Source organism: Polyodon spathula, chromosome 7 (genome assembly GCF_017654505.1).
Source record: "Polyodon spathula isolate WHYD16114869_AA chromosome 7, ASM1765450v1, whole genome shotgun sequence".
NCBI classification, from domain to species: domain Eukaryota; kingdom Metazoa; phylum Chordata; class Actinopteri; order Acipenseriformes; family Polyodontidae; genus Polyodon; species Polyodon spathula.
In genome coordinates this window covers 57268090-57375866 of record NC_054540.1, presented here as the reverse complement: position 1 = coordinate 57375866, position 107777 = coordinate 57268090, and the positions used below count along the sequence as shown (strand labels likewise).

At 38.7% G+C, this 107777-nt stretch overlaps 1 protein-coding gene across 6 annotated transcripts; it reads left to right on the top strand.

The window, feature by feature from the left end:
- The first annotated feature begins 18199 nt into the window (after positions 1 to 18199).
- LOC121318912 (rho guanine nucleotide exchange factor 9) lies at positions 18200 to 101435 on the top strand. 6 transcript variants are annotated; one of them, XM_041256111.1, is made up of 15 exons: positions 18200 to 18581; positions 26800 to 28426; positions 30421 to 30780; positions 32440 to 32587; positions 33006 to 33112; positions 71260 to 71439; positions 71677 to 71766; positions 75918 to 76115; positions 77619 to 77798; positions 79891 to 80123; positions 82741 to 82870; positions 90968 to 91099; positions 96102 to 96345; positions 96505 to 96573; positions 97901 to 101435. In XM_041256111.1, exons 2-15 carry the CDS (start codon positions 26867 to 26869, stop codon positions 98089 to 98091), a joined length of 3822 nt encoding a protein of 1273 aa, XP_041112045.1. In that variant the 5' UTR covers positions 18200 to 18581; positions 26800 to 26866; the 3' UTR covers positions 98092 to 101435. The 6 variants fall into 6 exon arrangements, with proteins under 6 accessions (XP_041112045.1, XP_041112046.1, XP_041112047.1 ...); XM_041256112.1 differs by lacking the exon at positions 71677 to 71766 and having other exon boundaries at positions 18205 to 18581; XM_041256113.1 differs by lacking the exons at positions 18200 to 18581; positions 26800 to 28426; positions 30421 to 30780; positions 32440 to 32587; positions 33006 to 33112 and adding an exon at positions 57638 to 57934.
- Positions 101436 to 107777: the final 6342 nt, after the last annotated feature.

Here is a 107777-nt window from a genome sequence, read left to right as displayed (position 1 = left end):
CCTCTCGCTGACTGAAAGCAACACTGAACTCAAGCTTGGTAACTGACCCACATATACAGAGTGTGCAGTATAAATACTTGTTCTCTGTCGTTCAGTGGTGAATGTCTTTTTTTCCACAATAGGAGAACAATGTGGCCAACTGACTTCCAAACTGTGTGCTGGAGTTTTTAGAGCAGACATGTCATGGAATGCACATTTCATTGACAAGACTTTAAAATTGCTAGAAGGTATTAATTTGAATCTGCTAAATATGCATGCCTGTTATTTCCTAGCAACATGGGTCTTGCCAGAGCACAACTCAAATTCTTTAACTTCAAACATTGCATCCGTTTAGTCAAGGTTGGTGGGAAGCATGTAGTCTGTTATTAATACCCAGGTTTCTTTTCACTGTCTTTCTCAGTCTGTTCTGATAGGTAAAGGGTTGAATGTGCTAGGCATGAATTGCTATATAACATATGAGGTGGGGGTGTTGATTTTGTCATTTGACAGTAATGGCAAAGCCATAACCTGATGTTCATAACCTAGAACACATTTCCATGAAATGACCAATGAATTTAAGGTAAGTAACATGTCATAAGCTGGTTACCTGGAGCACCCAGATTATTATTTTAAAGCATGTTTTAAGGCAAACTTGAATGCAGAGTCATACACATTTCATAGAAAAAAAAACAACAGTTTATTCCAAGTTTTTAATAAGGACAGGCTAATCATTTCTCTGTTTCGGTATTTCTGCCTGTTGGACATTGGCATTGATTCCTTGTTGCATGTTCACCAAAGGCCTTTCAGTAGCATAGATAAAGTCCAAAGTCGTGCTGTGCTACAGAATGTAAAGTCTAATTAAGCTGGAAACTGTGCTGCAGAATAGATTGTACAGTATCTAGCCTGCCTTGAAAACAGTGTTCCTCAGGTGCAGCTATTCAGCTAAACAGTGCAAACTTTTTAAGCATCCCGTTCACAAGCCACAAAGGTCACAATATATTTTTGCACTGAAGTGCCTTTTTCAAAAAATGCTTTTACTGTAGACACATTAATGCATACTATGCTGCTTGCCAAACTGCCCCCTGTGTGTTACACAGCTAGCAGTTACTTAGCAGCAAGATGTCACAGTTCTGCTTGTTCACTGCAGTGAATTTCTTGTGTTGCAAGTTGTATATATTGCTGTAAATACTGTGTTTCTTCTTTGGATGGATATTCCTAATTGCAGTGGCTGCAGTATCCCTTTTAATTTAAGCAGGTCTCGCTCAAGCAACTGAAAATATAAGTACATGCATAACAAAAAGATGCAGGGAAATGTGATTTTTGTATTTTCCATTCTTTGGAATTTCTATCAATCTTTATTTCTACGTAGGTACATATCTTGTGATCCTGAGTTAAATAGCTGCAAAAGCCGTGCTAGCGTGCTTAATTAGGGCACTGTAGAATTCCAAACTGTTTGTAGCAACCTAAAGCAGGTTAGGGAGACTGCACCTGCTGTTGAACACACTGCAGCCTGAACACATTTCTTTCCACTTGTATTTCTTTAGTGTGTGTCCTATGCTCACGTATTTGTATTGGGAATGTTGTCAGAAGAGCATTTATATAAGCAATTGAAATAAAACTTGAACACTACAAACCTGGAATCTAGCCGTGATCATTTCGGAGTACAATGCATAGTAGAATAAGAATGCTGGGTCACAGATTTTAATGTTGATTGTGTTTTTATGGGAGCGTTTTTGCTAATAGTTTCTATGTGTTATTATAAAATGCAGGTTTATTCACACATTTTACTCCTGAGCACCTGGATTTGCTGCCTTCCTTACGCCTGGAATTTCAATATGGACAGTTTTTATATATCGCTGATTTTAAAAACGTAGGCTTTCTGATCCTCGTGATTCCACTTATGCATTCAGTGAAGTGTGACTGGCTAGTAATAAGTGTCGGTGTGGCAGGTGGGGCAGGTCAGCTCGCTGGAGGACAATTGAAACGTGAACGCTGTTTAATTACCATTCATGTGTAATAGCCTGCCAGGGATGTGTCTGAGGACCAGTTGTAAAAGGGGATTATGCTTGAAGCATTTCTCCCTGGGGAGCCAGTATTTCTCCTAATCATCTTCTCATTGAAGATTTGTAGTTATTGATTGAGTCCCATATGTTCTTTCTCTTATCTGTTTCTAGCAGCTGAACAGTTTTGTTCTTTTTCTTCTTGACTTTTTAAGGGTAATTTTAGGTATGTATTTTAGTTTTAATAGCACAAGCAGTGCTATAATTAGAACAAAAAAGACTCAAACTGTATCATTGGTCTGCTTTTTGCTCATCTATTTGCTGGACACCTGGCAACACTGACCTTGCATGTTCCACTCACCTTTAATCTTTTTTTGACACGCCCCTTGATCTTATAGTTAAATGTCCCAGTGTAAAACAAACCGGTTCCATATGAGAAAAAGGGTATGGGTGTAATTACAGTAAGTTATTCTGGCATTGATTTTTACATTATTAAATTTAAAAGGTCATGCTTTATTACAGCACAGTGCTGTTAAGCCATTCATTTTACAAGCCTATTGGTTTTATTAAGAGGTTAAAAACAGCTAGCTGCCTGTGGTTTAACGGTAAACTTGAGTCCACTGGCTGTTCAAGTACCAGACTTTTGTATTCCTGTATTATAGTAACATCAACTGCTGCATAATCCTTGCAGGTTTTTGAATATTTCACAGTTGTGTTCAAATACGGTATTCTATATTCAGATCCTATTTGTAGAAGGTTCCTCTGAAAGGGAGGTTGCAAGATATTTGAAGGTTTCTAGAGAGTCTGTGCAAAGTGAAACCAGTTACTGCAAGGATACTTGCTTAGGAAGCAATAGGATAACAAAGACCAGTAGTAACCAGTAGTGTAATTCCAGCGTGTTGCAAGTTCAGTGGACCAGCCTTGATTCTCATCGGTAACCTGCAGGTTTCTCCCACTCTCCATGTGAGTAATCCTCACTCAGTCACAATGCCCTTTCTAGCTAATATGAAAAGCACCACAGGCTCTTCTGCCTTAGTACAGCAGACGCCCGACAATTGAAATGTAATAACATCAGTGGAACTGAGGAGCCCTCCTTTGTTGCATATTTCAATCAAAGCCACCCTTTCTTACAATGTGTCAAACTAAAAGCTTTTGCCAAGTTGCTTCAACATTCTGTACCCTTCTTTGCCTGAATATATTTGATTTAGCCAGTTTTTGGGCCTAGTGAAACATGTCATACATTTCGTACCTGTTACCACTGATACCTGACAAAAAGGAAGCCACAGCACTTATCAGTGATCAGTTGCTGTTGCTGCCATGGCAACCGGGATCTCGACATAATCGCTGCAGTACATCTTTCTCTTAAGAGCTGAATTTAACACACGTAGCTGTAATCCAAACGATCAACACACCAATTTATCTGTACGCTTGAAATGCAGAGGGAGACTGCTGGGTGGAATGAGCTGCACAATCCATCTGCAATGTGTTCACCATATGGATACAATACCCCAGAAATCACTGTAGAACTACGGATGGCTGGAGAAGCCTTTTTAATGACTGCGATAATGACCTGAATCTCATCCAAAATAAGATTTGTGGTAATCCTGTGAATTTAGTGTCAGCCTAGTGAATGTCAAATAATGTTTTAGAGGAGAATTTGTTGTACCAACTGTTCTATCCTAATGTTCCGTATACAGAAAGCCGCAAGGTACAAATTCTGTTCACTTGCAATTGTCTTTCTTGCAGACGTTGCAGTTTATTAAAAATGTCTATCTAGCTGTGCGTATATTGTATTGTGTAGTGGATACTGTAACAATCATTTGATCTACAAATGCAGTCTTCTGTCTAATCCCCAGGGAGGTGTATGGATCTGTAGCACTTTAAAACCACAGCACTTTGTTGGCCATCAAATGCATTGCTTGTTTCCTTACAACAACCTCCCTAGAGTCATATCCCTCTTTACCAATTTTTTAAAGCCGCACACAGCTAGGAGGTGCACAGACTTCATAGTTTCAGGGCTGATATGGGCATATTGGGTTAAATATAATGATAACCGTTAAATTATTTGGCTTTTTGGTTTATGGATGATAAAGAATAGCCACTTTGAGTTAGTGGTTCCACATTCCACGACTTTCATAGACTGGTGTTCATGAAACCTTGTTATGATTTTTACAATTTAAATGTAATTTACTCTCAAGCCGCTGCTGTAGTCTTAGTTTAACATTTGATAGTTTGTAAAGTATTACCTTGCACATTATTACATCCTTCCTGCAAGCTCCAAACTGTACGACACTGTAAGGGTGCTTTCATTTTAAAGACAGCTGTAAACAAAGGAGAGTGTCTGCCAATGTACCATCCTGGCCGCAAAGGATGACTAACCAAGTGCTACAACCAAACAGCCTGGGTTTAATGTTCTTCACGCTTGCTCGATGAGGGGATATTCCTGCTCGCCAAATCCACTGTGTTAAGGCCAGACACAGTCTGTTGCATGTATCTACTGACTGATGAGAAGCAGAGCAAAAAGCTGATTAAAATAAGCTGGCTGTAATCACACAAGCATGTTGAGTCTGCATATGAAACTTAAGAGTTTGCAAAATGTAGAGTGTGGAATTTATGATGCATTAAGGAACAAACCCCGATCCTCTCCACTGCCCCAAATGATTCAGACATGGTTGTCGAAGACAAACAAAAGTTCTCCACACAGGTTTGAAGATTGAATTAAATGTGAATTTTGAATTGCAGGATATATGCATGTAGCACCTGAGACTGATCACGTGAACAATATTCAATCACTCTGAAGATGGGAACATGTCAAATTAGCTGTCACCAGGGACTGCCGTCACAAACACAAGGGAACAAGGCCATTGTTGCCATGATATCATTTGATTAAAAGTAATTCAATTAGAGACAGTTAAATACAAAGGGATTAATGAGACACGACTGGTGCCTGGGCTGCAGCAGACTGTGATTGATGGGGAAACCTCCAAAGGTCAGTAGGTGGTTGAGATTAATACATGCTGATTGTTAGGAGGCTTGGGAGCGAGGCTACTACGTGTGAGAAAGTGTGCTAAGAGGACGAGGAAGTGTCCGAGCCAGAAAAGGGCAAACCCCCTTTATTTTCTGTTTCTAATACTGAACCCCTTTAAAAGCGCTGTCACTAATGCATGCTGGTATTAAAGGGATATGTCTTTCTTAATATTTCATTTTTTGCCTCTTTAATGTCCTGTGTTTTGTGTGACTCTAATTGTGCTCAGGTCATCATTTACCATTAAGAGTTGCCTGCCTTTTCTATCTCTCATCTATAAACTCGAAGGAAGCTTTCCTTCAAAATGCAAGACCTTCATTTAAAACACATACACGATGAACTTCAGATCAGATTTACATTTCTTCTGTGTGTTCTGGAGAGCTGCTGTTTTGCTAGTGCACCCTCTTGATATTTATACCTGCTGCAGGTACTCTAGCAGAGCTGAGATCTTCACACACAGCATCCCTAGAGCCAAACAGCTCCATACTATTTGTACAGGATCGCTACATGTACAGTGTCTGCCTGGTTCTTGTCTGGGATGTAACAGATGACTTTTGCAATGTGTTTTTTTAATATACAAATGCTTGAGTGATATTTTATGTTCCACCTTGTCTGCTCAAGCTACAGCTTCAGCTTCTATCCTCATCACAGCAGCCTGGCTCACACCGAGCAGTCCAGCATCACAGCACAATGCGTTCTGTTATTTTCTTTTCCCCCATGGTACACATCAAGGGCTTGTATTGCTTGTCTGCTTTCAGCCATTGCGCACGCCTCATAAGCCTTACTCCAGCAAGCCCCCACAGATATTCAAATTGTCTTCCCATGGGATTAGATTATCAGCAGCATGCAGAGCAGAGATAAATGCAGGAATACATCCTGCTAATCCACGAAAAAACAAAGAGGTACTGCGCATTCTAGTGCTTCACAATGCATTCCCGTATTGCCATGTGGAATTCATTGAAAAGGAATGGAGCTGTTAGCACAATAAAAGAGTTAAGCCAATCAGGTGTATAGCTCTATTCGCATGATATCCTAAAGGAACACGGAATATGCTTTGTTTGTGTGTAACGCTGACCTTAATGATTTCCACAGATTTCACGCACATACTTGCAGGTGCATGCATACATACAAAAACATGCTATTTTTAATTCTTTTATACACTACAAATAATCCCAGGCTATGAATAATAGTGAACACCCCTGGTATTATAGCTTTTCCTGAAACTGCAAGCCTGCACATTTTATCATTGTTGCTCCACTTGTTCTGCAGTGCTCTCCTCCTTCATTAGTCCCAGTTACATCTTTATAAAGTGGACAAAAATGAGAAAGCATTATGATCATTAAAGAAGGAAATGGTTTCAAATGCCATTGCTTCCATGTCCTAATTTGTAATGAGTTGCTTCTGCTGCTCCAAGTTTGGGTTTAAATAATTTCTCCCTTCCCCTTCAGCTAAGTTCACGTTGCACTGCAAGCTGCTATCCTACGGCCAGCCTTTGGGTCAGTGTTACCATTCCAGAAGACTGTAATGCTGTGACCTGTCTCATTTCTTAGTAAGGTAATAGCAAAACGCTGTTTATGCTTTGTTGCAGGTGCTGTGCTGTGTCCATTTGAAATCAGCACTGCTGCACTGCTCCAGGAAGGCAGCACTGGAAGCAAAGGCTCTCTTCAGTGGAAATCTGGGTGAATCAGGCACTGCCTTAAGCCCCTAGTTGCTAAATTCCACTCTCCACTCTCTGTTGTGTTTGATCTTCATTTCTCAAAAGCTGAGGTTTAAAGTAATTCCCCTTAAGTATATGAGATAAAAAGCCAAAAAACACTTTCATGAACTTAAAAAGAATCCTATACAATTTTAACTTTATTTAAGATTAAGATGCTTTCAAAGGCTTGGCTCAATAAGCAATATTTCAAAGATTAAATAGAACCACTATTGCTCCAGGGGACTATACCAACAACATAGTACTTGGAATTTAATATATAATGTACATTTCCTTTAAGGGTTAACCCCTCACAGGCATTATTCTATACTCAAATACAAAATACTTAAAAAGTATTACTGTAGTTTTTCACCTTCCTCAGTGATTATTGAAACATTAAATTACAGGTATATTGTGTATGCTTATAAATAAACAAAATATACTTGTTCTAAGCTGTGACTACAACTGTATCAACAGAAAGCAGAGTGGCAATCTAGTGATTTAAGAAAGGCTAGGCTGTCCTGTTCTATAGCCTGTGTTGGTTCTCAATGGTCCTGGGAGAATGTGCAACAGATGTAGATTGCCACTATAACAGCTGCAAGGTTGTGGCTGCCATGGAAACAAACAGCTTTTTACTTCCAACCTGCTACAAGGCAGCTGAGGCACTCAACACAACATGAGCTAGACCAAAGAAACCAGAGGGGGCGATTCTCAGGAACAAGGGCACTGAAGCTACGCCGTGAACTTGTGAAGCTTGGCAAACACTGCTATGAATAAATGGGCAAATCTGGGCGTCTCGAGATCGAAAGAAAAAAAAAGAAAGATCTTGCAAAATCTCTATAGAACTGCGCTGACCACTCGGGGGTCAGCAGCATGTGTAAGCAGTCTGAAGCTGTAGCTCCCTCCAGCTGTGAAGCAGTAAAACCACAAACCAGTATTTATAGGATTCATAATTCACGCAGACATTATTGTTTTTGCATTATTTTCAATTCTACTTGAACTTTGACATTGTTGACCAACCCTCTGATGGTCAAACTGACATTTTTCTGTCGCCTGTCATCCTGCACTTTCCCTCTAGTGTGTGCGATGCTTCGACAGTGCAGTGAGAATTCCGACCTTTATATTGTACATCCACAGACAGATGGATAGTGCTGCTGGAGTGTTATTGTTTAGCCTGGCCAGACTGTGTCCCTAGCCTGGTCAGCTTGTTACTGTACCAGGGGAAATGGCATTACTGCCACTAGATTTCCTCTGCGTTGCGGAGGGCAAACAACAGACTTCTTCCCTTCTTATTGGTAAATATGGTGTGATTGACTTTTATTTGAGTGTCTGTGTAGTAAAGCATGGCAAAACGCAAGTAAGCATGATCAATCACAGATAAGTGTGACAGAATAGTAAAACAAAAACAATCTCTGAAGGCCTTTATAATTGATAGTTATATACCGACAGATAATAGAAAAGTCACACAAAAGATTGGTTTGAATGATTTGTACAGATGTGCACTCACACATTGATTTTGACCATCTCCTTCAAGATAGTCCATCATGATACCTGAATCACAGTTTTCTTTACAAGTCCGTACACAGTATATATTGTATGGCCCTGGTGATAAACTGTACACATACTGGTATTTGTCTGTGTGTGTTTTATCCCCCTCTAGTGGTTAAATACTTCTGTAACTACTGACATGAAAAGGCAGCATCAACATTGTTAAAACAAACCCCTTCTTGCCATTTGATGGTGCTATTTCACTTTATTTTTGCAATCCATGCTGTATATATAATTTATTTATTCAATTTAGGTTATAAAACAGTAACATTAAAGTGACATTAAGCATTTTATTTTGCAGAGCGCAAGGGATAAAGACTGGATTTTTAAATTGCACTTGGACGAACAAATAACCAAACCCAAGTCTGTCTATATGGGTGTGTCTGTGAACAGTCACAGCCACTCAATCCCCTAATCACTGCACATGGATATTTACAGTTGGGGTTACGAATTATACAGACACAAAGTAATGACGCCTATCGCTGTTATGCTGTCCTGTTTTAATACACGTTCTTCGATGCTTATCTTGGTTCGCTAGGGGCTTATGCCTGTCAGAAAGTGACATGTAAGACAAGGCCTATACTGATGTGTTGAGAGAAGCCTATTTCCCCCAAAACAATAGAATCTTTCAAGGCTTCTCAGCGCTGTGTTCTGTGTGTGTCAGCGCTATTGTCAAAAGCATTGTTCCCATAGCAACAAAGTCATTTAGAACACCTCAGGCTGTGCTGTGAATCTCAGAAACCAGGGCAGGTATGAAGTGAAGGGCGGCAAGGCAAGGCTCTGCTGTACTGAGGTGTGACTGGTCTTAAACTGCACCATAAATACTGCAGCTACTTAACAGTGCCCTTAAAGTTTACATGCTGTATGCACAGATCACTTTTCCTTTGTAAATGCGTCACACTGCAGTGGGATGCTGCACATGCGTTTTTTTGGGGGGCTTTTTGTACCAAATCATTTGTTTGAATAATTCAAATCTTCACTTTTATTTTGGAGAAGAAAAAAAACAGAAACCCTTGGGTCTTTCAAAGTTAATATTCTTTTAAAATGGAATATGCAGCTGCCAAAAGAAACAGCACCATTCCAGCTTCTGGGGGTTTGATGGCTGCAGGAGGAGAAACGATGTATAATGCATGAAGTGACTCTTACTTTCTAGAAGACAGAGACGGTGCTCAGTCAACTAAAAGAAATGTCTTCTGCAATACACCTGCGTTCAGAAAAAAGTTCAAACCCCCAATTAAAGTGAACACCAAAAAAAAAAAAAAAAAAAAAAAAACTTGACAATCCTCAAATAAAAAAGTACTTTTCATGCTAATTTTGTTGTCGTTACTGAGTGGGTGTGAGCTTCACATGAACATGAACGACTGCTGGTATTTTTAAAATCCGTGGGCTTTGCAGTTTGACGTGTGCTACTGTGCTTGATGAATTTAAAAGCAAGTGGATTGCCAAAACAATGTGCATTATATGTTTCTCACACCCATCTCTGTACATGGTCGACCCCTATTGGTAAAGCTTGATTATAACACACTGTTCTTGATGGATTAAGTAAAGTCTGATAATCAGGAAACTGAAATAATGAATCGTGTGTTATTTTTTTTTGGTATGTTGTCCTACCAATGGTATTGCACCCAAGGTATCCCCTGAAGTCAGAACTAACAGCCAGGGAGAAGGCCTCTGCCTGTGGCTGAGACAGCTCGGACAAGCCTGGGCGTGGGGTCTGTACAGAACAGTACAGGATCCTCTAGCAATCCTCTTCCAGTCAGTGTTGGCCAGGGACTGGGGTGATTGCCTGGAGGCATCCCTGAAGTTCATTCCAAAAGGTTTGTTTGAATAGGGAAACTCAAGTTTATATGGCAGCAGTCATGAAGTACCTGGAAAGCATGGCAAAGGCAGCCTTGCCAGTTATAATGTACTTTTCCTCACAGAGATGGGTGCTGCCAAGTCAGCACTGCCTGAGGAAGCAGGAGCTCATTAGAAGAGGCACCTACCTCTCTGCCAGTGGTCTTGGTTTGTTTATCTTGTTCTGAATAAATGAAAACATAATGCAGCTTTATAATGAGTTTCAAGATTCTAAAATCCCCTTCTCGTTTAGTGGGCACTTACTAGAGGCACAATTAAACTCCACTCTGAAATTTATTGGCTGAGACAATACATTCTGTTTGTCTTAACACGTTAGTTTATAGTTCTGTTACAAGAGCTCACATGGATCTTGTAGTAATATATATTATAACAATCATATAAAATGTTATGGCAAAAAATTAGAAATAAAGAGTGTTATATCTATCACTGTTAATAGCAAAAATAATAAGATTGAATCTAACCACCTAGATTGGATCTATAAACTAAAATGTGACTATGATTATGATATGCATTAACTGTACTTTGCATTAATGTTACCATGCTTTACCTTCCTATTGAGCGAGAGAGAGAGAGAGAGAGAGAGAGAGAGAGAGAGAGAGAGAGAGAGAGAGAGAGAGAGAGAGAGAGATTTTGTTTAAACATGCACCAGAGTATAAGCCAATGTATTTTTGTACAGTAAGGTTTTCTTGGTTGGCCAAGGCAATCTCAAAGAGCACACCTACAATAATGACTCCAGTGAGAATGGGCTTAATTTGGTGACGCATGAGAATTTTAAGGTAAAACAACTATCTATGTCTATTACTACTGTAAGTGCTATTGTACCTCCTCAAAAATTCCAGTCCTTGGATAGCTTCCAAGTTTGGTTTATTGATCAGTTTTTACTGAATAATAAATACAGTATTTAACAACTATAAGAATGCAATTCTAGCATGCAAATGCTCTTAAGAACACCCAAGACACATGCAAGGTAAAACAAGATGCCCTTCAAATCTAGACATAATTCTGTTCTCAACTCTTTATCATTCTGTGTAGCCTACATGAAAAACACACGTGTCAACATTAATAATAAAATGATCTAGCCCTATTCTGAAGCAAAGTACATTTTCTGAGAGTAACTATTGTAACGGTGTAAAATTAGGAAGAAACGACATATAGTATGCTTTAATTCTCTGAAAATGTTTCTTTGCCTTTGTAGTAACTCCCAAACAGGGCCTTCGGCACCCTCAGTGGAGTCTGAATGTGTTTTAATGCGCACTCCTTAATCAACATTTAAAGCACATAAGACTTAAAAAGCTGAGGGAAAGAAATTGTTCCCCCGAGTGGATGAGAAAGCCAGGAAAGATAAAGCAGAATAATCAAGACTTCGTGTCACATGGTTAATTCAGTATGCAGTATTAATCATCCACCGTTCCAGTGAAGCAGTAGGACTGGCACTTAAACTGAGGGAAGACCACAGCAAAACTAGAATTAGAATGACTGAAATAAACAATGTTTGAATGTTGTTATTATTTGAGCTATGCCGGATGTCCATGTGTAGCTATCGAAAATCACATAAAGAAGTCAGATAAAGTGGTATGAAGAATCAAAATATTGCATCATGTATTAATATTAAAAGCAGGTTAATAGACGAGCCCTGTGGCATTGAGATCGTTAATTGCACACATAAAGATGTCCAGCAATGCATTCTAACTGCAGTGTTCTTACAGTCTAAAAACCTGAAGATGCATCTGTGTCAGCATCTTTTCAACCCAGATTCTTTTAAATTCTCCCTTAAATAAATGATAGATTTACAGCAGAGCATCTGGGCTTTAAATATTTCTTCTCTTAAGTGATGCTTGTGATCCCGAACAACAGATTGTTCTTTGAACGACACAAAAACATGGCATGAGCGATCACAACAGGGAGTGGATTCCCACAGACAGCGACTCGAAATGTAACTAGGAGACTTCCCAGGCACTGTCCCACAGCGCTCTGTGGAGTCACACAGGCTCTCTTTGCTGTTTCTATGGAAATTAATTGCAAAGCCTCACAGCAGCTTACAAATCCCAATGTGGAGTCAAGATGCGACCCCCCCCCCCCCCCCCCCGAGTTGCAATAATTAAATATACATTTAAAAGAAAGCGTAATCCTTTCAAAGTCCGTTCACTACTGCAGTTAAACAAGAAAGGGTGTAGAAAATGCAGTCAGTCTGATTTTTGTGACAACAGCACCCAATGTACTGTACCAATGGCTATGTGGAAAGTGTTAGTGCCCATGGCTGTATACAGAAGAGGCCAGCATCTTGCCTTTGACTATTTGATGCAACATTAAAGGAAATACCTCTAAAGGAATAGATTGCTACATGTGTTTAAATGGGAAATATGTATTATTTAAACACTGGAATTAGATTAATATACACCTTTCTACCCTTTGTGATGCTTAGTGTAATTAATCAAATTTCTTTATTTAAGTCAATCAAATTCCAGGCAAAGTCCGCTTTATATCTCCCAGCTTGGATCTGAAGCACAAAACTGTAGCGGCATTGGGGGTGATTCACAGTCTTACAGAATTATTAGAAAAAACTAGCAGCAGGGAGCTCTCCGAGTCTCCTCACGGACCCATTCACAAACATTCCATCCCTGGTGAGAAGTTGATTGGCTGAAGGCTTTTCCCAGGAGCCCCCTCGGTGAACAACCTTGACCTTAACTGGACAGCAAAGCCTTTCCCCAGGCAAAGCCTCAGACTCTGAACCCTTTAGCAGTGGGCTGGATGTTTAATGTGAAGCTATATCCACACAACCCTCTCCCCCCCAGGTCCATCCTCTGTGCTTCTATCAAGGCAGGATCCACGACTTTTTTCTTAACATTCATTAGCCGCTATTGAAGTGGGGCCATTATGGTTAAAAGATCCCACAACATTAACGCATACCGTATGTTCCAGTCTAGGTTTTTGTTTCCTGGGTCCTAGCTGTGCATTTAAAATGCATATCGCTTTGGTAAAACAAACTACATTCAATAGCAAAAGCTAATCTGTATAGATCCTGGATATATTTAACAAACAGGGTGCGGGTTAAGCCGATGGTCACTGTGGAAACCATGAGGCTTTAGAACAAGGAAAGGAAGGGGCGTGGGCACACCTTGCATCTGCTGCAAATCTGTAACAAATACATCCAAGAGGAGAGAAGGAAAATATTTAAAAAAACAAATGCAGAACTGAAAAACCGTTTAAAAGTCATTCAGATATAATTTTGAGCTATGAGGCATTGCTGTTGAAATACAATAACACACCAAGGAAAAGGAACTGGGGATGAGTTTCAAAGCGTGTAATCTATGAGAAAATGAAGTGTTTATGAGCCTTTAAATAGCATCACTTACTGTAGTAACATGCTTCTAATTTGATCAAATTAACCCTGTGCTTTTGTCCTTTCAAAAACAGTATAAAATACAGCCTTTGAAAAATATACCTGTACCCAACCAAACCCCGCTCACCTCCAAAGCATAAACAAATGAGACATCTTCTAAGTGTAAAACATAATCTTTCTGATGTTGTCGTGCAGACAATGTATAATATAGACAACAGTCCTGATCATTAATAGTAAAGCTGACCTAAAAACTCCCCCAGATGCACTTTGGCAGCTGCTATAAACCAAGATAAAGGTAAACCCAATAGGCCAAAACGCAGGATAAACATCAATAGATTTCAGTAAGCAGTAAGATAAGCCTTCAGGCTGTTGGATTGCCTTTGAAGCAATGGCCCTGGGATCTCTAGTCTGCTGTTAAGCATACTGTACTGTACTCTACTGAACTTTTCTCACAAAATAAACTTGTAATAAAACACATCTTGTTCAGGTGCGGTGGGACATGTTCATAAAGAGAGTGCAGACTGGCAGAGGCGTTGACTAGTGCACTGCTGCTTTAACAATGCCTTTAACCTTTTAGGATTTAAAAAATTAAAGAGAATTCACTCATCACCAGCTGTCACATCTGTTTCATTTCAACGAATCCTCACACACAGCATCTACATTATTACATTCTTTGCTGATTGTTAACAAGGAATAACAGTGTATTACAGTAACATTTTTAATGAAACATTCCTGGTGTAAAGTCATCATTAGAAAGTTTCTTAATTATATTTTCTCTTAGCAGCATATTGCTATAGTTACTGTACAATATATTGTTCTCAAGAACTTACAACAGTTTAATACAAAGCACACCGTCTAATAAAAAAAGGAACTGGTTAAAACAAAAACCTAGGCTGTTAGAGATGTGTCAGGACTGCAGTTGACAAAACAAACTGCCAATAGAGTTACAGAAACCACAATATTTGGAGGATTTAGTTGTTTAGTTTAATTGTGTCTCACACACACACACACACACACACACACGCACGCACGCACGCACGCACGCACACACACACACACACACACACACACACACACACACACACACACACACACACACACACACACACACACACACACACACACACACACACACACACACACACCACGTTTGCTGATCCTACAGAGACTTGCATTGAGAACACTTCTCTTAATTAGAATTCCTAAAAAATGTGCTGTTTCCTCCCTGGCCGGAAGCTGCCTGTGGACTGAACTGAGGCCGCCTTGCTTGGATTCTGTTTACAGCAGTTTCTTTTCCTGTTTGTTGATCATCGCTGATACTGTGCATACTGTATACATGGCATGTTCTCAACCATCCAACCACCTTGCTGCAGATTGAGGCATCATCGCTCTAGAAACATACCCATCTCCCTGCACTGCGCTTCCTGCCCTAAAACTGATAAGCCAGGCATGACTGCCCTGCACTTACCTTGGCCCTTTCCCAGAGATTAGGATAAAATGCTGGCTAAAACATTGACCGTTCTATTACTAAGGCGTTTCCACACAGATCATAAAGGGTGGTCGGATGGAGTTGAGGTATGTGGCAAGTTAGCTGTAGTGGGTGACGCCAGACCAGGAAGTAAAAGCAACACACACGAACACAAAACAAATGAAAACAAGTACCCTTCAGGAAGGTGAGTAAGCAAGTAGGATTTGTAAGCAATTGTATTTCCAGTCTTGACAGTTTAGCTCCCATTCTCTCTCTCTCTCTCTCTCTCTCTCTCTCTCTCTCTCTCTCTCTCTCTCTCTCTGTCTTATTTGATAGCAAATAATAACATTACAGGCTTCTTGCCATCATATATAATACAACAAACCATAATAATGCAATAAATCATAATAAACAGCACACAGAAATAGGGGCTGGGGCTCCTTGTCGCAAGGTAACACAGCTTGAAACGTCTCTTCATCTGTTTCTCGTCTGCTAGCACAAGGGCTTGCTGTTCAATCCGTTATGTTAACTATGTTGAGTATTTCATTTCACAGTGGTTGCTAACCTCTCCACCCTGCCCTTGTAAATGCTCCCCATTGAATATCATTGGGGGGAAAAAAAACAGGTATTTACCAACGCTCAGGAGCTCCGTCAGGGTCAAAGTGTCAGTGGGTCGGAGACAAGCTGGATTGGTCATGGGGCTTCAGGACCTGATATGACCTATAGCATTGGTCTGCACTCTCACAGCTGTAGAAAGCCAATACATGTCCAGCCACATTTATTTTGTGTGGATATATTCTTTGTATACTCGTTTCCAAGGAAACACCTTACTCCAGCCGGTAAGCTAACGCTTACCGAAAGAAATGTGACCAAGACAGTGGCTTCCGTATCCCTACTGTTCTTTAAAAGGTGTACTTGCATCGCTAACACCTAGAAAACGTCCATGATCTTTGTAAAAATCTTATTTGAAAGTGGAGGAATACAATATGTCATGTTTCTAAGAGGATAAACCAATAATAACCCACTCAAAATAAGACGCTTTGTATAGAGTAACCAATGCCCTTATTATCCCCTGCTATGTGCATAGACCACCTCCAGAGCTCACTCAATTGTCATGAAATTTATTTAACATGAGGTATTGAGAATAGCAGATGCTGAAGATAGGGGGTGTCTCTCCCAATAATTGTTGGAGGGGAATAGCGTTTATAACCAAGTCCAAGAAGTACTTTACATTTGATTATGCTACTACATCAGCTGGCCCCAGCGGATATAATTAATAGAGGAGGCACCAGCATTGGAGACATTGCACATTAAAGCAGATGAGCTTGGAGTAACTGTGAGTCCAAAGAAAGCAAAGGCCCACTGTAAAGGTCAGCATCTTTTGAACTTCTTATTATTTCACGGCAATGTCTCCATCTGCTAAAAAGCATGCTCACGGAAGTATGGGATGCAATAAACTGCTCTAAAGTCTAAATCTTTAAAATCTAAATTGACAACCTGCAGACACCAGGGAGGTGCAGGAGAAAGGTATGTGCAAGCATCTGCGACGTGTGAAGAATGAGCTGCTGTGATAATAAAGCGCTGACAATGACTATTCAGTGAACTGAACGGAGGAACAATTAAAAAAGCCAGTCCTGTTCTTTCTTTTACACACTCGTAAAAAAACAACTGAATTGATGAGCAGAAAGTGTATTTGATGAATGTGCCAACATGGGTTGGCAATGGAATAAAGTGTCACCCAGTCTCGTCTATCTGGTTGCAGCAGGGCAGGCGGACAGGGATGTCTCTGTGAAACGAGTTCTGGTGGTCTCAGCCCATGGGATTCGGAAGGGAGGATTCGGTCTGTCTGAGAGGCTGCTAATTGTAAAGGCATAGAGCGATAGAACCCTTGAGGGCCATTACAGTCTAGGTCTTTATTCCAATGAGGTTCTAGATGATTTAACTGAAGCTTCTAAGAAGAAATAATAGGTGTAACAAAGACTCCCTTGAAAAGGAAGAAGTGGGCTGAGAATACCTGTGGGCTTGTTAAATATCATAGCGGTTTGAACCATGGCAAAAACATAAACACTGAGGTGATAACCTAGTCTGTTTTGGTCTTCACATTTTTTGTTTTGTTTAGTAGCACAACACATGGTATATTTCTTTACATTTTGAATTCCTTTGCAGGGGAGTTCTCACTGTTTTCTAAACAAAACCTGTAAACCCTTCAGGAATGAACACATTTTGAAGTGTTGGAGAATTCCTCATGATAAGGAATGCATGCAGTACTTTCTGTTCTATCCATAAACAAGCAGTCCATTTGCCTTCCTTTTCTCAGCCATAGTTTCTACATAATCAATGCAATGTCTTCACATAGTCTCACAGACAGGAAGGAAAGGAAACGTTTAAAATTAAAACCCCCCCCCCAACCCCCCCCCCCACAAAAAAAAAAAATTAAATATCTCTCTTCTTTCTTTTTGAGCTGGGTCTGTTTAGGTTACTGAATTCCTCCAATTGCCCAGTTCTTTTCCTATTTTGACTGCTGGGCTGAACAACATTAAACATCAAACAGCAGGGTTTAGATAATGCACAAATAGTCACTTCCCATGATACAATTGAAAGGGGAGAGGAAACACAAGTACACGATCAGAGCTCTGTGAAACGAGGAAAGCCTCAATCTGAAAACATTAAAACCTTTAGTATTCTGATAAAGTTCTGACTTTATCCAAACATTCCAGACCACTCGATTTTAGATTCGGAGGTAAAAGGCTTATCTGAGCATTTTACAGCACCTTGGATTGCTTCAGAGACATGTCTTCATCTCTTTGGCATTCAGGATGTGCTCCTTCAAAGCACTCGAAAGCAGCAGGGAGGTAATGATACAAAGGCAGGAATAGGTGGAAGAGTCAGAGATGGACCCAGACAATGGAGGCTAATGGTGTTTATACCAAAAAGAAAGAAAAAGAGAAAAAAAATCACCATAAGGTTAAAATGAGTTGCTTCTTTTGAATAATTGGATTACTTGAACAAACATTAAAAAGCAATCAAACAGCAATACCATTGGTGGGCTGCTGCCACTGCCTTTGGGAAAATAGCAATTAAATCGATGACTGCTTTCAGCAGCATGTGCGAGCTAGTCCTGTGTGAGTGAGGTCAGACACAGAGATTAGCAGTCTGAGTGAACTGGAGCTTGAACTATACCGACTGTGAGTGAGAGAGAGAGAGAGAGAGAGTGTGTGTGTGTGTGTGTGTGTGTGTGTGTGTGTGTGTGTCAAGCACTGCATGCTGGGCTGGAGTTTGCATTTACCACTGTCTGCTCTCAAACTTTGCAGGGATCATTTCTGGCTTCTCTTGGGGGCGTTTCAAAAGGCTGGGAAAGGCAGTTTTGCCGGCTGGATTGGGATTCAGCATAAACTGTCTTGAAACTTTTAAGGTGGAGATTTCTTCATACTGATTGAGGAGGTAAACCTCACCTCAGCTGCAGTTTGTGGTTAACAGAGAATCTGTAGGAGGGGAGATACCATTCATAATAAAGGAGGATTATATTTACAAACATTAACTGGTGGCATGGTTGTCTTGCTGGCGTGGGACAGAGACAGACAGCAATGGAATGAATGTTATTTCAGCTCCCCTTGCAGGAATATACTACTGTGTTTAAATATACTGTAAAAGAGCATTGAAGAAACATTCAGGTAAGGATTGACATGCTTTTTGGGGTTTTCCTGGCTCTTTTTTATTCCCTTTAAAGTTTTAACGACACATGTAATATAATATAAATATATAATATATATTATATATATATATATATAATAATATAATAGTGGTATACATATATATTATTTATTACTACGTGGTGTAGGCTCAATATTTATTTCTCCTGTTTTAGATTGTATGCTTGGGTTCATATTCAATAAATGCTAAGCCATACTTCAAAGGTAAAGTGCTTTTAAGTATGAGATCATATAATAAGAATAAAAAAGGTTGTAAAGAGCCGGCACACATTGTTTTACATTGTAGTACACAGTGCATAGCTATTCTGCTATTACTGGGCTTTTACACACATTCCACAAAGAACATCATTCAGTTTAGATACATTTCAGAACATCCACACTGGTATAAACATGCTCACCACTGTTTAAAAAGAACTAGAATCCCTTACTGGAAAAAGTTTACTGGATAATGGTAAAACTTTAGAAAAACATGGTAGAAAAGACTGGAAAAACAAGGTAAAGCCCAGATAAGTATTCATGATAGTTACAGATAATAACACACACACACACACACACACACATACACACACACACACACACACACAGATGTTTGTATTTCTATATTTGTGGAGACTTCTCATTGACTCTCATTGTATTTGTAATTACTATTTCTAACTCCAGTCAGATAAAACTCCACACAGAGTGAAAGTCGACAACAAACTAAATATGTTGGAACTTTTAGTTTTTTTTTTAAAGGCATATTTATTTCTTAAAAAGTTGTTTTACAAAGTGGGCTTGTCCCCACAATGTCGTTTTTTCAGGAGTTACTGTCTTTGTGGGGACATTTTCTCAAATTTTGTCCCCACATTGATAGTAATACCTGCCCATACACACATACACACACACACAGCATAGTTTTATAATGAACAGCAAACATGCAATAATGGAGTGGTGTGTTAGTGATAATAGCACATGTAATGTGCAGCTATGTTTTTATACTTAGCATACTAGGATTGTGATTATTACTCATCTAATAAAGAAGAAAAAAACCAGAGAGTGAACTTGTGATACAAACCTGATTCACGGTGTGATTTACGCTCATCAGTTATTAGATGCACAGTGATGTACAGAGAGTTTGATAATCAGGTGTTAAGAACTCTTTCATGTGCTGGCAGAGTGAATCATGGATCCACAAAACACTGGCTTCCCCTCATAAGCTCTGTATACTATTCCACACACACTAGCTACCAGTTTATGTTAGGTAGCGCCAGCTCTGTTCTGAAAAGGGTTACTTACAGTTATTCTCTCCTACAGTACCTGTGATGTTTCTGTGTCATCCCAATGACAAACTTGAAAATGTGACATTGTTGGTGTATTAAATAAAGCACACACTCTAAAAAACATTTTTTAACAAAAACATTTTGGGTCCTTTTATAATAATAATAATAATAATAATAAATAATAATAATAATAATAATAATAATAATAATAATATATTTTTTTATTCAAATATACTTCTCCCATAGAAATAAACAGTTATGAGTTATGCATGTTTCTTGTGGGCATCAATTTGTTTTTCAGTTCTTCTATTTTCATTACTGAATTCAATTTGAACTTTAGAGGTATGTGTGGAATTGAACTTTCAGGCTGATTGCTTTCACTCTGTTGAACAATCCATCCAGGGCTGGCTCCTCATTCCCGTCCTGTTTCCACAGTGTAAACATCCTCACAGCTCTGTCTGCTTGGAAGGGCTGAGACATGAGAGAGAGAGGTCACACATGGAGCCAACTGGATTACAGCAACATTCTCAAACTCAGGGTCTGCAGGCAGAGAGAGCTCTGTGCAGGGAGACACTCTGACGCACTGCCCTATTCCACCACCCTCACACAACATTTCATTGGTTAGCACTTTCACACATATGGAACTCACACTCCCCACACTGAGATCAAATAAGCAATACTGTCATTTTTGTAATAAGTAATTTCCTAAGGGGATACTTGTATACTGTATATCATCTTAATTCTCCTACTGTTTTATTTATTTCCTGTTTGATAGTCTGTTTTGCGTGTTCTGTATGGTTCTCTATTGCTGTTATTCCTTGCTGGAATTTTTCCAAAATGATATATCTGTGGGGGAAGTGATATGGGGAAGCATTTCAGTGTTGCACAGGCTTCAGTACACTATACTTCACCTCCGGGCCTCCCCACATTGAGGATACAAAATTCCCATGTCCCTCTACTTCTTTGTCTCATAATATCTTCAATAGAGGGACAGTTTCCACAGCCAGGGTTTAAATGTGTCCTGATACTGCATTTTGCTTGGTTGTAGATGCGCTTTTGTATGCTTGTGAAACTGTGTGGGATGTTAGCTCATAAAAGAGGCTGTGCAATGGCTTTAAAACAAAAGTAATGAAAGCAGGTCACTTTGTAGTGGATAATACAACATGCAAGTAAATACTTCTGGTGACACTTTACATTATATGTCTCTGAATACTGTGTATTTACACAGTAGTTACTTAGTAAATAAACAGTATACTGGCTTTAATATATAGGCCCTGCTCTTAAACTGAGTGAGCTGGAGAGGAGTCAGGTTCATTGTGAGTAAATTCACAGGTTGGAACAGCCTCAATGGATGAAAATCCCAAGTGAGATACATTACCTTCTGAATCAAGGCTGGAAAATGGGAGTTCCCTCTCTTTATGGCAACGCTACTGCTGTGTATAAAAACATTCCTCCATTATATGATTATATAATTAACTCCTCAAGGAATATTCTGAGTCGTTGCCAAAGAATTTAAAATATATTGTTGAAAAGAACACAAGCATTTTTTTGGAACCATGTAATGATAATGTAGGTAAACGGTCTTTGCAGGTAATTAGTTCTGACATGTTCAAGTCTGCACACCCTACTGAAAATTCCAACCGCCCTGTCACACAGGACTGCAATTAATCAGAATTCATCACGTCAGTTCAAACTGAATTTAGCTGCACGCTTTCCTGCAAGACCGACACACCAGCTCAAGCATTTCTTAAATAGTTTTAAAGACTGAACATGATTTCGCTAGAAAGGCTATGAATGCAGTATGACGTCGTCAGCTCAACGGAAGACGCTGCAAACTGCATAGGCTGAAAAAGAGAAAATATGTTTTGGAGAAGGTTTCACCCTTGAGGCTTATAGCAGCCTCACTCATGATTGCTGCCGTGTAGAGATATCGTTCATTATTCCTTTCTCCTGTTCTATGTGGATTTGCATAAACATGCATGGTTGATCACGGTTATTAATTATAGTAAAAAAAGTAGCCCGCGGCTGTAAGAATGAGTGTGACCTCACACTGGACACGTTTCACATACATTCTACTAAATATAAGCCAGGCCTCAATGTAACCTGAGATAAACAGGAGTTTTAGTTGGGTTGACCTTTCTTCAGCTTTGTTATTGTGCACATACAACAAAAGAATAAAACCCTGGAAGTGAATGCTGGCATGCATCAAAAAGCACAGTGCACTAAGACACTGCTTGTAAGATGTCATGTGTGAGGGACCAGTGTTTTTAGCTTTACATCATGCAGTTCAAAGTTAAAACAGAACGACACCATGATAGAGAATTGTTTCTACTGTACAATCAGCTCTTCTTACTGTAAAGATGGCCAGTGCTTGGCAAACCGTAATTAAAACAGGACTAGACCCAACTGTTGGCTCTGTCTTTACTGTTTGGAGCAAGCTGCAACTAGAGTAATGCATTTATAACCTTAAAACTACTTATATGGCAGAAAAAATGGTTTTACTTGTAATTCAAGCTTGTGACAGTATACAGGAGGAGTGACGCAAGCTGAGTTTTTGGATATTTGCCTAGCTTCATGGTTTACAGTCACATTCCCTATACCAGTCTGTGTTTTTTATTGTTATTTATGTGACATTGTGTAGCTGGTAAAACGCCATTGCTGTCTATCTTTAGTGTGCATTAGTCCACATGGCAGATGATCATTGATGCAATTGAGTTTGACGCTGTGCCTCTGTCCTAAACAGCAGTGAATATGCCTCACTGTTTCAACACAGTTCACATTTGCGCCAACAGATCTGTGGCAGATGAAGGATTCGAACTGACAGGCCATTCACAGTGGAGATCAGGGCACTGTCATTCCATTCAGTCCTATTGGGGCAGCCAGACAGCTTTTAGTGGTTCCAGTCTGTTTTACAACCATGTAGAGTCCTTGGCTTTTATAGATGATAACCTGGACAGGGAATCTAAAAGCAGTGAGAGGGGATCTAGCAGCTTCACACCCAGTACTATGTTGAGCAGTTACGCATTCAGTGGTTAGGTGGAGTGCTCAAGAGGCCCTAGTTTGTGAACCCAAGATTATCCATTGACTTCCTATATGATCTTGTAGCAAGTCACTTTCACTGTACATTACTACTAAAGGTCATGCCTTGCTAGAGGAACAGACATACAGTGTTAGTCTGCCTATCTCTATGTTAAACAATAAACAAGTCCTCTTAATACATTGGAAGCAGTAATGATCAGTAATGTGTGCTCCCATTAATGAAGCGAGTGTCTGCACCACGGCAGAAGGCTACCACCTTTCTTTTTCTTGGAAGTAATCTGACCAGCAGCACTGCCTCTTTTCCGTGGTTGGTTGACTGGAGCTGAGATTGAGCTGCACTGTTTCCCCGTTCACAGGAACTAGAACAGAGGCCGCCCGAGAAGATGCAGCATGTGACCCCTTTATAAGCTGTCACCACTCTCTCATTCCAGCTCCAGCGACTGTGCACTACATCAGCAGCCTGTGTGTTATTAGGATAGAAAGGAGCTCTTTCAGCTTCAGTGTTGAGATTGGAGATCTCAATTATTACAAAGCGATAAACACAGTTGCAGGAGGTGAGTTAAAAAAAAATGCACACCTTTGAATAGAAGTTTTCAAACCATGCAATCTGTGTTTCAGATAGGGGCCATCTTATAAAGAGGGAGGACTGTATTTCATGTTCACCCTGTTCATTGCATATAGATTAATATAAGATTCACCTAAAGGTTTCTTACCCCTAGAGTAATGGGCTGCTATTAACGTGATTCAAAAGATGGACCCAGTTTGCACACGGATACTGCATTTAAATCTCCAATGAAACATTGGGAAGTGTGTGTCACATGATTCTTCTGAGGTTAGAATTATCAGATTATCCAGGAGCAATGCTTTTCCTGACGATTACAAATATCGAACTGAGCAAAATTTGACAATAAATCATGGAACAAAATACAATGAAGTACTGTCCAGCTGAGACAGATTTATACTCTTTCTCAAGTAACATCATCACATATTTATTTGACCCCACAGTCCAATATTAGCTTGATTAATATGTGGGCCAGCTGCAAAAGTTTCTCATCTGACAATGCTGAAACATTACAGTGCCTTGACGTCAAAAAGACAATGCACAGGTTGACATGGCTCATTAAAAATAAAGAAATAAAAATGCAATATGAGTCAATAGCTACTTACTGTGCCAGTCACCATCCAAACCCAGTGCAGTGTAACCTGGGGTCAAGTCTGTGTGAACTCTGAATACACATGTTTTATTCAGGTTCTGGACTGATGCATTTTCTCAGTGTGTGGCTGAATCTCGTTCATGCTAACCCAAGCCTTTGGGAATGTCACTTTTACAATTTGGATGTAAACCAGTTTGATAGACCTAACTGTAAACTTGCAAAACCACGCCTTTGAGATATTACTGGTTGAGTAACTACATCACCACCGCCATTCCCCATGGAAACAGTCTATTTATATTGTAATAACAATATAGCCTTAATAGATAATGTAGAACATATCAACAAAGCAGCAGAGAATATACATTGTAATAACAGCATTGTATACATTCCCAAACTGATACTTACTCTTTCATCCCTGGTGACCTCATACTGGGAGGGATACAAAGCTCTTTATATCGGGGCATATGGAAGAAGAAAATGCATGAGGACTTCAATGAGGATTCAACGTTTCCCTCCATATACAGCATGAAAAAAAAGGACAACTTTTTCAATTAATAATATATTTATTATGTGTCCAAAACGACTTCTTTCACTGCTATTTTCAATATTTCAAAGGGTTATAAGGAGAACAATTTGTGGGATCTTATTTTACGAAATGTACAGTGTGGTTAATACTCTTACTGCGGTGTCTCACAAACAAACCCTAACATTCCCTGGTTGCAAACTTTGCAGTGCAGCTTCTTTTGGAAGAACAATAATCATCAATGCCTAAAGGGTGCATAATAAAAGCATGGGGTAAGAGAATCTGTAATGCAGTTATAACATGCACAGTGACTTCTAAATCAATGTGGACATGAATGGGCAAGCTCGGTGTATATATCACTGTGGCAGAGTGGGTTGTACTAGCAGCTGTAACTGTGTAAATGTGAAGCAATTCAATTGCAAGTTACCAATGTTATATTAGTTAACTGCCTGTAACTCAAAAGCAGTACATGTGAAAAACAGATATAAGCATTGCTGGTAATTATAGTGGTTCACAGTCTGCTGATTATAGGATTTCATGCAAACAGTTGTACGTGCGCAAGGGTGCTGCCTGTTCCCCTGTTTCACAGCTAGAGCATAGCTCTCTAGGTTATTACAGGTAGCGTACTGATTGTATGATACCACACTATAAGCCAGAGGCACATAACTCCTGCAACTTCCAGATAACCAATTATTTCTGTCAATAGGAGTGTCCTTAATCAGGCTTGAAACAGCCAAACACATTACATTTGTTAATAAGGGATCCGTTTGCTACTTGAAACTTATTATTATTATAATTATTATTATTGTTACTACAAGGTCAAACTGTGAAGTTGATGGTTTTGCTGAAAGACACATCTAGTTTAAAAAAACCCACTAGGCTCTAGATGTATAGAATGGAAATGACCTATTTGAAGAGGTCTGGTAATACCTGCATGGCCGCTCTACAGAACTGTACGCCGTGCTTCCAAAGTTGAAAAAAAACAAACAACTATTTGATTTCCTTGTTCATATAAACCCATTCTGTGACTATTCAGCACTCCTCCTGTCTAGCAGGCTGTTGACAAAAGCTCTAATTACAGCACTCACTGATGTTGCTGTTTGCTATTTACTACACCAGCCCGGTGTCCTGCTACATCACAAACCTGCTGTTTTTTTTTTTTCTGTGTGGAACTTTGTGTTGAGAACAAATTGATGTGAAGACTAAATCTTTGATTGGAAAAGCATACAGTTTGAGTGCTTGATTACACACATTAAAGCAGTTAAAATGCCCCTCTGGTGCTCAAACAAGTCAGCTCAAAATAAACAAACAAAAAAGCAATAACGCAGCGGCTGCTCAGATAGCAGGCAACGAGGGTAAGAGGAAATACTGGATATTCCTCCACTCTGAAAGGGGGTGTGACCGACACTTGACTTGTGGTTTCTATTAATAACGTGCGTTCAAAGTGAATCATTATTAGTATCTCTGCTGCCCACAGCCTCTGCATATTCCCTTTTATAGGAAAATCTTAATTTCACAATGTTTTGTGAGTTTCCTAGTAACAAAATAACAGTCACAGGCAGGCTTCTGGCTAGGGGAGTTTTCTTATGATTCCAGATTTTAAAAAAAAATGACAGTGTTTATCTAATTCCATTTGGGTTTAGTGTCTGTGTTTGGTGAAAAATTCACAGACAAGTTTCAAGTTACACAGTTTTTTTTTTTTTTTTTTTTTTTAAATTATGTAGTTTGACAGAAGACAAATGTATCATTTGAATCATGGCTGTCTAACCGCTCACTGGTCTCTCCAGTATAGCTCTTGTCTCCCCAGTATAGCTCTAATCTCCCCAGTATAGCTCTTGATTTAGAAGGGGAATCTCCCACTCCAGTAATAGGGTTAAGCACACTGCAAGGGCATTGCTGGTGTGTTTAAACATGGCGCACGTGCAATGAGCACACACGTACTGAAGCCGTGTCTTCTGCAGTCTGGGTTAAAAATGTCTTCTAATAAGTGAGCTATTTAGTTTTATTAAAATAAACTTATTTTAAATCTTTCTTTTTTTCCCCATAAGTAAATAATTGTTGAAAAATAACTGCACTGTGTTTATTTGTATCTCCTGGATATCTTCTACTTTATGTTTTGTCAAATCCAAGTGCTTCAGTATATCCTAAGAGTTTTATTATTATCAGTTCTTGGTATTTGTTAACATTTTTACTTCTAATTGTAGGTACTGTTAATCTTACAATAAAAGAAATGAAGCTGGAAGACTAAACTGACAGACTTTTCAAGATGGCATGATGGATAATATAAACAGTTCTATTCACGCTGATCAAAATGGATTCGTTAACAGAGTGTTTAATGCTTCCTTAGACTTAGAGAACTCAAAAGGCACAATGAAAATCAGTGATGTGGACCTCTGTGACCCAAAGGATGTGGGTCAGGGCCTTGGCAAGGAGAAAAGTCAATTTCAAAAGAAACCTAATAACTCTGGGATTTGGAGGATCCTCAGCAGGAGGAAGACAACATCTGGTTATGAAAAAAGGCCCCATTCCATGATTCTTCCAGGGGAGTCCTCAGTCCCCAAATTATCATTTGTGGACAAAGTGAGATTCTTCAAAAAGCTGAGGTCTACCTCAAGGAGCAGAGGAAACAGACACTCGGAAGCCTCAACAATCAACAATGTTCTGAAAGTGGAGGGAGACCCAGAACAGCTGCATAGCTGGGACTTCTCATGTGAGATTTATTCCAATAGACATTTGACCAGACACAAAGCTTTTCGGCACTCTTATGGAGGCCACATCAGGGACATGGACTGTTCATTTGAAGATGTAGATTTAACCAGCCCTTCTGAAAATGCTATCAATGAGAACAACTGGCTCAGGGAAATTTGCAGACAGCAAAATGGCAGTGGGAACATGGACAGAATATCCAATGGGAAGAGAACTCCCCCCGTTTTCTTGAACAGTAACAGTTCAGTAGTTTGTCAAGAGCATGTCCTTAGGGATTGCCCAAAGACCCCGCAGGGAGGAAGACGGGCCAATGGTGCAGACGTCTGGAGCTACTTGAAGAACATTTCTTTCATGGGGAAAGTGAACTCCGGCATGGCGGAACAAAGTATTGATTCTGAATTCCACACCTTGGACAAAACCATTGATTCAGACTGCGCCTCCAGCGACGATGGAGATCCCAACCCCCCACCCAAAAAGAACAGCAAGAGCAAAGGAAGTCATTTCGGTGGGCTGTTCAGGTTTTTTAGCAGTATAACACAAACAGCAAGGAGATGGAGGAGCTCTGCCAGGTCCTCCACACAACCTGCGCAGTCCCCTCTGGGAACCCCCTGCGTACCGAGATCGGGACTCTCAGCTCATGGCTTGTCTTTACACTTAGGGAACGAACATCAGCCCTTGCCACCAATGGTCAAGCCTGTTCTGCCTTCAGACTCTGGGCTATGTGACCCCCTAACTCCGGCAACGTTATCAGGAGCCAAGTCCCCTCAAGTAGCTGTAAAATCAAGGTCCAGTGAAGATTCGCTGAGCCCCAATGGTTACTCTCCTAAAATGACATGCAAACCTGAAGCTCTTCCAAGTGTACCTCAGGGATCTATCAGTACCCCAACTTACAGCAGAGACCATTTCTCAAGTGAAGGGGGGAGTCACCTTGTGAACAGGACAAGGCTGGATAACACCCTTCTCCAGGATTTGCACAATGAAGGAAAAAACACTGAAGACCAGCCTGTTTTAAAAGGGTTCTCACATCATAAGCAGGAGCAGCAGGGCTACAATACTGACACAACCAGGGAACATGGATTACAGAAAGCAGCTGCACTCAACCACTCAGGAAGGCAGGAAGAAAAGGTAAGAGAACTTTGAATAATGATGACAAGTAGCTATCCTTGTATTCAGGTTTGTAATAGAGGGACTCCACATTAAATTTGATCAAATGCGACTTCATATTACTTATTATAAGTGTTTCTAAAACATTTGAAGGAGTCCTTATTACGGGTTATATAAGTAATAACAATTGTTAAACTATAATACAAATGATTTTATGTTTGTGCCTTTAACCTTGTCCCTTGCCAAAATCCTAACCTGACCTTAGTCACTATAAAGCTTTGTTTATAAGACAAGCTTCCCACTAAACCGTTTACTCCTGCTCTTAGAATAGTCTACACACAACATGGCCCCAAAACAACTACCACGCCCATCTACCTTGATTGACACGCTACCTGGGGCTCTTATGATATTAACCCTTCAAGTGGTCATCACAAACTGCTACAGTACAATTACAATTACCTTATTAAGAACTCTTGAATTCCTCTTTATGCTTGTCTAGTGTGACATTTATAGCTTACTGCATTAACGCCTTGGAAGTTTTTCCCCAAAAAACTGTTAATAATGTATTTGCAAATTACACTAAAAGACAAGCATAAAATAGAAGAATATGACAGATTATTTTTTCTAGTTGGCAGACTGACAGTCCATGCTAATTAAATTAGGGTTGTGCTTTAATTACACTAAACACAGACAACTTCATTTAATTAACATGGAACGGTGGAAAAGGCAATGCATGTATATTATGGCTTGCCTGGACAAACTGCTTGCTAATGCAAGCATGAATTTATTTCAAACTATGTGTTTGGTTCCAGGTATTATGAAATGCTTCCTGGTGGCTGGTTTAACTATTTGGTCTGTTATACCAGAGACTTTTTTGCAAAGTCATTCAGAAAAGGGAGGGCTGGTGTAGAGTGGATCAAACAGATTTTTAGAATCAGCTCTCAGCATAATTACTTTTTTTTTTAAACCTGGAATTACACCGAGTCATCTGTCCTAAAAAATCTTCTGTCCTAAAAGAACAAAGTTGCAGCAGTTTCATTTCCACAGGTCCAGTGCACAAAAGGTTAAATCAGACATTTTTGTGATAAGTCTTGTCTAGACCAATGATCTATCCACGGTCAATTAGGCGTTAAAACCCTGTCTACTTCATTCATAATCACATCTTCAGAACGTGATGACAGCGCAACATATAAGTATGTAGGGTATTAGTATATTAAATCTATATAGGTAATGCAATATTAACTGTAAAGAAGCAGCCAGCAACACACACACAATCCTCCAGTACAGGAAAGTACCCATTTACTGTACTTATACTGTAGATTTACCTAATTAACATTTGTTCAGAGTTTAGAGGTACAGGTATTTAATTTAGATATAAATCAACCCTCTCTTATAAAGATGAACCCACAATCGAATGAATGTCAAGGAAGTTCAGCATATTGAGTAACTGCAACTGCAAGGCAGATTTTGCTGCTCTGTGGGTGATAAGCTGCAGTTACAAATGCAATGAATGCGATTCTGAGTTGTCATTACTACACTACATATAGATAACATATAGCAAAGACTTTGGTCTCTGTCATGATCACACATGTCTGTGGGTAAGCCTTTTGCGCCATCTACTGGACAGCAACAACATAAACCCACATTAGCTAAAAACCGCTGCAGAATGAAGTTCTGTTATATTAACTGTTTCCCACTTTGCTGGAAGAAAATAACCTCAGATGGTGTAATTCTGTAATATAATTCTTCTGTATAATATTCAAATAAAAATCTTATGGCATTTGTACAGTATGCTATTTTATTCCCATTAAACTGAAGCCATAGGGCCCAACCAATTTCAAACACACTATAGACAGAGCAGATACTCAACAATTGGTTAACCCTTCGTTGGTCAAAAAAACCTCATGGGGCTTTGTTATGTAAATTAAAAAATAAATGACTGATGCTGAAGCAGTGGTGTACAATACTAGAGAGATAATACAGTTTATTTCTCTTAATTATTGACATGAAAAAAGGATCAGGTGGAAGACACATCTTTGGAGAATGAAACTGAGCACTTTCAAACACCAATGGATAACAATAACAGCCTATCGGATTGGAAGACCACTTCCCCAAAACGGAGGAAGCGGCGCCCAGCATCAGCCTACAGCATGATGCTAAATTTGCAATGTCCAATACCTGAAGAGGGGTCCATTGTGACATCACAACCCAAGCCTGCTGAGCAAGACAACTGCGTGGGCCTGCGCCTCGCAGAGCAGAACTCTCCAAACATTCCGTCTAAGTTCCAGACAAAGAGGCCCCTTGTGAGACAGAGACCCCACTCTGTGATAGAGGGTGCTGCCGTGGACCATGCAGAGGTTCTACATCCACCCAGAGTAAGACCCAGTGAGCTGTGTTCACCTATCTGCTTACAGTTCAGTTTCTAACTCTGTACCCTCTTGGAGGAGTACAGTAGCTGCCTGTGCTATTGCTTTGTCTTCTGTGCTTTGGTGTGACTTAAATCCCACTAGATTTCACTAACCATAACTAACCTGTCTTTGAAAGTATTGACCTGTTTTTTCATACATATTGATGTACTAAAGATGATACGAGAAATGCAATATTTTATTGATCTGATTACAGAGTTCGTTTTCACCTAAAAGAACCGATAGTTGGTTCTTTGCACATAGTCTTCAAATTCGGTTGATAAAAAAAGAAGCAATCATCGAAACTTGGCTATTGATGATGATCCCTTCCCTTGCAAAGAATCCAGTGTAATCACTCAAAGCTTGTTACTCCTTCCCACCTTTTCTCGTCCCAGAGATCTGCATTTAATGGGCTCTATCATTTGACAATCTCAGATATGCTGTATTCTGTGTAGATTTTTGAAGCAGCGTTAAGTAGATCTGAAGAGCCATTTACAGCAATCTCGTGAGCGACCAAACCCAGCAGTACAAAATGCAGCTTTTTCGATGGAGTTTTTATTCTAGGAAATGAAACTCATCTTCTCAGTGTGTCATTCAAAGCAGCCCAATGCAACACAGTGAACGTATCCTCACCAGGTTGTATTGAAGATTGTGGTTTTTGATGCAAATGTAACAGGCAATGCTAGGTGATGTACTACAAAAACCGACCCACATCAGTTTGAGACAAGATAATGGGGAATACGCAATCAAGAAGTTCACTAACTTTAACGAACGGGTCAGAGCGACTGGGGCGATTAAGATGTGCACTGTGATAAGCGAAGCACTCTCCGAAGCATGTGTGACATACACCATGCCCACGTGGCAGTTTAAATGAACATCCAACTTACCCAAGCTATTGTGATCCTGAACCAGCATACAAAGTTTAGTCACAAAGCCTCACCACACAAACACTGGTACAGCGTGCGTAGGGTGAGAAGCAGTTGGACACTTCCCTCTGACTCCTGGCAATGTGGGAGCTAGATCTGAAAGTGTAGCTATTGCACACTCCTAGTTTCATGCTTCTTTACCCTCCTTATTCTACTCCTAAAATCATGCTTGATTCACAGTGTAAAGAAAAGGTTCCTCATTTGAATTTGTTAATTATATGTGCTACTTTTCTGAACTATGTTGTTCCTACTTTCTCTCCGCAGTATACTAAGTGGCATGACATTAGATTGCATATAGCTCTGTTACTCACCCTCCAAAGGGAAAATGTATCACATCTGTCTTATTGCTGCTTCCATTTTCTGACAATGTGTGGTAAATCTATTTCTATACAGTGTCCATTGCCTGGCTGAGTTTCTATGATCTTCTTTTTTGTTTTTTCTTTGTTGTAGCTTGAGCCAAATACCTAAAAGCAAGCCATGTGGTATTGATGTTGAAATTCTTGTAGATTTTGATACAGTGTAACCCCCTTTTTTCCACTAATTTCATCTACCACACTATAAAACCAAAACGCTACCTTCAGAAAGTCTTGCGAATATATGGCATACTCAAAACATTACTAAGAAACGGGAAACCGGCTGCCATATGCTTTGATTTAAAAGGCGCTTAAAGATGTTTCTTTATATTCTTGTTGCTGTTTTCCAGCCTGCGTCTCGTCCTCCTGGACTCTGCCCTCAGGAGCCCCATTCCCGTGCCGCTGCACTGCAGAGATGTTGTTCCCTTCCCCTGTCCCAGAGCACTCCCACTGGGCTGGATGAGATGGGGTGGAGGGGACACACGCTACACAAACCAGGTGAGACAAGATGCAGCAGTATTGACATTACTTAACCTTGCCATTCCCAATAGACCTGCCAACAGGGGGCAGTGCTGACACTAACAGCACAGATTCTCAAAACTGTATTTGCAATACAGTAATCATTTTTTTTTTTTTTTTTTTTCTGGAACACAATTCTAAAAAAAAAAAAAAAAAAAAAAGATAACGACCACTTACAAGCCTCTAATAGCTGAGCTGTTTATTTCTGAATCGAGGACCCCCTTCTTATAACATTCATTAGATGTCTCGCCTCTTCCACACTGTGGAAGTGGTGTGTGTCACTTACTATAACAGGCTCTTTAGTGCTGCTCTCAGGGTAGTGTGAGGTAGCAGGCTGGGCTGCAGGTGGTCTGGGCTGTGAACCCTGGTTTCACATTAACGTTGCTCTGTCTGGCAGCTGAGGTTCCTCTGGGTATGGAGACCGCGAGGGTGCGTGACAGAGGCGGCGGCACAATCAGGAGAAGACTGCTGAAGCTGGGAGCTGAGCAACTTCAAGTTAATAAAGTAAGTGGAAAATAAAACGATACCTTCTTTTGAAGATGTAGGGTCCCACGCCATCTTAAAAACTACACACTGAATTTAAGATACCATCAGTGTATTACCCTGACAGGACCCCAATAGACACTATTGCACAGTTGGTTCATTCTATATAAGTATAAAAATATGTTTTGATGGCTGTTTAATTGATATTGAAAATGCATTTAGAACTTCAAAGGGGAGAAAGCTTGTGTCCCAACTGCTCATACCACCTTTGGGGAATATAAACAAAATGTCAATGAGGTATTCAACTCCAAAGAATTATACTGTAGTGTCAAACTGAGGGACACTGCAGCTTTAAGTTGCACACAAAGAAACACATCATAAGGTTGGATAAAACTAGGATTTAATGCAAGGTCATCTAAACTTAATTTATCTCACCCAAGCCCAGCTTTTCTGAATTTAATATTGAAAGCTGGTTCAATCCCATTAAAATTTTGACTAAAGAGGGAAAAAAGTGAAATTTTTACAGCACTTAATTTGAAGTGGGAAAAGAACCAACCTTGACATAAATGCTAGTTCTGTGGTGTTGCTGCTGAGAATGCAGGCTTCTTTTGCTTTTAAACTTTATTTGCAACATTATTTACACATGTAACAGTATCCTTGCCAAATCAACTCCAATTCCACATGTGATCTGAACTGGATTTGAATCCAGTCTAAGAGGTTATGAAAGGCATACATTAACCCACTGCACCACCTACAGCAGCCCCTTGTTTTGAGCTGAAGAAGGTGACATTGTCACCCATATGCCCATATTGAGTTGGAGGAAAAAGGAGACAAAGGACTCAAATCAAAGCTTTGCAGAACTTACATTCTGGGTGACAGAGGCAATGCAGCATGTCCTTATAGTGCAGGTGGCATTATGAGAATAATATTCCACACTCATCTTTTGCAGCATCAAAGCTGAAATCCCTGTAACTCAGAACGCGTTTAAACCTCTTGTCCTCATCTCAACCTTTGAGCTACCTTATTTGCTAAAACTTATAATAACTACTATAACAAATCAATTAAGGGATATAAACTACCATAAAATTCTTCAAAATTAACTTCAAACGGTATCTTATACCTTCACTGGATTGGCAGCTATCTCTTATTGCAGCTGTCTTCCACTTGTCTTTGATCCCATTTGGTTTGTGTGATATATTGTATAAACAATGGGAATGCAGTGGTCCTGTACTAAGGGGCTAGAGCAAGGGCGGTTGCAATGATATAAGCTATTGGTAGAATATCTCCACAGCCAATATGGAAATAACCAGCACACGGCCTGATAATCCATTCAAGCGTGCTACTGTATCAGGACCACTGGGAAATATTGCAGGTAGTTATGCAGGAGAACTCATTTTGTAATTAAATACGCCTTCATATTGTTACTATACGCCTATGTGTGTAATTACTGTGTTATTGCATTGTAATTACAGTGCTGTTAGAGGCACTTAATATAAAGTTTTTTTTAAGTGTATCTAATGTATATTCAGTCCATGCAGAAGCAGGATGAGGAGACATCTAATTTGACATTAAAGCTTGATAATCAAACTGATTTCAATACCAACTGTTCCTTTGTCAGTGTGTAAATCACAACGAATGGTCCAAGCAAGGTGTGCAGTGTTGAAAAGGAGGAAAGCTTCATGCTTGGCTTTCTGTGGAAAGACGAGCATCAGTGACTTGTCTTAAGGACAGATTGCACTTGTTTCAGCATTAATCTCATTAAATAAACCAACTTAATTAAAGATATGTCAGCAGAAAATAAAGCTTAAAAAGCAAAAGAGAAATGAGGGCGAAAGGTCTACGCCGCGCATGTGGATTGGATTGCATTAACGGCTGCCTTTGCACATGAATGGAGTTCTAAAATATACAGTGTCAGCAAAGAAGATCCCATTAATGTTGCAACAAATTGTGTTTGTCTGGGCTGAAGTTTCTTTCAGTCTTTTACCTCTTCATTTCTCCTCATTATCTCCTTGCCTTTCACTTTATGTGCCAGAACAAGGTGTTATGTCTTTGGGCAGTTGCATTGTGACCTAAAAGTACAAGAACATTTCACTGGCTTCCTTGATATTTTTTCCTTGTGTGTTTTTTTTTTTTTATTATAATGTACTGTTCTTATTTTCTTGAGTTAAAACTGTGCTGGAAGGCATCATTTATAACCTCCAACTGCTGTAAGTGCCATTAAGAGCATGCTTATTTGGTTCACAGTGACATGTTTTCGTGTTCAGTAAAACGAAACAGGATTCTGGCACACTGCAGCATTCACAAAATGATTTGACACTGCATCTCAAAAATATGATGAAATATCTCTTAAGTATTTATCTTCATTATTTAATCATTTACAGAGTAGAGCTCCCCCTTATTGTTTTCAATTGAATTTGTGATATCCTTCATTCTGATCCGCCCACCTTTAACCAGTGGAGCATAGCTGTGCTATACTGTAAGCATGCCTATAATCACACTCTTCATAATTAAAACAAAAAAAGGGCTCCGATCTTGCCCTCACCCCCTGCTATTTATATATACTGTAGCTGCAGCAATTTCTTCAGCTAGAATCCCCTGTTATATGAGAGCTGTCTTTACCTAAAGATGCCTTGGTTCCTTGTGAAATATAATGTAATCATTCACTGAGCTTCAGGAAGCAGCTATTCAAACATTCCCTGTTATAACCCCACACTGGCTATGGCTAAAATAGAGTTTTATAGCAGAATTCCATTGGAATTAAGAATGCGCAGTGAAGGTGCTGCAGGGCTGTGGTCTTCCAGATCTTTCAATACGCTGGTTCTAAAAACTCAACAGGGATCTTCCTGCTTTGTCCTGTACTGTCATCTCGAACTCTTTGATATGCAGATATGTGAACCACATCATACGCCCCCTTATCAGAGCCCTCAACCTTCCAGAAATGGAAGAGGCATCCAATCGCACTGGTAATTACTGGCATTCTAGTGCAAACTGTTTAACCATTCATTATTGTTAGTATTATTATTATTATTAGCAGTAGTTGTATTACTATTATTAGCAGTATTATTATTCAATGAATACTTTATATAGATGTTCTTAATATTGAATGTAGTACTTGTTTAATTTCCTTTAATGTCGGTTATATATACTTCTCTATTGTTGTTTTGACTTTGAAGGTTGATAATTATTCCAGCTAAATTTGCTTCTGAAAAGGCTCGGCCAATTAAAAAAAAAAAAAAAAAAAAAAAATGTGACACAGTAAGAAGAATCAGACAATACATGCCATAGGGTTTTAAACATTAAGTGCTAGGGAAATGTTGATGATGTAAAATATCCCTATTAAAAATAGCTTAAATTTTGTGCCTCTTGGTTTCCTTGCCTAAAAGTGTTCTGCTGTGACCTCACACAAAGCTCCATTCCAGTGTTCTTAGGGGCCTTTGATATTTCTCGGAACCTGCAGTGCTGAGTAGAATTCTCAAGACATATTGATTGTTCTGCCAAAATGTATCAGCAAAGAGCACAGGCTATTGGTTTAAAAGAACCACTTTTATAGTCGCTGTTAGATTTAATAAAAGCTACGCTGGTCTTGATAATATACGACAGTGATGATTATTATCAGTGAGTGTCTGTTTTATAAGAAAATCTACATAAACAGGTAGAAGTGTTGCAGCACAGAGAGCTCTAATGATTAAACAGCTAGCAGCTAGCGGATGCAATTTACACAGGGGCTTGGTTTTTCTTCACATTATCTCTTGACAAAACAAAAGGAGGCCCCTGACACCAAACGCTTACAATCTTAATTTCACCTGCAAGAATAATGACATTAATCAGCAGAAGATGAGGTGATTATGACCAGCTGTTTACCGGGAACTAATGTGCATGCTGTGTCATAAGGCTATTCAGACATGCACATTGCTACACAGCTACTATAGAGCAACAGAGAGCTGATGAAAGTTCGACAATTCATCAGGGGGGCTTAGGGGACATCATCACCTGCTTGAACTCCCACACTACCTAAAGAAGCAGTGAGGTGTATTATTTCCATTATGTAAATACCACTGCCCTTTAACTATATAAACCGTGCTGGTGACCCCTACAGCTTTGGTGATTATTGGGATCCTTCACCACTACATGCAGTTCAAATACAGTGGAAACGGGTCATATTGGTGGAGGCTTGCAAGTTTACTATAAGGTCTGCCATTGAGTAGATCATTGCAACGGATCTTGAATACCCTGACATGAAAATTGCCTCCATGCTCTGCCCACAATGGAGACCTGCCCCCTGAAGGCATGCTAACCGGACCTCCTTGACAAATCACTACAGGGAGTGTGCTGATCCTTGTTGGTGCTGTGTGCCTGTGTGCACTGACAAGCATCGTGATACGGGACAGATAGCGCCAAGGTGATAATAATTCAGACCATTTCATTTGGTCAGGGTTTTCAGCTTGACCCACAGTGAGTAGATTGGTTGAAGTCATGCTACTGGCTGCTTATTCTTGTGTTTCTAATCTGTAACAATGCAGATCTGTGCTTTCAGTGATGGCAGCTAAATAAATATCTGTTTGATTAGTGTTTTTTTTTTTTTAAGCTAGTATGAGTCATTTTTTGCTGTCAATTAAATTTATTTGGAGTTTTTTCTCCACATGCAAAGATTTCTTTAAGAAGTGAGAACATCATTTTGATAACTCTGTGTGTATTTTACATTTTCCCCATAATGCCATTCAAATTCCTTGCATTTAGGCAGTAAATGTTTTTGAAATGATCTTCAGCTCTGATTAAGGTTTTGCTAGTGCACGCGAGACTGGAATTCAATGATGCATTCGAAATACTGGAACATCTTCAAATTGACATTAAATCAGATAAGCTTCAGGAATAGTGAAATATGATCATTTACACGTGACTAGTGAAAGGAATGTTATATTGTTACAGCTGAGGATCAAAAAATCATTTTAATGATATATAGAGACGCAATATTTAATATTTTTTTGAGTTAGTAGAGGGGGATATTTGAATTAGGATATCATAACCTGAAATATATATATATATATATATATATATATATATATATATATATATATATATATATATATATATATATATATATATATATAGTTTAGTCTAGTCTCCTCTTAAACTCGCCTATCTCTGCCCTAGGAGAGCAGTCTAAGGACCTGGATGTTGTTGCAGGAATTATTGTGTTTGAAACTTTTAAAAGTGCAACGAGTTTATAACACTATCACATTAGCTCATGTTTGTCATTCTAACAGTGTGCAGTGTACTAACCCAGTCTTGCAGTGTAGCATCTAATTGTCATGTAACCTGATGTTATTGCTAAAAATTCTTTCATAGCTCAATGGAATTTCACTTTTTTAAAATTTTATATATATCTTGGAATGTTTAAAACACATTAGTACCATTGAGGATGACATCATACTTACACTGTTTGCTCTTGATTGACAGATCGTGATAGGATGTAGCAGAATTGAAAGATTGCACTAAACCAATTGACACCACTGTATTGTAACCACTGCTTCAATGGTTTAGTTAAAAGGTCCAGTTAAACTGTAGCCTCATTTTTTTCCCCAATGCAATACAGCACTTATAGATTTAAACTCTAGCTTTTTGTCTGATGTATGTATGCTGCCTAATGCACTATGTACACCTGCATAGTGGGGTACATGATACCCCTAGTTTCTATGAAACCACACTTGATATGCCTGAGAAACGAATATCTTCAAACAAATTACCTACTAGTTTATAATAACTGAGGCTATATTCTGTACAGTGCTGCTGAAGCAAGCAGCTGGCTTCTTTCATCTTTAGAAGCAGAGGAAATCTAAAAATACTCTCTTATGTGGATTCTGAATCTGCAGTCACCGACTGCAGCATGATGAAGGGAATTCTTTTTTTTTGCATAACTGCACAGAGATTGACCACATTTGCATAACTAAGCACTCTCCTGCCTTCTTCTGTTCATCACAACAATAACAACAAAAAACAAACAAAAAACGCATTAAATACCACAAATGCTTTAAACTTCTTTTATGTTGATTTGAATACCTGTTTCAAACGTGCATTTATTTTTAAGCAGGAAAAAAAGAGATGAATTTGTTAATTGGGTTACACCACCACTGGACTTCTCATTTGTTATTCATGGAAGGAAAATCCGCTTTGCTTATGAAGCATCCCGAATGTTCACCTTGAATCTTAATAAGCATTGCTTGTTTTGGTGCCGAAGCATGCTTAGAATGCCCTGTATCGACAAAGGCATTCCTATAATTAAGAAAGGCACTAAGGCTGATTAATTGGTTTATGGATCGATTGACAGAGGGATTGCGTGAATTACTTATAAGTGCTAATACCTTAAACTTTTAATCTTCTGTAAATGTTGAAAGGGAGCATTAACAGCATACTGCCCCTACCGAAGCAAGAGGACTTTTTTCAAACTGGACCTTAACTGTCTCTTTCTTTCACTCCTGTCCCTTTTTCATGCCTGGCTGCATGCACATTTGTGTGTTGGTTTTTGGATGTATGACTGAAGTTCACTAGGGTTATCTATATTGAGATGACCAGACTTCCCTTGTGACCTGAGCTGGATTGTAACCCAAGCCTCCACCCAGAGTTCAAAGGCATGAAACCCTAATACATTAGCAAGCAAACATTTTAAGAGGGCTCTGGGTTGCATTTTCTTTGTGCACATGGAAGATGTGCAGGGATGCAAGTATACGTTTTAGGCAGAGCAAATCTCCTCTCGAATTAACACCTGGAGTGAGCCTTGCCAACGCAGCGTGACTTAAATTTAGACCAGCCGGCACCACAGAGTTTTTATCAGTGGCTTGGCTTCCCTCCGACTCTATCTACCAGCCTCTCTTTCTGCTTTGACATATTCAGGTAGGAAACCAAATAATTATATAAAAATATTAAGTACATTTTTTTCAAGCTAAGAGAAAATAAATGAGATATTTATTAAAGGTTGTAATACAATATTCATTTTTTAATTAATTGCAGGATCTTCTTGCTCTATTCTACCGGAAGCAGAAGTCCCTCACCGCAACGTAGACTTATAACTTTCAATTTTAAAAGTCTTGGTAAAGCACAATATACCATGCTGGACATATAACACATGCACATTACATGCAGCATTCAACCAGATATAGGGATCCCCACTAAAATAAATAATAAATAATTGCACCAATATTTTAGGGCCTTAAAAAAAAGAAAAAAGAAAAACTCATATTTGGATAAAACTACAGCACTTCAGCATTAATGAGAAAACACAGCTGAGATATTCAGGTTCTATATGGAATATGCTGTAATCCTGCAGGCTGTTTTCTCCTGCAAGACCGTTTCTATTTTTAACTTGCTGTCTGTATAAAACCATGCTCTTTTCATGACTCCATTACCCTTTGAAACACTGTCATGTTTTATTTATTTCCTTCTAAGTGTATGGATATTATCTTTTTTTTAAAACGTGTTGAATATACTCCTGTAATGGTTAAATGGATCACTAAATGCTACCACCTGGTTCTGGGAATTTTCTATGAGAGCAGATTGAGCACAATGGTGGTGTTATCGAAGCATGCTTATTTCCCGTGTAGAATGTGCAAGAGAGGAAGTCACCATTTGGATTATGGGTCTGCTGGGTATTAATTGAGGATACAACTGTCCTGTATTATTATAGGGATTACATGCATACCATAATCAATAGCATAGCCCACTAAAGAAAATGATTAAAGCCATCCGAATGGAAACAATGGAACTACTGCACTACTGTAAAAACCTATGGAATAATATAATAATAATATCTTTATTTTTATATAGCGTCTTTCATAGTGGACCACCATCACAAAGTTCTTTACAGAGATAGGCTGTGAACTATGCATTATATGCAGAGTCACTTACAATAGGACATTGATTTAACACCTCATCCACAGGATGGAGCACAAGGAGGTTAAGTGACTTCAGCTGATAAGGGCAGTTAGTCCAAAAGGGTAATTTAAACTATTTTTCATATATAGCAGTAAACCAAATGACCTTGATATTTAAAACATCTGGGTGTGATTCCTGAGCTGGATTATTAAATCCCAGACATCTAACTAAGTATTTCTTAACTACGGAGAAAGGGATATTCCTTTAAATTGCAATCTGACGGGTGGTATTTTCATAGTTTATTTGGGAAAGGATTCATTTAAATTCTTATACAGAATGTTACCGTACGTTTCTATCATCGTTTCCCCACTTCTTTTACTTCATCAGCTTGCTCTTCACTGGTTTCTGCATGGTGGGAACTGGAATTTAAGTGCCACAGTCAATCTGGCGTTCATACTTCACACCTCTTTTCCTTCTGGTTACAGTCGTGCTGCTCAAACAGAAGAGACAAGGATGGATCTCACTATGGCTGCTCTAATAAAACATCTATTATCCATCGTCTTGCCGGTAGGGTTAGACAGTCAGGCATGGCAGCCACAGCAGCCTGCAGTCTGAACCATGACCAGCGGTAGATCCGATAAATCATCTGAATGGAGAGCTCACTGATTTGTGAAACGTTCTACCGATCCATCAATACATCAGCTATCAGAGACTGATAGGATTCCAGCGGAAGACATTTACAGACTGTGGCTTGTTAACCAGGAACTACTAAATATAGACTAGCAGGCAGTCAGGGGTAACCTCTAATTTAATCCTCCAATTAATTTACTGTAAGATTTACCAAGATGCCAGCAGGTGATTAAAACAGACCCAGCTATTGTCCGATATCTCAGTCTTGGCTGATAACGACTATGGTAGTGCACTTCAGTATTCTGTGGCTAGATACTTCTGTAGAGCTGAATATTGTACTCAAGCCAATTCGATTCAGGGAAGTAAATCAGGGGTTAAATATATCCCTATTTATACACACCCTGGTTAGCAACAAACAAAATGTCAGATAAATTAAAGCAATCAGTGAAAAGAACTCACAGAAGCATCAACAGTTACATCTGTGGCATCTGCTTTAGGCTTTGCTAATTTGTTTCATTACAGTCAAGCCTTCAACCTTCTCTTCTCACCAGCGGCAGTAAGTAAAGATGAATCTGTCAGAACTGGTATCTGTGAACAAGTCCATGTCTTTCTGTTAAAAATAAAATCCTAATATAGTTGAGTCTTTATGTAAATTCACCTCTTTCTGGAAATGTGTTCAAGTGCTTTTTTGCTATAAACAAAGGGAATGAAAGACAGAGCTTGTGCAGGGTTGCGTTCCTGGCCTGTTCAACAGTTGGTGGGTATTACATCTCCGTAACTTAGCAACATTTCCAGAGAAAACACAATAACACAGAAAACGACAATGGCCGTGACTGTTGTCCGCATGAATAAGAATGCAAAGATAAAAAGCACTTAATGCATCTCTCATCTTATTACTATGACTTGAAAAAGGCAGTTTGTGAATAAAGCGATGGTGATATTCTAAAAACTAGCACCTTGTTGCTTTTTCTGTTGTTCATTTATATGGCAAGGTATATGGCATATATTACATTCACAATACCATTAGTCTGGTCTTCACGTTGTACAATTGCTGTTAAGTTGCATATTTGTTTTCCGTATACTGCTGTTAAACACAAATCAGATAATGATCTGGGAGATAGTTCAGGTACGGAGATGGTCTGTCTTCAGGGGAGGATTGAGGTAGCTTTTTCTCACTTGTACTCTCAAGTGTCTGTCTACATATGTTGCCTAACTGTGTGCCTGTGAAGCTGAACTTTGTGAACTCTGCTCACTTGATGTGAGTTATAATGTTGTTCCAGACACAGAACATACACAAGGTCAAATGTACCCAATTTATCAATTCCTTGCCCTGATGTCGAAAACATCTCTCTGTTGATAACAGCAGGTCTTGCAGTTGTGCTCAGCACAGTGTGCTTTACAATATAACCTTTCACCAATACTACCAAAATGTTTAGTCAGGTTTTACAGATTCAAGCAGCTGTCAGTTCTGTGCAGAGTAGCAGTTGCTAAAGGGTTAATTTCTTACACCTCCCAACATTCCATAAAATTGATGTACTCTATATTGATCCCTCTGAAGTTCCAGTCCTAGTTTGGCTACAAACTGGAGAAGTGCTCTGAGAATATTATATAGTTGGCCAATATATCTGGACAGTATTGAGCAAGATATTGGGAACTGAGTTAGAATGAATCACTCCCACTAGGACTAAGACGTGAAATGTGAAGTTTGGAAGTTAAAGCAAGGTAAATATTATTGTCTTTATTTACGTCTTGGGAGCACGAACTGCTGTTTTTCGATTGAGAGAAAAGTTGTGACCAAGCGTGACGTGGTTATTGAATCATTTTCGCGACCTTTGGGGTTGTTAAGTGAAAGAGACAGAGAGAGAAAGAAAAAAAAGGGGAAAGAATGGTGCTTGAAGATTGGAAGAAGAAAACAGAAATTAAGAAGGTGGGGAGGGACTTACAATTAAATTATAGAAGAAAATAAGAAAGTGTTCAGCTGTGGAACAAAAAAACTCAAAACCTTTGTTCTTAATGAAAACCTTGAATGATAATTCGAAAAAAAAAAGACCCATCATTAACTTATAATAATGTCAGAATAAAAATGTTATGCACTACACGTGCACTGAAATTAAACAAAAGGGTTGAGGTTTTTTTTTCTTCAGAGAAAGAAAATGGGCAAGGGAAATAACTGCAAATAAATGCTACCAGCACAATAAAAGTCTATTTAGCAGCACTAACAATGTATTTCATTGTCTCATGTACAAACCTCTTTTCTTCTTCTTCACCTATAACCTTTAATACATTCAAGACCTGTTTGGGGGTTTTGTTAGGGGGTAATGTGCTTCTCTCTAGCTTGGTAGTGTACACACTGGCAGCACACCAGACAGACGGTGAGTGTGAGACGAGAGCCAGTGAGACATCAATTATCCGAAGTGAACTCCTCTGTAAGTTTTGATTACAGCTTTGATTTTGTGTAATGGTGTTTGTTTAGGTTTTTATAAGTTCTCAGCTAAGACAGGAGTAATCAGTCTGCTAGCCCTTCTTTCTGATCAGGAGAAGAGGAATTAGGTGAAGGCCGTGATCAAATGAAGATGGCCCGAGTTACTTCATCCTGGCAGAAACCTCAGTTAGACTCAGAGTTCTGTTCTAATGATCTGAACAGTGGGCCCAACAGTTTCACTGAGAACAACTGAACCTGTCGTTTACTTTGCCCTATATAAATGACTGTGCAGTACCTGGCATAGACTTTTGTTAACTAGTCTGATTAAGCTGTGCTTTGTAGAGGAAGGCAGGGAACCTAGCAACAGGACTGATGTCGCTGTAACTCCAAATAGAGCTTACGTGGGTGTCATAAGAAACACTGTTGAAAAGTCAAGTGATTCATCACAACTCAGGAGAAAGTTCTACAAATGAATATTCAAAAACATGTATGTGGTATTATTATTATTATTATTATTATTATTATTATTATTATTATTATTATTATTATTATTATTATTATTATTATTGTACGATTATTAATTATTTACGATTGTAATTTAGTGACATATAAAAAACTACATGTAGGTGCAGATTGCCAACTCAAATTAGTCATCATCCTGTGAAAATTGTTCATCATTAAATGAAGAGGGTGTAACACAGCGTTGGCATAGTACTGTAATAATAATAATTACTTACAAACTGCCAGCAGAGAGGTAATAGAAAGTGAACTATGGCTTTGCCTGCAGAACAGAATCTTCCTCCTTATCTTCCTGGAACCCTTTTTTTATTAGGGTCCCTTATTTTGGCGTGCAACGGCTCGACTATATTGAGGTAGGACTCTGGACTATGTGTATACTCTGTTAGAAAACTGGAGAAAAGCCACTGGAATGACTTTAGAAACAGTAGAAACAGTGACGATCATTCAAAAAGAGTAACGGTTAAATGCAATAACATTTCAATGACTCTGTGCTTGTTGCTAAAGCTTTATGAAACATTATCCGTGTCTTATTTACATGTTATTATAACAACCTATTGCTCTTATTAGCGTTATTATTGCTTTTTCTTCTGCAGTGCCAATCATTTTTATAAATTACAAAGACCATCATCAAATAAATTATTTTATACTCTGGAGTCATTTATTTAACGCATCATTTTATGTTACATATTTGTGAACCCAGGGCCTGAAGGGGATATGCTGCACATGTCAGGCAATGATTCTTCACATCCTATATAACACATTTATATATGTGATATATTTACTGTTTATCTGTATGTGCAACCCCTGCTATGATTTTGGGATTCCCACGTCTTATTTAAATTACACATGAAAACATAAAAGCAACCGTCTGTTAAATGCTCTCTGGAAATTGCTAATGCTTACACAAGCCGATTTATTAGAACATAAACACATTAATTATAGTTTCCTTGATAATCTAGTGGTCTGAGCTCCAAGCAGAACAAATATAAAATTCAGGGTTACTGCTGTCAACACCCTTTATATACATTATGAGGGATCACGACAGTTATTGATTGTGAAAACCCCACTGTCCCTGTTCCTGCTTTATTTGGGCACATATTAAAAGTAAAACACAAAGATGCATGAGCGCCAGTTTTGCAATCAGCGTCTAAAGATAAAGCTAACGAATCAGCTCTGAGAAGATCTCCGTTGTATAATGTGCTTTTGTTTCTTAGCTGGGTTTAATGGGTGCCCTCTCACCCACTGCATTTTTAGAAAGGCAATGGAATGCCACTCGCTTGGGCGGAATCACTTCGGATCACTTTATATTGAAGCAAGGGAGTTGCTAGTTTCATACAAATAAAATTCACCCTGTGAGGAAAGAAAAACAATGAAATGTAATAATCGATTACAGTACGCGCTCATAAAAACCCAATTGGGAGTAAAAGTAAGGAGAATTCACTTTAAGTTGTTTTGATACATTCATCCACGGTAAGAAGTTTCAATATAGGGGACCATTTCAATCTCAATTATTTTTGAACGGTTTTGAAATATATTGCAAGAGTTCAGTTGAAAAGCCAATACACATTAACTAGAAACTCAAGGGAACAGATTGGTAATATATGATGCTTTTTATATAACTTTACATAAAATAATCTCTTAATTACTGCATTCCTCCCTGTTCGGTTTCATACCCAATTAAAAATGTCCTTTTTAGGTTGTCAGGAGTACTAGTTGAATACTTAATCACAGGCCTCAGTGTAATGTATAGGATTAATTACAACATTATTGGCATCCTCCCAGGTTGCTCTACATACCATGCCCAAGTTAAAAAAAATGTGAGCTTTTCATTATTAATAGCTCCATGATAACCAAATACGGTGGCCTAGAAGGATCTTTTTTTCATCATTCCTTCAATGTCAATGATTTGATCAATATTAAATAGACTGGGTTTGACGCTTCACTGTTTTTTTTTTTGTTTTTGTGCTTTGACGTAGTGCAAATTTAACCTGTATCAATATGAACAGTTAAATACATATTGGGAGTAACATACATGAAAGGTTAAGCCTTATTTATTTTTTTGTATATGTGTTTCACGAAAGCGAAACAGAGAGAGTGCACTGCTTTAAAAATAGTTGCTGCGTGCTGCACAAACTCAGAGACACAGGCAGATTACTGATTAGCAATTAGCTGGCTTTCAAGAGCGGCATTTCTATGCATTTCATGTTCTGATATACCAGCGAGGCTGCAGGGTGAAAATGGAACTATCCCATTATGCTTTCACCTTTATTAACACATTTACATTTTGCTACAAGGTTCCTGATGGCTTTATTTCTGTTCAAGTATTTCAAATAAAGGGGCATAGTGCCGGTGCGTGGTTGTAAAGCTATTGCAATGTTGTTTTATAGGTCAGTAGCCATTTAAAGACAAGTATCACGTAATCAGATGCTATAACGCTTTGGATATATACAAGTTTATCATAGTAAACATGTCATATAGAGTATAACATGATAAACCAGTATAGACTATGGTAAAAGCAAGGAAAAACTATGAAAATAACATACACAAATACCATGATAAACTTATATAAGGTTTTACTGGGGAGAAATTTGATTGACATATCTATTCAAGGTGATTTCATCATCAGTAGTTTATTGATTGAATGAAAATTAATATTCGTACACACAGTTTATTGTTTGTGTTTACGCTTCCAAAATCCCCCCCCCCCAAAAAACAACAATATTTATTTGGAGATTAAACTCTCCAGTGGCTAGTTAAACTCTCCAGTGACAGTTCTCAATCATGGCAATTTTAAAACTTTTACTTCCATAAGGATCCCCCAATGCGTACATGACATCTTTGTAAATCTCTTGTTGCCTCTTGGGGGAACTGCCTGGCATAAATATCATCAAATGTTCTTGACAGTTTAGCTCCCATTCTCTCTCTCTCTCTCTCTCTCTCTCTCTCTCTCTCTCTCTCTCTCTCTCTCTCTCTCCATCCACTGGACACTAGGATATGTTTCAGCTTTGAAGATGTGTCAATGCTTTTGCTGTGTCAAATCATGAGAGACAGCAGCCCTTTCCCTCTGTGAATTATCTGTCTTCTTACTAATTGCCGTTTTCTAAACGTTTCATAAAGTTGAACGATATCTCTCCCTGAAATTCAGTGCTCTACCTCATGTTATAAAGACTGTGTGACAGCCTGAGGATTTAAACTTTTACATGTCTACTTATTAGAAGAGCTCACAGCCCTGGTGCCAGAAAGACAACATTCATTCGAAATCTTAATACTTTAAAAATGCTCAAATAACTTTGACAAGGGGCGAGAAAAATGTAGGTCCCAGGCTTCTAATTTCACAGAACATGGCAGCAATATATTCCATAACATTTTAAATAAAATTTATTATTTTTGTATTATTATTGTTATTATTTTTAAAGAAAATGTCATAATGTCACATGTTGTGAAATAACCATGAAGCAAAAGATGTCAAAACGGCACCTTTAAGCAAGATGGATATGGGTGTGTGTGTGTGTGTGTGTGTGTGTGTGTGTGTGTGTGTGTGTACAATTAGAGCAATATACCTTGATAAACTGGCTATATGTCTGTTAAGTAGAATTATAACTCTTTCTACCTACACGAATGAAGGGAGGGAGGATGGGACATCTTTACTGTGCAGTGCATGCAATGGCTCACATACACAATGTTAAGTGCAGCAGCGTACAGTAAACAACACCGAAGCTAACCTACAGTACTAAGACTAGGAAAATGTGTTTAACACATTGGGGACTTAACATTTAAAGGAAAATGAATGGAACACCTCCATTACCGTGGCTATTTACCACTTCTCTGTGATGTCTGATGCACGGAGAAGCAGCTGATTTGACACCACCACCCAAAAATAGACCCACATGAGTATTACTGTGGTCGTCAGCTGTGCTAACCCTCAAGCTTCATGCAACGTTTCAAACTATGATGTCACAGCCAGCTAATTGCAGCTAGTCCACAACACAGGCTATAGTTTCTATTTTCTGTGCTGTACTTCCTCTAAAGATCAATCCGGTTTGAAACTAGCTATTTTAATAGAAAAAGTTTGGAAAATAGCAGCTATGCATCTATAAAATAACAATAAAAATAACTGAAAAAAAAAAATCTAATTATTTTAGTATTTTTAAATTCAGCACTGTTGAGTTTTTGGATGAGCGAATGATGTTACGAATACAAGTGTGATTTTCAGATGTTGGTAGAGTATTACATTGTGATCGATGTGAAGACAAGTCAGGTTGCTGTGTGGCAGATAATCAGCAGCCTTGTATCAAAACGTTTCGTTTTCATGTAGTCACTGTAGAGTTTATACTGTAGTTTCTGGTTCTTTGTTTTATATGTAGGAAGAATCCTGCAAAGGAAATGACCAAAATGCTTTTTCAAAGGTACGTTGAGTCGCCCAAGGCAACTTGCAGAAGACGAGAAGAAGCTAAATGATTAATTAATAATAATGCAGAAGATGAGAAGATGATAATAATAATAATAACACATATGATTTATACAACACAAAAAATGTGTGCTTATTGTCATCACAGGCACATATTAAACACAGCGCTCCGAGCATCCAACGAACTTCCCATTCCTAGTAAAGATATAACAGGTTTTGACAGATTAATTTTGATGTGATTCGTATTCATGAATTCATTAGATTCTTTGAGATTTAGAATTGCAGATGTAACCTTTAGTGTTTAAATGCCACACTGGAGATGCTGTAGAATTATGAATACATAAAAAAGTTAAAAAAATAAAACAAATAGCAAAGAATATGTGTTGAACTGAAATACTTTATATATATATATATATATATATATATATATATATATATATATATATATATATATATATATATATATATATATATATATATATATATATATATATATGGAAGAATGTTTTTAAAAAATGTATATACAGTACCAGTCAAAAGTTTGAGTACACTTGCTGGAAACTAGGTTTTTTCCATAATTGACAAAGTTTTACATCGTATACGTTTCTGTAAATACTTGAAAATGAAAACACACGTTACAATATACAAAACAAAACATAAGGAGCATCAAAGCAGTGTTCAAGAAAATTGAAAATTGTCTCTAAATCTTGGATTCCTCAAAATAGCCGCCCTTTGCCTTAATAACAGCCTCATAAACACGAGGCATTCGGTTAACAAGTTTCAGCAGGAAATCACCTGACATGTCTTCCCAGGTCTTTTGCAGGAATTCCCAGAGATGTAGGGCACTTGTGGGTAGCTTTGCTTTGACTCTTCTGTCCAGTTTGTCCCATACAAGTTCTATGGGATTGAGGTCTGGAGACTGGGCAGGCCAGGTCATTAGATTGAGGTCCTTCTCTTTCCTTCTTCGCTAGATAGTTCTTGCACAACTTTGAGGTGTGTTTCGGGTCATTATCTTGCTGAAGAATGAAGGACTGCCCAACTAGCTGTAATCCTGATGGAATGGCATGCCTCTGAAGTAATGCTATAATAGCCATGCTGGTTGAGCTTGCCATGAACTTGGTAAAGATCACCAACTCTGTCACCAGCAAAGCAACCCCAGTCCATGACACTGCCTCCTCCTTGCTTGACAGTGGGAACCACACATGCAGGACTCATGTGCTCACCCTCTGTGTGTCTTACAAATACTCGGCAGTTGGACCCAAATATTTCAAATTTTGACTCATTGGTCCATAAGACCGACTTCCACTCCTCAAACGTCCAGTTTCTGTGTTTTTTGGCCCAGACAAGTCTCTTCCTCTTATTCTGCACTCTTAATGGTTTCTTTGCAGCAATTCTTTGTTAGGCCAGCTTCACGCAATCTCCTCTGAACAGTTGATGTTGAAGCATTTGTACTTCTAGTAGCATTTAGTTGAGCTTGTATTTCAGGGGCAGTTAATTGCCGGTTTCGCAGACTTGTGACTTGAATGAACTTGTTCTCTGATTCTGAGGTCACCCTTGGCCTGCTTGACCTTGTTTGGTCCTCATGAGTGCCAGTTTCTTCAAATCATTTGATGGTCTTGGCCACAGAAGTTACAGAAACTTACAAAGTTCTTGAGATTTGTCTTAAAGATTGACCTTAATTTCTTAAAGTAATTACAGGCTGTCTTTTTTCTTTGCTTAACTGAGAGTATTTTGCCATTTTCTGCTCCCTTATATTCAGGAATGACAAACTTGTGCCTATGCTACCGATATTTATAGTAATCACGGACCCTCACCTATTAACAGTAATTGGTGACAAAAGGTTAACTGGGTAACATGCTAGTTAACTCAGAGAACATCTAACAAATACACTTTTATACTTAGGCCAGTGTTCTAACACTGTGTTATACACATTTCAGACTTTTAACTTACTTGGGCTTCAGACTGAAATCCCCTTGCTTTGGGTGACCATTTCATTGAAATTGAAAAGATTTACATTTTCATTTAAAAATAAAATTTTTGAATGCCATTCACTTATTATTATCAGCTTATAGAAGTACATGTATCATATAATTAAATATTAAGTGTTTATAGACAAGTTTATACAGTTAAAAGCATAGATAATCATGAAAAACCTGGTTTCAAGCAGGTGTACTCAAACTTTTGACTGGTACTGTGTATATATATATACAGGTGAAAGAATTTTTTTTTAAAATGTACACAAAAAGTTTAAAATTATTTAAAATATTTTAATTTCGGGCAAAAGCCCTTCTTCAGCTGTACATGTAAAGTGTGTAAACACATGGACAAAAGTAAAACCATAATTAAACATAAGAACAACACATATCCACTAAATACTAACACCTACTGTAAAAATAGCAATGGCTCTTATGGAATAGCCTGTGAAAAATGTGGTGAAATAAAATATGTTGGAGAGACTGGAACAACTTTATATAAAATAATTCAAAACCATCTTTCATTAATTAGAAATGAAAAAAAAAAGAATGAACCAATAGTACAGCACTTCAGCAGTCAAGGACACGGCATGCATGATGCAAAGTTTGTAGTATTATTAGAACAGCTAAAATTAGACAATGCGACATATAGGAGAATAAAAGAAAGTAAATGGACAAATAGACTGAACACAATGATGCCAGCGGGACTCAACAGAAAAGAATGAACTAATTAATTCTAATAAATATAGAACATTTAAATAAATAAATAAACAAACAAAATTCATTCAAAAGTTATGCATGGTGATGCGCTGGGGAGGCCAAATCAAGGCTGATCCTCAGAGCCAGCATTGCATGATAATATAAATACAAGTTATATAAAATAATGTTAATTAGAATTCATATGGATTTAAAGATATAAGTGAAAATGATGTCACAATATATACAACACCATTACATCATGTAAGAATAAATCAAGTAGTTGTCATGCCGTCAAACACCTATAAATACCTCCAATGTTTTGATTCAAACGAAGGCTCCCTTGAGAAAGATATGTACACATAGAAAGGTTGGGCAACGGGCTCTTTGAGCTAAATATAAAACAAAGAGGGAAATACACTTAAAAAAAAAATAGTATTGGGAAGAATGCACATTGGGGATTCGATATTAAATTCAAAATATTTTTGTTAATTTCTGAAGGTTTGTATTCTTTATCAGGACACCTTCCACAGCAGGGAGGAGGAATCCTCCACATGGGAAGGATCCTCCAGTTTTATGGACCAATGCACATGGTTCATATATGTATAAATACATATTTGTTTGTATTACTTTGTGGTATTGATTTGGCAATTATAGGGTCAATTCCGATCCAAACTGGTTTCCATGGAGACAGCCAGGTGAAGGCAATTGTCAGTCCTCAATTGAGAAATGCCCGTCTGCCTCTGAAATGCCTATCTGACTGGTTGTTGAGTTTAGGGTTGGGATCTCTATAATATCTGTGATACATCTCTGGCATTCGGGGTACTAGCACATACTGAACAGGAACACATATTTAAAAAATATAATAATCTAAAGGAGCTATACTACTTTATGGATGATAATTTTTCTATCTTCTGGTACTTGATAATTGTAACATCTGAAGGCATTTTGAGTGCAGATGGCATACCCTGACCAGGAACACCCCTTTGCACTAATGAATGCAATGACGTCAATTGGCAGAATACCATCAAACTGCTTTTAAACCCTCTGTTAGCCCTCTATCAAGAGAGCCTTTAAAAAACCACATTATAACACCTCATCAGCCCTGAAATGGGATCAATCGCTTTCCATTTGTTCAGATTATGGGCACATTTTAAAATAAATACTACTTCAGATTGAATTACTGACTGCTGATTAATACAGTATAAGTAAATAGTCTGTCATCTGTAAATTTGTATTTTGCATAAACCATGTTCATTTTATTTAGGTGATATTAAACACATTTTTATTGCATCATCAAATTGGGTCTGAAACAACAAGCCCAGTAATAAAATTTGACCTCATCTTACTTCTTATTAAGACTAGCGATATTATCCCCGGCCCCTTTCTGGGGTAAAATGTAGCAGAATGCGCTGCGATGGAAGAACATGGAGCCATGTGATCACCTTAGTCCCAGCGCATGGATGGAACTTCTGAAGCATCAGAATAAACACACCTTTCTTACTTAATCCCAGTACAGTCCTGGTACTTTATAAATACAAAAAACAAGCAGCAAGACTGCAGTGCTGTACCAATCATCATGGTATGCAGTGCAGTTTAATAAGCCACACAGGCTGTCAATTGCATTGCATTGTATCCTGTTGTCATTATCATACGGAGTACCGCACAGGGCATGGAAGGAAGACCCTCTGCTCTTTGAGTAGCTCCAGCTTGCTGTTCAGTTTAAAGCACTGCACGTTCTCATGCAGTTTCTTCAGAACCGTTCAGAGCTTTCTGTTCTCGTGCCAGCCTTACAGGGGTCGAAATCATCTTCACACTGGATGCTTTTTGATGTGACCCTCCACCTTGTTCCTTGCAGGCTTGAACTGAAGCTGCATATAGTTTCAGTGCAAGCAGGTGAGTGAAGTACCCTTGCGCCAGCTTGCTATTCGATGTGACGCCTTGCATTCCCTCTGAGATGAAATATACATCATACCTGCTTGATCTAATCTTGGCCGAGTTGTTGGCCAGACTGCCACAGGGAGAAACAAATGCTCTCGGTTTCTTCATCGGCTACCTGGGGACTCTGGCTGTGAGCACACATCCAAAACTGACTCAACAGCAAAGTAACCCACAAGCACTACTTAATTAAGAGCAGTCTTTTTAATTTCATCACATAACCCAAAGGCATTGGTAACAGTTTAGAGATTGGATACATGTACAAATCAAGCAATAATATACTGTATATTATAACATTCTTATAACATGCTAAAACAAATTATTAAAAGAGTGTATTGTCACTGTTGTAACTTTTTGTTAAAGCTTAATTAATATCAGATCACCACTTATAATGTATCCCTAAACTAGAGTGTCATCAAGACATCCACCCCCAACACACATGAAGTAAGTCATTTTGCATTAGACATGTCGAAGGCAAGGTGTAATTGCAATGACAAGGAGCACAAGAAAACACGCCTTAAGAAAAATGATTGCACATCTAAACTAATGAAAAGGTGTCTTAATTTAAAGAGTGGCAGATGGTGATACAGATTTAGCACAATAACTAATTGCACAGTATAATCCTAACCCTAAACCTATCCCTTACTCTATCCCTAACCCTTTTCTGATACAGTTGTGTGCTTAGGTATATCATTACCTGCATTCAATCAAAAAAAGATAGCTTTATACCTTGAACTTGTTCTATAGTGGAATAGAACTGTCAATACAGCTCGCTATGCCTTAACATTCAGTGAGCCCTTAGATAAATAGAAATTCCCTTGAGTGCAGCCATCAAAAATGTGTAAATAAATAAAACGAGATTTTCTGATTGAGTATACACCCAATTTGCTGCTAAACAGGTCTCTCAATAAAGAAGTGCTTTATTTTTAACCAGTAGCAACTTCCCACTAATCATGCCTACTTTTTTTCACGTTTGAAAAATCCTGTATCGTTAGGATTAGGAAAACGTCAGTGTAGACGGTGCTTGTGTAACAGTATGTGGCAATAGCCTTGATGGATGGGACTGCTGCAGTTTGGAAACAAATTCAGCAGGCACTGTTGCACTGAGAGCTGTTTTGCTATAAAAGACGTTCCATTGAAAGTTAATATGGACAGCATTAGCCAGTCCACACTCTCTCCCACTCTCCATTGATGGTCTATGATCCGACTGCATGGATGAAATGTAACATGCTGGAATGAGACTGGGCCAGTCACCGTCATTATGACTCATTCGCAAGAAAAATAGTACAAAAAATAAACCAAGAAACAAGCAAACAATAAAAACATGAGGGGAATGTTGTAATTGAAAGCCCTTCCCTTTGTTTACTGACTGCTAAAAAATGGTGCTCATCTTTTGATAATGGTTAGTAAACCCATTTATAAACAATTAAAAAAGTATGGCTGTCCTCAAAAATACCTTCTGTTATTTTACTGATATGATTGACTCAGTGTTCTGAATCATTACAATACTACAGTTTAGCTTTTGTTATTTCACTTTGTTATTGATGTCTATTGGAATGTACCACCAACCTTCATTCTACTGTAGTATATGCTCTCTCTCTCTCTCTCTCTCTCTCTCTCTCTCTCTCTCTCTCTCTCTCTCTCTCTCTCTCTATAGTTATTGGATTGAACTGCCATTATTGTTACTGTTGTTTCAAAACAGCCATTCGTTTACTCTCTCAACCTTCCTACTTGAGAAAAACCAGCAAGTGAAGCTAAAGGTTTTTTTTTTTGTTTTTTTTTCACTTCCAGGCTAATCGTCTGATAGTTGTCATAGCAACAGCAACATGACCAAATGCAGACTTTGACCCAAAGGTCATAGTTGGCACCTGCAGATTATATAAAGCTGTTTCTACTGCAGGAGACCACTCTAGGAGGGGCTAATAGAGGATCTTATTCACAAGGCTTGGGGTGCAAACACTAAAAGCGTTGTTTAGCTGACGTTAGCATCATATACATTGCTTTCCATAAATACTGAAACCATGTGTATTCAGATACCGTCAATTAATCCACTGTCCGAACGTTCAGCTAATAGGTAATTAAATACTTTAATTAACTTCTAATGATTTAACTTCAATGCCAATTTATATTTCTGTCCCATCATTTCAAATTATAAAACAATAATACATTTAGTAAAGGTAAGTCTTTATCATTACTAACTAACTGTATTTCCTTTTAAAAAAACAAACACACACTTAAATGATAATGAACTAACTTCTGGAGTCGAATTGTGTTTTTACTCAGCAGTTATCACTGATGATGAAGAGAATCGTTATTCAAATTCAACATGACTGGTGTCACGTTAATTTCTGCTCCCTGTCAAATGTTCCTACTTTGCGTACTGTGGATGTCCACACTATTTTCACCCTGCACTGAGCATGCCCAGATATTTTTTTCTTAAAACCGAGAACGCTCATCAAAAACCGCTACCTATTTGTTTCAATGAGAAACAACTTGTTTTATTATTATTATTATTATTATTATTATTATTATTATTATTATTATTATTATATAGCGTTGTTTATCTTTAAACACATAGATGTGCATAATGTTTGTAATACGGTTTATTTAGGGTTATAGTAATAATATGTATTAATCCACTTGTTAACAGCTTTCATCTAATTTCAAAACCTCTAAAATTCTTTCACAGTATTCAGATTATTTGAAATACTCCCATCGTAACTTTTTTCTTCTCCCAATCGAGTAACTGTATTAGAGGCAGACTTAAACCAAAATGTATTAAAACAAACAAACAAACAAACAAACAAACAAAGTAAATGCCAGCGGAATTTAAATTTTGAAGTGCATTTTTTGACAGTTTAAACACTAGGCACAGTATCATCATTGTGATTAGCTCATGCTGCCTGTTTTTTTTTTTTTTTTTTTTTCTTCTTTTCTTTGGGTTTGTCACCGATTTTAATGAGCCAATGAACTCCCTAAGGCCATATCTGCAGACTGACTTTTTTGCGAAATCTGTCAGACTTGCATGTTTCTGGTTCCACAAAGCTCCTTAACCCTGGTTTGTTTTGCTAGAATGATTTTTTTTAATGATTATCCCCTCCCTTTACATCTATGGAATTACAGAGGTTTTTATTCACTGTATTAATGTTATCATCCCTTTTTCATGTCCCAATAAATGGCACTGCTTTTATTATTAAGATGCTCCTATGACCTATTTTTCAAATGCATCATTATCATATAAATGCATAGGCGTACTGTTCAAATGAGAAATTGGTCATTTCTTGATTATCAAGTACATATTATGCAGTAGATGCTGGTGGATATTGCTAGAATTAACAGGATAATCCAAGCACTCACCTACAGTAACATTTATAGTTTATAGATGGAATAGACAGTGCTACACGTTTTTTTTTTCTTGAGTTTGATTTGAAGTGATGTGTATTTAATTAAAGGCCTGTACAGATGTTCTTTTCTGTAGGTATTAAAAGACCGGCAATGACATTCTGAATCGTATTTCAGTATCAAAGAACAGTTCGAAAAGCAATACTGGAAGAGGGGGATCGCTGTGAGTTTATTCTAATCCTCTTTAAAACGTTGCTGTGACATATGGAGAATCACACAGTACGTGGATCAAAAAACAGATTCGAGAAACCACTATATAATAAGAGGATGTTATCACGTGGAACAGAACTGAATTCCGTGTGAAGCAGACGGCTACATTCTAATTACACCAGAAGACTTGATCGATTATTAATCTGTTGTTATAAATAGGTTAGTGTAACTGCTTTGAAATACTGTTTATTTTCAATATCTCTTTATTCTTCTTTTTAAAAACTATACAATTATATTTGTAAAATACTATAAACGCATATAAAGCACAATCTATATGCATTGCAAATGCAGTACCCATAGGGTTAAGATAAATAACAGTCTACGGTAATATTTTGGCAGTAGTAAATGATCTGTGCTATATCAAATAGTGATTCAGTGATCTATCTAGATATGGTGGTGTCTGCTGATTTCCAACAGCTTAAATAGATTTGAAATCTTGGTGTGATGACTAAGTATTCGCTCTGCCTATCCTGTCTGTATTGGCTCCCCCCTTCTTTGATTGACAGCCGAGTCCCCTCGCTGCCTAGCTACTGTTCTTGATTAGCATGCAAGAAGGACGCCTCGGCTGCTGCTCATCGCTTCACAGATGCACAAGCCGCTTTGCGTTGCCGTCTGCACCATAGAGCACAGCGACGTTCTACCAGTACACTCTCATTGCAGCCGTATTGCACTGCCTTTACATTAAACCAGTAAGCCAAGAAGAAGCTAGCCTGCGCCGGGGTTTTATACTGGAGGAGACATTAAGGGTACTGAATGTGATGATGATGAGGATGATGATGGTGAGGATGCTGATGCTTCTGTTGGCGAGCTTTAAACATGAGCTACAATAAGAAACCGTAAGAAGAAAACATTATATGTGTATATATAGAAACAACAAGGCTGTTAGTATTATTTCTTTCTTTATTAATATATCATGGTGGCTGTATGGACAGTTACACAGAACCTAGGTTGACATCTGAAAACAGCCTACCAGCCCAGCATCTTCAGTATTACACACTGCACTGCACCATGACCTTGGACGTACAAACGGTGGTTGTATTTACCGTGATCGTGGTGCTGGTGCTTGTGAACGTCGTTTTAATGTTCATCTTGGGTTCTCGTTAATGGATTCTTGCTTGAGCCGCTGTTTGCCTGCCTGCTCTGAGACACGCACAGCAGATAGTGGAAGCGAGGGAGAGAGTGCGCTTGCATTCAGAGTGGGGACACTCGGCGCTCCAACATGGCCACAGTGATATGAATGACGTTGGTATATTATATCTCTCTCTAAATCTATTGTCGTGTCTTGTCTTTTTATAATGTCTGTGAGCGCAGTGGTGGTGGTTGTGATGGTGGTCGTTGTTGTATAGATATGTTTTTCTTTTTAATTTGTATTTATTTTCATTTTTCAGCCATAGCAACCTATTTATACTAAGCTATCTAGCAATACCCTAAAAAAAAAAAAAAAAACAAGCTATCATTTATTCTTTTTTCCGCCCTTTCATCCACCTCACCTTCTCTTTATTCGAGCTATGCTAGAAAAAAAAATGCATGACAGAAATATTTGTAGTATGCAATTAAAAATGCTATAGTGCGTGATGAGATTCAGGTGCAGGTTTTCATTTCTTTCTACTGTAATGTGTTGGTGCTTGTTGATCACATTTATTTTACTGTACAAGCCTGCTATATTATTATTATATTATTTATTATTATTATTTATTTATTATTATTATTATTATTATTATTATTTAGCTGTTGAAGTAATATTGGAGATATATGGGCTGCGTCGGAAAGACCAGGGATACCCTTACTGTTACTAAGGGGGTCGCCGGTTTGATTGGCGTGATTATAATTCACACCGGCTTCAATTTGCAAATTGGTAGCAATTTATGGAATATGCGAATTGCAATTGCAGCACGCGCGCATTGCACAGAGATCTGTGGAACACCTTTTTAAAATGTTTTTATTTTTTAAATTTTTTTATAAACGTGTTTATAACATAGAACCAGCTGTTCCTGCTCACCGGCTTGGCTAAATATACCGGGAGCCATTTTTAAAATAGTAAATAGGTTGGTTGGAAAGATGCATTCAGTTGTCAGTGAAGACTGTATTTTTTATTATGTAAACATCTTAAGAAGTTTTGCTTTTGTATTCAGTGCAATGGCAAACAACCAGACTTAACACCAAACAACTCTGAACTATGGAATAATAATAATAAATAATAATAATAATAATAATAATAATAATAATAATAATAATAATAATAATAATAATAATAATAAAAACAAAACTTGCTATCATTAATTTATTATACTTCATGGATCTTGTGTGTAAACTGTGGTACCAACAGACTGCATTATCTATTTAGTTCATAAGGAGTCTTGTGTAGTAAATAAGTATTTAATGAGAAGTACAGTGTGTTGAGGTAACTAAGGACGTTGTGTATGTACAGGTGACGGGGCTTTCAAGCACCTGATTGGTAAACTGTTAGGTAAAGGCTTGTCAGACTGTTTGCTTCTCAGATTTGAACCAGTGGAATTATTGCTAGGATGTAGCCTGAAGACCATGTTTCCCTTCAGTCAATGGCAGTCTTGCAATGGCATCTTCTGTTCTTTCCAGGAGCTTAGCTTGGTGTTGTTATCTACAGCAGGGTTAGCTATGATGACATTTTCAAAAGGGGGCTGGGATTTACTGTTGTTATTGAGCATGGATAACAGCTGATAAAGTGCTCTTTAATACATGCACATCTCCAGCAGGAGGCGCTGTTTACAACGCTGCCCGCAGCATTAACGACGCTATTGAACTACGCGGAACCTGTTTTTACCTAACTGCATCCTCGGCGGAGCACCTACAGTATTTGGCCCAAATCAGGACAACATTTTCTTCCCTTTCACAGAGCCTTGTTAAAGCACTGCCAATTATGCATTGTTGGTACCGTGGGCACTCAGGCAAAATGCATTTTCCAGCTTATGATTCAGAAAGCCCAGACACAAATGCGGCACTAGCAGATGCAGTGTTGGTGTACTGGCCAAATTAAAAAGTCTAGCAACGATACCATGTGGAGCTAAAAGTATGAAATGTTCTGGAACATAAGGAAAAGGTGGATCCGTTCTCAGTCACGCATTCTCGGGTGGCCGCGTTGGTGTGCATTTTTGGGGGTGGGCGGGAGTTTTTTTGTGTGCTGCTCAGTGGGTGCTGTCTTGTGACTATCTGTATTAAAGGCTGACGAATGAGCTCTTTGTGTCCCCTGGTCTTCCCGTCTCTTAAGTGGCATTGCTGCTTGCTGTTACAGTATAGTGTTTGCTGTCTGTCTATCTTAAATAATGATGTTTTTGTACTCGGTTTGAGATGCTATTTGTGTGACTGGGCCATAGAAGAGTTTTTAATACAAAACAAACATCTGATTATAATTTGGGACAGTTGTTCAGGCATTCACTAATTCGAAGGAAACCTCTTTTAAGAATTGAGACCAGTACCCAGCTGGTACTGAAATAGTCCTCAGAGTTGTACGAATTTCTATGCCCTGTCGAGAATGCATATCCCTGCAGATGGGCTTAGGAGAGGCCCTTATACAAGTTTACCATGGTATTTTTGCATGCTATTTTTCACCATGCTTTTCCTATGGTTATTCTACATAGTTTACCTGAGTTTTGCCATGTTGTTGAATGTGCTTTACCAAAACTTCCCTGTGCTTTACAGTGCCTAGCAATGCATTACCATGCTTTCACTGTGCTCTATTACACTGCTATGCTTTTACTATGGAGAGCGTTTATCAGTGGGAATGCCACTTCATAGCGCTTACATAACTGGAGAACCTCTTGTTCAATTGTGATGAACACTGCCACAAGTTACTGAAAGCATCATTACTTTTTCTTTTTTTATATACGCATGCAATGTATATAGGTCAGTGTGATCTACCTTTTCATGATACAGATCTAATTGAATAATTACAGCCCTTGCAGGGGGATGCATGATACTAACATGCATGTTTTAGGTGATGAAAAGTAAAAACCAAGCTGAACTGCTTTCACATCATGACCAGGATTATTCAACACAGGCTTTCATCGGCTATTTAACCCTAGCATGTGTTGATTTTTTTTTTAAAAGACGCCATATGCTGCAAAACAGTTTTCAGCATTTTGAGTTTTGAAAGCGTTAGGCAGGCGCAGTGTTGGAAGAGCTGCGTCTTAAGGTAATACGCACTCTCCTAAATTTTTTAGCTTTACACTTTATGGATGGAGGACTTGGGTGACACTGACACTGGACTGCGAAGAGTTAAAAAAAAAAAAAAAACAACTTCGAGACCTTTCCAGTAAGAAAGCAGTAAATCAAATCAAATGAAACATATGGGAGTGATGTTAGAACAGGGGCGTGATGGGAGCCCACAGAATCATACTGTCCTTTTACACTACATGTACACTGGCCTGTTATGGACATGTCAAACATGTATAATGTTTCACAGTACAATCAGCCTTCCGGTGCATGATTTGATTGAGGTATTAAAAAATATATCAGCAGCTTTCTGTTATTTCTTCTGGTCAGTCATATACTCAGTTATGCTTTGCTGTAAAATGGATATTTGGGTTAGTACAGTATGCTTATCATAAAACAAAACACAAAGGCTAATAACTGCATTGGGAGGCTGCCTGCAATGCTACAAAGTACCCTGTGAAGAGTCATTTAATCTCAATCAATGTGTCATTTTGAGATCCAGCAGTTTTTGCAACGTCTTTTAAAAGATTTATTGATATTGTGGAAATCATTTCAGAAAAAAAAAAAAAAAAAAAAAAAAAAAAAAACTGCCCCCAGAGTTGATCACATCTGTTTTGGTGAAGAACAGAAATAATGTGTGGGTAACAAGCTGGAAGACGTTGCTGGTTCTGATGACAAGATTAACACACACATATTCTTATTACTTTAGTAAAGGTGAGGTGTTGCTTTAGAGTTTATATGTTAATTACAAACGTTATAGGGAGGTTGCTAATGTAATGACATTCTAAATCAAGAGAATAGCAATACTTATCAATTAGAGGCTTTGCGAAATGAAAGATGTCATTATGATGCCTTCATTAGGAAAATATAAATCCTCACATTGCAAGGCTTTGGCCTAAAGAGTAGTGGTGGGCAGCGATATGAAAATTGTTATCGATATCGTGCATGTATTTTGATATATATATATATATATAGCATCGATATTGATGTAAAAATACATGCACGATATCGATAACAATTCTCACATGAAATGGAAATTGCCCTGTTATTGTCCATGTGTGCACATCACGTCGTTCATTTACTGTAAGCAGCTTTTGTGTAAACTCCAATGCTTGTATGAGGCCTAGGCTCATTGACTCCTGCAGTGGGCTTCAATTCAGCTCCCTAGCTTATATAGATTTCTGTCAGCCCTTTGTATGTCAGTATACTGCATATAGCGTGTATAGTGTATATGGATGGAAAGGTTTATTCCAGCAATGGTAGAAACTCGTGGCTGTATTAGTTTTTTATTCAGTGAAGCTGCTGCAGGTTGTAAAGGTCAGGTACATGTTTTATACCTTTAAACAGGAACACAGTGTTTCTTTAGAAGAAAGGTCAGGAGGTACACTGCAGAAATACTGCCCTCTTTCATGCAAAAAAACATCTCAGATTGTACAAGTAATGCATACTTCAAGCATTTATTAACCATGGATTCATTAAAATGTATGCACACATAAATACTGTACATACTTGCGCGTGTGCAACTTCACCTGAAACGTGTGTTATTTACTAATGCCAACGAATTATACAGACTATTTTAAATGACCTGTACTATGAAACAGAGTTATAATACTATACATTCTAAAAACACAATTTAATTTGCATTTCCACTAATTAGTAGAGAGAGGTTGTTAATTAGGAGAACATGATTAACACCTGATGGCTCTTTGCATTTTTTGCTTGTTTTTCCTCCAGTAAAATGAGCAGTGCTGCTATGCTTGTTATATCAGAGCTGAATTAGTTCATTCTGCTTGGTGCATCAAGCAGAACGGGGCCAGCAGAGTTTCTGCACTCAGATTTACAAGGAAGATAACTGCTTGGAAAACTACCTGCACGAAACAATCAATAGTTCTATCTTCAGAGTCGAGGTCACTACTTTTGTACAAATATATACCAGTATATATATTTGTACAAAAGTAGTGACATAATAGAAGACAGGAATGTTGTTATGCAATGTAGAACTGTCCAGTTCGTAACGGAGGCTCTATCAAGATGAATCAGTAATGGTGCAGTTTGCTTAATGAAACTCCTGTGTAATCCAGGGCACTGGGGATAAGGGTAGAAGCACCAGAACCACAGGAACATTGCACAGTCGGCAGATCAGAAGCATTTTCACACAGCTGTAGGAAGCATTCAGACAGTTCTCAGGGAAAAATGAGTGTAAGATTTACAGATTACAGGTTTTTTTTATATTTAAATTTCTGCAGTGTTCAGTTAGTTTGAGGGATAGACAGCACTGCACAGAGTTAGGGTTGCCCACCCATTCTGGATAGATGTATCACTGGCTAGTCAATATTTTACGAGACCATATTTGGCTATACTCCAGTCTAATTAACTCCTATTTTTTTAAAGGAGAAAAACACCTGTTCATTTGACAAGTCTGTAAATGTTAAATGCATCTCAGTTAAATGTATTTTGATAATATTTAATTCTTACTTCACTTGGAGAATCTGCTGTGTATATTATGTGCAAGTCCAATACCACTCTATATGACAAACACGCTACAGTTTGAACTCTCAATTTGTGAGCTGACACAATCTTGGCTTCTGGCTTGACCCAGACCCAGCTGGAACTGATGCCTTGGCTGATCCATCATTTTCAGCCATTCAAGTCCTGACACTTAATTTATCAACTAAAAAAGAAATCAAATTAAAATACAGATTGGAAACAGACTGGGGGCAATTTTCCAGTCACATTGAGTGACCAATCAGGGCCATAGCTCTTTCATTGAGTGACCTATCAGGGCAGTAGCTCTTTTCGTTCAGGGCACTGGCATTCTTTCTGGAGGCGAGAGAGGAGAGAGGTCAAGGAGTACAATACAGAACAGACACAGCTATTTATATTGTTCTAGATTTCTAGATGTAATGGACATGTGACAGGGTCTGTATAGTGTATTAACATGCTTCAGGCTCTCTAGTTCCAGTACAGTGCTATTCACTCATTTGGCTGCAGGGGCTAGAGAGTAGAGAAGCTGTCCAGGTGACTTGCATACACCTAATTGAGCAATTCCCACAGGAAAGAATAATTAATTGCAGATGGCATTAATAGATCTTAGTTCTCTATTCTAATGCAATGCTTGTTATGTATTTGCCCTAATTAATTTATAATAATACTAATAATAGTCAGTTCACCTTTAAGGTGTTATTGTTTCCCATTGGCTCTAATTGGATTCTTCAGTATTTCTGTTAGGGCTAGCTTCACAGATACCAATTAGCACTGATTCTAGACTACCTACTACCTACTAACCTCCAGTAAGATAACATGAGGTAGTCAGTAAACCAGCTGGGAAAGGGCATTTAAATAATAATGCTACTAATAATGGGGCTTGTTTTGTTGTCACGTTTATTGTATCAGTCCAGATCAAGTTGGTTTCATATTCCAGAAGCTGTCTGACACGTCTCTTTTTCCTTTATTGACAGCCGTTTGATCATTGTGGATACTCAACACTCATCCCTCGAAAGCTCTCAGCTTCAAGTACATGGCATGATGGTTAACCTTGAGTAATAAAACAAAAGAAACTTAGTCCCGTAAGAAATAATTTAGAATGACGAAGACTTTCTTTTTTTTCAGATTTGATGATTAATTGGTTGAAGTTATCTGAATCGCACATAGCAAAATGATTCAACAAAACACAAGCAGATAATTCCTAGGCTGGCATATGGGAATGTTTCACATGGGAACCCTCTGACGTACCTTTATTCTAGTGGCTCATAACACAAGGCTCTTAGCCTTGCCAGCAATGATGCTAACCTTGGGGGATATTGAGAATTGGGATGTTTCTCAGCATTTCCATCTGTGGGACAAGCTGCTGTTGTAGTGTTTCGTAAAGATGTTTATAGAGGTCAATATTTGTTTATGCAATGAGTGTTGATCTAGAATCGCATACAGTGTTTCATATTCAATGGTGCTGCGCGAGTATATTTTGTTTTTAGATCTCATCTTGAAAACTATCCTTGCGTTCATTTAAATGCAACTACAGAATGACTGGTACGATCGCACTGTTCCAAATCACACCGCTTTGCTTAGCAGATGCAGAGCTTGATCTAATTCTCCACATTAATCTGTTAAATGCAGGTTCAAACATAAACGCTTGTTGTATAAACAGAACACTAGGCTACATTTACAACGGAAATAGAGGGAGCACGCTATGAATAGTCCAGGGAAAAAGAATCCTTTATTTTGACAAGGGTTTACAACAAACCTCCAAGTGCTGCTGCACCAGAGGTCCAGTGGAGGTCATGGTATGGTAATTAAGGAGGAAGTGTATTTCTGTCTCAGTAAAATGATGATTCTTTAATTCCCTTGAATTTCGCATATTTTGACCCATGTGACGATGCTAATCATACAGAACTGACACTAGCCAATCCCCACTAGGTGTTCCATACTTGGAACGTGCATTCCTAAAATCTGGAAAACTAGTGTGATGGTGGTAAGATGACATCAGAATTCTAGTAAAAGAGCGCTCCATTCTAGGTGCCAGAAATCACTGTACAGTGAACATACCCATTGAGTGCTGTGGTTATCACATTCATGAGGAAAGCCCTAACAAGCCACACCACCCCTTGAAGTAACCCATTGTATGGAGATCTATTTAATCCATACACACCGAACAAGGGTATGCTTTATTAGCTATGCTACAATTTACATTATTAGAGAACAGGAAGATATTTTAACTTGTGTTACTTATTTCTAAGCATGCAGCAGAGCATTCTCATATGAATCCTTCAGCGGATCAGCTCATCCCTCTGGGTGTGTCTGCAGTACCCCGGTGGTACTCTGCTGACTCCAGTGGAAAGTTCTGCTTTTCTGTTCTTACAATTGTATGACAGGTGCGGGCTGTTTTATTTTTGGTAACATTTGGAAATGTGTTCATTGAAGCAAGCCGTTCAAGAGAAACGTCATGGAAACCACAAAATAACTGGGGTTAAAACCTAGTGAAGATCATTTCTTTTTTGGGACCTTGAATTAGTTTAGTTTTCTAAAGCTGGTAATGAACTTCTTAACAAATGAGGGTCTGTGCCAAGCATAAAAATAGTGGACCTAAAAGAAAAGGAGTGCTTTTAACTCTTCAGTATCACTGGCATTGAACCAGCAGCAGAGACTTTACAGCATCCCTTCAGACACATGCAATACTCTCACAGCCATGAATGCATGTTTGCCCAAAGTGAATTAGTGTTTTACAAAAGCATGTGGTGCTCTGAAGTAATTTGGCTCATGACTATCAGTTAAACCTGATTGCTTAGAAAAGCGACTTAAGTACCTTCTAAAACTGGTATTTATTTCCATGTAATTTAACAGGTGAAATATGATGGCTTTCCATTGGGGTTTAAAGGAGTGCCAATCAAGGGTTTCAAATTCATTTTCTTACCTCCTATTAGCACTCACAACATTGTGATCATCCCTCTTTTTCTGGTGCTTAAGATCTTTTTCTGGTGCTGAATCTTCTGTGCCTCAGTAAGTACCATTCTTTACGGTACTGTTAATTGTTTCTGATGAGTGAGAAGAAAACAGATTTTAAGCCATACAACTCCTTCTGTGTATTTTTATGTGAAACTCATCTAGGTGTCTTTTTCTTCAGAGGTCCCTGGTTATTTTATATTTAAAGTGACATGGTCTTTAAACCCACGTCTTGACTAGTTGTAACAGGGCACACTGTGCACCTCCACCTTTAGAGAGGCTCTGCAGCTCAGGAGGTCGAAGCAAAAAATGTTTCAGGTTGTACTAGCCTTGGATAAAGGCGTCTGCCAAATACAAAATAAATAATTAATACATGCTTTGCCTTAGCCAGAACCAATAAATGATTGAGGCATTGCACATTATTCATGTGTACTAAAACAGCTTGTCTTTGGTGCTATTCATTATTGATCAGGTTTTTTTTTTTATGTTTCTTTCATACTGTATACCCGAGTGATAATCCCGGGAATATGCCACGCAAAGTGATGTGGAATTGTTTCTTAGGACGGGTGAATGCACAAACTGAAAAAAAAAAACTACCACCACTTATTTACCATCTTTTACTCACAGCATAGTGAGTCTCATGCTCGTGTGAGATTTACTGTGCTACCACGACTGTACCATGTTTATTTTCTTTTTCTTTTGCTTGACTACAGTTTTCTCTCCTTCCACCATAGTATGTACCACAGTACAATATACACTTAGAAGTGATGTGGTTTATGGAAAATATCTGTATTAAACAAAAGTGAAGCCTGGAACACATTCAATTATTCATTTAATATTTTCTTTTGGCATATTGAATGATTAAATAACCATCTATACCCCTTGATCATGTCTTTAAGTTATAAATGATCTTTATGTGAATGGAGAGCATGGGGTTTCGGGTGTTTCTCAAAGTAAGCTGTTGAATAAGAGCGCTATTATCTGTCTCAGACGAGGTATGGGCTGTGATTCTCAGCATGCATTTTTAAGTGAATTCCACTGGAAAATATGCAAAATTTCTTAGCCTCATCAGCTATCCACCGCTGACAGAACCATAGCAAGTAAAACTGATGTCTGTTGACATCTTATTTAGACACGACTGCTGTCTTTTAACCCCATGGAGATATGTGATGCCTACAGGCTGTCGCTGTTGACTGGCACCCAGGGCAAATCCATTTAAATCAGTTTAAACGCATGGGGCGAATGAAATGATCATTCTTTCTTTTTTTAGATTGTGTCATAATCCACGCTTCCTTGAGAATTTGTAATTGATGTCAAGTGCCTGCAAAATACCTACTAAAAATGTGGTATCGTAAAAAACAGATTACATAATCTCAGATGCAGACCTGAGACAACAGTGCTTCATCAAAGCGTAATCGCTTGTGCTGTACTGAAAACCAGCAGTGGATTGCTGCAGCTTGCAGAGGCAAAATAGCATCTTCCTAATCCTGCGGGAGAGCAAAGGCTGAACCAGAGCTCCCTGTGGCTCCCCAGTCAAGACTGTCAAGTTGGCACACATGATATTCAATGCATGACTCACCCTGCTCTCCAAACGCCAGTGCTTGTACTAGGCGAGCCCTAGGGTCTGCCTCGGATGAAGTTTTTAACATGAAAACATTGCTATTAATTTCTAACAGCTGTCCCTTGCATGCTGGAAGAGAGGGCACCTTTTAATAGTGCTGTATTGTGAAGCTGACCTCTTTGGTTGGGGTGCTATATCAGTGTTTCAGGTGCAAAACGAAGGAAGAAAATTGTTTTTGAATAACTGCTATATATATATATCTATTGCAATCAGGTTATTACAAACATCTCCTTAGAGTTTTTTTCATATTATCTTTAATTTAACTGTATTTTTGGAAAGTAGCATTCCAAGATGTCTCGAATTAGTTGTTTTTCTCCTTTCAGAAAATAGGAGTTAATCAAAGACAGAAGAACGTGCTTTGAAAATATGCCTCAATTTACGGTACTTAACACATTTTCCATTATATATTTTCTGCTGGGGATGAACAACCTTCAGCATTCTGTGAAATATTTTCTATTGTTTTTAAAAACTTTAGGAAAAACCTTTTATTTAGCAACGCATAGACAAGCCAGTTGAAAGCCCAATCGATAGCATAGCAGAGACAGAAATGAGACATTCTGTGAAAGAGACAACCAACCCTTTAACACATGCAGAGACAAACCTGAAAGAGTTAATCTGTATCGGGAGAACAGACTGTTTCCAAAATAGGAATGCCTTTCATCTGCATTGTACCAGACTGAACCTATTTTAAATTTGCAAAGACAAGACTGACCACTCAGAACCTGGTGTTTTAAAAAAGCACCTTAAATGGAGAAAGCATCATATAGTGTGTGGGCATTTCTAGAAGCTTACAAGTTCTGATGAGAATTATCCAAATGTGGAATAGGATCTGAAACAGAGCTGAGCACTCTGAGAGAGGGAGGGATGGAGTCAGAGAGAGGGTTGAAATGAGAGAGAGGGGTGAGCAAGAAGTGTGGAAAAGGAGAGGGAGAGAGAAAGAGGAAAAGGGAAGAGGGAGCGAGAGAGAGAGCACGCTAACTACGCAGCTGTTTTTCACTCAGTGTGAGAGGAGGTTTTTTTTAATCACAAAACGTAAAAGAAAAACAGCATTACAGCTAACTGACAAACAATATTCTTTTAACAGCACAAGCCAAGTGAAAATGCTGTCTGTTTTAACTGTACATTAATAAATAATTATACGTGGTAGGTATTATGGGATATATTTAAAATACAACCTTTATCTGAGTCCAAGGTGGCTGTAGGGAACTACTTTGTCAAGCGACTAAGGGCTTTTTTCATAGCCAGTAGATAAGCTTAATTCATTGATCTTTGGTGGTATTACTCTTTTGCTTTATTTTACTTTAAGTAAACTCTGAGGCTGGCGCTGAGCTACTGTAATTGCCGCAGAAATAATGTAGTACCAGTTGAGTACGGTTATCTAGCTTATTCATTTTCAGGTAGTGAGCCACAATCAGCAAATACCACAAAGTTTGGCTCCAAAGATGATGGAGTCTATGAAAAAAAGCTGATCTTAAGATCTCTCACAGGACGTGAGCTGTATTTAAAATATGTAAAACCCTGTGGGTAAATATAAATATAGAGAGACAGTGCTTTTGGGTTATCCTTATGTTGCTGTTCTTTTCGCTAACTAAATGGCTAGCAAAAAGCTTACTGTCTTAGCTGAGAAGAATATTTATGATGGGGGCTTTGATATACTGAACACTTAAAATACAATGATTTATCTCCTGGAAGCTAGAATAATTATCATTCTCTCCTCTGCTCCTCGCCAGCAGGAATAGTTATTGCTTAGAACTTTATTTGTGATGTAATTATCACTGGGTGCTGCCAGGACCGGTGAGTGATGAACAGTTATAGCAGCAGGAAATGTTGCCTTCCTTTTAGCATATTACATTTATAAGGATTTATAAGCATGTAAAACCTGCTTAAATAAAATAGACTATCTGGTTTACTGCCTAAATAAAATAGACTATCTGGTTTACTGCCTGACCACTTCATTAGGACTGATACCCTCAGTAGTTTCTGGTTGGGCCAACGTTTGTCCCGATGATAGCCTGGCACGACGTGGCATATAATCTGCATAGTACTGAAAGGTACTACTGAATAGATTAAGTACTGCATAGTACTTAATCTATTCAGTCATTCGTATTTCAGACTTGACCATCTCTGGGATGGAAAGAAGGCTTCCATTGCATAGCAGTTTGATCCAATCCCGGTTTTTGCTATGAGTTTAATAAGAGACACCTCAGCTTGTTACCTGTAAACTGTTTCTAATCAAGCTCCTATTAAAACCTGGAATGGGTGAAACTGCTGTGCTGGGTGATGCCAAATCCAATTAGGTAGACAGGTCCTTATTTTAGAGCTATTTTAGGAACAAACAAGTTCTCTGTATTAATGTTTTGCAATCGAATTAAGCAGCGTCATGATCTTAACACTGTTTACTAGTAATAAATAAAAACAAGATGCTTTTCTTTTTTTTTTTTTTTTTAATTCCCTGGCTTCTTGGAAAGTATTTCCAAACTAGAAAACAAGAAAAGTGTGATAGAGCAGAAATATTAACTCAGGGAAGGTTGTGGAAGATTGTCAATCAGGATGTTTGAAAGCATGTCTATAGCCTGTATTTTTGTCTGCTTTTAAACCCTATTTTCCTGTAATATATTGGGAATACAATAATAAGCAGGAGAGCTTTTAGTGTGCGGTAGTGAGCTTGTGGGAGTACAAACTTTAAACTCCATGGGAAATTGGGATTAATTGGACTACATAAAACAATTATTTGTAAATGTTGTTAGCACAATCAGTTTCCTTACTAGCACACATTTAACATGCTGTGTGACTTCAGTAGACCTTGACAGTACAGACTTGTAACTCACACAGTACTGTTCTTCTCCCTCTCCTGTTTAGTTGATCAGTGGTGGTACTCTCGTTAGTGCTGAGGCAGTATGGGATCACGTCACCATGGTCGACCGGGAGCTGGCATTTAAAGCAGGAGACGTTATCAAGGTCCTTGATGCATCCAATAAGGACTGGTGGTGGGGACAGATAGACGACGAGGAAGGATGGTTTCCTGCCAGCTTTGTGAGGGTAAGTTTAGTCAAAATGCCATGCACTGTAGTAGTTCTGCTGCTGCCATTTCGTTCTTTCTTTCAGACAATGGTTTCAGACAGTCACATTGCCCCGTGAAAAGCTTAACCCTTTCAAAGCCATTCTTTTGACCCGTTCTCACCGTCAATCCATCGTCATTAAAAAAAGAAAACCTCACACACACAATCATCTTTCATGGAAGACTACTGAAAAAATGTTGTTTGTTTCTTTTTAAAGGTTGAATCCTCCCCTCCTCATCCACAAACAAAATCGAATTTCTATGTCAACCCGTTAGCAGCCTCGAGATATCAAAATACAACTTCCAAGGTGCGTTATCTAGAGAGTATCCTCATCCCTGACCCTTGAGGGGCGTGCAGATTCAAAAGCCATTTTACTGAGTTGTAGTTTGTTCACCTGTTATTGAGATTTAATCACTGCCATGAGCATCCTGGGTCCACAAAACCATGTGACGTTGTGCCCTTCCAACTTAAGGTGCAGTACCGTACAGTACAGGAGCAGGATTGAAAGGGCAAAGTCTCAGGTGATCTTATGGAATGGGGAAGCACAGGCAGACACCGTCCAAGCAATACTGATCATCCTACCACTCTCAAAGCCAACTGGGACATTTAAAGAGGAAACAAAATCTACAGAATTCAAAACTCACACTGAACTTTTGAATTAGTTTAAACACCAGCAGATTCTCAATCCTGGTCGTATTGGGATAATTAAAACAGAGCCCTTTGTATACCAGGGTTGTGAAAATCAGACAGCTGACATGTACGGCTCTCTAGTGTATTTCTGACTGTAAAAGAAAAATGTGTATATGTACACAGTCCGGTTGTACTGATTTAGATGATGGAGGTATTCTATTCACTTGAGTAGATCCCAGAATACAATGAAAAGAGGTAAAAGAATGACATTAAAATGGCGTTTGAAGCTATATACCCCTAGAGCGGTTACAAACCAGGCCCATAATGTAAATTCCAGATGGCTGTAGTGCTCGTTTTGGTACTGTGGCAGAAAATTGATTTCAAGCCGTACAATGGAAAAGAAAAGCATGCTCTTTCCAATGTCAACCTGCACCTTTGCACCCATAGCTACTTGGTCATGGCACATCATTCAAATCGATCTAAAACCATCAATGACTCCTCTGATTTTAATGTCTCATTATATGGAATTGATAACTGGTCCGTGCTCCTGTTGAAGCTAATGCTTGGCTAGTGCAGTGCTGTGATTTGTGGTGTCCTTGGTGATGTTGATGTGTATTCTTGGCCAAGTTTTATGATTTTAATTTGTTATCTAGGACTGCTGTCCTTTTTTGCAGGTCTAGGGGTCTGATTTTCAAATCTTCATTGATAAAACTCTAAAACTAAAAGCAAGTCACATTTCACAATGTGACATGACTTCCCTGAGCAAAACTGAGCTTTAATGTAGGTTGAAATGCAAAAGCATTGGAAATTGATACAAATGGAGGAATCTAGATCTACTTACCAAGTTTTGAAAATCCGTCCTTTAATCTTTTTGGCTGTATCTTTTGCAACGCACGTTGACCTGCTTGTTTATAATTTGTAGTTTGAGCTTATTCTCATGTCGGGACCTGCTGACCTGAAGTTGAATATGCTAATATTAATCATTGGACATCCTGTCCATAAATTTCACACCCCAAGAGATAAGCTTCCAGGGTGATACATTTTCATACCTTCAGTATATGCTAATTACATCACTTTTCTGTTTTTGTATTCCCAGCTACTGTACATGCAGGAGAAAAAAAAAAAAGCAATCAAGTATTGAAATTTCTTACAGTAATGTCCAACAATTTAATAAAGTGGTGCTTGGACAGCGTGACATCAATCTGAAGGCTGTGATATCTTCTGCTTTCAGTCACATCAAATGCATTCTGGGTACCATCAACAGAAAGCAGACGTCACTGTGTCCCTGTTTGCCAGCCACTGTTTATTGTTCACGTACAAGCAATGGGGTTGAGTCGTTTTGGTCTCACTGTCGTGGCAATGCTACATTGACAGTGAGGTTAAGTGCTTCAGGAAGCACTGGAGCTCAATGCAAGTGCTTCCAGACCAGCTGCTGGGTGAAGTGCAATCATTTTAATCCAGATATCCACCTGGATGCAGGTGGAGAGCATGTAGAGCAGGGCTTTTAACTGAGATATGGAAAAGGCCTATTGGATTAGTTCAGTGTTCAGGTCACAGTCTTCAGATTAATGATGACCTTGTTTTCATAACCGCTCCTCGGTTTTTACCACAAGCAAGCTTATGGCTCGAGGATAGTTGGCAGGAACAGATCAGGTACGGTAGATAGTAGAGAGTTCCTCTTGACATTTTTTTTAAATGTTTTACTCCCTCCCGTTAACACGATTAACAGTCCAGCACACTCGATCTGGGAGTGTCTCCACACTGAGTAGATATACCTAGTGATTTCCATCCTGCTACAATGAAAATACATTCCCTCAAGGCAAGGGAACATCAGGGCACTGAGGTGCCCTTCGCAGAAGGTGAAAGAGGGGATGAGTAATTATCAGAGCCCATGCATTTTGGAAAATGCTTTAGGAATGGCAATGTAAAAAAAGCATGCTTTGAAATGGCGTTTTCATGAAACCACCAGGGAAAATTCTCAAGCAGGGAAAGTTATTTTAGGCAGAATTAGTGAATTGTGAAGAGCGAAGTGCCTTGCTGGGTTCAGTCTCATCCTCTCGGTATGTCACAGGGAGTGTCAGGGTGTCTTCTTCTCAAGACAGTGGGCTAGAAATGGAAGCTGAGGACATCATTGTGGTAACATAACCAATGTGTTATACCCCATTCTCAACTTCTTTCTTGCACTTAAATAAGCCTTTTTTTTCTTTTTTATTGTGAATAAAAAATAAATGCACATTGAAATTCAATTATGCAGTTATGTTTCATAACATAGTCCGCTTATCGAACCATTTATATAAAAAGCAGGCTTATTTATTTATTTATTTACTATTTTGATTAAGTCTTTCATGCTTTACGGTCCAGCGTGTCTGGATTTTGTTAACTTTTTAAGTGTCATTGTCTAATTCCGCATTTCATTCATTTATTTTATTTTACTACTCTTCCAAAGTGCTAGAACAAGGCCCTCAAGCAAAACACAGAAAGTACTTTTTTCAGATAAACAATACATGAAGTGACATGCTTTTTACAGGACATTTAAGTAACTTGCATCCCTTGTAACTTGGAGACTGGAAAGGCATGCAGCATTAGTGGATACGCTGATGCAGAGATATAAAGGAGGCTTCAAGGTTTCCCTTGTTTTGTCCTTGAAATTACAGAACATCCTGTGGAATATGTTTGTTCTTCCCGTTCATATTTTATTTATCTCAAATCAATATTCTGCTGTGTGGGTTTTTTTTTTCATCTCTATAAACCCCACAACAGATTCAGCTGCATTTTGAGAGTATTTAGTACATAGGTTTGACTTAATTCACAAAAACAGTATCCCCCTGAAGGTTACATTAAACAAGTGGGCAAGATACAGCACTTTGTGTCTTTTCTTTAACTTTAAAAGGAAGGAATAAACTGAAACGAAACAAGTTGGTGTTACTCGAATGCCGAATAAGTGAGAAAACAACAGATATTATTATTATTATTATTATTATTATGCAACTTTAGTCTCCCTGCCCCCCTTTGTTGTGTGTCTGTTTAAACTCTAAAACTCTTTGGCAGTCTGCCCTGCATTGCCATCACTCTCTTGCAGACTCAGTCAAGGAATATTTAGCAAACTGACGCTCTTCATCTTCATTTCTTTGCATGGAAACAGCGCTGCAGAAGCGTATCTGAACGACCCTTCAGAGTAACACATCATTACCTCTTTAGTATTGCTTCTGATAAATGGAGCTGGGGGGATGTACAAAACTAGTTCTACAAATGTCATCTGGATATTAAGACAACCATCTCAATTGTATGTTTCTGATTCCTTCAGTGCGATTGCCCCCTGTACTGGATTGGGCTCTTGAAAGCCGCTAGCTAATGCATACAGGCATAAATCTGCACTCACTTTTGCCGATGTACAACTGTCACTAGGGGATTGGCCAGTTGATGGCATTTCACCGCTCTTGCAAAAACCGGTTGGAGGTTAAATGCATGCTATAACCTGCCCTTTATTGCTGTTTTTTATTTGAAGGCGGTACTTGAATTACTGTTGCACTGTACAGTAACATGTCTTTTGATTATCTAACATGATATGATTTTGGATGAATGATTTAATAAAACAAAGAAAAAAAAAACTGAATAATAAATTACATGAATGAATGGAGTAAAGGTAAGTAAACTATAAGCCGTACAGGAAAGGCTCCAGGTGTTAAGATATTTAAGGCTGCACAGTTGTTGTCCACCTTGGTCGCCAGCAGGTACATGAAGGATTCCTTAACTTTATTTATTTTTTTATCAAGTTGTCTTTAGCCGCGACTCTTGATTCCCATACTAACCATTTGTGGATGTCTCCAGCTATGGGTAAACCAGGAAGATGGTGTGGATGCTGTAGAGGGGACCAGCGAGGTCCAGAATGGCCACCTGGACCCCAGCAACGACTGCCTCTGCCTTGGCAGGCCGCTGCAGAACAGGGACCAGATGAGGGCCAATGTGATCAATGAGATCATGAGCACGGAGAGGCACTACATCAAACACCTGAAGGACATCTGTGAGGTGAGCTGAGAAACTGAGCGCTTGCATCGTTCTTCAAACAACTGCAGTTCTAAGGGATGGCAAGGTTTCTTGTGTGGTATTACTGACATACATTGGTAAGCATTTGATATCCACCACCTTACCACACCATGCTTGCTTTGAAACCTGTTTGAAAACTAAAAGTTTTTGAGCAAGCGTACATATACAAAACGTGCTTGAATAGCATTATTTATTTATTTATTTATTTAGTTTTAGTAAAATGTCATCTGTATAAAACATAACTGCCAACTGAAATCTCTATGTTTAAAATCTAAAGTATACCAATAATTACAATGTCTTAGTAAGCAGGAAAGTGTTGTCATAGACTCGTTTCTTATCATCAGTTTCCAAATAGGGCCATTTTCATGTTTCATTAACAAGAACAAAGCGGTAGAATTATCCACTCAGCCATGTTGCACTCAGATGTTGTGAGCGTTCAGTGTCAGGGACTATGCTTTGATTGGAATATATTTGTTGTGCTTATTAGGTAGCAGATGTCAGGCACAGCAAATTCTGCATTATTGTAAAACAAAATAAAAAAAGTGTATTTTGTTTTAGGAATGATTTCCACTGCAGAGCATTAAAAGTAAAGAAGCACCTTCTGTGTTTGGAACAGACAGCACTGTGGCCATTGTGGATTTGGATTTATAACCGTGCAAAACAGTGTCCCAGCAATCTAAAGGATACTAACAAAGAGCAGCTTTGAAGCAGGTGCCAGTAAGGAATACAGAGTCTACTGTTTTGTAATCCTGTGCTTTAACCACCTGCTGTATATAATGCAGGCTGCTTTAAAGTTGATTCAGATCCTTAGTTGTGAAGCTAGGAAGGTGACCTTAGTTGGCGTGGTACTGTCTGTTTGGGGAAAAAGTGGCGTGGGACTCAGAGGGATGAGGCAGGTCAGCCCAGAGTAGAACCATCCCATCGTGTCTACCTCCTCACTAGTGTGCAGGGCATAGTATCAGTAAAGTGGCTGCCATTTAAGTTCTTCCAAGTTCTGTCTCTCTCTTCCCTTCTCTCTCTTAGGCTCTCTTAGGCTAGTACCTAGTTTTTTTAGTTATATGACTTAATTTTGACAAAAGAATATTCCAGTACTGAAAGGGTTAATATCTTTAACTTTAAATAAATCGGTTGATTCAAATCTGTTATTCAGCAAGCACTGGAGATTACGACAGTGAAGCAGAATTTCTCAAAGTGTGGGCTGTATTTGACACTCATCTAAAGCGCAGAATGAGGATGCAACAGACATTGTGAGTCATCTTCCACACTCTGTTAAAACTCCCTTTTTACTGCAGTTCAAGTGATTGCTAAAATGGTGCTTCTGTTAATGAAATTGAATCTGGTAAATTCTCCAGCAAGAAGTCATTAAAAGATGAATTATGGAAGTTTGCATCTTTTTTCTTAACGGTTCCTGCAACAATAACGAATATCCGCAGCAGTGCTGTAGTTTCACAGTCTGATCTGAGAACGGCTTTGGTGTCTTCACAGGGTTACCTAAAGCAGTGCCGAAAGCGAAGAGACATGTTCAGCGACGATCAGCTAAAAGTGATCTTCGGGAATATCGAAGACATTTACAGATTTCAGATGGGCTTTGTACGGGATCTGGAGAAGCAGTACAACACTGAGGAGCCTCATCTTAGCGAAATCGGCCCTTGCTTTCTAGAACATGTACGTAAATACTGTATGACTTGGTAATGCAGCATTGTCAGCCTTAAATATCTCAGAGGACCACAGCCATAGCTTTCCAGGCTAAATTCAATTAAAATAGTAGTTTGGAGCATTTGTGGAAAATACAAAATAATGCAATACATGATGAGCAATTTTGCAAAGATTTAATTAATATTTAATTGGTGATGCATCAGTTAAATTAAAAATAAAACATAAACCGAAAAGCTTATTGCATGAATTATTTTCAGCTAAAAAGTGAATGATATTGATCCTTTAAATGTGTCACAAGTATAACGTTGCACAACTGCAGAGTCATATTAGGTACAAACCCAACTCCTATTAATGTTTCAAGGAAATCTGCTGAATGGAAGTAGGTTGGGCAATCATTTGCCATGATAATAGCTGCATATAGGGAATTGCATTGTTATGTTTTTGTATTACTGTAGTTTTGGGTTAAATTTGTATTTAAAAAAAAAAAAATCAAATTAAGTGCTGTTGTTGTTTGTTGTCTGCCCTCCCCCAAGCAGTCACATAATCAGAAAGACAAAACAAAAAGGAAATACTTTTTTTTTTCTTTCTTCAAGCTCAGGCTGTTTTTAACCACATAGATTAGAACTGTCAACACCCTTATTGATTTAGAAAGAGGGGGTGTGATCCTTTTGAGGGCTGTTAAAGGTCTTGAGAGGTGACCTCTGTGTGAATGGTCTTGATGGAACCGGACAGAATAATCAGCTCACTGTTCCTAATTTTCTGAATCTGCACACACAGCCGAACTGACAATCTTTTTGAGATCTGAACGAAAGAGGCAAGATTATCAAGATGACAAGAGGGCTGTGACCTTAGCAAAGCAGTCCAGCAACTACATGAATGTGTCTTCATGCTCATAAATACAGCGACGCTTACCAGCTTTCAGATTTAACATATACTTACTTTATACTTAACCAAACAATCAGGTTTAAGACCAAGGAGGATTTTGTGGTCAATTACCTTTTCCTTTATATAATGACAGGATATTCCTCATGTCACCTCAACTAACAACTTCAGTAACAAGTCTATACCCAACTGGGATTACTGTGTTTCCATTCAAAAACTATTGTAGGTTCTTCAATTCTCAATATGTCCCTTGTTCTATGGCAGCATGCAATCATAAGCGGGACATCATGTTAGAGCTATATTTCCTGAATGAATTCACGGCTGTAAATTATTATGTTTTAAAGATTTGCATTGAATCCCAAATCGGGGTATGCATGTCAACTTCAGCTAATGTTTTACTGTATATAGAAATACTATATGTACTTCTGTCTGTTAAATATAGCAACAGCTTACAAGTCAAAAGACAGCTCTGCTGGGACTCTAAAAGAGGTGAAGGGGGAAGTGTTATGGTGCAACAATGTAAACGAGTCTATGGATTAAAGAAGCACATGCATTAGATATTTATTACCTTCACCATTCATAAATCAGTCAACAAATCAAGAACAGCCACCCCGGTCCCTCCCTTTATTGATTGCGGACTATGTTAACTGAAATTTATAACAAAGAAATATGATTAGGTGCAACATTAAGTGTCTTTTCTGTATTAATTACGGCAGCTGAAAAAGTCATGTGGAACTGCTGCCTGACATTTAGCAGCACATTTCCAGTTTGTTCTGCACTCAAGCTGAAATACAGGTGTGGATCAATCCATAAATTCTCTGTGCTTTCTGTGACGTCAAGCAGTTATCTAGAAAACTCTAATGATACTGCTACAGTTAATGTTCTGTATACCTGCCAATGACACAAGGGCACATTTTACCCTTGGCACAGCGCAACTGAACCTTCATCATTGTTGTTGTTGGGTTTTTGTTTTTCAACAACATCCACATTGCACCGCCATGGGCAAAGGCACAGTCTTTTGTCCTGGAAAATTTTTTCTAAATGCCGCTGTAGGGGTCATGGCACAGAAACTACTAATTTTAGTCAGCCCTGAGTCAACCTTTAAGTTTGAGAACGCTGCCCAGCTCTAATCTACACTCCACCACTGGTACAGTGGACTGATTCTGTCCACTGCCTGCCTGATGTGCCTCTCCCTGGGCCTCTCTTATTTGTTTTGCAGCAAGATGGCTTCTGGATTTACTCTGAGTACTGTAATAACCACTTGGACGCATGCATGGAGCTCTCCAAGCTAATGAAAGATGGCAGGTACCAGCATTTCTTCGAAGCCTGCCGTCTGCTGCAGCAGATGATCGACATCGCCATCGATGGCTTCCTCCTCACGCCCGTTCAGAAGATCTGCAAGTACCCCCTGCAGCTGGCAGAGCTGCTCAAGTACACAGCCCAGGACCACAGGTAACTGCTCGCATTTCATACTTTCCATAACCCTTTCCTTGGTGAGATATCATTGCGTCATTGCATGCACATGACATTATCTAGGTGATGTAAAAAGAATAATTTGAAGAGACTCCTGTCTGTATCATAACGTATCAAAAATCAGCACAATAAAAAAGGAAAGACCAAAGCATTTGTCATATAAAATCCCTTGCAAGTATAAAAAACACTTCCATCTCCCACTCGCTGTTCCCTGTGCAGTCGTTATCTTTTAGATGTACATGACTCTTAAATGCTCTACAGTAAGTTAGCACACAGGCTTTGGAAGCCAGGACCTAACCTTGTTTTCAGTGTCATGCCCTTGGAAGACCTTCGGATGGAACATGTGGTTATTTGAGGGTGCCACTGAGCACCACAGGCAGGGAGGAATTCACAAGTATGTGGTATGTTTTGAAATTGAGGTTTTCACTGAAAGAAAAGAATTACAAAACCGCAGAGAACAACATTGGTAGTTATCTCTCCCCCAGGGTATTTCGAGAAGAAGCGTTATTGACAAAAATGTCAGCTTTAGGTTTGGTTTCTTTTTCATCTCAGTTTGAATTAATTTATTAGAGCAGCACGCTATCCAGCCAGAGCTGAGATTCTGTTTTTCACATACACTATACATTTTACACAGTGAGTGCAGTAGTACAATTCCTTAGATTTAATACACATGCTTGATCAGGATATGTTCATTAAAGTACATAATGTGGAAAGTGGATGCACAATAGTAAATATTGGTAAATGGTAACTATATTGTAACTACATGCACTTCATTTACCTGTATGTAATAAGGGACTTTGGATCCAATTTTCCAAAGTGCGTGTGTGTGTGTATGTGTGTGTGTGTGTGTGTGTGTGTGTGTGTGTGTATATATATATATATATATATATATATATATATATATATATATATATATATATATATATATATATATATATATATATATATAAAACAAAAGATACATTAGCTTCATAAAAAAGTTCTATACAAAGATGTAAATAACTGAGTTAAAGCATGAGGAATAGGAATCTATAATGTAATTATGTCTTTTTGTCTAAGAGTGCATGCGATAGTGAGTATTTATTCTACTGGTTTAATTAGTGATGTGTCAAATGATTTAGACTGTTTTTAACTTCCACGAAACAAAGATACAAACCACACAAGTCACCCAATGAAATGATTCAACGAAATGCAACACTGTCAGAATGAATTTTCTACTGTCACAACCAATTAAATGTCAACTGATTCAGAGCTAGTTTAAGGGGGAAAATGAAAAACAATTCGCAGTCAACCGTCTCGGTGAACCATGCACAATCTGCCTCGGTGCTTACAGCTAAATACAGATGAACCTTCAAACAGTCGACATCACTGGGATCACAGAGAAAGATCATCAGTTTTCTTCCAGAAGATTTTTCTTTTCTTTTTTAATTTGGGACAAAAAAAGCAGTTATTTTTTTAAAGTAGCATCTTGGATGTTCTGTCCCTTAATTAAAAGGATGTTATACAATACAACCCACTTAAAGCTGTTACAAGTCTAAATAACACGACCGCCACCTCATCTCTGTAAATAACCAATATAAAAACAAAGCATCCTTGCGAGAGTGTTGATATTAAATTAATACACAATGAAACGTGTCTCTTAAATATGTATTCGTATCAGTAGGGAAAAGCTGTCGTGGTAGTTCCAGTTTTGGATATTTGAGTTCTGGATATTTTGTGTTTTACCTGTTGTAAGCATTAGTAAGCAGCTAATCAATGGAGCCCCAATTAGGTTGAGGGTTTTCAAGGATACCCAAAAGCACAGGTCCTGGAATTAAAACTGTGCTGTTTTCTGTACGAGCGCAGAGTCTTTTGTTTGACACCTAATGACGCAGTAAAGTTCAGGTGACACTGGAACCCAGGCAGGCATTTAATCAGCTGCTTTGAGTAACCAATTGCAGGGCTATTTACTCATCATGAGCTTAAATTTGAGCTGACAAAAATTACCTTCTGTTCTCACACTTTGACGCAGGAAAGGAACGACAGTGAAATGTTATTTGTGACCTCCTGTATCAAGACACGGAGCCCCCTCATGCCAGGGAGAAGGGCTGGTAGCTGTGAGTGGATGAGAACAGGAAAATAGGTTATCCCACTAGAGAGCCACAACCCAGTGCAATCCCTGGTTCAGCTTTTATTTGTTTAGACATCTGTTCAGAAGGGGCTAGAAAAGCAGAACAGTTTGGTAGCATGGCGAATAATTAAACTACGCTAGCCAATCAAAAAGAGGAAAACAAAAAAGGAAGGGAGAAAGAGGGCTTTTAGTTACCACGCTCAGAAGTGCATCAAAATTTAAAAAAAAAAAAATATATAGTTTCATTTTATTAAAATTTTGAACAGCATTTTAAAATGTGTACTCTTCTTTTCATTCTACTTTTTTTTTTTAATTGATTTTTAACATTATATGATACCAAAATGTTATTATTTTTTTAAATCTTGCTTTCTTTTTACTCTGTTTCTCTATACAAATGTTTTTTATTTTGACTTGCTTTTGTTTGTCTTGCACAGTGCTTTGAGTTTGGAAGGCACTATGTAAATGCATTTTTGTCCGTTGTTTCAGTGACTACAGATACGTGGCTGCAGGCCTGGCTGTCATGAGAAATGTAACCCAGCAGATAAACGAGCGGAAGAGGAGACTGGAGAATATCGACAAGATCGCGCAGTGGCAGGCCTCTGTCCTGGAATGGGAGGTAGGGGTGTTAGAACAGCTCTGGTTCTGTTACGATTACTACAGCCTGCGTGCCTGAGTGAGGTTCAGTGTTAATCGCTTTTATTAACAGTTATTAGCTCCGTTAGCAGCCGTCACAGGGCGCTGTACGGGAGGGTCGTACCTCAAAGCCCTGTTTTCTCTTGCTGGTTGTTGATAGCTCAATCAATAATGTGTCCTAGTTAAAGATGACATGTAATAAAAGGGATATATTTGTATGAGTTTGAAAATGCATGTCAGGTTAGAAACAGGCCTTCCAGGAGGCAGAAGTCAACAGCGTGGTCTTCTCTCACAGTCCTAAACGATCGATGTTACATCTTTGAAAATGCCACATCAAAGACATGGAAATTGGGCCAGTGAATGACTTGGATTCCCAGTTGGGATGTTGACTTGGGAAGCTTTGCTTGCCATTAGAAATAGAGTTTTGTGGCTCTTCGGTATTGACGTTTTCAGAAGCGGCATTGCCAGCAGCAGCTTTCGTTTCACATTAGCTGCAGTGCTACGTGGATCACTGTCTCTACAGGCTCTTATTGAATGTGCAGGACCACGTGGCTATCCGACTGGCCCTAACTGAAACCTCATCTGGTCAACTACGGGCTTCATGTAATAAAATATGTAAACATGTAGTTATGTAGGTCAGGACAGTTTATTTATTTATTTATATATTTATTTTTATTTATTATCTATGTCAGAGTAAGCATTTCCTCAAACCTGCTCACCAACGGCTAGATCACTGGACATACCAACTGTGATCTCTGAGATTTTTAGCCAGATTTCATGGCTTAGCAATGCCATAATTCCAGTTCTAAAATTTAGAGAGGGGACTCAGTGATACACAAGTTCATTTAATTAATAAGTAATACTTGAAACTGCACTTGTGGTTTTCTGCGAGAGAAGAATATTTCTGCATGATATTCAGTTTTTAGGTTTGCTTCGGGTTATTAAAGTTTTTTATTCTCAGCCCTTCTGGGGAAAGGTGTCCCTGACTATGCGAATCTGACAGTAGTACCTCCTGCTTTTGTTCTTGTTCAGCAGAAAGCCCCCTCCTTACAGTGTTGAAGTGTGGTAGTGTTTGTTCTGTGTGTAGTGATTCATTTAAGGTATAACCAAAAAGCCCGAGGTCTTCTTGACTGCAGGCTGGCAGTCAGTGTGCAGTGGCATATGCTGCAAATGCTAAAAGTGCTTTCCCACTATAGCGTTAATCCTCTACACAGGGCAGCTCATGTGCCATCAACATGGTACCACAAAAAAATCCATAACAGGCAGATGGCTCATTAAGCTGTGGCCCACGGACAAAGGACACCCTGTTTTTTAGTTCGTGGAGCAAAAACTAGGTAGAGGAAAAAAAATCTATATTAGGGACATAGAAACACTCAAAGAAACTTAAATTAATGACATTCGGCATTGAAAAAGACTTCTTGTCGAAACGCCTGCCATTGAATTTAAGTTTCTTTTAGTATTTCTGAATTCAGCCCTGTGGAGTGTATAATAGCTATGGACACTAAATGAGGAAGAAAGTGCATTAGAGATTTTCTGATCAACGGTATGCGCTAATTTACTCGACGGTCCTGTCGGTTTGTAAGGTGTCGATTTAAAAATAGAGAAGTGAAGCATCTGTGTTGAAGCACCTGCCTTTTCAAGATGTGTCAGATGTTTGTGCCAACTGTACAGTCCCGCCTCCCCACACGGCATGCTGAAGTGGAGCTGGCAGACTGTACTGTATATCTGCACCTGGGACCGTAGGGACTGAGGGAACAGTTCCCACTGACAGAAATGAGCAGTGATTCCTTTGACTTCCAGAAAGTACAATGTACTGTCATACATATGATGACCCAAAACCCTTATCTCATTTTACCAGGGTTTAAGGATGTCCTCAAATTCACAGAAGCAAATCGTTGAATATTAGTGATATGTCACTGTGGAAATTGGCTTTGATTTCTTTTGATCTACGAACCCAAACCATATCAATTGCACTTTACATTAAAGATAATTTTAATACATATCTGTAAGTATGTTATTAACAGTTACTAGCACACAATAATAGTTTGTTACAATAGCATTCTAATGATACACTGCTAGTGTTGTGTTACAAGGTAATTTTAAGGTTTCTTACGCCTTAATTACATGTTCTTATTCTTATTAATAACATGTAGTGTAAACCATCCTTTATAACACATTCACAGATGCATTACACTATGTAACACAATTTTTGTTCCTGGGTAGTAAGTGTTATTTCCTAATTGCTTATGCCTCAAAAGTATAGAAAATGGCTATTATTCCCCACAAACTTTGCTTTTGTGACCAGGACAGTGATATTTTGAAATGTACCTATTTCCAATGAGAAAATGGGCGAATTTGTGTCTTTTCGTTCACATAAAGTAAGAAAAAAACAACATATGAATCCAAATTAACATGTATTTATACTAAAGTAATACAAAAATGACTACAAAAGATTTAGAAGTGAGTAGTTTTTCGAGATTTACGATTATACTGTAAATCACTTTCACGAATCAGCCCCCAAATGTCTCCCATCATGTTCTCGTTATACTGTCCTTGGTAGCGGCATTCAAAGTCCAGTATATCCTGGTGGAAGTGCTCGCCTTGCTCCTCCGAGTACGCTCCCATGTTCTCCTTGAATTTATCAAGATGAGCATCAAGGATATGGACTTTGAGGGACATCCTACAGCCCATTGTGCCGTAGTTCTTCACCAGAGTCTCAACCAGCTCCACATAGTTTTCGGCCTTGTGATTGCCCAGGAAGCCCCAAACCACTGCGACAAAGCTGTTCCAAGCCGCTTTCTCCTTACTAGTGAGCTTCTTGGGGAATTCATTGCACTCCAGGATCTTCTTTATCTGTGGTCCGACGAAGACACCGGCTTTGACCTTTGCCTCAGACAGCTTAGGGAAGAAGTCTTGAAGGTACTTGAAGGCTGCCGACTCCTTATCTAGAGCTCTGACAAATTGTTTCATAAGGCCCAATTTGATGTGCAGTGGTGGCATCAGCACCTTCCGGGGGTCCACCAGTGGCTCCCACTTGACGTTGTTCCTCCCCACAGAGAACTCGGTCCGCTGTGGCCAGTCCCGCCTGTGTGCCTTGGTGTCCCTGCTGTCCCAAAGGCAAAGATAGCAGGGAAACTTGGTAAAACCGCCTTGGAGACCCATCAGGAATGCCACCATTTTGAAGTCTCCTATGACCTCCCAGCCGTACTCATCATACTTCAAGGTGTCCAGCAAGGTCTTGATGCTGTTGTAATCCTCTTTGAGGTGCACCGAGTGAGCCAGGGGAAGAGACGGGTACTTGTTGCCATTATGGAGCAGCACAGCTTTGAGGCTCCTGGATGAGCTGTCAATGAAGAGGCGCCACTCATTCTGGTTACAGGCGATTCCGATTGCCTCGAACAGACTGGTCACATTGTGGCAGAAGCAGAGCCCATCTTGATGGGTGAAGAAGCTGGAAAAAGGTTGGTGACGCTTCCTCTGATCTGCGACTTGCACACTTTCATCCAACAAGTTCCACTGCTTGAGCCTAGACGTCAAAAGCTCGGCATTGGACTTGGTGAGACCAAGATCTCTAATCAAGTCGTTGAGGTCTTTTTGGTTGGGGTAATATGGGTTTCTCTCCTCAGCTCCACCTCTGAAATTGTCATCTGGATCTACAACGTCTTCCTCGCTCTCTGACTTGCTGCTCTCTTCTAAAGTCTGCTGCTCTCTCTCCAGAGGAGTGGGTACGGGGAGCTCATGGCGGTGTGGCACCGGGGCGATGGATGAAGGAAGGTCCGGATACGTGATAGCAGGTGCATTCTTGCCAGTCCGACGTTTGGAAGGGTCCACCATGCAGAAGTAGCAGTTGCTTGAGTGGTCAGTGGGTTCCCGCCAAATTCTTGGGATAGCGAACTTCATGGCTCTCTTTTCACCTCTGTACCATCCTACAAAAATACATTTATTTCACCCATGACTAATGTGTACGAGATTCTCGCAACATTTTTCATATATGATATATTTTTTCACTTACATTGAAAATTGTAAAACATTTTAAAATTAAAAGCTTTTACAATTTTTAAAATTTTAACAAATCGTATAACATAAAATTCCAAGCAACAATTGTCCATCTTACCTTCCAGAGTTTTTTTGCAGTGCTCGCAGGTGAAATGAGGTGCCCAGGGTTTGTCTTGATCCCCGACAGGCATGCCGAAATATGCCTTGTAGGCCTCACACATCTTAGCAGATGCTTCCACGGAGTACTTTTTCGCTCTTGTCTTGATAAATTGGCTGCAGACATAGCAAAATGCGCCTGCCGGATGCTTGCAGCCTCTAGATGTCATCTCAGAAAAATGCAGATATGTATCCACTTAGGCAGCTGGAACTAAACTGAACTGGTATTTATACTACTATTTATATTACTGGAAAGTTCTAGAAAGTTCTAGAAGTTACTCCAAGTTTACTCAGCACTGAATCTATCTGGAATGTTCTGGAAAATAGGTAAATTTCAAAATATCACTGCCCTGGTCACAAAAGCAAAGTTTGTGGGGAATAATAGCCATTTTCTATACTTTTGAGGCATAAGCAATTAGGAAATAACACTTACTACCCAGGAACCAAAAAAAAAAAAAAAAAAAAGTGTTACACTGTGTTATTGATTGTTTGTATCCCTTAGTCATATCTCCATATCTTTGCCACTCACTTCACTTGCTCAGTAAGATCCTCACAACACTTCCAGCTATGATCTAGGAATGCATCACACTTGCTTGCATAACAAATGTTTGTGCTGCCTCGTTTACCACCATCACTCAAGTATCCTACTTGACAGAACTCCCTAGAATATAGATCAGTTCTCTTGTAGTGTAGCTTCTGGATAGCGCAGTATACTTAAACAAGTCTTCATCTAACACAGCATGGGAGAGGTAAGTTATTTCTCACGTACCACACACTAAGTGACAAGGTGTTTCATTAGCAACATCTCCTCCTGCAATGATACACATCCAGATCCCTGCTCTCTCCGATGAAGGGATTGCAAGACAATCAATTTAACGTCATGTCGTGTGTCGCTGTACAGCGAAACTAAAGGTGACCTTGCTAATAAGCCAGGAGGTGCTCATGACTGATAGTTTAATCAATCACACTGAGCCTCGAGTATGCAGAACATCCTTCTGTAATGATAACAAGAGACCCTGTTACAAGAAAAGATGTATGTATGTCTAAATTACCAAGGAGACAAAAGCAGACAGATGATTAGATACAATGTAAGACCGCGGCAACATGTTTCTAATTTGTTTTATGTGTCGACTAGTTTGATTTTGTGGGAAGGCATTTTTTTCTCTGTTTAAACTCTTATTATGTTGAAGGTAAATTTAATCTTGCAACATAAGACAGTCTCAGGCTGTGCAGACACACACACAAAACACACACACACACACACACACACACACTTTCTTTTAACATGGAGGCCCCAGGGAAGTTAAAGATCAAGAAGCTTGAAAAAAGACTCCCTCATATTTAGATGTTAATTGTTTTGGTTGTTTTTTTTTCTGATGATGTTAATGTCAGCTACAATATAAAGGTTTAGCACAGCAAAAAATCATATTTCCAGAAGTTTTGGACAAAAGCCCATGTTACACAGCTGAAGGAGGGCTTTTGTCCGAAACATACTGAAATAGATGATTTAAAAAAAAAAAAAAAAAAAAAATTATACCTATTGAATACAAAAATTGTTATATTTTAGTAACCAGGTGGTAAGTTGTTCTATTTATAATTTATACGGTGAGTAGAATGCTTTTGCTTGAGGAAAGAAAACTCTTCTTTTGAGATTTCATCCTTGAAAAATAAAATAAATAACAGATCCAGTAACACAGTGGTTCTCTGGGATCCAACAGGGGTGCTAGTGCTGCACATTCAGCACCCTGAGGACATCTTATAGCCCAGGCACCTCTTAGTAACCAAAAAGCAACTCTGCAGTGATGCTTTAAATTATGTACAAAAGACCTGCTTGGAGGCCCTTGTTTTTGCAGTTTTTGTTTTGTTGCAAGCAGCCTCTTATTATGGTAGCCCTTGGCTACTGGGCTAATGGCAAGTTGTATAAGATATTATAATAGAAACGAGCTGTGTCTGTATTATCACTTGGGAATTGTCATAGCAACAGCATGCACTGTGATGAAAGCTGTGGGCTGGGAAGCACTGGGCCCTTGCCTTGTGATCCTGTACAGATTACTGCCAACAGGTGATTGTGGTAATTAGTGCAGTAATAACGCATGTAATTACAATGTAATGGATGTCACACTTTCAGCCTTAGCTTTACAGGGCTTTTAAAAGTAGGTACTTGGCTTTATGAAAATACGTTTCACAATGTATGATTATACAATACAAGACTAGCAAGCTACACCCCATAATGACAGTTTTTTCTATGCATGAATAATGATCATTTTAATACTGCAATGTGACTGAAGCCTACCTATATTTCAGAGGTGATCCTGAAATCTTTATTCCATATTGGTTTGCAGTGTGTTAAGGGAAGCTGCAGTGTGTGAAGAGAAGCTGCAGTGTGTGAAGAGAAGCTGCAGTGTGTTAGGGGAAGCTGCAGTGTGTGAAGGGAAGCTGCAGTGTGTTAGGGGAAGCTGCAGTGTGTGAAGGGAAGCTGCAGTGTGTGAAGGGAAGCTGCAGTGTGTGAAGGGAAGCTGCAGTGTGTTAAGGGAAGCTGCAGTGTGTGAAGGGAAGCTGCAGTGTGTGAAGGGAAGCTGCAGTGTGTGAAGGGAAGCTGCAGTGTGTGAAGGGAAGCTGCAGTGTGTGAAGGGAAGCTGCAGTGTGTTAAGGGAAGCTGCAGTGTGTGAAGGGAAGCTGAGCTGCAGTGTGTTAGGGGAAGCTGCAGTGTGTGAAGGGAAGCTGCAGTGTAAGGGAAGCTGCATTGTGTTAGGGGAAGCTGCAGTGTGTGCAGTGTGTGAAGGGAAGCTGCAGTGTGTGAAGGGAAGCTGCAGTGTGTTAGGGGAAGCTGCAGTGTGTGAAGGGAAGCTGCAGTGTGTTAGGGGAAGCTGCAGTGTGTGAGGGGAAGCTGCAGTGTGTTAGGGGAAGCTGCAGTGTGTGCTGCAGTGTGTTAGGGGAAGCTGCAGTGTGTTAGGGGAAGCTGCAGTGTGTGAAAGGAAGCTGCAGTGTGTTAGGGGAAGCTGGAGTATGTTAGGGGAAGCTGCAGTGTGTTAAGGGAAGCTGCAGTGCGTTAGGGGAAGCTGCAGTGTGTTAGGGGAAGCTGCAGTGTGTTAGGGGAAGCTGCAGTGTGTGAAGGGAAGCTGCAGTGTGTGAAGGGAAGCTGCAGTGTGTGAAGGGAAGCTGCAGTGTGTTAGGGGAAGCTGCAGTGTGTGAAGGGAAGCTGCAGTGTGTTAGGGGAAGCTGCAGTGTGTTAAGGGAAGCTGCAGTGTGTTAGGGGAAGCTGCAGTGTGTAGGGGAAGCTGCAGTGTGTGAAGGGAAGCTGCAGTGTGTTAGGGGAAGCTGCAGTGTGTGAAGGGAAGCTGCAGTGTGCTAGGGAAGCTGCAGTGACATCTTTGCTCGTTGCCGTGAAGAATTTCGCCCAGTTGTTCAGTAAAACCCTTCGCTCAGAATTAACAACGTCGCTGCGCATTCTGAAGAGATCTTTCAGAGAACATTTCATCAGCTGTGATAAAATGAAACCCTCATTGTAGGTCTTTTGTTTCTGAAATGATCTTTCTTAAGAGTAATTGTCTATCTCATAATTGTCAACATTTGAAATAACGATATTACCGATCACACGCTTACAGTCATTTATCTGTACATTTCTGTGTGGAATATATGTTACGACATAATGCAAATACATACTGTATATAGTCTTATATACTGTAATGAAAGTGCGTGGGCAGACCTCAGAATGCATCTGTTTCAGTGTTTCTGTATGAGTTTGTACTATCCTTTGTGATAATGGGTAGTATACTGTATATAGTCTTATATACTGTAATGAAAGTGCGTGGACAGACCTCAGAATGCATCTGTTTCAGTGTTTCTATATGATTTTGTACTATCCTTTGTGATAATGGGTATTATACTGCATTTCCATGCATTGAGTGCTGCTTCTGTTTCCATTCAGGGTGATGACATTCTGGACAGAAGCTCAGAGTTGATCTATACCGGGGAGATGTCATGGATTTACCAGCCATACGGAAGAAATCAGCAGAGAGTTTTCTTTCTGTTCGACCACCAGCTGGTCCTCTGTAAAAAGGTGAGCCGAGCAGCTGTGATCTACTCAAGTGTCTGGTTCTCTTATACTGGTAGTTACACTAACAGAGATGGAAACTAGACCACATATTTCAACTTTACTCTAGGTAGCATATTATTTACTGACTTTTATGAAAAGTTTCTGTGATCCAGTTAAGATTTAGACCCAGGTGACTTTGTCACGGTCAGGGATGAAAACAGCCAGCTCAATCACTTATACACCGGCAGTGTGTTCTCCAGTTAAGAGGTTTGTTTGAAAGATGCAAAACCTATGGTCCATTAAAGGGGCAACAGTAATATACAGGCATTCAGTGATGTAACTCTTAAAGGGACAACAGCAGTATTTTCTAGGGTTTGTTAAAACATTCCCTTCCAAACCGGGATTGTGAGTGCAAAACAGCCACTATAATTGAGCAGTGTATAGTATAAAAGTAATTTATTCTAGTTTGTTTTTGCTATTGTAACATGCTGTTATCTGATGCTCCTAGCTCCCATGACAATGAGTGTAAGCGCTGTTAGCATCAGCAGTTTCCGAAGCAGGAAGCAGGACAACGTTTCTAAATTAAAAAGACAAGCTGCACCTGCTGGAGAAAAGCCAGAGCCCCATTAATATTGTTCTGCGCTTCACTGTGTCAGCTTTGGGGCCCTGCACACTGATCCTGTGTGAAGGGATGCTGTGAATCTCTTCCAGGCTTGCAGGGGCAGTGTTTGCAGATAGGTCTGTTTTACCCCTTCCATACCTGATCACAACTCATACACATGCTTATCTAAACAAGGGGCTAAGCAGACAGTCATGCAGTTTGCATTGGTGACCATTGAAAGATAACAACTTAATGTTCAATGAAGCTCTTTATTGTTTTTTTAATGCTAAAATAATATATATTTTTTAATAAACATTTTAATCCAATCGTATTTTTATGCAGTTAAAGGCAATGCTTGAATTATTACAGCATTAAGTAATGGATTTATATCAAATATTACATTTTATATGATACATTAATTTGGCTGCTCCCTTTAAACCAGTTAATGTTTCAATAGTATGTCTTCATTTATCATTTCTAAATCATGTACTGATATACACTGCTATTCAACAAGTAAGGGGACAGTACTGAGACACAGGGGGGTCTCCTGATGAGGTGTACAGCATGATGCCTGAATGTGTTGCCATTGTGAATGCAAGGTAGTTCAGAGCAGAGCTGGTAAAGATTACGATATTTTCACTTGTTCTCCTGGGTGCTGATCCTCTTTCCAGGTGCTCAGATGTGTATTATCATGGTAGCTCCACTCTAAACAGCATTGCAGTAAAGCAGAGAAGGGTAGCTGGAGACAAGCAGGGGCTTTTTTAAAACAAAGTGCAAATGAAGCTTTAAATAGCATCTGTTTCATGCTGAGGACAGGGCATCATTTTGTATTAGTTTGGATTCAGAGTGCTGTGTAAATGAGTAGATAATCACAGGAACAGAAAAAGCAAGATATGGCAAAGAAAGTGACCATCTGCTTTTGCTGCAGCTGCCATGCAGTAGGTGTCCAATCAATTGGGTGTTTGGGGACTGCTGAATACTTATTACATCCCAGTAAACAATGACTGCGATTATGCATCAGCTAATATAATATACTTCAGCTTCTAGATAATACTCTTAGCAGGGGATCATGGGAGTGTCTGAACATTGGTGCCTGTCTAATTTATGAACTGAAAGACTTTCATCTTGATCCGAACCTGTTCAGTTAACTGTGCAGTACAACGTGTCTTTAAAATGTGCTTATCTTTATTTGGAATATCCACGAAGCAAAGGTTCTGTTTTTCACCACATGAAGGAGGGCATGATTGATATTCTTAGAGTCGAGGTTAAATAAGCAAGGTGTCTAACTGTGAATGCGACAGAGAAAGAACACAAAACTTTTGGAAGACAAAAAAGTCACAATGTATATTTTGAAGTTCTGAATAGAAAAATCTGGATGCCAGTAGTTCAGCTGGGACAGGCATCCCCAATTTCACGGGGGCCATTTCTACTGCAGATGCGCTTATAAGTTCACCCCAAGGTCAAATCTCCAATTTATCCCATAATGCCATCCCTCTATTACTTGTAATCTTGTAACTGACTTCCGAGTGAAACCTGCTGAATAATATTACGTGAGCATATTGAATTACATACCGCTTTGCAGTTTTCCATATACTTAACAAAACAACTGACAAATATTGAAAAACGTGACATTTTGAAATCTAACATTAAATATACTATACTACTATTATGGTTCCGGTACGCTTTTGCAATGTCATTTTATAGTTGACTAGATGATGTTAAATAACAGATCTAAATTATGCTCTCATATATATTTGAAACAAAATCACATTCTAACACTTGGCAGCAGCAGCAGCAGCAGATCTGGTGGACTTAATAATTCAGTGCTCAAACTGCCTTGTTCTTCCGTTTATTTTGGCAGCTTTTTTGCGAAGTTTTAGTTCTATAATGAGTATCCCATGGGCTGCAATGAAGGTCCTTTTTTCCCTGAGCTTTGCCATGTCAGCAGATATTCTTACACTGTGTTTATTTAACATTCCACCCCCCCACCCCCCCATGCAGTTGACTCATGTTTTTAGATGACTCGTTTGCCAGTTTAGTTGTTTCCACTGTATTTTTTTTTTTTCTCAAATACGCATAAAAAAAAAAGACGATCTAATGCACCGTTGGATGAGACATAAAACTGAGGTCCTATTGTAAGTGACTCTGCAGCAGTAGTTGGGATGCATAGTTCACCCCCTTGTCTCTGTAAGTCGCTTTGGATAAAAAGGTCTGCTAAATGACTAAATAATAATAATAATAATAATCTGCCATGGTACTGTCAGTGGGGAGATTCAGTTTGTATATATTTCAGAATACATGTCAGGGATACCATTTGCTTAACAAATTAACTATGTGAAGGACAGCTTATTTACGAAGGGGCTTCTGATTGTCCAAGCCTCGCATATTCTCTATACTTACACTTTTTTGTGTTTTTTTTCTGTTCTTTTTTTGAAAATCACAAAGCAGCTTTTAAGTGTCTCCCTTGAGTGCTGATTAAAGGCTCGAATCATCCCATAGTAAGAACCTAAATGGTTCTCTGCAGGGATTCAGAATCTTCTCAAGAGCCCAATAAGTGTCACTGGTAGACTATTGTCAGTGGCTTTTTCAGCGTGATTATTTCATTCCCTTTTCACACTTCATCCGCTAATGATCTTCAGCTTCGCAGTCTGGAAGTATTATCCCATATTTACTGTTAGAGATGTCACCTGGAAGTGCTCTAAATAAGAGTTGACGGGGAGGGATTGCCACCAAAATGATCAGGGTCAAGACAGAATAAACTGGAGAACGTGTTCTATTGTAGGACCCTGAGGGCACTTGAACATTTCAACTGACAAAATGTTTGAGCACCAAATGAAGATATACCGACGACCGAGGAGGCACTGCTAGCTTGTGGACAGTTTTTTAATTGCTTCTTGTACGTGGGTCACCCAGTAATCTGTATTATTTACCCTTGTATGAAGGGCGTATTCTGCCTAGTTTATAAGACTAGAAAGGACATGCTGCAAAATAGGTAGGATTCTGGGTAACTGTCAACACATTACTCACTGTTGCTGCCTTCTCTGCTCCACTTGTTTCTCAGCGATTTGCTTTTCAAGCAGTCAAAGGGCATGGAGGTGGGAGGGTGGTGTTCAGAACCGCACATGTATTATTAATACTATTTTTATACTGTGTCATATTTTGGGAACTCTATGTTGAGATGTCGGTATGGATAATAAAGACCGTCTTGCAGATTACTGTCAGATCATTGAGACTTGGTGTTTAACTAAGACTCTTAATTAGATCAGGGTACTGTTTTCCTATGCTAACATTGCCTTTGCTAATCTGAAAATATTAATTGACAGAGATAATGGAAAATCAAGGGGTGGGGGGGGGGGATTATTCCAGGAAAGAGTTCTTGGAGTTTTACTGCTAAATGGGAACAGAAAACATCTTCTTTGATGTGAAGTTTCTAAAGTTTTTTAGTTTTTTTTGTCTGCCAGAATTAATGTGAATCATCCCAAGTTGTCTTTACAGGAAGAAGTGCTGTTCTCACATGAAAGAGAATATACAATCCCGATCCGTGAGCGCGCTGAGGGAAGATTCCTGCAGAGAAGGGCTTCCCAAAAATAAATAATTCAAACAATCCCACAACTCAGAAAGGATCACAGAGCCAGACTTAACGAGCTACTGTACTTACTCTCCTGCGGTGGATATAGTCTTGTTTTTAAATGTAGAGAAATCTGCCAAGTGTCAGGTGTTATATAACAGTTCTTTTCTCTTGCTATTGGGGGATGATAAAGGATCTTATTTGATCAAGGAGTAGTAGGTAAAACTCTCAGAGCCTAGTTTAAGCTCACATATAGGCATTTTGAATGCATGTCTTGTGACAGGATTAAGTATACGTGGTGACCGCATCTTATGTAACAGTCCCCCTCCTCCTAAGAAATGATCAGAAATTCGCCATGTCTCCGATGTACTGTATCACAAGGTTAATTCAAAGAGTCAGGTTGTTTCAGATTGAATTGTCAGTGACGAGGCGAATGAGATTAAGAGAGATGGCACCACGGAGCATGTATATATGATTCCAGAAGTGGTGCTCTGAGACTATGGTTGTATATCTTGCATGCACAAACAATGTGTCAATTCATACAGAATCTCCAGTGCAGGTCCTGTGGAATTGAAATACTCAACGCAATACAGATTTTGGACTGCCAGACATGATTCCATGTGCATTTCTTTCATTTTACTAGTACATTTCCATGTTTTTTTGGAACGGTTCAATTGGAGCTTTTGTATATGGTTCTTCCTTGGAAAGAGAGTCAATGTTACATAGGATGCTGTCATTCCGAATTGCCTTCAGAAAATAACAAGCTTGATGTGTGTCCATGTCAGAGTACTACATCAGGACCAAGTCACTTAGTGATGTGGACGTCTGTGACTGATGGTATTCATTGCTTTCTCCAGGACTTGATACGGCGGGACATTCTCTACTACAAGGGACGCATCGACATGGACAGGTATGAGGTGATGGACGCGGAGGACAGCCGTGACGATGACTTCCACGTCAGCATCAAGAACGCTTTCAAACTGCACAACAAGGACACGGAAGAGATCCACTTATTCCTCGCAAAGAAGCTGGAGGAGAAGCTACGGTGGCTCAGAGCTTTCCACGAAGAACGCAAGATGGTGCAAGAAGACGAGAAGATAGGTAAGGAGTCCAGAAACATCGAAACATCACAGTACATGTGAGACTTAGTTTATTGACTGGCTACCTAATTCTCCTGGTGTTATTTACTGGGTGGAAACAGTAAGTACTTTACAGAATTGGTCTGTGCTTATAATAATTATGTGATGCTTAATTTTCCAGGGTTTGAAATCTCTGAGTATCAGAAGAGACAGGCAGCTATGACTGTGCGAAAAGTCAGCAAACAGAAAGGTGAGCAAAACTAAGATACTGTGTACCAGATAACACACTGACTGCTGTTTCTGTTCCTTTCTTTAGAAAGTTGAATGTTTTACCTTAACACAGTTTGTGAGAGTTTAGCCTTCTGTGCATCTCTACCTTTTTATAAAACCAAGAGAGAAAAATTACAGGTTATCTGCTAGTATCTGTAATATTTGAGAACGTTAACCAGTTGGTAATTATTGCACTGCCATCTCTTGACAGCAATAACAACAACAATAAAAGAGCTGAAAGGAACATTCCAGAAGGGAATGTTGCTGATGTAACAAAAGTGTAGTATTCAATATTGTTTAATGAAGAGAGCAGTCATGTTTCTCTTGAGAAATTGGTGTCTGGAGCCTAATTTCACATGTAGTTAGCCCTCGACCAGGGCCTATCTGAAGGAGGTCAGCTCAGAATATTAGCAAGGGTTTTCTTTTTGTAATCACATATGTGAAAAATGCCATCAGCTTTTATTGTTGAATTTGAAAACCCCCGTTTACTTTGAAATGAGGGCAGGGTAACATTAGAAATGCAATGCAATGGGATGCCAGCGACAAGAATCCCTACCTTCAAATCCAATCAAGTGTGTAAAGCAACATGATTTTTTTAAAAAGTGGGGCTATAAGCCCTTCGGTCATACCTTAAAATACATCTGTCTCCTGATATGAGGATGAAGGATTGTCTGTTTGATGATATCTTTCTTGTTTTGTCGTCACCCATAATACCTTTAAGAAATTAGTAGACCACAGATTTCAGCCAAATAACATTCAGTCAACCAGATTCACCCAAACCCTAACAGATCCACACTAATGATCAGTGTTTTCAGCAATGCAGATGACGCTGAATGAATTATAATCACAATCGTTACAGTACAGGTTGAAAAGTCACCAATACCTTTTTTCTGTTTACTCCACTGTCATTTTATGTTCTGTACCTTATCTTTAAATATGCGGTAACTTCAGGACCGTTCTCACTGATCCCCTTGTAATCCCCCTGCGAGTACTGGAGTCCCCTTGCAAAGCTCTGTATGTATGGAATGCCCCTCTCAAAAGTAATCATTCAATAAAGGCACGTACTGCAGTGCTTCCAAATCACAGTAATGCAGGCATCGTCTTCCGTTACTGCACCAGTACTCCAAAGTGTTTTACTGAAGCATTACTCATATTTTAGAGGTACTAATTTGCAGTTATGGCACACACTTTCATGTAGTCTTCTGCTAACGCAAATATGTAACACAAAACAGACTACTGAGAAGGTGAAAAGTGACTCTGAAGGGTCAGTATCTCTTAACTGCTGAGACTCTGTTTCTCTTTTTTAGGTGCAGGTCAAACAAGGTCTGTTCCCCCCTCCTACCCCCCTCCCCAGGACCCAATGAATCAGGGACAGTTCTTGGTGACTGACGGAATGGTCCAGATGGCCCAGTCCCAGGTATTTGAGTTTGCAGAACCCAAACGGAGCCAGTCTCCCTTCTGGCAAAACTTCAGCAGGTTAACGCCGTTTAAAAAATAAAAGAAGCAAGTTTTTTTTTTTTAGAAGGACAACCTTATTTTTTTGAGAAGGACTGTACTGCAAAACAAAAACAACAAAAAAAACTGATCAATGACTTAATAAATAAAAAGGAACAATGTGATTTGGAATGCTACTGATTTCAAGATGACTGCTAACACTACCACGGATCCGGGAACTTGCAAAAATCCTTGATCGAAACACTCTTGTGTTCTGTCAAATCCTTTTCTTTTCTTGTTGGCTGTGCCCTTCTGGGAACAGGACAACATCATTCTTCTTCTTCTTAGCAGGAGAACTGCGTCAACACATATAAACACATATCTAAAAAGAAAAACAAAAGAGAAAAACCATTTCAATGTTTGTGCCATTCTGAGTGCGCTTTGTAGTGCACTGTGCAATGGGTGGGCATTTCTGTTGCTTTTCTTGTTTCTCGCTGTTTTTTGGGGATGTCAGTATTATTATGTGGCAGGTTGTTCTGGCTAAGCAAAGCAAGGTTTAGTCTGGTAATATTTTATTGCATATTTTAAATGTTCTGTTACTACTGAATACTGCATGGATTGGTCAGTTCACATGCAGGTATTATATGTTCAATGGTATTCTAATGGGTCAAGGCACCAAATCAGCTTGCGGATTTCTTAATGATATATAATGCTGCCGACAGGGTATTTTTCTTTTCGAGGACCAGAGTAACTTTTTTTTTTGTTTACATGTTATACAGAGATTCCCTTTCCAAGCAAAATAAACAGAGGATACTTTATATATGTAGCTACTGTGTATACATTAACCTCTGCTGGATTCAGCTCCCTCCAGTTACATTGTAGTTCCATTCTGTATTTTATTTTTATTATCTACAGTAGCCCTTCTGCAGGTCACTGGCTACACATTATGAGAGGGACTTTGGTTTGCTTAACAGTGCTTTGCTTGCATTAATGATCTTTCACTTTGACAGCCACGATTCTGCATGGAAGTTGACACGTGTCACAGACAGCATGCACGGGACATACAGTACAGAGTGTATGGCAAAAGCATGAAAAGAGCAATGCAAAACAGCGCCCTGTGTGCCGTTCGTCATGCAGCGCAGCACTGATAATAGAGAATGAAACAGGCCCTAAAGTACAACCTGGATGAGTTAGCAAGCACAGTGCAATAGCCTGTGGGTCTTGTCTAGGCATCTTCATGACTTCTGCAGCAAGCTATTTCATTAGTAATGATGTATCTCGTAAGAAATTACAAAGTACTGGTGGAGGAAAATAAAAAATAGATAGATAGGTGTTATTAAAAACTGCCCCAGCAACATTTTATGCTCTGTGCATGAACAGCTATCTAGAAACATCTGCTGGCGAGGGACTGATTGGGTGATGCCAACGGCAACCAAGCAGCCTTCATTAACATGCGTACCCCATGTTCATAGACACTAGAAAACCCCAGAGCTAAAAACTAAGCTGGTCCCAATTATCCAGATTTCACTGACAATTTGTGAAGACCTCAGGTTAGAATCAGAGTATTACTGCTCAGTGTATAACATACTATGAGATTCCAGCATAAAGCGCATTACTGACATACACAGTGCTTGCTGACTTTGCACTTGTGCTTCCTAATTGAGTCATCCACAAAGTACTATAGGGCGGTTGGACCCTGTTTTACAAACTTTTATTTAATTAATTTTTTTTAAAAGCCTGTTTTGTTATCTTAAAAAAAAAAAAAAAAAAAAAAAAAAAAAAAGGTTTGGTATTTTTCTGTTTTTATCTGTTTTTAAAAAAGAGTTTGGAGTTTAGTGCAGAAGTCTGCAAACAACGGAATTAAAAACGTTTTGGGAATAATATGCATTTGCTTTAACGCCCCTCTCTCATAAAAGTGCTGCACCAAATATACGCAACTTAAGTTCCATTACTATATTTAATAATCTGCACAATTTATGTATGACATCTGGTCTTGTGTTTGCGCTTCAGTTACAAGCATATATAAAAAAAATAAATTGCCAGATAATATAGATTTCTACGCAGCAGCTTAAATTCTTAATGGCGTGGTACCAACCAGTATTGATCCTGGTTCAGATCTTGATGTGACTGGTAAATACCATTCCGTAGGGTTATTCTGGTCAGATTGTTTAGTTTCATGTAATTTGATTAGTGAAATCAGGTTAATGCCTGGTCTGAATTTCTAAAAGACATGCTTATAAATAATTGTCAGCCCAGTTACCGTTCATTTCTATAACCCCTGATTTATATTGCTAGCCCAGTTAATATATTATCTTTCAGGAATGCAGTGTCCACATCTTTAGTCATATACAGAAACTGTATGAACACGCGAGAAAAATTACTGTCTAAAAGTAAAGTTAGCGAGAGACGTTTGCAGGGGGTTATTGTAAACTTTTAATCAATAAAAAGCTTTTTTTTTTAATCATTTGGAAATATAACAGAGCTTGTCTGCAGTGAGTGATTCTGTAAGCAGACTCAGAATGGAAAGAACAATATACATTTTGCACACTAATCAAGTCCCCTGACATGCAAAAGTAATCGTAGTTGAGTAAACGAATAACCCTTATAATAATTACAAATTACCTTACAACCAACACGCAGCTAAACTATGTACATATTGTAAATACTAAAGAGCATATATTTAAATATTTGTATTTTATGTATTCAACATATACCTTAAGTTACATGCCAGTTTTAGTTTCAAGGTGATGCATGCTAGTGGCATTGAAGGTTCTGCAAACATGACACAAACAAAATCAGTTTTATTTAATTTAGTTGTTTCTTAGGATAATCATATAATCCCATTTATTACTATAGTGATGCAAAGTGGAAAAATGAATTCCTAAAAATAATAATAATACTTATTATTTCATTTTTATCTTGCAGCTGTTGAAAGTATAAAGGATCTTCAACTTTCATTTGACTTACAGTAAAAACTGAAATACAGTCGATGCTCTCCTTGACTAGCTCTATATAAGGACCAGCACAGAACTGTTACTACAGTCTTGCTACTGCCTGCTATTTAAACCCAGTTCACTACATTCTAACTGTGTTAGGCTTAAATACAGGCTTAAACCCATAATTTACAATGTGTGTATTCTGGACACTGTAATGGCGTGGTGGAATTGTGATGCCAAGTAAAATAGTGTATTCAGATATCTGGATCTTGCGTTGCTGAAATCTTACTCAACATTGTCAGCCCAGCAACTCAGTCTAGGGTTAGGCTTGCTATGTTGGTTTAGCTCTGCTAAATTAACCCAATGTTTTGAAATTGTAAAAACTCTCAACACCATGCTTAGTAGTTGATTTTAAAAAGGCAAGACACACACACACACACACACACACACACACACACACACACACACACACACACACACACACACACACACACACACACATATATATATATATATATAAAATCTAAAGTTTTTCCACTTTGTAGGCATACTGTATGCTGGTCAGGTGTTCTGAGAGCTCCGGAATACAGAACCTGCTGTAACCAGTTTGCTTCATTACATTTTGTTTGTGTTTCTCTTCAGTTGATTTGCAAGTTATCCAGCAGGCTGTCTTTGAACCTGACTAATATCTACATCTATTTGTTAAAGTTAATTATGGGATACGACATGAGATATTTTACCAGCCCATCAAAACAAAGCAAAAAACAATGTGACCGTCATCAGCTGTTTAAATGTAACTTGAACCCCACGATACAAACAATTTGAGCAACCCAACAAACTTCAGGGTTTTCTGCCCTTTACCAGCACACTGCATTGCATTCTCCGGTTCCTATTTGCATTCTGCTGTTCATTTCAAGAAGACTGTTTGCTAGAAGAACGGATGGGTCGGGGCGATCCATAGACGGCACAGTAAACCAAAGCCTGCATGTCAGAACACATTTTTGATCATGATTAAGTGCCATTTTTGTCATGTTACATGACAGGTTGTTTTTTTTTGTTTGTTTTGTTTTCAGAAAAATCATTCTTGTTTCCAGTTTTTCTGTCTAGCATATAGGTCCACAAAGGTTATTGCTACAAACAGGTGTGACCAAAAGCTAGCTGTCCAGCGTACAGTACAGTTCAGTACTGAGAGAACACAATAAGCTGTTAGTATGAATTGAAGGGAACTTAGAAGCTAGAAACAAAAGTATAAATTGAAAAGGGAACAGGGGTTTGTATTCACTGCATAGGAAGAAATAAAGTATTTTCTAAAGAGAAGTCATATTAGTAGATATAGTTTATAAAGAGCTTATAGTGTCAGTGCCAAATCTCTTCAAGACTCCTTGTAGTATCTTAAAATAAATATTTCTTAATGAAACCAAGTTTGACAACTCACAGTTGCACTGCAGTTGCAGTAGCCATCTCAGTATCTTCAAGAGTCATCGATATGCTCAAACAAATATTGAAAATAATGTTTCGTACATTGTAAATAGTCACATAAGAAAATATCTGTCTGCTTGGTGCTGTAATGTTACATAAACAAATGTTCTCTATTTTTCGTTTATGGATTTTAGATATAGAAACTTTGTAACTTGGTGAACTGTTATCAGTGTTGTATACAAAAGAAAACAAATATTAATATTTAACATTGAGCTGACTGAATAAATGATGCATACTTAAAGTTATTTTTAAATGCTTATTATTATTATTATTATTATTATTATTATTATTATTATTATTATTATTATTATTATTATTATTATTATTATTCCAGCTATTTTCTTGGTTGATTAACTGAGCACAATTTTAAAAGGTAAAATATGTTAGTAACAACAAACTGTTTTGAAAATGTAAACAGGCGGATTATCATTCAACATGTAAATAAAATGTATTAGAAAGATTTTCTATTAATTTGCCAACGTTTGTCTGGTCCACGACTGTGCAAGTATCTTGAGAGGGTAACACTATGTAACACAATTTTTGTTCCTGGGTAGTAAGTGTTATTTCCTAATTGCTTATGCCTCAAAAGTATAGAAAATGGCTATTATTCCCCACAAACTTTGCTTTTGTGACCAGGACAGTGATATTTCAAAATATCACTATTTCCAATGGGAAAAACAGGCAAATGTGTGTCTTTTCGTTCACATAAAGTCAGAAAAAAACAGCATATGAATCCAAATTAACATGTATTTATACTAAATTAATACAAAAATGACTACAAAAGATTTAGAAGTGAGTAGTTTTTTGACATTTACGATTATACTGTAAATACAGTATAATTGTAAATCTCAAGCCTTCAGTACATTCCTGGTAGACAAGCATGTAAAAGTATTTCTCATGTGGCTACAGGACCAAAAACCTGACAAAATGACAATGGAGCAGTAGCTTGACACCCTTGTATATGTCTAACCTAGCAAAAATGGATGATTTGTCCCAATGTACACCCTTACGTGAGTCCCTATGCCCTGTTTTCCCATTGGAGACTTGCCTGTTCTCCCCCTAAGAGAAACACACAACTGGAAGCTTGCTGTAAAGGCAATGACACAAACCATAGAAAACACTTAAGCCACATATATCATAACAGGCACACAAACAAAATAAGGGTTTTTTGGATAGGCTTGGGGGATGTCATGTCATTATCATTGCAGTCTAGGCTGGCTGTTGAGCTATGCCTCCAAACTGGGCCAGCTCTCTGTGTAAAGCCTACCTAGTCTCTCAGTCTGATATGACTCAAAGCACTGGAAGCACAGGTGTCTAAAACACACCTTTTTTTGTTCTCTATAAACCTTCACATTACATCAAAAAGCAATGATCTGGAAAGTGCATTGTTTACCACAAAACACCCGCAAGTTATTTTGATCCTCTTTATATCCACAGGCATGTCTTTTTTTTTTTGGCTTAGTAATTTCTAGGAGACTCAGAATAGGAGGCCATAAAGTATATGCCACTCTTGTCTTGCGTAATTAGGCGTCATTGTAAATGGCCACAGCACAATAAGAGCGGCTTACCTAGTAAATGCACAACTGCATGGTGAGTCAGAAACCATGCTCTGGCATGCGCAGAATTGCTGATCTTTGCTGTGGATTTAATTGGGAGTGTCTCCATTTCTCTGTTGCTTCCACGTAATGGGGAGGCAAAATCATGGGATCAGAGGACGCCCACTGACCTTCAGTTCAACTGAGCTGATGTGGGGACATTGCTGAGGCACAGGAACAGGACATTCTGAATTGAGTTATAACAATTAAGTTGTTAAGTTGATGTGTACAGTACATTGTACAATACCAGAGTTCTGAAGTTTCAATGTATGTTCATTTGCCACTTGTTTAATTGCTACACAATTAAATATTCTGCCAGTCATGGTATAAAAGTTGCTTTTCGGTTTTCAGTTGCTTTTAATTTCCCTCATCTGACAGACCTGACAGGGGGAAGATTCTACGGGAGAATTTAAAACATACAGAGAAAACGATTTCCTTCATTGATCATTGATCCATTTACTTTTGATGTTCGAATGCAAATATTATGACTGGGATAGGTAAGCACATTTACAAGGGAAAGAGCAAAATTTAAAGACATTTTTATAAAGTTCAGTGTAAAAGTGCACTAGACTGCTAGAACAGTTTCATGCATACTAACATGTTTGTACATCAAAAAAGACACATTATATATATATTCCTAGACCTTATCTTTAATATACTGTAGACTAGATTCTCAAAGCTATTTATTCCATATCTTTGGTAGCATAATTGTTATCTGAAAACACCATTACAATTCACTCAATGCTACTTACAAGTTTCTAATTTAAAAGTCTTAGTTGTTTATATCTGGTTTGGTAACTTTATTGGGCTTGTTTCTAGTTTTTGAAAAAAAAAAAAAAAGACCTAATGATAAATTGAATAAATAGATTTGAGAATGTAACCCTGTAGGTTTAAAAAAAACAAAATTTACAAAATGTCTAACATAAAGAGCCTTATAAAATGGAAAAGACTGAAGTGAAAACTTGTGTCTTGGGTCACAAATGAAAATATTTTTTAAATATTAGTACTATATGTGCAATAGCTTTTCCCAATGCTGATTCCATCAAGAAACCAAGGAACAGAGTTTCTGACCCTGACAACTGTGCACTTGTATACTTTAGTGGCAGTGCAGCACTGGGCCTGGTGCATAAACCAGCTGCACAGTGTGATTTCATCCCAGCGCTCCACAGACATAACCATAAGTACAGTAATACAAGTTTAAATGGTTTAAGATATATATTGATTTGAAGATACCATACCTAAGTTTAAATAATATTGTTGCACTGATACTATTCGGTTTGCTTAAGTGTTGGTACAGAGATCACAAGAAACTTCGGATTACAGGGTTGAAACTGCAGTAGAAAATAATGAATAAAAAGCACATAAAAAGCCTTTCTGGTCAAATAGGTTGTATTGTATTCACACGTGATAGACTGTGGACCCACGCTGCCTACAGTCCTGTTCTGCACTAGCAAGACAGTTAAGAATGCTTCTTTTTGAAAGTTCAGCTCAGAGTTTTGCTCCACACTGTATTATATTCCCTTTAGTTGCCACTTCACTGTTCTGTTGCTCAGGCCTTGAATCCTTTGATGACGTTCATCAATTTTTTTTGTTCTGTTAGTAAGACTTAAGCTTAGGTGTTTTCACTGTTAAAGCAATCGAGAATTATTTTTACATTTTTATTATACTTATCGCTTCTGGTTTTCAGAGTTTATTTTTGATCACGTGATGTCCCTTTAAGTATATTTTGAGCCGGTTCGCTTTCTTAATCAAACACTGATTCCCAAAGGAAGTTAATTCGTTTTACCCTCACATTTTGATTGAGTTAACAGACAACGTGCATTGACCTCATCTGATTCTATTTGAACCTGCATTTTGTTCTGGCTGTAATCGCCGAATTCAGCTTATTCATTTCCACTGCGTTAGTTTCTAGCAGTGCATCGCTAATTTAAACAATCTGGTACTCAGTTAAGGCTTAACAACTATTAATTAAGGTTTAAAGGGATGGAGAGAGATGGAAAATAAAAAACGAAAACTAGAAGCCCTAATTATACTCCTGCTGCTTATAATTTCCTGTGAAAATGTCGAATAATATTTTTAAGGTTCATTTTCAGTGCTTGTTAACAGTTGTTTTCAGGCATTTGTGCTTCTCCTTCTGTAAGTGGCTAGATTCAAATTTTGTTATGTTTTGTACATGTATTTAAAACATTATGTTTACAATAAATGCTTTAAACTGTTGTCTTTCTCACCTCTGTGTAAATGTCTTACTTCACATTTGAGTTTTGGAGTGAAACCTGTACCTGGCTGTAATTGGTTTGTTTATGCCAAGGAGCATCTGTTTTCTTTTAAAAGCTTGCCAATCACTGGGAAACTAAACCTACTGCCACATTGATCACTCACCGGCATCTTGTCTTAGCCAAGGAAACAATCCAGCATAAAATAAAGCCCAGCTTGGCATGACCATGCACAGTTCTTACATTAGTATTATTATTATTATTGTTGTATTTCTTAGTTTATTACTTGCTATATTATAACATGCTATATATCTTTATCGAACAATACAAATTTCTATTGTATTTTTTTTTTGCTGTGTAAGTGGGGTTGCACAGTAACTTTAGAATAGCCAAAAGTAAGATTCTGAACCCAACATATAAAATTATTTCTAACATTTACTTCCTCTGCAGTGTTTTAAATGATAGATTTAAAATGCAAGGGAAAGTAAAATTGCTGTACTGCTTGTAAGTCATGCTCTCTTTATGTACCCCTTTTTCCTTTGTTCTCAAGTTCTGATGCAGATAGATGCAGTAGCACAAGGTCATGACAGCAGCTGACAACATGAGAGTCAACTGGGAGTGTGCTGCCTCCAGAGCTGCAGCCAGGTCGCTATTGTGAAGCGACTAGCAACCATGATTGGTTTGGATTGTTGCTGGCTCTAGGGAAGCCCCTGTGACGGATCCCTGCATTACTCCCTGGATTTGGTTCCGACTCCCAGCTCGGCTGCTGATGCTCCAGCCTAGGGAGATCAGGTGGCTGATCCTCAGCCAGCTATATAATGCATCAGTACATGAGTTATAAAGAATGCTGTGGCAGAGCACAGCCCTGCTCTTTAGAAATTGGCAGGGATGGGGTTAAATTCCCCTACCTGCCTTGGTTCATTGTGTTCAGGTGGCTGGGGTTGATTAGATGATTAGTTTAATTAACGATCAATCAGCGCCCAGCCACCTGACATAAAAGGAGGCCTCTGCTTCTCATTTGGGAGGAGGGAGCTGAGGAAGCAGGTTGGTGTTTTGGTGTTTGTGATTTTTGAATGTTTTGAATCCAGGGAAGGCATTGCCCAGCCTGGAAACCTTTATTTTTGTGAGTGTATTTTTGCTTTATTTTGTTTATTTTGTGTTTAAATTGCTTTGTTTTGGCCCTTGTGCCCTTCATTTTTGTGTTTATAATAAAATAGTTATTTTTTTGAACTCCAGACTGTCTCTGGGCCTCTATCCACTCACCAGCCTGCCACAAATGCCATAAACAATAATCATGCCTTAGCAATACAGTGTTATAGGAGCATGCACTGTATCGAAGGGATCTATGAGAAACTTTTGCTTTATTATTTGACAGAGAGCTCAACCCTAGCAATGTGTCATTAATGTGTTTTTGGTTTCAAGCTGTTATTCCTTGTTATTCATTGTCTTTGCTGATGCATTCAGAGATTTAGATTGAAAAAATGGATTCTTGAAACTAAAGTAGGAAAAACAGCTCTCCCAGTTTTC

Coding starts and splice junctions, on each gene's coding strand:
- LOC121318912 (XM_041256111.1), top strand. CDS start 26,867: ATGATGGATAATATAAACAGTTCTATTCACGCTGATCAAAATGGATTC. Junction 28,427..30,420: donor CAGGAAGGCAGGAAGAAAAG/GTAAGAGAACTT, acceptor ACATGAAAAAAG/GATCAGGTGGAAGACACATC. Junction 33,113..71,259: donor AGCAACTTCAAGTTAATAAA/GTAAGTGGAAAA, acceptor TCTCCTGTTTAG/TTGATCAGTGGTGGTACTCT.